The sequence below is a fragment of the Zosterops lateralis genome (genome assembly GCF_965231275.1).
Source record: "Zosterops lateralis genome assembly, chromosome: 3".
Classification (NCBI taxonomy): Eukaryota; Metazoa; Chordata; class Aves; order Passeriformes; family Zosteropidae; genus Zosterops; species Zosterops lateralis.
The window spans coordinates 21928162-22068318 of record NC_139764.1 but is presented as its reverse complement, the minus strand read 5'-3'; the positions used below and the strand labels follow the sequence as shown (position 1 = coordinate 22068318).

The 140157-nt window shown below is 43.3% G+C and overlaps 4 protein-coding genes across 4 annotated transcripts in view; 3 read left to right on the top strand and 1 right to left on the bottom strand.

The window, feature by feature from the left end:
* Nucleotides 1-32724: 32724 nt before the first annotated feature.
* PARP1 (poly(ADP-ribose) polymerase 1) lies at nucleotides 32725-65282 on the top strand. Its single transcript, XM_083856232.1, has 23 exons — nucleotides 32725-32859; nucleotides 36533-36695; nucleotides 37211-37329; nucleotides 38043-38257; nucleotides 43534-43630; nucleotides 45019-45135; nucleotides 46623-46799; nucleotides 47221-47362; nucleotides 48878-49018; nucleotides 49739-49981; nucleotides 50949-51017; nucleotides 51743-51875; nucleotides 53027-53222; nucleotides 54491-54619; nucleotides 57843-57926; nucleotides 58745-58867; nucleotides 59374-59502; nucleotides 60210-60308; nucleotides 60861-61013; nucleotides 61302-61429; nucleotides 61782-61843; nucleotides 62890-63004; nucleotides 64446-65282. The coding sequence occupies exons 1-23, from the start codon at nucleotides 32740-32742 to the stop codon at nucleotides 64525-64527; spliced, it is 3036 nt and encodes a 1011-aa protein (XP_083712358.1). The 5' UTR covers nucleotides 32725-32739; the 3' UTR covers nucleotides 64528-65282.
* A 5723-nt stretch (nucleotides 65283-71005) lies between these two features.
* On the top strand, nucleotides 71006-109250 carry LIN9 (lin-9 DREAM MuvB core complex component; the record flags this gene model as incomplete). Its single annotated transcript, XM_083858564.1, has 15 exons — nucleotides 71006-71084; nucleotides 80771-80803; nucleotides 81801-81895; nucleotides 84427-84531; nucleotides 86394-86527; nucleotides 90470-90595; nucleotides 95082-95239; nucleotides 96280-96413; nucleotides 97363-97482; nucleotides 97647-97748; nucleotides 102425-102505; nucleotides 105790-105915; nucleotides 106257-106439; nucleotides 106544-106641; nucleotides 107914-109250. 15 exons carry the CDS (start codon nucleotides 71006-71008, stop codon nucleotides 108017-108019), a joined length of 1680 nt encoding a protein of 559 aa, XP_083714690.1. The 3' UTR covers nucleotides 108020-109250.
* Nucleotides 109251-111736: 2486 nt separating this feature from the next.
* On the bottom strand, nucleotides 111737-112499 carry MIXL1 (Mix paired-like homeobox; the record flags this gene model as incomplete). Its single annotated transcript, XM_083857021.1, has 2 exons — nucleotides 111737-112135; nucleotides 112212-112499. 2 exons carry the CDS (start codon nucleotides 112497-112499, stop codon nucleotides 111737-111739), a joined length of 687 nt encoding a protein of 228 aa, XP_083713147.1.
* Nucleotides 112500-134736: 22237 nt separating this feature from the next.
* ACBD3 (acyl-CoA binding domain containing 3) overlaps nucleotides 134737-140157 on the top strand; it is a 17625-nt gene continuing 12204 nt past the window's right edge. The window contains exon 1 of the mRNA XM_083856548.1: nucleotides 134737-135010. Coding sequence (XP_083712674.1) covers nucleotides 134752-135010 — 259 coding nt within the window. The 5' untranslated portion in view covers nucleotides 134737-134751. The remainder of the gene's footprint in view (nucleotides 135011-140157) is intronic.

The window sequence follows — 140157 nt, the reverse complement described above, 5'->3', positions numbered from 1 at the left end:
GATGCTCTGAAACAAGTGAAGGTTTTTGCCCAGTGTCATGCTAAACTAGATTTGGGATTGAATTGGAACTCTGGGTCATGGCTATGTGCACCTAAAAGCTGAATCCAAGTGTGAACTCTCCATCCAGGAACCTCTTCTCTGGCAGATTAATTATTCTAATGACACAAAGTGAACTTCACAGGGTGACAGTTCAGGATAGTATTTCTTCAACAGCACAGGCAATGCAGTCACTGTCCGTGGAGGCCTTTGAAAAAAGGACTTGGGGCAATGGTCTGGTTGACCAGGTGGTGTTTGGTCATAGCCTGGACTCCATTGCAGAGGTTTTCCCAACCTAATTGGTTCTGTGAAATGCTCTTCACCTTGTCCTTACAGATAACTCAGGAGCCAGCAGGTCTCATTCTAACATAACTTAAAAATGTGAGCAACCCTTTGCACATCAGGTACTTCTTTGTGTGCATCTGTGCACAAGCTCTGCTATCTGTCACATTCTTGAGTCTCATTTACCACTCTAGTCTTACTCTTCTCTAAGTTCCCCCTTTTCTAAATGACCAAATGAAGCATTTGAGTTTCCTTCTCTTTCAAATTAGCAGCTCTGCTTGACCCCTTAAAGTACATATACTGAAGCAGTGTTTGAACTAAATGCCATTTCCAAGCAAACACCCACAAAGTTATTAGGCATTTGCTCAACAGAATACATCCAAGTTACATTAAAAGGGCCACGCTGAGACCCATCTGCTTTTTAAATATTAATTGGCTCAGTCCCCAAAACCAAAAGTACTAATTTTTTTTTTTTTTTTTTTTTTTAATTGGGGGTTGTGGTTGTCTTCTGAGAGATTTTTACGAGAGAAGATTAATTTATCTCTCTAGCAGTACTTGGCATGACCCACAGCTGTTTCTGATGTGACTGCCTGGCTAGGAGAATGTGTTTTTACAAATACTCTAAAGTGCAGTTAGTAGTAATGCAGAGAGGATTCTGCTTGCTTTTGCAGGATCAGGTTTGCTCTCCTGTAATGGAAGGGAAAGCTCTGCTCAAAACTTTATCTGGGTAAATTCAGGAGATGATGTGGATTTCTGTGAGGAGGACCTTACACAGAAGCCAAATAAAATTTAAAATTTGGTCAGTGTCTTTAAAGCAAAGAAGAAACTGAACAGCTTCAAAATGAAAACTGCCTTGTGGCATTTTCATATTATCAAGAATTGTTTTGGAAAAGTGTGAAAATGGTTCATTTTTAACATTATCAAGTGGGTTTTCATTTTTAAAATGGCAATTATTAGCTTATATTTTGGAGTTGGAAAAACAAATGCTTTTCTAAAAGTATCTTTACAAAAGCCTCCTCCAAGTCGCAACCCTGTAAAAAGATTTACATTTTGTTTTTAATGAATGAACTCTACTGAACAGTCCTGAGGAAAATACTTGATGAGTATCTGTGTTTAGGTGAAGAAAGTAGAGCTGAATTCAATAATTTAGTACCTGCATCTTTGTTAAGGAAAACAAAACTGCGGTATTATAAACCAACACATTTTACTTGGACAATGAAACGTTATTCTCTTTGGAGCTAATGATGGCTTTGCTCTTACTGCAGTAAATCCAGTATTCCTTTTAAGAGGTGATGGGCATATGCAAGAGCTTTTCAGAGGCAAAAAAATAGTCCAGTAATTTGGACTATATATATATATTTTGATAGCCTTCCATTTTGGACAAACCTTCAGAACTAATCCAAACTTGGCCACCATAGGAAGGATGGGTTCATGTCATGAACACTGTCCAGGTTATAAGACATCAAATGTAAGGAGACCTTTCAAAGGTCATGCAACCAGTTCTCCTTAAAGGATCTATGCACAAAAACAAACAAATTTGTCATTTATCCCTCAGGTAATGTGTTCTCTGAGCAATTCCAGCACACAGCTCCAACAGCTCACTCAGTGAGCTCCAGAGTGGGTTTCTCACCAGGTGATCTAAGGCCAAGGGACCAGCAGCTATTGAATCATTCACTGCAAGAAATGGGATTCAGTGATGCATTTTCAGCTGAAAGGGCAGAGCATTGGTGCATTGTATGGAGCTGAGTGCCAGCCCCAAGGTTCTGACACCAAATCACTGCTGTGACTTTCAAAGCAAACTTCCTTCTGTGCTTGTTCTCATGTCAACACAGATGATCCATTTGGTGTCACTGGCACCAGTGGGAGCTCAGGGCCCCACAGCCTTTGTGCTCACTTCTATCAAGTGTCAGTACTGAAGCTGTAATTTAATGTTGTCCCACCTGTTTATGAAATCAATGAACCCAGAGATGAGAGCAAGGACATAATTTTACTGTTCCTTAAAGAGGACAGCCTGCTGTCTGCCTTGTATTATCCTGTGCTGTGACCCATCACATTCCCAAGCAGGAAATTCTTAGTCTGTTCTGGGCTTGGGTAGCTGTCCTTGTGAGGTACCTGTCATTCATTACTTATTTCCTTTCAAAGCAATAATGAGGATGTAACTTTGGATGGTTTTCCTCAAAAAAGTAACTTTAAAAATGCCCAAAAATCTTGCAAAAGATGCCATAAAGATTGAAACTACCAGTGTTCAAGTGGCAGCTTTTAATTGTACAGGACTGTTCTAGGAAAAAAGTGTGCCAATGTTGTTCAACCATTGTAGACATACTTCTCTGTGGCTTGATACCCTCATGGAGTTCTCAGAGGAAGACAAACTATCCATGTTCCCAATAAGATTGTACAATGCAAGGAAAGCAGCTGACCAGGCTATTCTCCAAACTTTTCACTGAGGTTTGCAGGAATTGTTCTTCTAGTGGCTCTTCACTGCAGTATCAGTTTACCTTCCCTTTTGATTTTAATCTCAAAAACTAGAAGAGAATCAGAAAATTTAGAAGCAACAGCTCATGAGGGATCTACTAAATAGCCTGTCTCTGAGTATTTTTGCTTTTATTGTTTTCATGACAAAACAAGAAACATGTACCAGGACTTTTAATGGTGGAGATAATGGATATTACACTGATGCTTTTGTCAGCAGTAAATTTAAAAATTTACTGCTTTTTGTAAGTACCAGTTTGTTATGCTTTACACGAGAACATCAGAAAGGCCACATTTGCTCAGAGTAAAGGTCCATCTGGCTCAGCATCCTGTCCCTGGGTAGTGGCCAAGGAATTATGCCTAGGGGTGACTATGAGAACACAGAAAATCAGTAGTGATTCTTCAGGATTTGTCTCCAGCCATGAGCTGCTCATGACTCGTGAACTTCCAGTTTTTCTCAGTGCATTTTCCAAGACTAACAGAATCCAATTTTGTATCTGAGGGAAAGAAAAGGGTAGATTTTGTAGATTCTGAGACGTGTCTGTTGATAGTGATGCTCATGGGATGCTCAAAGAAGAGGAACTGCTTGTGTTCCCCAGCCAGGCTGTGTAACTCAAGGACAGCACTGGTTCCCATTCATTCTCCATTTTATCTCTTTCCACAGCTTATGACTTCTCTTCCTGGTTGTGTATGAGCTGCCTCTCTGTTCAGAAACAGGACACCTTGCCAATTTTTTCTATTCTTCCCTTGACATCCCTTGGTTCTCCCCTGTTCACTCATCAGGCAAAGATGAGCCATTTCCCCACTGCACACACGTCTAGGTTGGCTGTAATACATGACAAGGGAGAACAAAGCAAGCTCCCATCAGAGTATTTCCAGCAGGAACAGCAGCAGGTTCCCCAGGGACCTCTGCACAGGCCTGCTGATCCCCCCAAGGCTGGAAGACTGAAGTGGGAGTTTCATCTGCCTGCTAAATTAGTCCAGGAAAAAAGTGTTTATGAGCATACCTCCCAGCACAGAGTTTTCCTGTAAAGCCTGAAGTCTGTGCTGGAGTCTGAGCCAGTTTGATCCAGGACACTACATCCAGCAAGATTAGTGGCAATCAAAACCTTGTAGGTGAGAAAAGCAAATGCTCAATCAAATATGAAGTAACTCATCTGGAAGGCATATCCTGTGGTGTAGTTTTAAATTAACAGCCTTTTTTTTCAATTTGCTGTAGACAGCAGACTGGTGAAGCTCTGAATGCAGACCCCTGTATGATCTAAGACTTGCAGGTGCCCTGTCTTTCTAAAGTGAAATTGAAACGTTTCAAAAGTTGATACAGCTTACAGATGTAGCAAAGGAACATGTAACTGGAGTGAGAGAATGCATCCAGCAGAAAAATTCTCATCTGTGGTATTAATAGGTTGTTAAAATGGGAATAATATATTAGAGAGCTTTCCCTGTTAGTGCCTTGTCATGGGCAATTAAAGGGGTGTGAGACACATCAGTGGGAGCCTGGAACAATCTGCTGTGGGGCTCAAGTTTGATCCCAATTACTGTAATGCTCTTGTGTCAGCAGGACATGAGGGTTCAGGCAGTTTGAAATTGAATTTGCCCCTCCAAGGAGAGACTTGGATGTGCATGTGCAAGAGCAATGTGTAGGCAGTGCTGGTGTTGAGTCTTGTTCTGCACACAGTGGAGTGCACACCCTCAGTGGGCACGGATGCTGCAGAGAGACATCTGCTAAGAACTGGACTGAGATCCTCCAACCTCTCCACATCAACTGCTGAACAGATGGTGAGCCATCATTCTTGTTATTTTTCATTCTCGTGGAGAGATGTGAGCTGGCAACTTTTTTTTTTCTCAGCTTGGGACCAACAGATCTTTAGAAGTCAAAACATTATTATTATCCTATTAATTTCTAGGGAACCGTTAAGAATTGGGTGCCTCATTCTAAGTACATAGACAGGCTAGAGGCTAGTAATAATTCCCAAACAGCTTAAGTCAGTATGGATGTAATTTTGGCATAAACTTGCAAGATATACCTAAATTTCCTTTGTGCCAATCCCAAGACCATCTTTTGCTGAAACGGGTGTTGTTTGGGTGTGATCGTATGGATGAAAAGTTACTATCCCTGCTCCCATCTTCTTCTGGAAATAACTGTTCATGACACACTCTTGATTTTTGTAGTGACCTGCTGAAAGGGCCTTATGCTTATGTGTACTCATTTTTTTGTCATGTTGGAACAGAGTGTGTGTGTGGCTGCAGCTGGTTACTGTTTGTTGCAGCACTTTGGGGATCTCTGGTTTGGGCTCAGTGACTTTTAAAAACCCCTAAGTGTGATATCAAGCATTCATCTGATGACACCATTCAAGTCAGATGGGTACAAAAGTAAATAAAAATATTTTGGTGAACAATTCATAATGCCAAAGCTGAGCTAAGAAGCTCAAACCACAAGCATTGTCTCTGTTAGACAGCAAGGCAACAGAAGCTACAACAAACCGTTCTTACATAACGAAGCAATTATGTTTTCTCAGTCTCACAAGTTTTTGACAACACAGCTTTCTCAGGCTTTTCACTGATAACACTTTGAGGCTCTTCAGGGAAAGTATGATAAATAAGCAGTCACTATTCCAAGCGTGGTTTTGATCAACAATTTTTACTGAAGAAATATCTTACATTTTACATCTATGCTCTCACACCTGAAAAAGGTCATGTAACTGTCACTGAGGGAAGTAACAAGTCAGTGAGAGAAGATCCCTTATGGAATCAAAAAGAAAAAAAAAAAAGCCATTGCACCCATGGGAGGGAAGCGAGAAGCCCGGGTTAACTTTCATGGTAAGAAAGAGACCTAAGTGTAATGAAGCTGTCACAGAGTTTCTACAAGCCATTTTTTATCCTAATCTTCCTGAAATATTAAATTACATGAGCTGCAGTAGCAAGCTCCCCAGACAAAACTGTACCATACATACAAATTAAAAATAAATTATAAATGGCTCTGTACAGGAAAATGTAATTTTTCCCCTCAAAGCATTGAATGGACCAGGGAGGACATGTCTCTTAAGGCTTTTAGAAACACTTAGAGAAGGCTACCATTTGTTGTCCTAAAGTAAAGAAAAAAACAATATTTGTGGCTGAAATTTGCATTAATTTTGCAAAGCAACAAAAGCAGCTAGGACTAGGCAACTAGGATTTAAGCTAATAATGTGGAAAAATAAATATGATTCTGAATCCCAAACTCCAGGTGCAGAAGGGTGTTGCGTGGGTGTTTTTGAGATCCAGACCTGAAATTGCACATGTTGTAATTTGGCAGCTCAAGCACACCTCTGTGCTAAGGGTAGGGGCCCTGAGGACTCAGCCCATTTTCAGAATGTATCAGGTCTTCAAACCCTGGGGATGCCAGGAACGTGTGCAGAGAGAGCAGGCACTGGATGCATCAGCACCCGTCTGGGTGTGCAAGTGTGGATTTCTTTCTGAAGGCACACTCTCCTGATCTTAATTGTTCTCAGAGGGGCAGAAGGAGCTCAGCGTGCTCTGCGGTGCCCAGCTGCTTCCAGAATTCACACTGCTTTGGGGCCAGATTCAGGAGTGTATCAAGCACCTGCAGCTCCCTTCCACATTCTCTAGAAATTCCAGGAGGCTGCTGGATGGGTGGACAGCTGGTTCTCTTGTAATAGCAGTTATTCCCAAGTGCCTGGGAAAAATAAAACCTTGTAGGTTTGGTATTGTTGCAGGCAGACAAAGGGACTAAATTACTGAATCCAAGTGAAATTGCTGGCAGGATTTTCTAAGATAAAGTACTGCCTGCTACCTGTGACAAATACCTATACAGAGTTTTGTTCTTTGTTGGGTAATAATTCTGAGCTTTTTAATGACCACAGATGGTAATGTACATTCCTTCTGAATGTATTCTGAATGATAGTAACTATAATAACTCTCAGCAAAGAACCTGAGCCACCTAGCTGAACCCCTGCTGTAGAAATGACTCAGGGGCAAGACCGATGATTCAGAAGGTGAAATATTACTTCACGTGGCGTGTGGGTGTTCTTCCAAGGTTTCCATCCAAGGATCCACCTTGTTTGGTTTATGAGCTCTGACAAGACCTCACAGCCCTTGCTAGCAGACTGTAATACAAAGCCCTGCACTAATTCAGAGGGGTCAGATCTGCCACCTGAGATAAAATACACAGGTACCATTCAAATTTCTCATTAAGCCCTCAGCCTTTCCTGTAGGAATAATTTAAATGGTGTGAAGGGAGAATAAATTCAAATTACATATGGAAAATGCTGCTGAAAATAGCATCAGAAAAATAATGATAGAAAATAGCAACGTGAAGTACTATGTGAAGGTTTATTAAAATAATCAAATTAACACATATATCACATTTAGTCTCAAAATATCTCGTAAACATTAGTTAACCTCTTGTGCTACAGAAGTATAGCACCAATTCCTCCATTTTACAGAGCTGTGTCAGAACTTCCAAGGAAGAGATCACGCATTCAGAAAGCAGAAAAAACTGCCTGTGACCCTGGAGCCTTGGTGACCTTTGTCCATCTGGAAAAGGTTAGGACTCCTTTGTTACTGGATTTACTCAAGCAGGGAAAACAGGTAGAAGGGTTCCTATCAGAGCAGCTCTGCTACGATTGTGGTTCTTACTCCAGCTACATCCCATAACCACCACAGAGAATGTGCAGACATTGCTGGGAAATTCCTCTCTCCCGAGAAAAGGAGGAGTCAGGCAGTTCTGAGCTCCTGTCTGCAGGTTGCTGTAGACTCCAGCCATGCACCTATGGCAGTGTCATCTTGCAGTGTAACCCCCAGCAGGCTGGGGTTGTTCCCTGCCTGTGAAGCTGTCCCTGAAACCAGGGATGGGTGCCTGGTGTCTGGATAAGGACCCTGGCAGGTAGCTCAGGGTGTTGGCTGCTCCTGCAAAAGAATTTGCTGTGGAAACACTGCTTTATTTCTTTCAAACACTAGAATATGGCCATCATCATGTCAGGAAATATCCATGAACAAGTGGCCGTTCAATATTAATGAAAAAGAAAGGTCATGAGGTATAAGGGCATAAAGAAGAGCATCTTTAAATACCTCTACAAGTAACTGTTTTTTTCAGCTGCTTGGATTCAGCTGAGCCCAGTTCCTGGCTAGGGTAGTTGAGTAGGGCCCTGGAGAGAGAGAAGGGTAAGAACATGTGGAGGGCACTTTGGAGTGTAGTTTCCCATCAATGATCTAACAGCTGCCAGGTAGGGAAGGGAATGTTCTTCCCTCAACCCCTGCATGGCCCTGTGGCTTTCCTTTTACTAGCTCTGGCATTTATTTGGCCACAGAGAAATAAAGTTCAGGTAGCAAAGCTGGCAGAGACTCCAGCTCCATGGAAGAGGAGGAACAGATTTTCACTGGTTCACAGTGGCATTAAGCTGGGAAAAGGAATGGAGCAAGGCCAGCTCTGAGATAAGATGTGAGAGAGGCTGTGATTTCAATTCCCCTTGGGATTCTTTTTGGATTTTACTTTATTTTTCTTTTGGAGTTTGTTTGGTTTTGGGGTTTTTTTTCTCTAATTTCTTTTTCTAATCAAAAATATTTTATGTGACTCAAAGAGTCAAACACTTTGCTTTAAAAGAAGTGAATGTCAGATCCTGTGAATAACTACTGACTTACTTTTACTTCCCTTAGCAACTCTCTGGTTAAGGAGAGCTGTTCTGGAAATATGCTTTGAAAATTTGTTTTCAGGAGATTAAATCTGATGGAAACATGCAGCTCTTGAATGAATGTCCCTTTGTTATGCTAAGATTGCCTACAGAAATGCTCGCAGAAAATCTTCAACTACCACTGTGTTTGTAGGGAAGGAACAATTTAATTGCAATAATAACAAGGTGATTCTGAAAGAATAAATTCTGTCTGCAGTAAGCCATGCCTTAAATGTAGATCACTGTTGCAGTGACATCTCCAAACAATTACTCAGCACAGAGAGAAGTCAGTTAGCATGGACTGTGAAACTCAGTGACCCAGCAGTGGGAATGTGCTGGGAACAGTTTTCCTGTTTTATTTTCTATCCTGACCTTCTCCCAGGAGGGAGAAATGATGCTATGGAAGCTGAGATTGTTTGCATGAGGTTATCACAAGAAAAATGGCCTCTTCTGGATGAGCTGGACAATTCTTGGGGAAAGGGGAGAACCTAATTAAAACAACTGTTATGTGTGACTGGGAATGGGACTTGAGTTGTCTTGCTGACAGACTGCCAGCTTGGAGCAGCAGCCACTGTAACCCTTTATCTTCTGAGATCTGGCTTTGGCAAAGTGAGTCTGAGCCTCCTGAATCAGCATAATGGCAAGCTGGGAAAAGAAAATGGATACATAAATATGGAAAGGTTCACCCTCTTCATAGGTGCTCATGAGGTATTCATTTACTTGTTTTTTGAATTGGATATATAATTAAAATAAATAATGCAAACTGCACTTGAATGCAATGGTAACACATATTTCTGGAAAGAGTTATTAACTTCAGGGAAGTACAGGTAAAAGCTGTACAAACCAAGAGAGATTTCATTATGTAGTTTGGAGTAATTATACAGTTGGTTTCTTATGAAGGCAAATCTTACCTTCTACATAAGCCTAGCTTTTTCTTCCTGCCTATGATTGATTGGTTGATTTTATTAGTTTCTTTATTATTTGTGTACATTATGTGCATGAATATTCTCCTAGTATGATTTGTGATCACCAGGTGATTTGTCAGCTCTGAATTTCAGAGGGGCTGGAGTTGATAGAACTCCAGGGTAGAACAAGGGTAGAATCACAGAATCGTAAAGGTTGGAAAAGACCGCTAGGATAATCAAATCCCAACTGTTAACTCAGCACCACCATCATGTTCACCACCTAACTGTGTTCTCAAATGCCATATCCACACATTTTTTGAACACTTCCAAAGATGGTGAACTCCACTGCTTCTCTGAGTGGCATGTTTCAATGCTTTCTGTGAGTATTTTTTTCTTAATATCCAACCTAAACCTCCCTGGCGACAATTTGAGGCCATGTCTACTCATCTTGTCATTTGTTAGCTGGGAGAAGAGACTGACCCCACCTGGTTACACCTTCCTTTCAGGCAGTTGTGGAGAATTAAAAGGTCTCACCTGAGCCTCCTTTTCTCCAAGCTAAACAACCCCAGCTTCCTCAGACACATCTCTTAAGACTTATTCTCCTTTACTGGCTTTGTTACCCTTCTCTGGACATGCTCCAGTGTTTCAATGTCTCTCTTGTAGTGAGGGGTCCAAAACTGAGCCAAATATTCTAGGTGTGGCCTCACCAGTGCTGAATACAGGGGTTATTCTGTTCCATTTTTGTTGATCATGGAATTCATGTATTTGGTCTGGGATTGATTCACTTGGATGAGTTAATTTAAAACCTATTGTGCCTGTGAAAGCACACACCAAGGATTTCATTTGCTTGAACACCGAGAAGTGAATGAAGAATGAATGAACAAAGCCATTCACTTCTTCACTCAAGAAAATTCTCAGGTAATATAATGGGGCAAATGACTGAACTAAGCATATATCTGGGGACTAATAACCATAGATTCTGCTCTGACTCTGCCAGGTGCATAGTGCACTATATATACTCTGAATAACCAACAGGGACGTGTATTACATGTACTGAAATTTAATAGAGTTGCAATCGTGCTGCTTCCATCAGCTGCTGCAGCTGCAGATTTATTTACATAAATAAAGGGGGGAATTTACATAAAGGGGGGAAACCTTTGGAAGCCATTTCCTTTCCTAGCGGAACTGAGAGGACCAGGTCTTTCTAAAACACTGAAATAAACCAGTTCAAATAAACCAAAGCAGGCCTGAAATTCTGTCTTTGGATCCACACATGACCCTGACCTTGGACCTGTCTTGGTTAAGCAAGCCAGCATAAAGTTGCTGACTTGGAGAGCAGGGGAGTTCAACACTGAGCTATTACAGTAGAATGCAGACTGGACCCTGCTATTTTCTTTCTTTACAGTGATGAGGAGGGTTTTTGTTGTTGTTGTTTTTGTTTGTTTGTTTGTCTGTGGGTTTTTGTTTGTTTGGTTTTTGTTTGTTTGTTTGTTTTTGTTTCGTTTTGTTTTGTTTTGGTGGGTTTGGTTTGGGTTTTTTGTTTTGTTGTGGGTTTGGGGTTTTTCTTGGAGGGAGAGTGTTTTTTTCAGTTCCATGACTTTTACCATGACTTTAACCTGGTGGGAAGCAGAATTGGAAATGCAAAGAGACCCTTTCCTCTCTGTGCCATGGTTCCTTGGGGGCCCTTGGGGTGGAGAGCAACACAGTCTGCCCTCACTGAGAAGTTGTGAGGATAAGGGAATTAAGTCATGAAGGGACTAAGTTAATTGGTGACAGTTGCCTGAGACAGATATCAAAATATAGCTTCCTTTTGTCTCATCTCTCCAAATTACACAAAGCATTTGAAAGAACTTTATTATTGTGTGTATTACACTGGAATATAATTTATAGCATTTGTCACTAGAAAGTGACAGAAAAGCTACCACAGCAACAGGCTGCTGAGGAAAAGCTTGATCCTTTTTTTTCTTGTGTGTGTGTGTGTTATTTAGCAAGAAATACAGACTTTCTCACATTAATTCCTGCTGATTTCCTTCTATGTTGAATCCAATGCTTTTCTACTGAGATATTAGTAAACAGATATCCAGAAAGATACCAGGGTAATTTACTGCCCTAAAGATATTTGTCCCTATGGACACAAAAAGATGGAGCCTGTCATTGTGCAGCAGAGGTTTCTGCATGCTCAGTATTCTGCAAGATGAGACATCTAAAACTCCACCTCAAATCTTGTGCTTCCTTGTCCTCATACTTTGTAAAGACTACATTTCTGATCAAACAAGATGTTCTGCCCTGACAAGTCTTCTGCTTTGAGCATTTGGCTGAACTCTGTCACTGTGAGCTGCGTTACAGTGACTTGGCCAGATGATAACAGTGCCTCCCAGAGACACCACTCTAATCTCCAGTCTCATTTCATTTTGTGATTATTTCTTGCTGCTCTGATCTCGTTTTGGTAATTCAGAAGGAAATATTTTCATCAAACATCCAAAGTGCGATCAAAATCTGGTGTAGGGGTTTTTGTGGCAGCTTTTTGTTCTTTCAGTCCAAACTTCCTTCTCCTTCTCTTTTGCAGGAACATATGCAATGGCTCAGATTCATTCCCAATTACTCCACTGGGAGTGTGCCTGCTAATGGAATGTGGGTCTTTCTTTACCTATTGAAATTCCTACTGCTTTTTCTTTCCACACATATACACCTCTTTCCATCCCCTCAATTTGTCTGCAACTCCAATCACTCGCTTCTGATTCATTTCTGTGTTTTATGGCTGCTCCTGGTGTAGCCCCTGGGATCCAAGAGCAGTTACAGGATTTGGAGCCAAAGAAGGCTGGATGAAAGCACTTCCCCTGAAGATGTGTTTTGTCACACCTGCATCAGTGATATGAGAGGGCACCATAAAAACACTAAGCTGGATCCAGACTGAAAGGCCTGACAGTTTTGTGATTCTCAAAGCTCAGCTGCTTGGGAAGACTTTAGTAGTTGTTCTGAGGTTCACAGGAAGACTTTATTCAGGTGAGCACCTAAAATTCAGTGCAGAAACTATTTATGCAGCCCTTAGTCCATGTGCCACCCCTTTGCTGATCTTTGAGGCCTCTTCAGTCTGTCAGAGTGGCACAAGTGTCCCTCCTGGTCCCTTCCACAGAGACAAGGGAGCTGGTGAATGAGCTCCCAGGTTTAATCTGCGCCATCAGCTTTAATGGAAATCAATGTTAATTAAAGAAAACTCATCCGTGTTTAGGATGAAGCACATGCTGGTTCATTTGCAGCATTAATCACTCCAGGGGCAGACTGGCATTTCCCCTTCTCTCTCGGTGTAGGTGGAAACCACCTACATGTTTGTAACTTCCACCTCCCTCCTGCTGCGTGATGGCACAAAGGGGCAGATTTGTCACTCTCTGGGGACCAGCCATATGAAACTGTTTTGTTTGCTCAGTCATTTGCAGAGGGTGGCTGGTCCGTGCCTGGGAAAGCCAGCTGGTATTGGATGGCTGCTTTAACAATTAGGAGAGTGCTGTTACTGCTGGCTCTGGAAGCAGGGGGTGGGTAATCCATCAAAGACAGTAAACATCTTTTCACCCTCCACAAATGACCATCCTCACCTGCAAGGAGCTTGGGAAACCTTCCCAGCTCACTGCAAAAGAAGACAGGGCCAGTGCAAATACTGATTCTCCTGGGGAGCACAAAGGTGGAGGGGACAGAAACTGAAGTCTCAAGGGGCTTTTATCCCCTTGTGATAAATTATTAAATGTTAACCTTAATTACAGCATTAGTCTAAAATCCCTGTGTCCAGAAATCCTTCAATTAGCAGTTCACCAATTTTCCAGTGGTGCCACCTTTGAGCCTCAGACCCCAGCAAAGACAGTTCTGGCCCCCATTTTCCTCTTGCTCACCTCATCCCCTTGGGCTCAGATTTAATGCTGTATTCTCCATGCCACTGCCAGAGAAAGCAAAGGCAACTTTCCCTTTTATGCTCCCTGCAACAGATGGATAAATTAGACTTGCTTTTGCCCATTTGCTGGCAACTGTACTGCAAGATCTCAAGTACTTGATATTAACTGAATTATTATCAGCTAATAACAGCTTTCTGTGCAGTGTAAACTGATATGCTAAGGAAGAGTGGGCCTAATAGTCAAGCATCTTCTAGATTACCCTTCCATTTACTAAAAGCAAGCAATTGCTGCTAAAAAAATAATTAAAAAAAGAAAACAGATTTCATCTTGCTGTGCAAATGTGCATTTCAACAGCTGCAGGTTTCTCAAGAGGCTTTTTGGAGTTAATCAGCAAAAGGGCAAAGGGTAGGCAAAATCTGGGCCAGGAGATTTTCTTGGCAGATTTTCAGGTCCATTAATAACAGCTCAGTCACTGGCAGGGTTGGGGAGCAGATGAGATGTGTGGGTAAAGCCAGAAGTGCTGAGCTGCTGGAAGGAGTGCTGTGCTGCACTGGGATGGCTGAGAGGGCAGAGCAGTCCAGCTCCCAGACTGGCAAAACCACAGCACCAATATGTGGCACAGAGCAGCCACTGGAGAAGGATGAAATCAGGTCCTGTGGTGTGTCCAGCCCCAGGGATGACAGCAGGGAGCTGCCTGAGGAGCCACTCTCTTGTGCAGGACTGCTGCCTCCTTGTTGCCCTGGCTCCTCACCCTGTCCCAGCATGGGCTGGGAGGTCTTTCTGCACTGTCCTTATGTTCACTTTGCTGCGTCTCAGAGAAACAGAACACTTGGACCTTTGCTTCTCTCACCGCACCTGGCTGGGGGGTCAGTAGGTACTTGTGCCAGGAGGAGAAGTACATGTTGCTGCTGAAGGCTCCTTGGGAGAGGTTTCCTGACCTATTAATGGCCCAGATGTATCTGAGAATGGCACGGAGAGAAGCTCCTCTGTATCCCTGTGTCCTGGCACAATAGGTGTGTGCTGGGACCAGCCCCTGCCTTGCAGCTCCCACTCCCTTCAGCCAGCTGCTGCTCTCAAGGCACAAGTTCCGTCACAGAGTCATGAGGTCTTTGCTTGGCTCTTGTTCTGCTGTTTGTGCTGTCAGAGGAATCTGAGAAGACTTTCTGATGCCAGAGTGCATGCATGCACTCTGGATGTTGCTCCAGGCTGACTCCTTTTCTCTTCCATGGGTCAGGAAGTCTCCCCTCTGCAGTTAGCAGGGCTGGCACTCACTCTGTGCTGTTGGTAGGGGCTGGGAGGATGTTTTCCTAATTTTGCAGCACCAAAGCACAAGGAGCAGATGGGCTGAGCCTGTTGCTGAGTCTTCTTCCTCCCTTCAAAGCATATTTGACAAAGGGGAGGAGATGCTGGAAGCTTGGGCCCTTGCTGGACTTCTCCTGGGACCAGACCCTGGCATAAGGTTGGTGCTTGCTGCAGGTCTACAGCTGAGTTTGCAGGGTGGGCTCAGCCCCGTGGATCACACTGAGGCACAGTGTGAGAGCATGCAGAGGTACACAAATCTGCTTCTGGCTCCTGGGGATGTGTTTGGTAGGATGAGATCCCTCCTTTCTTGCTCAGACCACTGCCCACAGGGGTTATAGGCATAAATCAGCCATGCTACAGCAGCTCAGGTGAGCAAGCAGAATTTTGAGGTACCCTGAGGTGGTCCCACATGAACAACACTACTCTCAGGGGTAAGTTGAGCCTTTCAACTGACAAGAGGAGGAGCCTAGTGATGTTAGTCTTCACCTGAAATACTTCAGATGGATGTCTTGGATGGGATGAATCCCCACGGAGACCCTTACACCAAGCATGTGTTCCCCAAAGCACTTTTCCCCAGCAGTGTTTTCCATGGTGGGTCCTCAAGCAACCCTGCAAGTGCTTGGTTTGCCCTACCCACAGCATCCTTGTTCACAGTATTTATCTGACCCTGCAGCATTCACTCTGGCTGCTGTTTAAGGAGTGTGTCCTCCAACTTGCAAAACCCTTCCCTGGGCACTGTACCATTCCTGTGGGCCAGCATGGAGTCAGGGGGTAAAATGAGCACCAAATTGCACAGTACTATAGATAAGGTGCATGTCACAGAGAAATAATGTGCACCTCTCCAGACAGTGAGGAGTGAGCTTCTGAAGATCTACCACCTGTAGCATCCCTAAAGAACAGCTCTGCATCCTGATAGACTGAGCAGGGAGTTGAGTAGGCTGCAGAAAGTGTTCAGGCTCAGGTGATCTGAGACAGGGTAGAGGGTCTGGATACCTGTCAAGGTATTTCTTTTACTCCTATGGTTGTCCACTGAACAAGAAATGAAATACATTTTTGTGGTTCCCCAGCTAGCCTAGATGTTATTATGTTTCATGCCTGTCAGATTCAGGCGGTTTGTTAAAATTAGAGATGATAGATTTATGGCCCAGAAGGGATTGCTGCAGCATGGAGCAGGCCAGACTTCCCTCTCTGATTTCAGCTTCTCTAGTCCTCTTCTACTCCCTCGCTGTTCTCCCCTCCAGGGACAGGGCTTTCAGGCACAACTCTAACATAAACAAAGAGGAGCAGTAGCCCAAAGGCCACTGTTCTCTGCAGACTTGGCCATGGCCACTGTGACAAGAGTAGTCCCCGGGTGCTGTTCCCTTCTGGCCCAGAGAGCTGCCTCAGCACCTTCCCTTCTCTCCATGTCTCTGGCTTGAGACAGAAAAACAAATATTTGAAGGTTTGAGAGGGAAATGAAGACAGAGATGAAGATCTTCACTATTCTTTTAAAGAAGACAATGACTCACAATTTTGACCTCTAGCACCAAGGGTTTCTCTAGAGTGTCCAACTGGGATCAGACCATCATTCCTATAGCCCATTTCCAGCACACTTTTTTCCTTCTTGGACAGAGTTTGGTTTTCCTCACTTCCTTTAGCAAAACTTGTATCTCAGTATCTCATCTCCCCTTGCCTCTTTCCCAGGCTTTTCTGCTTTACTTTGCACTCAAACTGCTGTCACTTTTTAATTGCAGTCCTAGTCCTTGACTCAGCTATTGTCCAGCAGGGTGAGATGAGGTATCAGGCAGTAGCTGTAGTGTCTGAAGTGGACAGACTGTCACATATATGTAGCTTCTTTGCAGGTTACAGAGCCCCTAATTGCTGTGCCTCTACATTTTTTATTTTTTTTTTAAGTAACGTTTCTACCATAATTGCATGGGGTAAGAAACTGATTAAAATGTACCAAACGGTATCATCTTTAGTGCTTTGAAAAATCCCTGCAGCTGGTGGGTGGCTGAGGGGGAGGGAGTGATTGATGCAAAATGTCCCCTCTCCCCAGGAGATCTTTCTCCCCCACACCCATAATCCTGCTACTTCGTACTTATATAACTTTGTCATCTCCTATAGCACGTATGCAACTGATTTGTCACCAGGACAAAGCTGAGCCCAGAGTTGGAGCATAGGACAGAGACTTGGAGGGTCCTGACTCCTGTCACTGGCATGCAGAAGGCTCTTGGCTTCAGTTTTCCTCTTTGCAAAGGAGATCCTATTGATTTTTGCCTCGCTCAGCTGATGCGAGATGAAGTATGTGTTGACAGAAATGTTTTGAGATCCTTTGATGGAATGTGTTAATTTATTAATGGAATCTTCTCTAATCATCACATTTCTTTCAATTAACCAACAAAAATCCTTTGTGAGGGTGTAGTGTGCTGCTCAGCAAGCAAAACCTGACCCTCAGACAGCTCCAAGCCCAGTCATGCAGAGAGGGGCAATGTTGGAGTCCTGAAGGGTGGCAGGACCAGAGCTCTGCTGGGGCTGCACACTGCCAGGCTGCACTGGGGCTCTGCAGCCTGCTGCACATGGGCTGGGAAAGGGTGGGTATTTTTAAGCAGAAGGAATTAGGCAATACAAATGAATCTCAGCTGAGGGGAAACACTAAGAGATGGTTAATGTGTGCATGCGTGATGCATGTGTGTTATTTTAGGAGAAAGCTCATCTGCCTGTCCCCTAAAGCACATGACAGTGCTGGGACACTGCTCCTGAGCTCTGTCAGCCCCCATCTGAATTGGGAGAGTTTTATTCAATCCCAAACACCACTACAGATATGCCTGTACTCTTGGCTCAAGGGGGCCAAGAGAGTTGGTCAGCCCAAACACATTTAAAAAATGTTTTGCATCCATGTGGCAGCAATGGGAGTATTAAATTCCTGGCACCACTGCCATGTGTCTGGGATATGACCAGAAAAGGAAAGGCTGCTACCCTGCCAGAGTGTGGAAGGGGCAGGAGAGGAGGGAGAGAGTGTGAGCAGTCACTGTGCAACAATGGGGAGGCAGAGTTAATTTTTGCATGCTCTACAGTTTCAGTGTAACACCATTGAATTAATCTCCTGAGCTTTAATATTTAAATCCTGGTATTTTTGCATATTAAATTAGGAGAAGCAGTCCTTGAGGCAGGAGCAGGGATTGTTCCTGCAGCACCCAGGTTGGGCAGCTGCTGTATTCATCTAGCAGCAACAACTATCATTAGGTTTAATTAGTGACCAATATGGCATTTCAACTAATGTGAGGTAGTTTACCAGGCAGAGTGTATTGGATTTTCTGCGAACAACGCAAGGAATAGGAATATTTCAAAAATCCCAGATACTACTGCTGCTGGGCCAGGCTTCTCTTCACAGTGCAGAAGAGTGATGTGCCTACAACGCTGGAGCCTTTGTGCAGGGTCAGAGGGGAGACTTTGGTCCCTGGCTCCCAAACCCCTTCTGCTACTGCTCAGCAAACTCCCTTGTGAGCTTGCAGACTTCCCTCTTGAATTATTAGGGTTTCTGGCTTTGAAATACGTGCTGTTTGTCTGCCCTCTGAAGTTTAGCCCGTCACTGTCAGAAACATGGTGTCTCTACAGCTTTGGCCAGCTTTTTAGCAGAAATATCTCCCTAGGAAGGCTCTCTCTGCCTTGTCAGAGCCATTCCTCCTCCAGTCCTGCCCTCAAGGCATGCACTGCGCATGGTTCTCACGGTGGGATGTCTGGGAGGGCAGCAGGAGCAGCTACAGCTGGTCACAGTCCCAGCAGTGACAACACATCCTCTACTCAAAAAGTTCTGACGTGCAATTCCAGCAAGTGGCTGTGCAGCAGTGTGTCACATCATCACATCCAGTCTCAGCTTTAGTGAGTCTGGTTTCTTTCTGGCTTCAGGTTCATCAACAGCAGCCTTTTTTATTCCTTTCCCTCTGTCCAAACCTCAGATCTGCTCTTTATTGATAAGACAGTATTTCTTTAAATGGCTTTTTTTTTTTTTTTTTTTGTCCCATAAAACATGGATGCTCAGCTGGAACTTGTACTGAGTGGAAGATAAGGAATTCCTTTCTTGGTTAATGTAACATAGATGTTTTGTAACTTGTTTCTTTCTTTTCTCCTAAAGCTTTACTCTCTAGTTAGATGTTGGGTTGTGATGATACCAAACTTACAAATACACCTGGCAGAAAGAATTATAGTTCAATTTTGAAGGCCACACTATTCATTTGGGCCACTGAATTTTACTGGTCTGTTTGAGACTTTTGCTCTTTACTAGGTCTCACCAAGCACTGTCCATGTGCCTTTGGGAAATAGCACAAGCTGGAGGAAATAATTCCCAGCCCATGCTTCACAGGGAGAATCCAAAATCAGTTACTACCTTCTGCCTAAAATCCTGTACACCTGAGAGGCAGCAAAACAAAATTAAATCTAATTAACATCCTCTGGGGCCTGGTATATTTTGTGTCTCTTTGGCTGGCAAACTGGAGCAGCCAAGGATGACTTAGGACTAGCTTCAGAAATAGGATTCAGTACTGAAACAGAACTAGAGAATGGGTTTGGATTTTAAAACACAGCACTTGCACTTTTGGCACAAGTTCCATCATCCAACTAGCAGAAGTCAGCTTTTTTCAAAGGTTTCCTGCTAATGCTGGTTGAAAATTGCACACTCCTAGCACTTCTAACTTTCTACACAAAAAATACAGTGATCTTTTGATTTTAGATTAGAAATGGAGGCATTGTTTAAAAAAATTAAGTCCACCCTCTAAAATCCAAAGACTTTCGACACATTTATTAAACTTTATTATAACCAAAATGTCCTCCACAAAAATGTCAGTTGTTGGTTTGTCACAGCCTTTTTCCCTTGGACAACATCCAGCCCAGAGAGATCACTGGCTAGTTGGACTTCTCAGCAAATGGGACTTGCTGCTCTTCTTCATTAGCAGATGTCAGCAAGCCATCAGCTTGTCATTTTTCTGGCTTCAGACCCCCAGGCTTGCACGCCAAAGAATCCTAAAGGTTCCCACTTAATAAGGAACTTAATAAGGAACGTTTTGCCCACTGCAGCCCAGTGTTAGAACCATGGAATGGTTCGGGCTGGAAGGGACCATAAAGATCAACCCCTCTGCCATGGCAAAGATCAACCCCTTTGCAGTGACATCTCCCACTACACCAGGGTTGCTCAATGCTCCATCCAACCTGGCCCAATAATCAGAGATATGTCCCGAAATTGGGAATTATGCATCTCTGCAAAGAGGAAGGCACAGGCCTGAGGGAGGTGGTTGTCACTGCAGTCACGTTTTAGCTCACCTGCCCCTGAGCCCTGGGACTCACAGGCTGTGTCACGTGTTGGAGGAAATCCCGAGCAGGGACAAGGCAGTCCCACTCATCTGGCAGCACGCACAGGCAGCACCATGTCTGCTGAAGTCATACTCACGCAGTATTTTTAACAGTGGCTTGAAAGAACTGCCAGCTCCTCTGCTGCTGAAAATGGGGCTATTTTTAGCAATTAGCTGTATTCAAATGTTCCTTCCACGATCTGCACAGGCAGTAAATGGTTTAGTAGATTACCAGAAAGGATCAGATATTCCCCTAGATAAAAACAGTGTTTGCTGTGCTAAAAAATGTCAGATGGAAATCGTCACACTTCACAGTACCAATTCACACTGAGGCAAGGCTGGGAAAGGGATATAACCTTGGGGCTTCCTGTTAACATTTGCATGCCCCCATTCTGAGAAAAACGTGACTATTCAGCTATGTTGCCTGGTTCCTGATAGGGCTTTGCATTACTATAGCTTCTTTCAGCTCACAATCTCAGACCTTTCCCTCAATAACATGGAGGTGGACAAGATAATCGGTAGGTGAGTGGGATCTATTCCCATCTGGCAAACTCTTGTTGTTGAGTGTAGCCTTCGATAAAATCCATTTGAGTTTCCAGGCATGTGGCGGTCTGTGCCTTCCTATAAACTATATTGTGATGTTAACAATAACTCTAATAATGGTTAAGAATAATGTTTCTCAAACAGGTCTTGCATCAGCCATCAGGCTGCCGTGGGGTGGCAGGAGATGGCTGTGATCTGGAGATTACATGGACTGTTATGGAATAGGAGCAGTGCTTCAGATGGCCCTGAATCTGCAAATACTGGCATTGCTTTTTCTCAAAGCATATGCTTACACCTGAAGTCTGCAGTCGAGGAGTTTAAGCAGAGACACAAAATTGCACAAGTGTTCAACAGATTTGTTATAATTTTAAGTCCTCTGTTTCAGAGGGCCTGGCATTCAGTATTGCAATTCAATTTTAATGCCTCTTGCTTAATCTGCAAAGCCAGAGAATTATTTAGCTGGGGAAAAATGTAAAACATTGATCGCCTGCAATTGGCAGCTTTCCCTGACTTCTGGACAGGGGAGCGCCACAGGCCTGCCAGATTCAGCATTTCTTGGAGTGAGGCGTGAGAATGCTGCAGGTAGTGGGTGCTGGAGGCAGCTCTCCCATCAAGCTCTCCCATCACCCAGAGCCCTTCAGGAAGGACTGGATGGAAAAAGCTCCTTTCAGTTATAAAATCACCTGTGCAATAGGTTAGCAGAGCTACACCAAGACAAATCCTTTCTTCTGCATGGTAGGGAAGGGAGGCATAGTCTGCCTTTTATTTCTCTTTATGAGAATCTCTGTGAGTCAAGATTTCCTTTGCAAGCCAATATGGAAAGTTTAATGCCTGACATTAAATATTCTTTTTAAAGCTGTGCTGAACTGAAAAAAAAAAAAAGTTAATTAGAGCTTCTTGCAAAGGAAATAAAAAAGTATATTAGTTAAAGTAGTGACATTTCCTTTTGATAGAAAGCTGGTGTTTCCAAGAGTCTGAGATAAAGGCTAATAGGCAGGCTAATCAAAGAACACAGGAACGAGTCCTTACGCAATACCTCTCCCGTCTGTTCAGTACAAATCCATTTGATCTTTACCATTAAGCAATGGAATTTAGCTTCATGTCACAAAAAAAAGAATATCTGAGAGTACAAGAGAAAAATTGTGTCCGGGCCACAAGTTTTCTGCCTGGGCTCACAGGTATCTTTCTCCACAGTCAGGTTGCAGTGAGATGTGGAGCTTGTCTTGACCTGATGTAAAACCAGTCACCAGCCATAAATGTAAGTCTCAGATCTTGAGGATTTCTCAGAACTCAAGGAGGCACTACAGCCTGAGCCCCAGACTCAAATTTATTTCTAAGATGTGGGGAAGTGCTACTCTGCAGCCCAGCTCTGGATCTTACATTGTCCTTCATAATTCTCTTTTTTCTGGGTTTCTCTTCTGTTCCTTTTCACCCTCCTCCTATTTATCCTCTTCCTTATCTGCTGATATGTTTCTCTGTAGCATCTTGCTCTTTCTCTACTTTATATTGCCAACACCAAAACTGCTACTTCTGAAAGTCAGAGGTGATCATTTCTTACTCCCAAAAGCATTGCTCCTAACATAGGAGGGATGCTGTATTAGAACTCAGTTTCGTGGACAAGATTCACCAGGTGGAGAAGTAGGAGCTCATGTTCTGATGCAACCAGTGGTGCTTTGATTACACACAGAGCACAACATCCATAGGTAGAGCATCAGGCCAGGAGTCAGGCTCAGAAGGGCAGAACCACTTGCTTTCTGCAAGTGTGGGGATTTTTTGTAAGCTCTTAAAAGATTGGAATTCTGCTGCTTGTAAAGCAAGCTGAAAGAACTGCTTTCAACAGGCTTTCCTCCTGACTCAAGAATGAGATGTCCAAACAAGCATTTGGAAACCTCTGGAGTTGTATCAGGCAGTCCAAGTCCTTCATGTAATGCTGCTCTGATTCTGAGTTCAGGCAATTTCTGTTTCAAATACCCAGTGGATTTTCTTTTCTAATTACACTAATTAGCCTCAATTGAGAATAAAGAATCTGATGCTTCATCCTCTGGCACTTTATGTTCCTTGACAGAAAAGAGACAAGCTGGTGTTTGTGTCTTTCCCATGAAGAAGAGAAGTTTGAGCAGGTTTTGAAGCCCAGTGTAAAAACAGGTTTTACTGTAAAAGTGTCTGGAAGTTAGAAAGCCATCCAGAACAGCTGAGCCACCAGGGAGGGAAGCGAAGGGAAATGATTGCAATTTCAGCTCCGCTTCAGAAAGCCATGATGTCACCTTTCTGCAAGAGCTTTCTGGTTTTAGCTATAAAAGGGGTGAAGCACTTTGCACACTTCTTTTCAGACTCCACCACAATGCATATGGTAAGCCTGAAAATTGAGGCATCCACCTCTGCTTGCATTCAATGAACCTGCTGGACATTTTGCCATGCACATTAGTGTGAAGAGGATCTCATGTTGGTTCTCTTTCTTAAAAACTGATATTAGAAAATGATGAACAGCCTCAAATTCCATTAAGGTCAATGCACGTGCTCAGGTACTGATAGGATTTGGTCTCTAGGCTTATATGTAATTTATGTCTCTTTCTCCTTGGTGGCATATCAAATGCCCTATTACCCCCTAAGTTCTTCACCAAGAGCATGAGAATTGCTGCTCCATTAAAAAAATGTGGAAATTATTACTTTCATTTTTTTCCATGTGCTGTTAACAGGCTTCGTAACAGAGTCACAGGCTGGGGTGAATGGAAAGGGACCACTGCTGGCCTCTGCTCAAATCTAGTCCAGCAACAGTGGGATGTTCAGGGCCTCATTCAGCTGAATTTTGAATTATCTCCACAGATGGAGATTCCACAGCCTCTCTGTTCAATTGCTTCATCACACTCATTATAATCCTTTTTTCCTCCTAACAAAACCACAACCTCTTTTTCATTTCAAATCTCTTGCCTTTCATCCGTCTGCTGTACACCTCTCCAAAGGGTCTGGCTCCAACTTCTCTAAACACCCCCAATTAACAGAGTTTGCGTTACATGAAAAAAAGATGGGCAGAGCTGCAGGATGCATATCCAGACTGAGACTTCAGATATTATGACTCCAGCTGAGTTAGTCTGAGCTACTGGCTCAAATGATTGGTTCACCGAGGATCAAAAATGTACAAAAATCATGTTTGATCTGAGAATCAAACATTGCTCACAGCTTTGCACAGATCAAGGAATTCAGAGCAGATTTGTCACTAGGAGGAGCCAAAGGGAAACCTCTCCTAACGAGTTTCCAAATCAACTGTCCGAATTTCTTTTGAAAAACGCTGTAAGTGCCCCAACACTTTGTGATGGTCATGTCTGAGATGTCCTTTTGTCCTTCCAGGTGGATTTGATATGTGATGCTAAGTGCTGATCCCCTCAGGAATGCAGATCCCCTTTAAAACTGGCAGGTGTGATAAGTCAAAGCCAAATGCAGAGTAAAAGGCTGCAATTCTGTCACTGTGCTCAGACTTCAAGGGCAGCTCTGAATCTGTCTGCCTGCATTGGTCACCTGATGGCAATGGCAGCAATGTGGGATCCTGAGAGTGATGTCTATGAAACAGGAAACCTTAAGGAGCTGTGAGTAAGAGATCTCTTGGGAACTGTACTCCCAAGTATCTGAAGAGCTGTAGTCAGTCTGTTCTCCTGCTGAAGCTCACACTTTTGATAAATAACGTGTAACACAAAGCTAGGAAGGAAAATCTGTGCTGGGCGTCAGGTTTAAGGATCCAACAGACTTGTTAGGTGTATGTTTGACTCTAGAAAGGCTCATGCATTTGAGGAAGCTCAGAAACATTATTGCATCAGGACTAGGGCAGGCCTGTTTCAGCAGCAGGGCCAGGAAGCTCTGACTTCCTGGAGTCAAAGACCAAAAATGTCAGGAGGTCAAAAACTGAGACTCAGTATGAAAGCTATGCCATGTGAAAGCTGGTAGAAACCAAAGTGCTGCTATACATTTAATTTCCTTTTTTTTTTTTTTTTTTTTTCTTCTACTTTGTCCTGAGAAGTATACAGTGTCATACTCTGGCCTATTTTGATTCCTGGGGATGTGAATATAGAAATATGACTCATGATAACTCATTAACACTGGTTTGCAGAACAATTAAGCTAAACAGTATTTTCCTTTGGGAAAACCACAACTATTCCATGCCCTAGATAATTGATTTTGATATGCTTTCCCTTGGCTAGGAAATGCAAGTTCCTTGCTACACATTCCCTGCTGGTTTTGGTCACTGAATTCTTGATGTTTGAACAGGAGATAATGAAAGTTTTCATATCTCATTTATTCCTAGAGACTCTCAGTTCAGTGGGGGGTCTGAGCATTTCTTGCCATCAGCAATAACAATAATGGGTCTCACTTAATGAGCAGCCACTGAGATAGGCATACACAGGACAACAAATTAGCAGCTACACATGCAGCCTTGATAGGAGGAAGACCACAGGACTCCAGGATCTCTCCCAGAGGTCATTGATTTGCTGGTTCTTTAGCGAAATTGATGATTACTGGTCCGTGCAGTTAGCTGGCACTGGAAAGGAGGACAGCTCTCTCCAAAAGCAGTTTGTGAAATGTAACTGTAGACCGTGGGATCAGCAGAGGAGGCTGAGAATAGCAGTGAGTCCTCTGCCAAAGCTGACCCTGGGGCAGGTGAGAATAACTCCCTTATTCAGGCAGAGCTAAAGCAGGGATGAGACAGTACCTGTACACAAGAGCTGGTGAGCAAACTCGGAGCCTTCTGCTGTGGGAAATGCCAAAGGTGGTTTCTCTGCAGCAGCAGCCAAGGATGGCAAGAGCTGCCTTGTCCTCTGCATCACCCTCCACAGCACTGGACCACAGCCAGCAGTGCTGGGGGAAGTCGGGGGCAGTTAAGCTCCCTGTAGGTAATTGAAAGTTGATTGTATCTAAAATTAGCTGCCAGCAGCTGAATGTGTGCTAAGCCCTCCCGGGTTTCAGCTCTGTCACAGGCAGGGAAACTCCACCTCTCAGCACCCCCAGCACAGCAGCTCTGGCTGCTGCAACCTCAGCAAAGAGGTGCATCCCCTCCTACCCCCACCAACAGGTCCGTGTCCCCAGAAATAAGATGTATTAGTGGCAATACTAGCCTTGTACTGCTCTTGTGCAGTTTTTCTCTGGCTGAAAAGAGGACTCCAGTTTCAAGCACTGCTAATCCTCTGTAAAGTTCACTTTGGTAGCTGGAGAGATTGCTGAAGCTTTACTGAAAATAAACATTTCCCTCTGAAACGTGTTGCCTTTGGCCAGACTGATGTGTTTATCAAGCAGTCACTTTCATCATTGCTTGCTTTATTTTATGCCACCTATTACCAGTGCCCTGTGTGTTTTTGCTCTGTGGTGTGTTTTATGCATAGTTTGTCTGCAAACAGTGCAAATAGAGTTAATCTGATTGTAGCTGGTCTGCTCTAATTAGAGCAACACTGGCGCGTGGGTCCTCAGTGTTGACATTGTCCTCCAGGATGGGGAGAGCAAACCCAGGGCTCCTGGGTTCTGCTGCCAGCCTTCCCTCTCTGTGCCATCCCTCTCTGTGCCATCCATTGTGTTGACAGGGTCTTTAGAATTAGAAACCTGAATAAATAAGAGCTATCTGAATAAGGGACTGAATATTTTGCATATTTGTAATTGCATCAGATGCCTTTAAAAACTGTATTTTTATTAGGACAAAGAAACCAATTATCCTTTCATCAGGATATCCCCTAACAGTAATTAGTCACAAAGGAAAACTAAGATTCCTGTCGTGAACATACAATTCAAAAGAAGACTGCCAATATCAAATCCACACTCAGAGATACTTATTGCCATGAAGTTGTGTGATTGTAATAGACTTGAGAAACACTTCAGAAAGCGAATTTTATTAGATAAGTGGTTAGTGCTCCTCATTATGGCATTTACAAGCAGTTCAGAGTTTTCTGAAAGCGATGGGTTACAGAGGAGCTAGATTGACTTTTTTGCAAGTTGTGACTCAGGTATAAATATTTACCTCTTCCAAATAGTGTAACCACTGCTGTGCTTCTAGCTAAACCCAGGGGTCGATAGGCAAGAAAGAACCTGGCAGATTTTTGGCAACTGGGGAAAGAGGGCATTCACAGCTTCTGGAACTGGACACATTTCTGTCTAAGGCAACTGAGACTGAGAGAGAGCCTGTAAGGAGAGTGATGAGGACAGGTCTGCCCAGTGTAACAGGAAACTTTCTCATCAAGGGGCAAGGGAGATAAATTATGGGGTAGGGTAGCCTCCATGTCACCACTCATTTGTTGCACTTAATGAATTACTGGAATCAGTCACATAATGGATGCTCAAAGACCACAAAAAACATCCTGCTGCTCACCTGAGAAGAGCTGCAGAGCACCCCAAACAAATGCCTCAGGCCTTTGCCTGACAAAAGGAGCCAGTGTGGGTACAAGCAAAGTCTGTTTTCAGCTGTGCAGGGAAAGCAAGGTCTCAGCTGTTTGTGTCAGTCAAAATCAGACGAGATTTAGATTTTGGATAAATTATGGGGACTAGCTGAGTCACTAATTCAACATGTTCCAATTCCTTGTGCAGTTTCACTGCTCTTTAACAGAGTGCTGTAAGAAATTCCCATTTCAAAGGTGGATTTGTTTCAGAGGCTGTGCTATCTCTGCAAAGGGCCTGTGCAGCCTCAATCTACCACAGAGCACCCACAGGACTGCAGAAATGTCATTTTCTTCTTTACCCAAATAGCACAGTGCTACTGAGAGTTTCATTGGCTACTCTGTCCCTTTTAGCCTTCTGGCTCTTCTGTTTTGCTTTTCTTTATCCATTTTCAAAGACCCAAACTGGAAACCATATGCACACTCTCTAGCTGGTATCTTGTGCTGCCCAATATGTATTTTGGCAGCAGTTCTGGGCCAGAGCATACCCAGGCTGCTGGCACAGGTAGGGCAGGTATCTGCCACCCCAGGGATGTGGCCATCTACCCAGGGATGCTCTGCTCAGGAGTCACAGCTTGGCTTTGAGCCTATGTGGAGACAACATGTATTTGGGATTACAACTTCAGACGGGGAAGCTGCCATCCTTAATTAAACTGCTCCATAAGGTTTGGGATTGGCACACACAGATCTCTGAGCATGAACTTTCCAAATCTCTCTCCTTGTTTCTGCTCTTGAACATTTTCAGTGCTGCAGCTGGTGCCTCCTTCCTTTGGCAGCAGAGCCTTTTACCAAGTGGCATCCACACAGGCAGGAAGATTAACAGCCCCACTGCAATACAAAGGGGAAAGATGGTCCTTGGGAACACAGGTAGGAGAACAAGCTAATGGGCAACATCCACACAAAAAAGAATGTAGCCAGGTAGCCCATGAGGGAGTTTGCCATCATTTCTCAGGAACTCTGCCAACGGCTGACTAAAGGGCTGTGGGATTAGCTCAGGATTTTGGAGATCACTTTTTCCTTGGGTGTAATTTCTTATTCTTGTTGGCAGGAAGCAGAAATCAAGAATGGACCACATCTGCCCATTCAGCAAGTGCTCCTCTGTCCCCAGCTCAATGGGCTGAGCATTTCAAATGAAGGACCTATGGTGAGACTGAAGGTCATCTCTTCCCCACATTATGTCTCCTCACTGTCATCATAAATTAGGTACAGACTTCATCTTCAAAGCTCACTGTTTTATGTTCCTTTTAACATTTGCAGTTAGGAGAACTCTAAACAATTACTTTCAGCATTACTTTGCCACAACATCTGCCTTTGGCTGTAGGCTCTAGTTTAATTAACCTGCCATGAGAACAAATTTCCTTTTCCCCTTTTTTAATTTCCTCTAATTTCATCGCATGGTGATTTGTGTCTTGGTTGCCACATGGGGACAGTAAAACAGGGATAATGGCACTGTCTTTCCTATCTGGGGATAATGTCAGGGTAAATAACCTCAAAGCCTGGCAAGCACCCAGGTACAGACTATGGCAAGTACTGTGGATGCACTCGGCTCTGGCACTGGCTTTGGAATATTATCTTCCTCAAGCTCAGGATATGTAGTCACACCACTGAATTTGCTGAGAGAAAGCTACTCAATTATGTTCCCAGGCAGTCTGAAATCATGTTTCTCCTCTATCAACCCCTCCTCTCTTGCCTCTTCCTACATCTACTTTCCTAGGCATTTGGAAAGCTGAAAAAGCAGGTTTATTTCAGAGACCTCTCTCAAGAACAGAGGAGCTGCTTCAAACAGAGTTCTGTGCTGGTCTGTAATGCAAAATTATTTAGGGGTACTGAGAAGGAAGCCAGCTCTGGGCACCAAAACTTCACCTCTGTCCTGCAGGAACACTCTAAATTCAGCCAGAGATTGCATATGTTAATGATCATCCAGGAAAGAAGAGCCACAGGAAGTTATTAAGCTATTCAAAATATATTTTAGAACCTCCAGACAGGACAATAAACCCTTTGATTTATTCCATGGAAAGAAAAGACAATAAGATACTCAGTTAGATGGGGGGTGCACAATCTCACATCCCCTTCCCACTGATGTAGTCTCGGGGATGTCAATGGGATGATCATTTGCATAAGCAAGAAGGCACAGCTGAGCCACAGCAGTGGTTGCCTGTAGCCTCTTGCCTGGATGCAAACAGGGTCATCCCAGCCACACTGATTATGTGCAGTGGCATGAAAAAAGTGGGTCATCAATATAGACAGGACAACCTAGCACTGAGTGGGTTTTTGTTACAAAACTCTCAAGCTATCTGATATCCAAGACCAGATAGTATAGTGTCTCCTGCAGCAACAAATCCAGGCTTGAGCAAGAACGGTTCTGACTCCTCTACAGGCTGTAAGGGATCATGTTCCCTATATATGTCCAACATTTTCTCACCCTTTGTGAGATACTTAGCAGGGTGGGAATCTTGCAGGGAGACATCTCAAGCATGTGTCAGAAATGGAGCCCAAAGCAAGACAGTCTGGAAGATTTAGTGCTCAGGGTTCTGTCAGCACAATCTGAGGGAAAGCATTTATTTGGTCCTGTGACACTGAAGAGATAACTTACGTCTTCCTGGTACCAGGAGCTTGACCTACTTCCCCCAGCCTTTCAGAGGGATCTAATGCAAAATGTCCCAGAAAAGAAAATATAATTCTTTGTGGTGCCCTGAAGTCACAAGCCAGGTACCTGAGTGCTTGACACTGAATTTCACAGTTTGAGACACTCAAAACTGCCAGAGATGGGGTTTCTTGGGCCACTCGTTTCCTCTTTACTGTTTTTGTGGGGTTTGCCTCTGGATATCAGAAATTGCTGGGGGCATCCTAAAGGTGAGATTGCAGAAACAGAGGCTTTAAGAAAATTCCAAATATCCTGACATTTATGATGAAGCCTGCAAATGAGACCCTTTGATGATATCCCCTTCCTCACCTATGCTTCTGTCCACAGCATGGTGAGCTATGGGAACCCATGGGCATGTGTGTGGTATGAGCTGGTTTTCCTGTGAAGAACCACTTTGTAAGGACCAGCTGCCAGTTTGGCATCTCAGTCTCAGTATATGGGAGATAATCAAAACACCTCTAAGGGTACCCATGAGTTCTACTCTGGTAACAAAGAGGAAAAAAAACCCATTGGTCTCACATGTTAGTGTGAGCACTTATCATCCAACAGGATCCCAGAAGTCGTCAGTCCACTGAGATGAGAATACTGTTAGAAAAGGATGTAGACAGCCTGTGAGGGATCATAAAAATATTACCCTCTTTAACTGCCCTTGCTCCTGCTCCATGCAGGCTCTGCTAAAACCCAGCAGTCAAATATGAGAGCTCTTGAAATACTGTATTTACTTGAAGGGATGATTACCCAGAAAATTGGCCTTGCAGATGTCACTTCTCTCAGCTGCTGCCAAAGCATACCCTGTTTTGTAACAAAACTTGATATTCTCTGTGTTGTTTGTACTAGCACTGAAGCACTTGTCCCCCACTGCCCCGGGAGAGAGGAAGAGATGTGCTGTGACCCACATGTCACACTTGGGAAGACAGAGAGCAAGGCAGCTCTGTTGAGATCAATAGACTTATGGAAGGCACTAACATGATTTGGCAACTCTTGACACCACAAATCAGGATGACACTTTGCCTACAGAGGAAATTACAAGAAGAGCCATAACAATGTAATTCCTGCTATTTAGATGTTCCTGTTTCAAAGCAGTGCACTGGTTGTAGCCAGACAAACTCCTGTGGAATTCTCAAAGTAAGGCTGAAAAGGTAAAGTGCCCAGAGCTTTGAGCCTGAGCCTTTCAAGCAGAACCATCTACCCCTTTCAAAAAAGAAAATCCACTAAACCCCATTTGGACTAGTATTATGGAGTATGCATTCATAACTGAAAAAAAGGTTAAGCTTAGAACAGCCATTTGTTACAGTCAGATTCTTTGCTTGTTTTCATGCTTGCAAGCCTGTGAATGTCTGTGTACAGCTCTTCATGACATCTTACAGACCCTCTGCAAATATGTAGGGTGCAAGCTGCAGAGCAGCCTTCTGGTGATTGGACAGGGCTGCCTTTCTTAGGACTGAAAGTGGCCCCAGCCAGAGGAAACACCAGCAAGCAGTCATTTCTCTTTTGCTCAAACACTATAAATAAATAACATATAAACAAAAGAGCTTTTTCAGAGAAACTGGACAAATCCTTGGAAGAAAAATTCCCCCCAGGATGATGACATGCAGGAAATCCCTGAACCACAAATCTCATTGAGGTTGGGAAATATTTGGGAGATCAAGCAGTGCTTGTTTGGCCTTCCTTATGTCAGCCTCTGACAGAGGCAGCATCAGGGTTAAACAGGCCATTGACTTTACTTAGGACAACTCTTCTGAGTCAACCCTCAATTGTTTGTTATTTGCTTTCCTCTTGGATGCCATTGGATGGAGCAGGGTGGCAGCAGTTCTGTTCAGCTGGGTGAATGCCACTCCACGCCTCTCTGCTGGTCACCTTCAAACAGGGCAGACCTTTGGCAAACATGCCAGGCAGCCTGAGGGACAACCCACCCAGATGAACTCTCCTGGGTTTTCTCCTCCTTTTTCCCCAGGGTGGGACCAAATGCACTGACTGCCTCTGAACCACTGATGTTTGGGCCAAGAACTCCTGGAAGGAGTAACCAGCAAGAGCGAAGATTCTGCTGTATGGAGCACCTGGGTGTCTGTGTGTTCGCAGCACCATCTAGTGCTTTGCAGAGATTTCTTTTCCTCCTTCCCCAAACCCGCAGTGCTGTACCCAGTGATGTCCTTTCCCCCAGGCTGTTTTGGGGCTCGCTGTGAAGGCAAACCCTGCACAGCACAGGTGTGACACACCCTGAAGGGCAGCCCAGGATAAAAGGTGTGTCAGCATCTCCGGTTTGCTGAGATGCTGGTGAGCACCTCTGAGTGACACCTGCCAGCTGCCTGAAGCCCGCCCGGGGCTGCACATCCTGCTTTAGTCGAATCAGAATTTCAGAATCTCTGTAAAATTAATGACAAACACTCAGCGACGCTTCGGGGTAACTTCAGTGCGCCCCTCTTCCTTCCTGCAGGGAAGCTGCAGAGCCAATGCCCTCTGCTGATAGTAGAGGATAATTATCTTCTGTGAGTGGAGAAAAAAACTCCCGTGGTTTTGTTGTGGTTTTTTTTGGTTTTTTTTTTTTTTTTTAATCGAAGGGCTCGTCTTTGATTTTTTCAGCAGCCCCACTGTTATTCCCAGGGACTGGAGGGACCAGGATCACAGAACTGTCAGGGTTGGAAGGGACCTATGGAGATCACCCAGTCCAGCCCCTGCCAAGGCAGGAGCACCTGGAGCAGGTGACACAGAAACGACTCCTGGCGGGTTCTGACTGTCTCCAGAGAGGGACTTCACGACCTCCCTCAGCAGCTGTTTCAGTGCTCTGCCACCCTCATATAAAGAAGTTCTTCCTCGTGTTGTGGTGGGACTTCTCGTGTTTTAGTTTACGGTCATCGCTCCTCGTCCTATCGCTAGGCACCACCGGAATGCCCGCCTGCAAGTGGCATCACGCGGCCAGTATTTGTCTTCGGGAGAGCTGCTGAGCTCAGATTCTCCCAGGCCGGGGGAGCCCGCTCTGTGCGGGTGCGGGACAGGGATGCGGGAGGATGCGGTGGGCGGCGACGGGACCCGAACCCGCGTCCCGACCGGGGGGCGCAGCGCGGTCCCGCAGCACGAGACGCGCCGCCGCGCCCGCCTCCCATTGATACACAAGAGGAAACCTCTAGGCGCGAGCAATCGATGCCCGAGCTGCAGATGTGCGCGGCCGGCTGGGCGGGGGCGCGCGCTCGGCGCTCGGCTGGTGCTGCCGCGGGCGGGGCGGCGGCGGGCGCGCGGCGCGGCGCGGGGCGGGGGCGCGGCGGCGGCGGGAGCGGCGGCGGCGATGGCGGAGCCGGCGGAGAAGCTTTACCGCGCCGAGTATGCCAAGAGCGGCCGCGCCTCCTGCAAGAAGTGCGGCGAGAGCATCGCCAAGGACTCGCTGCGCCTGGCGCTCATGGTGCAGGTACCGCGTGGCGGGGCCGCCGCGGGTGGGGGAGGCGGGGCGGGTTGATGCGGCTGCTCTCCGCTCGGTACCGCCGGCGGCGGGGCCATCCCGGGGCTCCGCTCCCTCCGCGGGGCTCCGGAGCCGCTCGGCCGAGCCTCTCGCCGCTGCGGGGGCGAGCGCAGCCTATTTTTAACGGAGACACCTCTGTGTCCGCAGCAGCGGCGGGGCTGAGGGCGGCCCTGCCCGCGGCGCTCCCCGGGCTCAGGGGCGGCCGGAGCCCAGGCCGTGCAAAGTTCACCCTTCGGGGCCGGGGGGCGAGGCGAGCTCCGCGGGTCGGCCTTTCCCTGCCCTGGGAAGCGTCTGCCGCCCGGTGTCGGGCCCGGGGAATCCCCGCTCGGAGCGCGCTTTGCATGCGAGAGACGGGAACTGCGGCCCGAGGGCTGTGAGGGGTGCGGGGGAGCGGCCGGGCCCCGGCTGGCACATGGCAGCGTGAGAACAGCTGAACCGCAATCGGCGAGCGGGCTGCGGAGGCACGAATCGCTCTCCGCCGCCCTCGTGCTATTATTATTGCCTTTTCGGGAAGAGACTGCTCGGCTTCCTTTCAGCAAAAGCCCCGAACAGCGTTGGGGGGCTGGGAGCTGTGCGCGGAGCCGGCATCCCTCCGTGCTGCGGGAGGATGCGGAGGAAATCCCGCTCCGCAGGGCAGGCAGACCCCGCTCTCCGGGGAAGGGGAGCTCCATCCCCGCTGGCGGTGTCAGGGCAGAGCGGACGGGGCACCTGCAGCGTGCTGGGGGCGGGCTGACTTTGGGGGTGTTGCTGTGAAAGGTAAAGCAAAGGCATAGGCGTGTGTCTACGGAAGACGAGCAAGGACATGGCAGCGCAAACATCCGGATGGATGGATGGATGGATGGATGGATGGATGGATGGATGGATGGATGGATGGATGGATGGATGCTGTGGCTCCTGGTCGCCGACGAGCCGGGTTTGGAGGACCTGGGAGAGGCACCCCTTGTACGGGACTGGCGGGTCTGCCGGGCTTGGAGGCTGAGCTGCTGCCCCCGAGGGGAAATACCTGCCTTTGTTCCCCAGAGCCTCCTTCCTCGGGGCAAGATGTGGGACGGTGCGGTGCGGAGCTGCAGCGTTTGCTCGCACGTGTTCCTGCTGCCTCTCCTTTTGTCTCCCCGCCGCCCTCAGCCGCTCGCTGGAGCTGCTCCTCCTCCCCTGCTCCGGCTGCTGCTCCTCGGCTCCCTCACGGTTGTTACTCCTTCCTGTCTCGCCCAGCAGCTGAGGCTGAGGCTGATGCGAGGCGCTTTGCCCTTCTTCAGCACGGAGGGCCAGGGGTTGTGTTCTGGTTCTCTAGGATTTGGTTTATGGAGTGAGCTCCTGGGGACCATGACATTCCTCACAGAGCCACTGCCTTTCATTGCCAGACATTTCCCCAAAACTGCCGGTCTTATACCGAGCACTTGTATTTTTATTTGTTTTCGTCACAACCTCTTGAATTTGCTTGCTCTTTCCTCTGCCCTCTGGTAGTTTTTGTACCAGCAGAGCACACCCTGCTGCTGAGCATCCCGCTGTAAATGCCTGGATTTTACCAGAGCACGCGGGTCCCTTGCTTCTTCCTGGGGAAATCCCCTGCAGAGCACCCTCTGCGCCAGCGTCAGTGTATCAAGCTCTTCTGAAAACTGTGCTGAAGAAATTAAAGGGACCTACAGACCAAGGCCTTAGTAGTGTCTGCTATAACCTACCTCCCTTTTGTTTTGGTTCCTCAGGTGAAGAGCTGTGAATGACAGTGGGATTCTGGGTGCTTGGCACAGGGCAGGCACACAGCTCCTGCAGGACCAGTACAGCTTTGCCTTTTGCTTCCAGCTGGAACTGAATGGTTTCTGTTATCTGAATGGGCACTATGAAAGTGATTCGGTCCCTTTTTTCCTTAGTTTGTTTAGGAAACTATGGTCTAGAGATAGGTGAGCTGAGAGAAATTGTGTAAACAAGCTCAGCTTGCCTAGAGGTTTCATTTTCCACACAGAGAAGAGTCTGAAATGCCATGTTGAGGAGATTACTCATTGCTTGTATGGTTGTTTTAAAGACTGAGCTAGCTCTGCTCTCTTTTGTACACCCCAGTGCCTTGTGCCCCCAAAGCCTTTGAGCCTTTGTGTTGAGAACAGCCCTGAGTCCTCCTGCAAAACTCTAGACATGAGCCCAGAAGTGTCCCAAGTTGCAGTGCCAGAATTGCTTGTGACTTACAGACACATTGAGAGCAATCGCAGGGTGGGTGCTGTGAGGGTAACTGGGTATCCAGACATGGCTTGTGGGAAGAGTGCATCTGGAAATAAAAATGTCCTCTTACAGTTTGGATAGATGGTTGGTTGTAGTTTGGGCTCCCAGCTCTCCTGGTTCCATGCTGTGGTTTTCAAAGCCCTTTCCTTTTCCTTCCTGCTCGTGCACAAAGCTCTGCTGTTGTTTTTGGCTTGGAGATCTCCCTCCTGTTAGTGAGTGACACATGGAAGGCTTTCCTAGGTCGTTAGTTCTGGATCATCAGTAGTAATAATTATACAGCACTGAGTATTATTAGTACAGCAGTTGTTTGTGTGTGTTATTTGGAGCCGAACCACTGTACGTTATTTTGCCTGGTGGGTAACTGGAGCGATGCCAGGATGGTACCTACTGTGTCTGAGCTTTAAACAAGTGGAGCACTTGCAAAACAAATGCTTGATGTGGGGCAGGGCACTCTGGAGCTGCACTTCAGGGAGGACTTGGGTGATGCTTCTGTCCTGATCACAGAATTGTGGAGTAGTTTGGTCTGAAAGGGACCCTGAAGATCGTCTAGTTCCAACCTCCTGCATGGGCAGGGATGCCACCCACTAGACCAAGTTGTTCAGAGCCCCATCCAACCTGGCCTTGAGCACTTCCAGGGATGGGGAATCCACAGCTTCTCTGGGCAACCTTTCCCAGTGCCTCACCACCCTATCACGACCTCTCCAGCTTTCTTGTAGGCCCACTTCAGGTATTGGAAAGTGCTCTAAGATATCCCTGGAGCCTTCTCCAGGCTGAACATCCCAAACTCTCTCAGCCTGTCTTCAGAGGAGAGCTTCTTCAACCCTCTGGTCATCTTTGTGGCCTGCCGTCAACATCTGATGTGGAACTTTAATTGGGCTCTGGTGTTTCCCTTGAAGTTTGTCTCTGCCTCCTGCAGGCCACTCAGGAATTTCCTCAAGCCACAATCCATGGAGCTACCCTTCTTATCTTGTGCCTGACACAGGTTCTCCATTATATAGACAGTTTGCTTGAGAAGTGGCTCTCAAAAGGATTGTGGAATGAAGCCAGCAGCTTCTTGTGGTGCACAGTCTCACAGGGGCTGGTGCAGCCATGCTGAGGCTGTGACCTTTTTTTTTCCAGTAAAACAGATGGACTGAGCAGCAGGGTGATGAACTGGTTAAGCTAGCTAAATGCTCCTTCCATGCCTATCCCCTTTGGGAACATCTCTCCAGCAGCTTGTCTGTCTTATTAGATTTTCTTCTTAGACTTTGTCCTAAATAGTAACCATATTTTGATTTAAAGAAGAACAAAAAGAAGAAATCATGTGTGTTTACCCAAATACTCCTTTTTATTCTGGAGTTTGTTTTGTTTTGGTTTTCCCCTTGATTCAGCTTGAATTGTTTCATCTTGGCCTAATGTGCTTTTCTGCTAGTCACCCATGTTTGATGGCAAAGTCCCTCACTGGCACCACTACAGCTGCTTCTGGAAGCGGGCTCGGCTTGTGTCCCACACAGACATCGACGGCTTCCCTGAGCTTCGGTGGGAAGACCAGGAGAAAATCAAGAAAGCCATTGAAACTGGTGGCCCTGGAGGAGGTAGGCAGAAGCCTCATGGTGTTTGGAGGTTCAGGTGGAACTGTGCTCTCTTTTGTTGTGCTGTTATTATGGTAATTTGATGTCTACGTTGCTTCAGCAAGTGATGTCAGAAGAATTGCTGAGGTGTCTCCACACTACAGGGCTAGGATGCTGACAGTATCATGCAGCATCTTCTTAAATCAGTGAGAGGAAAAAGCCAAGTCAGTCAGCAGATGTATTGAAAAACATTTCTTGCTGTCATGATTGGTGTATTTAGTTTTCAGTTCTTTAATGTTATCAGATGCTGTTGTAGTGTGTTGTTTTAATGGTACCTTCAGTGCAGTGTGTGGTTGTGGTGGCTCTTTGATGCTTTTGAGCATGGACTTCTTGTCTTGCTCTGTATTCAGGTTCTGGACAAATGAGTGGCCAGAACCCAAAAGGTTTATTAATGCAGACTGCTAACAATCTGTGACAGAGAAAAAGAAAATAAGAGAATGTGTATTAAAGCTGAACTATGTATTTGCTTTGTTCTCCAGGAAAAGGAGGGGAACAGGAAGGAGGTGGTAAGGCTGAGAAGAGCCTAAATGACTTTGCTGCAGAATATGCTAAGTCTAACAGAAGTACTTGCAAAGGCTGTGAGCAGAAAATAGAAAAGGTAAAAAAGTTCTCCATCTCATCTTTTCTCTCACTAGTTTTAATTCAAAACAGTGGCTCTTATAATTGCTTCCTGTCTGTCCTGCATATGGAAAGCACTTGCAGAGCTGCATTTTTGTGTCTGAAGAGCAGCTGTGCCCTGGACAGCTGACAGTAAAGGCATCCCTCAGGCATGGTAGCCTGGGCTTCAAGCCTGGTGACCCCTCCTTTCACTTGGGTCTTGGAGCAGGCTGGGAATACTGCTCACCAGCATTCCTGTGGCAAGACAGCCACCATGCTTGTTGCTGCACTGCAAACCAACTACTCCTTGGACATCTGAAACATAATTTGCAGTAAGACAGGGTAAGATCATATTAGCACTGATGTTTGAGTGGTAGGGACATAAGGTTAATTTTTAGATTTGCCTTTATGAGTCTTGTTCATGTGAGTTAAAACTTACTGAAAGTTGGAATAAAGACAAAAGGATTACCCAGTTTGATTGGATTTGGAACAGAAAACTACTCAAAAAGGTGACTTTTTCAACCTAGCAAGAGTACATGAAAAAGTAGATGGACTGCAGTGAAAGGGTTAGAACAAAAGTCACAGACTTTGATAGAGGAACTGTTATTGTTTTACAGGTTTTTAGGAAGCATCGAGTTGGTAACTAGTGGGCATCATCCTGCTCCTTCCAGAATGGCCTAACAATTGCTCTTGTGTCACTTTAATCTACCTCAGGGCCAGATCCGGATTTCCAAGAAGATGGTGCATCCTGAAAAGCCGCAGCTGGGAATGATAGATAACTGGTACCACCCGGACTGCTTTGTGAGCCGCCGAGCGGAGCTGGGCTTCCTCCCAGCCTACGGGGCCACCCAGCTCCTGGGCTTCAGCATCTTGAAAGCTGAAGATAAAGAAACTCTGAAGAAGCAGCTCCCAGCTACCAAGAATGAGGGGTAGGTGTTTATTGTAAGAAATTGTGTTGTCTGGAGGAGCCATTGCCTTTAAATACATCCATGATAGATGCTGTGGGACATTGTTGTCTCTGTTAAAAGAATATTGGTCATAGGAAGGTTTGGTCCTTCCTGTGACCTCAGGCAGATGACAACAGACATTCCCTGTCCCTGGGAACATGCAGTCCAGTTGCCCCCTGTGACTGCCTTGAGGAAATGCAAAGAACTGTGGCTGTGACTTTGAGGGCTGATGTAGGGCTTTCAACCATAAAATAATGCCTGCATAGTACAAATGGATACTGGGCTCTGCCTCTCCTTGTGTGATACTTGTTATCAGCGATGGTTTCTCTGCTCAAACCACTTGTTAGAGAATTGATTTGACATCTTTTATCTATGAGCTACTGATCTGTGACAGGCACTGAATCTGATAATGGTGTTTATTGGCCATGTAGTGCTTACACTTGGATGCTTTTGTTTGCCGAATCTTTTATTGTACCTCTGAATTTTCATTGCCTCGCTTTGAGATTTTCAGTGGAGGCTCTTGACAGACCTTGTACTGACAGAGAAGTGTTTCCAGGTGACTTGCTAGCTTTGTGAATCTTTCTTTGTTAATGAAGGCTTTTGTTACTTGTTCTTGAAATGCCTTTGCCTGGAGTCATGCTTCATAACACAGACCAATGTTACATTGTCCCCATGGAGGAAGGAACATAAGGTATTTCTGGATCCTACAAATTAGAAAGATCTTGTCATTGGAAAACATTGGGCTTCTCTGTGTACATTTTAGACTGAATTCCACTTTGCTTTTGCAAAGATTCACCATGTAGATGTCCAGTGAGGCTGATGTCTGTTCTGAGAAGCTGTGGCCATGTCAAATCTGTGCAGTCTTTGTCAGTGTTGGTCCTTGAGGTGTGCAGCTGATGTGTGTGGTGTGCAGTTGCTTGGCAAGCCACTGCTCCAGAGGCATTCAGCAGTGGTGTGGGTGCTGTGGGAAGAGTCCTGCAGCATCTCAGGATGGGGACTTTGGCCAGAGGCCTGTCAGGTTATGTTCTGTTTACCTTACTCAGCTGAACTGGCAGAGACTAAGAGGAGATGTCTGCAACTGTTGGGCAGCCTGCTGTCTTTCCATGCAGGGATTTTACCTCTGTGTGCATTGCTTGGTGCAAGCAGAAGTGCAGTATTTTAGTACACTTACAGGTTTTCAAGTAGTCCTTTGCTTTTTGTGCTGAGATGTGAGTTCTCCTTTGTCCTAGAACAATGAGTTTAATAGGGTTATTTGTAGTTTTCTCCCATGTCCTCAGCAAAGCTCTGGAGATTTGACTGTAAGTGCTTCTCTTCTCTGCCCTGACTCTGCTTTTCTGGGCCACTTTTGGATGTTATGCAAAATATGAAGGCTTTGTAAAGAAAGGCTACAGTGTAGTTTGCCAAGTCACGGCATAAATAAAGGCTTAGAGTTGCAGTGGAAAAAAGCCTGCACTGGTGATGTAGGGTTATGTGAACCCAGACCTCAGGCCAGAAAAGCAGCAGGATGTCTCATCTTTCCTGCTTTCTAAGCACTGCCTGAACAAGCTCCTCAGCCGTGAAGTTGCTGCTGGCTCTTATGCTCCACTACCTTCTGCTCTTTGGGCTGTGCTTGAGCCAAGGGTGGTAAGGGTCAACTGGAAAAATCATTGCCTGTCAAACAAACTGAATGGGCAAGAGTGTAAATAAACAGCATGGGTGGAGGGGTGTGGTGTGCTAACTATCTGGTGGTTTTGCTGCTGAGAAAGCACAGGAGTTATGGAGAAGCCAAAGGAAGAACACTCCAGAAACCTGAATGAGATGCAGTAACCTCGGATAATTCACCTTGTACATTTGATCAGATAATAGAAATTAACAACAGCAATTTCTGCCTCTTGCAGAAATTATGTTAAATGTCTCTTGCAAGTCATGATTCTCAAAATTATCTTTAAATATATTTTTAATTATGCTACCTTCAAATTATATCTTGACTCAGAAGTCTGTGCAATTCAGATGTGACACATCCAAATTCAAGTGCTGGTACTGCATGTCCAGCCCATACTCTGAGGAGAATCTCAGACTTTGGGACTGCCCTGTCAGCCCTTTATATAAGAGTGGCATTGAGATGTGCCTTTTCCAGACAGGGAAGGTCATGTGTGGAGCAGGGCTACCAAGAATAAGTTGGAAAATCCTTTCCTTGTAAAGGCCAAATATGGGAGGATTTACTGCAAGGATCCTGGCTCCTTTCCTCAACCACTTCTGGGTGAGACATGCAATCCTCCCTTGGGCTGTGGGCTGTCCTGCCTAAGCACCAGCAATTTGCAGACCTGGGAAAGGAGGATCTTGTGTCCTTGCCTGCAGCTTCTCTGTGAGAAGAATGCCTGTATGCTGGTGTAGGAAACAGAGTAGCAGCTTGTGAGCTCCTTTTGGCAGTATTTCTTTCGTAGTGTGTGTTTTGTCCTTCTTCTGTTCTGAGGTATAATACTTCCTGTATTTTCTGCCTCGCTTGTTTAGATGGAATTGCTGCCCAGGACAGGAGCAAAGTGTCACTCCAGAGATGTCATGCAGCACTGGATTAGCTGCAGAGGTGATCTGAGGCAAATGCTAAGTGCTCAGGTCAGCAGCTGTCTGGCAGTTCTTTACAGGGAGGAGGTGAAAAGGGGAGTTCCTGTTCCTCCCTGCATGCGCTGCTTGCTTTATCCAGGGTTGCTGTGACTGTCCTTTCCACCTCTTCATTGTAGGGAGGGGAAGAGGCGATCGTGATAAATAGAGTAGATAGTCAGGAAGGGCCAGGCCACAGTGGGACAGTTCACTTCCTTCTTCATCTTCTCTGAAGTTGGAATAAGTCCTGTATGTCCTTCATGAAGGTGAGAAGTGGTTTGCATTGCCTGGGAAACGCCAGTCCTTCCAGGCAAGCTATTGGGCTGTACCTGTCAGGGGTGAAAGCTGTCCCTTCCTCGGCAGGAGAAGGGGTTCGCACAGTAGCACCCCACTGCTGTGGGCAACACATGGTTTGGTGGCCCAAGGGTGGAAGATCCTTGTGGATGTGCTCTAAATGTGTGTCAGCAAGGGTGTAGTTTACAGATCGTTCTAAGATGTGCTGCTTTGGGAAGATGCAAGATGAGTTCAGCTTTGCCATTCTCTTCTCCAGGCTGTATAAAATGTTTAGTGTTTGCTTTAGCCTTGGGCATGAAAGAGGAGGTGGTGACCGATAGCTTTATGCCTCCCTGCAGTTGAGATGATCTCTCCTACTCCATGGTTTGTTCCAGTGGCTTGAGCAGGTACAGTAATCACTCTGTCTGGGAGAGCAGCTGCTGTCCCCTGGACTTTGAGGAGAAGCTGCCAAAAGTGTGAGTCGCCGCTGGAATTTGGATGCATTCCCTGGGTCACAGGGTCTCTCAGCAGAGTGATCGCCTTCCAGCGGCTGCTGTCTTGGATTTGCTCCCTTTGGAGACAGGGAGACAAGTTACTTTGTGGGAGTGAGTGGTGACTTGCTGGGGACAGCCTGACTGTCAGCAGGCACTGCAGATACACAGGGCTGGGCACCCCTCCTAAGCACTGACGTCATTAAACCCCTGGTTTGGGAAGGTGCACAGAACGCTTCGCACTCAGGCTGATAAGTTTTTCACAGATTCTGTTGTGTACCCCTGACTCTGTTAAAAGTTTGGAAAGTCATTGTCCTCTTGGTGAGGCTCAGTGAATGCTCTGGTCTTGTTCCCTGCAGGGGCTGCAGCCAAGGAGGAGAGAGAACTTGATTGGCCTGGGGACTTTTGGAGGCACTGCTCTGTGTGTGCCGGAGCCAGTTCTGCCACACTGGTTGCCGCTTGCCTGGTTTAGAACGCAGGATGAAGTTTTTCTCAGGCAGTTGCTGGCAGCACAGTGTGGCTGTTTCCTCCCACCATGAGGTAGGGAGATGTACAGCATAGCCCCTGGTCTCTTAAGGCACCTGACAGGGGTACAGCTGGAAGATGAGATCATCTGCAAAACCAGTCCCTCAAAGTGCTCTGAGCTGTGGTTTGGTCAGAGGTGCTAATGGTGGGCTGTTGTGGCCACTGCAAATAAAGTGATCACTTAGCTGAATATTAGAACCAGTAGAGTTACTAGAATGTACAGGTCTCATGCAGGAGTCTCTAGGAGGAGAGTACCTCCTGACATCCTCCTGCAGCAGCTTTGTAACCGTCATACGGAATTAGTCTTAATGGGAGCAGAGTCCTAGAAGGTGAACTGTTTAAAACTGTGAGTAGGAGAGCAATCAAGAATGTCAACTTCATGACTTAACCCTCAGCCTCAGCTTACAAAGTTGAGAGAGACTTTCTTAAAAAGAAACCTGGCTGATGTTTCATAACAGAAAGCGTATCTGTCAAAATGGAGTGTGAGATCCAAGCTGTGTTTATGCTCTGCCTTGAGCTGCAGGCCTATCCTGTCTCAGCTGGGACAGAATTTCCCTTGGCATCCTCACAAGAGCACACACTCTAGGCAGACAAAGGGGGTGACTCTGGAAACATAAATGATCATCTTCTGAAGTCCCTTGTCACTCTGAAGTCTGCAAAAATCCCCCAGTTTTCATTTGGCTTTCTTTTTCTAGTCTTTCTTGAGCAATGTTTTCTGTAACTTCTCCCTTCAACTCTAAGGCCTAGCAAATAGCAGTAAATTCCCACACATGCAACTCCCAACAGTATGTCACAAACCCAGTGTGAGCCTGGAAGTATTTTCCAAGCAGAAACTTGCACCTGTTTGATTTAAGAGGCCTGACTTAATTCTAGTCTGAGGAGAAACTAGATGGGAAATACCTAGTTTCCCAGGATGTTGACTCATTACAGTTACTGTGTTTGCTCTCCTCTATTTCAGTATGGGCTGTCTAAGCTGATCAAGCTTTTGATTCAGCTGAAAGATACTGTGGCCTTTTAACCTAGATTGCTACACCTCCCCAGATTTGGAGAGCTGTTCAGTGATCCTTGAGTATGCCTTTGGTGTGTAGATGAATATACATAAATATGCCTGAGAATGTTGCAGTCTTTCATGTGCTCTTCTCCTGCACCAAGCAGTCACTCCATGGAAAACCTCTAAGTGTACCTGACCTGATTGAGGCTGCTCACATTGCAGAGCCAAGTGCAGGTCTATAATCTAGCACTGAGGAATTTGAAAAATGGGTTTGCCTGCCAAAACCGAGGATATTCAAGCCTCTGCAGATATCGGCAGTCAGTAATCTGAGCTCTGGTAACTGCTGGACAGCCATTTCAATAACTTCCTTTCATGTGTGTGGTTTTGTTTTTCTCTATTAGAAAGAGAAAAGGAGAAGAGGTAGATGGAAATGTGACTGCAAAAAAGAAGCAGAAAAAGGAAAAAGAGAAAGAATCAAAGCAGCAAAAACAGCTGAAGGTGAGTTTTAGCTACTCACAACCTAAGAACTGCTCTGTTGAAGAAGTGCAGTGTCAGGCACCAAATGAAGAGCTGTAGCCTCTAGAGAAGGCAGTACCTTGTACCCAGACAGAGCAGTGGCAGCCCAAACTGTCCTGGCACAGGAGGTGCCCTGTCACTGAGGCTTTGCTGAGGGCAATTCACCCTGCCCCTTTCTCTCAAAAGACAGGAAGGATGTTCTCTAGGACTTGGGCTTATTGGATTTAAAGAGATTAGGTTAAATGCCTTTTTTCTGAGAGGCTGGTTCTGTGCTCCTTCCTGTATCATCTGGCTGTGGTGGCTGAAACTTAGAGCCCGAGCACTGTTGCAGAAAAGCTTGAAAAACAATAAATAGCTCATCGTAAAAATGAAACAGAGATAAAGTGTGCAACTTGATTAATGAAAAATCAAATCTTTTTCACCCTCTGGGGAGATGTGTTCAGTTCTTGGGTACAAATTGTGATAGATCACAGCTTTCTACCTGTCACTTTTTAGAATATTGTGGGAAGAATTCCCAGTAGAGCTTCAGGATTTTTTTATTTATTAAACGTTCCCAAGAAAAAAGCGTAACAAGCTGTCTTTGCTGCAACTGAAGTCTTAATGGAGCTGTAGAAAAATGCTGGCTCTGACTTTGTGCAAAAGTTTTCTTTTTTGTTGTGTGGCAGAACCACAGTTTTCAAAAAAGATATTTTTAAGGTTTTGCTGCTGCAGTGCAGATGTTTAGGAGACAAATGGAGACTTTGGGTTCACTTTTTTTAACAGCATTTCATTAAGCATGATCATTAACACTGAAAATTACACCACTTAACCAGTAAACCACTTCTTCCAGGGCAGACTACATTTTTGACTGTAGCCAGTGGATAACGTTCAGAAACTATCTGAGATATTTTAGGTTGCTTCTTTGTTTCCTAACGCTTTCAAGTTCTGTACAAAGACCCAAAAGAATATACATGTTCCTCTACACTGTGTCTGATCTGGTAGAAATTCCTCTAATGCTTAGTTATCTTTAAAAAAGAACAGTGGCAATCAGCCTTTCTGATTTTTTTTTTTTTATGGAAGACTCAAATGCAGCTACATCCCCACTATTCTCGGTGTCAGCTAGGTAGGTGAAATTTGCAAAGAATGTTGAGAGCTTTCTAAGTAAGAGCACTGACATTTGAAGGATGTGACTTTTAAGGATCTGGTTTAGGTGTTTGATATAATGTGTGACTCTCTTGGTAAAAGTTGCTGGTTCTTGGAGCTCTTAATCTCACAATCTGTGTTTAAGATAACATGGACTTGGTAAAACCTTGTGCACATAGCGCAGTTTGAGGAGTGTTCTTAACTACTTGCAGTCAATTGCTTTTTAAGCTGCTGGGTTTTGTCAACAGGAGCAGACAGAGCTGATCTGGGGCATCAAGGATGAGCTGAGGAAGGTCTGCTCCACCAATGACCTGAAGGAGCTGCTGATTGCCAACAAGCAGGAGGTCCCCTCAGGGGAGAATGCCGTGAGTTGGTTGTAGTTGCTCTGGGGGGGGGGGGGGCGGTCTTGGAATTGGTGAGGCTGACCTGACCCAGCATTGCTGTGAGGTCCACAGGTCTGCAGAATGTTCCTAACATAACACTTGAGAAAGAAATATGGTCAAAGCCCAGTCCTTCTGTCTCAGGACCCTGGTATTGTTGTTACACTTGCTTGTGAAGGGTGTGTGGTGAATTAGTACCTTAGTTGTGGTGTAATGCCTTTATTCTGCTATGCTTTAAGTCGTCCTTTTTTTTTGTTTGTTTTTTTGGTGCTGGCTCTTCATGAGCAGGTTAGTTAAGGCACTTCACATTGCCTCCCTCGTCTGTTAAATTATGCAAAATGAAGCAAAAATTGTACAAATTCTTTCCCAGTTTCTTTTTTAAAACCAGTCCATTTTGGTCTATGTAACTTGTGGAAGTCTGCTCTCTTTCAGAGCCACATACTGCTTTAAGTATTTGTATTTATCGAGACTCCTTGTAAGGAGTGTGGGCTGCAGTGGGGGAAGTGTCTAGACTCAAAATGGTCATGGGATACTCTTAGGCAGGAAAACGTGGACTTCTCTGAGCCTACATTCCCACCCACCTGCTCATGTGCTCAGATGCCGTAGCTCATCTTCTCTCTTGCTGTTCTGGCATGGCAGCATGGTCAGGTGCTGTGTGGTAGGTGTGTTCTTCTGAACCACAGGATTATAGAATGGGTTGGATTGGAAGGGACTCTAAAGATCATCTCTTTCCAGCCCTCCTGCCATGGGTAGGGATGCCACCCCCCCTAGATCAGGTTGCTCAAAGCCCCATTCAACCCAGTCTTGAACACTTCTAAGGATGGATAATACACACCTCCTCTGGGCAACCTGTTCCAGTGCCTCACCACCCTCAGAGTGAAGAATTTATTCCTAATATCCAGTCTAAACATACTTTCTCTAAGTTTAAAGCCATTGTCCTGTCATACATGCCCTTGTAAAGTGCCTCACCGCACTCCTGTAGACCCTATTTAGGTTCTGGAAGGTCTTACAAAGAGACTTGGAGACCTTTTCTCCAGGCTGCACAGTCCCGTATATCTCAGCTTGTCTTCACAGGAGAGGTGCTCAAACCCTCTGGTCATTTTTGTACCCCTCCTCTGGCCTCACTTCTGCAGGTCCATGTCCTTGTTCTGGTGGGAGCCCCAGATCTGAATGCAGCTCTCCAGGTGGGGTCTCATGAGAGTGGAGCAGAGAGAGAATCACCTCCCTCTCATCCTGGAGAGGAGAGACGAAGCCAGGGTTGTGGGCAGGATGAGCCTTGTGCCATGCCTCTCAGGCATTGTATATCCATCAGTGCTGCTGAGAGGCTTGGTTTATGTTCAGAGCATGTGTGATGTGTTGGAAATGTCTGTGCCAGCAGCCTGGCAGTTGTGTTCTTCTGCAGCCCAGGGTAACACAGTGTGTGTGCTTCCAGCTTCCTGCCATGACCTGCTCTGTGTTCTTTGTTGCTTTAGATCTTGGACCGAGTGGCAGACGGGATGGCGTTTGGAGCTCTGCTGCCCTGCGAGGAGTGCAAGGGGCAGTTTGTGTTCAAGAGTGACGCTTACTACTGTTCAGGGGATATTACTGCCTGGACCAAGTGTGTGGCTAAAACACAGACTCCCAACAGGAAAGACTGGATAATCCCCAAGGTGAGTGTTTGCTGCATATTTGATGTTCTGAAGCACGTTTCTGAGCTGATTGAGCAAGCAGCAGTCAGTGCTGGGTTACAGAGAGCAGAGTTCTGCAGTGCTGAGCAGCTGTGACAGTGGGCAAGTCCTGTCACAGCCACATCCCTCCAGCAGCAGGCAGCTAATGCATAAATAAATCATATTTTTTCCAGTAACGCTAAATCGAAAGAGACGTTGTTGATTTTTTTTGAAACTCATTATTTACCCTCTTCCAGCTTTGTTTTCTCAGTAAAGTGAGGTTTTGTCCACCTTAGCATAAATGTCTTGAAAATCCTTTCCAAGATGTGCAATAAATGCCAACATCTGGCTAGCATTCAATTTATCCTTTAAATCTTATAATAATATTTGTTGGTTTTAAATTGTTTATGCTTCCATCCCACAGGAGTTCCGAGAAATTCCTTACCTGAAGAAATTTAAATGTAAGAAGCAGGACAGGGTGTTCCCTCCAGATGCTGCAACTCTGAACTCAGCACCTCCTCCCTCTGCATCTGCTCCTTTGTCAGAGGCCGTGTCTGCACCCAGAGGTAAGTGTCTGCCTGGGCATGGATTGCTGGAGTTCAGGATGGTGTTCAGGCTCCCATTCCCAGACAGACAACGTGCCACTCTGAATAGTCCCACTGTTCTGCCCTTGAGCAGGCAGAACTCTCCTGGTAAAAAAGTGTCTCACCTGCTTCATCTTGCCAGCACAGGCAGGCCCTGACATGCTGGGTTGCCTGAGGTCATGGGCTTGAGGCTCATTCGTTTACTCAGAGATAATTTTGAGTGTTTCTTGATTGTGAGGAAATGATGTGTATGCAGTAAATCAGAAATGTAAAGGCTGATGTTGCAAATTGTGTCTCAAGGGAGATCTGCTTCAAAATGCTGCCTCATGTGGTTTCTTGGGGACCATACAGGGATGTCCATAATGCCAGATATTCCAATTAAATTTAGGTTTTGAGGGCAAGAGGGTTTTTCACGGGTTTGTTTTGTTTCTAAATCATCTACTGAGATTTGGCTTTACTGGTCACTAATTCCCCTTATGCAAAACAGATGCGCTGTCTCCAGCTGGCAAAAAGTTGGACTTAAGAAACTCGATGTAGGTTGCTGGAATGAATTGCATGCTTTGGGGATAAAGCCTGTCTGTTAAGAACTATGCTGACTTCTTTCTTATTCGGCCTAGGCCATAATTTTGGGTGCAGGGAGTTATTGTTATGTTGTAATAAAGGTGGGAGTAATTCTGCACAGTTGACTTTAGCCAGATCGTGTTATTTTAGCAATGAAGACAAAGTAACCCAGGTCTTGTTTTTGATTAGCAAATTGATTCCAGCCCCAGTGTCCCCTGAAAGTAAATTCAAAAGGTTGACCAGATTTAAAGCCAGGTTGCTTTGTTTGCTAACAACCAAACTAATCTGAGTTGAGGGGAGAAGAGGAAGCACAGCCCTAGGCTGGTCAATTAGGGTTGATAGCATTTATCTTATAGCAGTGCAAATATGCTTTAGACACTTGCCAATGTTGACACGATGTGATGGAGCCTCAGATGGTTACCAGTTTGCTCTTGACTTCTCATGGGTAGAATGATAGAACCTTGTACTGTCTATAAGATCAAGATTAGAACGGTGTTTCTTGAGAGATCATTCTCTCTGCAGCCCCTCAAAAAAAGATTTTCTTTTGAAAAGGCAGGAGCTTTCATGTGACAGTGAATTTCTCCCATGCTATCCAGGCACCAAAAGAGAAGGGAAGCAGAGCACAGTCCCTAGTTGCGCAGTGCTGAAGAAGACTGATTCTTTTTCTTTTTACTTAACAAAATAAATCAAGAACGAGGCAAAAATTTCCCTGTCCTTCATCCCTTCTGTTTGTTGGTAGCTGCTGAGCTTCACTGCCTTTCCTCTGGGAAGAGGAACTCCTCCTGCTTGCTTAGCACAGGTCAGACGTGCTTGGCCCCTCAACTCCCTGCCAGCTGAGCTGATTGTACAGAGAGGAGATGATGCTGTCACTTCATGCTTGCTGTTTGTCCAGGGGACTCTGTGCCTGTTGCTAACATGTCATTTCCAAACCTTTAGACAAACCACTGACCAACATGAAGATCCTGGTTGTTGGGAAGCTGTCAAAGAACAAGGAGGAGGTGAAAAGCACTGTGGAGGACCTGGGAGGAAAGCTGACAACAACAGCTAACAAAGCCACCCTGTGCATCAGCACCCAGAGTAAGCAGCCATGCTGTGGTTACTGGTAGCAATGGTAACAGAGCTGAGCGGATTACAGAAGACGCTTGTCCTCAGAGCTGTCTGGAGATCAGTATTTGGATTAGGAGGAGTGTTTTGTGTGCACACATGGCCTGAGTGTGCTTGGAAAAGTAGACAGATGTGTGCTGTTTGAGTTTTGCTTACCCAGCAAGTTAACCCTTAAGGCAGGCTGTGCCTTAAGGCTCTAATGGGTCAGTGGCAGCTGGGATTTATGTGCAGACAATGGTGGTGTGCAAGCCACCTTTGTTGGGATGTGGAATGCTGAGGGCTGTGCCCTTGCTTGCCTTGGAGAATCTGCAGAGCTGATTGTGGGTGCCTGAGAACACTTGTTTGCTCTGCTGGCAGCTTAGAGTCTGCTCTTGCTTTGTGTTGGAGTTGCGCAAACTGACTGCTGAGGTGGGAGATGTGCTTCCATTCATCAGAAAGTTCAGCTCCAGCTGAGATCTGGGAAAGGGAGAACTGGACCAGCCAGGTAGAACAGGAGTGTTCCTGCTCTAGCCCAAGCTGCATCTTTGAACCAAGGGGAAAATTTGCTCTCCAAAGAACATGGTGAATCCAAAATGCAGTGGAATTGTGTTTTCACAAAGTGTTACAGAGCCCTGAATCATGGCCAGAGGGAGAGGCTGAGGTCTAAATCTCATGGGTGCATTTTCTTCTCCCCTTCCTATCCTGCCTCTGCAGAGGATGTGGAGAAAATGAGCAAGAAGATGGAAGAAGTGAAGGAGGCCAAAGTCCGTGTGGTCTCAGAGGCGTTTCTTCAGGACGTGAAATCTTCCAGCAAGGACTTCCAGGAGCTTGTGTCCCTCCATGCCCTTTCACCTTGGGGTGCAGAGGTGAAAATGGAGCACGAGGAAATGGCTGTAGATGGGAAGAGCAGCAAGCCCCCAAGTACAAAAAGCGCTGGGAAGGTCAAAGAAGAACAAGGTGAGGAACAAAGCAGTTGTTTCTCCACAGTCCTGTTCAGTACTGTGCATGCACAAAGCAAACCTGGATATGATCTGTCCTTACCCTTTCCTTGAATTTTCTGCCTTTTTTTTCCTCAGGATAAGTTTATATAATGGACCTCAGGGCAAAACTAGGTTTAAGTAAACATGGAACTGTCTCCTGGGCTGGCTCTTGTTTCTCCTACTTCAGTCTGTCTAGGCTCCCTGCCATCAGTCCAGTCTCTTCCTCATAAAACATCAGGTTCTCTGCCAGTTTGGGTTAGTGTTGCAGCTCCAAGGAGATCCTGGGACACCAAAATGAAAGACACTACTCAGGGAGTGTTGACAAGTGAGAAAATACAGAGGTCCTGAGCACTGAGTTTCCGTGCTACTTAATTTAGATCATAATATTTTTGAAACAGAGGAGGAAAAATGTTGGTGGCATTGCTCGCCAATACCATAGAGAGCTTGCATTATTAACCCTGGATGGTGAACAAAACCATCACATTTGCTCACTTCTCTTCAGAACCTGTTCTCTGTGTCCTTCAAGTGGAGGTTTCTGTCATGCAGTTGGGTGTGTTATTGCCAGACTGTCTTACCACAGTACCATCCCCAGGGAATCCAAACACTCCCTGTAGTCTATGGGGTTTTTAAATCCCACTTCCACATTTGTGGTTGTGTTTATCTGCAATGCAGGTGAAAAAAATGAAATGGTCCATCCCTTGGGGCCAGAAGAAAAGAAATAGATAGAATCTGGGGAAGTGTAATTTCTCATTTACTTGGTGGATTGGGGGCTGTGATTTGGCTGCTAAAGCTAGATTATAAAAAGCCACTGAAGTTGGTGTGCTCATATACTGGGAATCTGATTCACCTTAGAGTGATAATTATGCAAATTGAGAATTTTAAGGTTGATTCAAGTCAGACTGTGTTGCTCACCTAAGAAGAAAATTAACTGTTTTTCACTGCAGGACCTAGCAAGTCTGAAAAGAAAATGAAGTTAACAGTGAAGGGTGGAGCAGCAGTAGACCCTGATTCTGGTGAGTGATAACAGCCTTTGTGCCTGCACCACCCGCAGTCTTCAGGATGCATGATGGTTTGCAAAAGGGTTTTTCTGTGAAAGGATGAGGGCTCCATAAAGGAGCACGAATTTTTAAACCTTTAACATTGTTATCAAAAGAAGCATATTGATTGACATCTGAGGCTGGATATTCCAGGATTCTCTTGTGCAGCTTTCTTCTTAAGAAGGACCACTTAAACTAAGATGTGCACCTTGTTCAGCTTTAGGATCTCCTGTCAGTGGAGTGAGTAAAGGCCCAGCCAGCAGAGGACACAGGTTTGGCATGAGCAGCTACTGATGCTGCTCTCCAAACCCGTGGTGCATGGATGTTCTGACAATTTGTACTGCATCCAAGGCCAGCCTTTGGTTTCCAGTCCCTTTGCTAATGTGACACAGAGCTGCATCTCTCCTGAAGATTCCTTCAGCCACTCACACAGTATTAGATCCTAGATTTTAGATCATCCTCTGTCCTTTTCCCTCTAGTTGGGATTGATATTCACTCCAGTTTATCTAAAGGTGTGTGCTCACAATTCATTAAAAGGAAAACATGTTCCAAGTAGTTTTGAATGAGCTGGGTGGTCACTGTTTTTGCAGAATTTTTGTTAAATCACACTGCTGCATGAAACATTTGGATGGGTGCAAATGCAGGAAGGAAAGCTAAAACAGTAACCTCCTCCTCTGTGTTCTAATTTTTCCTCTCTGCAGGTTTGGAAGATTCTGCTCATGTCTTTGAAAAAGGTGGAAAAATTTTCAGTGCAACCCTGGGACTAGTAGATATTGTGAAAGGAACAAATTCCTATTATAAACTGCAGCTGCTGGAGGATGACAGAGAGAACAGGTGAGTTTAGTTTTCCCTTTAAATACTTTCATTCACTTTCTTCTGATAAACACTGTATTTTTGACACTCCAAAAGCCAAGTGTGAGTAAAACGTCTTTGGGGAGATAATGGACTGGTATAGCTACTTGACAAAAAAAACACTACAACACAAATGAAAAAAAGCCAAACCAAAACAAAAAGAACTCCTCCAAACCTACCAAACAAACCACCCATGGAGAAATCTCTGCTCTGCGTGGAGACACTCCTTGTGGGTGTTGACAAAACCTCAGGTGGGATTTTTTTTTCCCCATGTTCTCTAACTTAATTTTGTCTTCTAATAACAGAGCTGTAACCGTGGGAAGCAAAACCAGATTCTGGCTGTTCTACCACAGTGTTAGCCTGAATTGTGTGCCCTGAAGCATAACAAAATGCATGAAATAGTCAGGAGCTGATTGTGTGTTTAGCTTTCCAGTCTCATTGGGTGCATGGCAGAGCTGTCCAGTGGTTGCATTGCTGATTAGGTGAAGAGATTGAGAAGCTTCCTTAAAATAAAACTGCCCCTGCCAAGCACATAAGAGACACAGAAATCCAGGGTAGTAAGGACTGTGGATCAACTCCAGATTTATTTTACCATTTTTTTAATAAGCTTTTGTTGCTGTCTCATTTGTGCGAGGTTGTATCAAGTCTGGGATTCAGTACGTGGAGGAGTTTCAGTGCCTGAATTTCATACCTGACATATTGGAAAGGTTGATTGATTGTATCCCTATAAATACTACAGAGGCTCACCCAAGGTGCTGTCAATAGTACAGACAAATACTTGATTTACTTCTGGTTTCTCTAAAATACGGAACTCTGGGGCCTGAGGCTTAAAGATGCTTTGTCTTTGTTTTTCAAATATATGACCCCAATAGTCTGAAGATTGGTATCTGCAAAACTTTGACAGTGAAGAGATGTTGGCCTCTGTTTTCCTGCTGTGCACCCATTTATGCTCAGGGCTGTAGCTCTGGTCTGTTAACACTGGGCATTTTTCACACCACTTCTTGGACATACAGTGATTCCTCTGTTGATTTCCCACGATCACTTATGAGAGTGTGTGTTCCATAAAATTAATGGGCTGCAAATAGCACTGGAGTAGCTGATGCCTGTTCTTTTCTGCCGTTCCATTTCTCCAGGTACTGGGTGTTCCGATCCTGGGGCCGTGTGGGCACTGTAATCGGCAGTAACAAGCTGGAGCAGATGCCATCAAAAGAAGATGCCATTGAACACTTCTTGAATTTGTATGAAGAGAAAACTGGCAATTCTTGGCATTCAAAGAACTTCACTAAATATCCCAAGAAATTCTACCCACTGGAAATAGATTACGGACAGGTAACCCTGAAATGCCCCTGTCCCAGGTGGAGCATTGCTGAGATTCCCTGCTGTCACTGTTCTGTTCTCTGCTTGCTCTTGGATCACTTGCACTTAACAAACCAGGGAAATTAAAATGCAGCTGTTGCATCTTCTCTCTGCTACAGGGGAAGACTGTAGTTCAAGGAGTACCATCCATTAAAATGACCTGTTGGGAAACCAGAGTTTTCTGTTACCAAATCTGATGTCCCTTCAATGCTTTTTCCTGTTTACTCTGTAACTTTAAGGATATTAATTTGAACTTAATCCAGCAGTCAGTTTGCATACATCCTATCTGAAAACTCAATTTTTAAAAATTTAAAATAGATGCTTCTGATCTGTCTGCTGCCTCCAAAATCCTCCCAAGTGCTGTAGCAACTCCAATGCAGCGTTCCACTTAGTGCACATACTGAGCAGGCTGAGATTGAAATTAGTCACTGCCAGTAAGATTTGGCTATTTGGACAGATAAGCTAAATAATTCCTTCTTTCCAGTGGGGGTTTGTGTGTTTATTTAAGGGCATACCTGTTACCTGAACTATTTTCAGACTAAATAGTTGAATGCTGTTAATATCTATAAAGTTGCCAGGGCACATATTTTCAAGACATTGTGTTTTTCTATGGTCAAATTAATGGATGTCATCTTTCAGTGCAAAGCACTCGAAGCTTGGCTTTAACTCTGGAAATTTGAATATTACAGTGGCAAATCATCTGTCTCAGTGTAATGTATAGTGTTACTCAAAGCACCTGGCTGATGATTTATTTGTGTAATGCTCTCTCCATGAAGGCATCTAGATGGTATTATAGCTAATGGATGATTCCTGTACACATCTGTGGCAGTTTTTATTTCAAAAACTTGGTGAAACTAGTTATTACATATTTTTTTTCATAAAAGCAGCAAAGTAAACAGTCATTTTTTATGTTCTATACAGCAGAAAGCTTGCAGAAAAAGTAATTAATACTTGCTTGAGGTGCAGCAGTGATGCAAAGAGAGTTCCTATTCACTTAATTCTACTTTCTGTTTATTTTTTACAGTGACATCTCTTGCAATATCTACCAAATTAGTGAATAGGTGTTTTTTTAAGCCCATTTTGTTCCAGAATGTCAGAGCAATGTCCCACGCTCCCCATGAACTTCAGGCTAGTCATAGTATGCACACACTAAATTGGTTTTGAGTTGTTGCCATGGCAGCCATCCTGTTACTTTTATCCTTTGTGATTTTGCTAATTCTGATACTATTTTTACCTTCCAGGATGAAGAAGCTGTCAAGAAACTGACAGTAGGTGCCGGGACAAAATCAAAACTCGCTAAGCCAATCCAAGATCTTATTAAGATGATCTTTGATGTGGAAAGCATGAAGAAAGCAATGGTGGAATTTGAGGTGACTACACACATTCGTGTTTCTCCCTTCTAACCTTCCATCATGCTTGCACAAACAGAAGCAAGTTCTTTGCATTTCAGAGTGCTTCATACTTCCCAAAAGCCAAGTGTGAGTTTTAGATCTGTCTTAAAATAAAAGCGAGAGTCCAGCTGGAATTTGGCAAGCCCTGGAAGTAGTAGCTTAGTTATGATACGTGCAGTTCTTAAAACACAGGTGCCTTTTTTATCTATCAATGTCTTCAATTTAACATGCCTGTGGGACAATTGTCTGCCAGTCCTGGGCATAGTAATCATTCTGTGTTTTTGTTTGCTTGTGTTTTTTTCCCGGTCACACCCGCGTAGTGACTGCTGTTTGCTGAGTGCTCTTAAGGTATTAACAGAGATAACTGATGTGCTGGTCATGTGGCACTGGTGACACTCCCTTTTTCCAAGCAGGAATCACATTTAGGGGCTGGGAAGTGCAGAAATACCATGGATTTGGGTAGCAAATGAGAGGCCCCTCAGACTAGAGGAATGCTGCTAGTTGATACATACACTAATGGAAGTGTCTTATCGAAGACCAGATCCTCTTCTGCCCAGGGTGGACTTGAGATTCTTTTGGTTGTATTTCGCATTTGTTCTAATAAAACTCTTATTTTCATCCATTCTTCTTTCCTCCATACTTCTTGATCCATCCTTCTGGCAAGCTTTCGGAGAGTGGTTTGGTAGCATGATGTGTCTCTCCTTGCACTGTTTTACTGGTGTGCAGAGATCCTGCTGTTTGTTTTAATGCAGCCATTGGAACTAATTCTGAATAACAAACTTCAGTGTTCTTCAGCCACCTTAGTTATGCTGCCTAAGACTTGACATTTAAGCAGCTGCACTTTGCCCTCTCTATCATTATTTGGTGTGCCTACCTTTCAGAACAGGCTTTGTACCATGTTCTGCAGCTTACCTGAAAGCTCTCAGGTGCCTTGCCCAACACTTTGTAGTACCTTGGGTTAGTTATGTTCTCCTGTATCTCCAGTGGTACTTTACATCAGTCTTGTAAAATATGAATAATTTTTTGTAACTGACTGAACTGATCATCATCTCCTGTAATTTGGTTTTGTAGAACTCTTGAAACTATGTTAATTCATCCCATCTGCAGATCTATAGCAGAACTGAGACTCCAGATGGGCCAGTCTTCCTATTATATTTATCTTCCTGTACTGATGCTGCTGAACAGCTGTTTTCTGCTAGAGGAAATAATATTTTTCCTGGTTAGAGGTTTCTATGTGTCCTCCAGAAACAACTGCTTATTTCCTTTAATTAGCCTGATCTTGAGTATTTGTTCCATCCTCTTGCTTTGCCAACAGTGTAGCAAATCCTTGGTCTTTCCTTTGCATGACAATGGATCTATTTGATGCATTTATCTTCCTGCTTCTAACTTAGCTTTCAAGAATTTCACCTCACCAAGCATATAGGAGTTTATTACCATTATCTATGTCACTGCTTTATGTGAAGTGGCTTGTTAGAGGACTGAGTCGACTCCAGTGCTGTGTCCTCCCTTGCCTGGGTGGAAGGCAAACATCTCCCTTGCCTCTTGTGACAATCCTGGTGCACACATCTGTGATGTGGAGCTAATTCTTCCCATTGCCCTCAGTGCACCTAGTGCTAATTCCAGTGCTGTTGTTTTAGGCCTAGCCCCTTGGCTGCTATGCTCTTTTGGCACATCTAATGATAAAGCTTTGGATGCAGTTTAGCTTTAAACCAGAGCTTAGCACTGCAGGATTCTGTCTACCACCCATGGGTTGTAGGAGACACAAATTCCAGCCCTTTGTCTGCTTGTGGGCTCTGTTGGAATTGTGCTCCTAAAACACATGATTTGGGGTTGTTTTACTTTATAGGTGTGTTTGTCTGTTAGTGATTATATGTGTTACTTTACATGTTTATGTAACTGACAGTTAGTATAGGTGTCTGCAGCTATTCTGCACATCCAGGTTAAATGGCCTATTTTACTTTTATGTGTCCTGCATGATTTTTCAGCTAATAATGACATAATACAGATTGGTACAGGTGGTACTCAGCAAGAGAGTATTGGCCCAAAAAGTTTGAGAGCTACAAATCTATTGCAGATTGGTTTTCATTAGATTATTAATATTGTCTTTGTGCCTCTCATGTCCCCAAGATATGATCAGTTTTGAAGCCTGTCTTCCCTCTTGCAGCCCATCTTGGCTTTTCCTGATACCTGGCTTTATCTATGCTTAGCTGTCACTAAAGGTGAAAGTTCTCCTAAGTCCAGTACAGGATATGCAATCTCCATGCAAAATCACTTCAGGGCTTTCACCCTAATTTCTGCGGCTTGGAAGAACCTTCTGAGTTTATCTTGCAGGGAAAATTTGCATACAGCTGGGTTTCCTAGCTCCATAGTGGATAAATAATGTGGAACTTAGACAGGCAGTATGTGATAATTAGGGTTTCACAGGATCTTCTGTCCTTGAGCTAAATCTTAAATTCATCAGCTTCAGTAAAAACTAGTTTTCCCTGCAGAGTGTATGGTGAGTACTGTCAAGAGTCTAAAGGATGTATGTGTGATCTTTTTAAAAGACTCCAATGGACTTGATTTTTGTTGAATATTTTTGCATTTGGGTGGTCCTTTAACAATGTAACAATTTCCAATACTCTCCCAAGATCCATCAATACACAAAGAAAACCAACATTAAATTAAATCTGTGGATAAATGCAGGCAACCAGGACTTTTCTTTTAACTTAGTTGAGGGGTTTCAGTGCATTTTTCATGAAAACGAAGCACCTCACAGCATCTTTGCATTTTATCCTTGGGTAAAGTTTGAAGAGGGTGTCTGGATTGTACCTAGAGACACAGATGATCTTATGAACAAGAATTACTTCATTCAGTTTGCTTCTTTGCCAGCCTTAAGCGTGTAGTTACTCAACTGATGAAGGAATGCATCTGACATCAGGTTAATATTAAACTTCATGCCAGATACTTAATATCCTATTTTTTGTGTTGCCCTAGCATGTGTGCTGAGCTTCCTGTTGCAGTATTCCTTTGGTTATAGGATGTCTTCTCAATGGTGTGTCCTTCTGACATAATGCCTCAATCCACAGAGTCTAAAATGTTCCCATTCTTTGTTGGTCGGTCCTATTAGCGTGAAGAAATTGGTTCTCTAGAAACCAGAGAAGGAATGCTGCAGTGGTTTAAATGTAGCAAAATTTGGGTTTAATACTTATATCTTTATCAGATTGACTTGCAGAAGATGCCATTGGGAAAACTGAGCAAGCGACAGATCCAGAGTGCATACTCCATCCTGAATGAGGTTCAGCAGGTGAGCATAAAAGAGATGTCAGAGCAAAAAGGGAATTCAGAGGTTGTTCTGGGCTCAGTGGGGTGAATGCTGAGCTGTGCATGTAAAGATCTCTCTCTGGAGAAGAGGATGTGGCTTCCATGGGCAACCAGTTAGTTCTCTTCACTCTTGTACCGCTGTGGGCAGTACTTGTGTCTTCAGTATTTTTGTAGCACAAACTTTAGGCTGTGCCAGACGTGAATGGCAGCTGAGCAAATGAAGCTGCTGCCTTCATCTAGTAGTGAGCTGGTGTTTCCATCCCAGAGAAGTCAGTCAGAGAATGGGAATAAAGGTTAAGTTGACACAGGAAAGGGTCTGGTTTGATAACATTGCTGTATTTACACATCATGATCTGAACCATTCCAGAATCACTGCATGGTATTGCCTTTACAGATTGCAAAAATGTACCAGCATAACCCATTTTTTCCCCAGGCTCCCTGGGAAAGCATAGATACAGGAAGTTTTTCAGTTGCTAGAATAGACCAGAACCTTGACAAGGTTATGCACCACGTATATATCCTGAAGACTTTATTTTGCTCTCCAGAAGCATAATCCCCATTGAATTTTTCTCATACACAGTTCTGTGTATCTCTGTGCAAATACTGTGACTTGCTACACACAAGACAATTAAATGGAAGCCTTTTTAGTCCTGTGATAGTTTCAGCAAAAGCACTATTTCCATTGCTGCCTCCTTTTGTCCTCCTAAGGACTAACAGTCCTTAATTATCTTATATGTTTTTATTGCAATGGAGACTTAATCTTACTCAGTAATTTTCTTTGGTGCTTGTTATCTTGTCTAGGCAGTTTCTGACAGTGGTTCAGAATCCCAGATTTTGGACCTCTCCAACCGCTTCTATACACTGATTCCTCATGACTTTGGGATGAAGAAGCCACCTCTCCTAAATAACTTGGAATACATTCAGGTATTGACTAGAAACTGGTTTTTTAAAATGTTGGAAAATGTTGTTTGCAGGCAACAGGTCTTGATGTCAGACATCTAACGTAGAGAATATGTGAGGTTCAACACTTAATTAACCTCATAAAGGGAGAAGTTAAATTAAGCATTAAAACCTCACAAACAAAAAGATAATCTGAAGAAGAACAAGTTTAAGCTCATGCCTTCATGAAGTTAAACTTGTTTAAATCAGAAAATCTTTTTGTTTAGGTGCGTGTATCTGTGTAAAGAGTTACATGCATAAGGTATTAGAAGATAGAAATGTTATGTATATAAATGTGTGTATATTTTAATACATTTGGGGGTGTGTGTATATATATATATTTAAAGACAGTGTTGTTGTGTTATTAGATGGCACCATTAGATAGCCAGTGATTGTCATACATTTTTCAAATTTGGGGTATCCAAATACAGACTTACTCTGTATGTGTCAAAGGCCTAAGTAACATAACATTGCCTCTTTCAATTCTTCAGGCTAAAGTGCAGATGTTGGACAACTTGCTTGATATTGAGGTTGCTTACAGCCTTCTCAGAGGTGGAAATGAAGATGGAGATAAAGACCCAATCGACATCAACTATGAAAAACTTAAAACAGATATTAAGGTAAAGGAAATAAAAGGCAATGAGTGGCTGTGAATACAAGTTCATGTCCTGTTAATTTGGAATAAAACAAATCACCCAAACTAACAGGACAGATATATGGCACTGAGATGGGTTAAGGAACTAGAGCATGTGTTCAAGGAGATGCTGAAAGAGCTGAGCTGTTTTGACCTAGAGAAAAGAAAGCTCAAGGGATATTGTATCAATATCTAGGAATACCTGATGGGAGAAAGAAGTAAAGAGAACAGAGGCAGACTTTCCTCAGTGATTTCCAGTGACAACAGGCAATGGGCACAAATTGCAATATAGAAATTTGTGTTTAAACAAAAGAAAAAGCTTTTGTTGTTGATGCTGTTTGTTTTGGGTTTTTAAATTTGTTTACTCTGTCAGTGGTCAAACACTGGAAAAGGTTGCCCAGAGAGGCCATGGAGGCTCTATTCTTGGAGCTGTTGAGAGCTGGACTGGATTCATTCCTTGGCCGATCCTTCTTCGAGTAATGAAATTGAAAATCATCTCAATTTCCAGCATTGTCACAGACATTCTGTGGCTGTCTGTATATCTGTGCATCTTCTCTAGCTAGGAATGTATTTCCACTTAAATGGTTGAGGAGATTTAAAAGGGACAGTTGCAGGCACAGGGTGGATGTTGTTACGTTATAAGATGGCTGCTAGTTTGTGTGCTGAGGAAACTTGTCATTTGCCTCTTTACAGGTTGTTGACAAGGATTCAGAAGAAGCCAAGATAATCAAACAGTATGTGAAGAACACTCATGCTGCTACGCACAATGCATATGACCTCAAAGTCGTGGATGTAAGCTGGGCAGTACTGGGGTTTATTTTTGGGAGCATGGACTCTCCTAAGTTGACTTGCTTGTTTGCAATTGCCTTATATTTTCGAGTAGCTTATCCAGTTTCCTCTCTTGAAGGGATGATTTGATAGAACATTTTCTTTTAATTAGAATAGCAAAAGTCTAGGCAGAGATGGATCTAATGAGGTGTTTTTACTTTGGTGTTTTTATTTTAATTTAATTTGCCTCAAAGGGAAGGTGGAGGAGTAATCATCTGAAATTGAGCCTTAGTTTATTGAATGATTTTTTCAGAAAAATAGAGCCTCATGAAAATGCAGAAGAAAAGGCAGAGAAGTAATCAATAACAAGTACTGCATGATTGCTGCCATCTCTTTTTGCTAGCACAACACAGCCAATTACAAACACTTAAACCCATCCTGATCAATTTCCCTAGCAGATCAATGTACATTGCAGATTGGATGATTATTTTTTTTCTCCCCTCCGATGAGTTGCATGAAGATAATGGTTTATTTGCTTGGCTATTCTTTTCCTCCTCTTCCTCTTCTGAACTGAAGATCTTTAGGATTGAGCGTGAGGGAGAGAGCCAGCGTTACAAGCCCTTCAAGCAGCTCCACAACCGCCAGCTGCTGTGGCACGGCTCCCGCACCACCAACTTTGCCGGGATCCTCTCGCAGGGTCTGCGGATAGCTCCGCCCGAAGCCCCTGTGGTAGGTGAAATTGCCTTTGTGGCTGCCCACATCCCTCTGCCCAGAGATGGCCACAGTCAGGGACAACCTAAATAAGGGAATTTCTGTGTGGGGAGGTCCCTGTGTTTTCTGCCACCATTTAGACAACATCGTGTCCCCCGAGTGGAGTGTTCATTGGTGTCCACAAGAGCTTGAGTTGCAGCTTTGCTCTCCTGGGAGCCCAGCCAGGTGGATTCAATGCTGCCTTTGTGTTATTTTATTGCCCCAATTTTATTTATCTATTTATTTGGTTTTTCTTCCTTCTTGCAGACCGGCTACATGTTCGGAAAGGGCATCTATTTTGCAGACATGGTATCCAAGAGTGCAAACTACTGTCACACATCTCAAGCTGATCCTATAGGTTTGGTACTACTGGGAGAAGTTGCCCTTGGAAATATGTACGTAACTTATGAAGAGTATTTGCCAAATGTGCTTAATATATCCTCATAGAAGGTGATGCTAAATTGCAAGCCTTCTCTTCAGTATGAAGAAAAAGCATGTGTTTTTTCTTCAGAAACAAGATCTGTTTTTTCTTAAAATAAGAGCTATTGTTGCAGGTCTAGCTGGATCTTGTACAAAATGCTAACATACCAAGACAAAGAAGGGCTGTTGAGTTCCAGAAGACTAAAATTTAGATTAACTTTACATTAACTCATCATAAACTAAAGCCTGAGAAACTTGTGATTTTTTTTCACTAAGATAGTTTAAGACCAATGTAAAGTGCTATTGTGTGTTCTTTGTGCTGTCCAGGTACGAACTAAAGAATGCTTCTCACATCACAAAATTGCCCAAGGGAAAACACAGTGTCAAAGGTAAGCATTAGTAGTTGTCATTGGTAATCTGTAATTGATGGCAGACTGGATGTAGTACTCTGCTTAGCAAAGAGAGCTATAGTCACTTCTTAACTTACTTCCTTTAAGTTGCATAATGTTGCCCTTTAGTTGCATCAGGATGTGTATGTGGTGTTTTAAGATGCAAGTTAATACACTCAGGAGTGTTAAGACTGAAGGTGCTGAAGTTCAGGAGGAAACTTCTATTTGATGCTACACTGGAGAAAATATAAAGTACTCTTTTTCATTGTAACAATACTGTAAATTTTAAAAGAGGGATAAATGGATCAGAAGAGTAACTGTTTAGCTTTCAAAGTGGTTTAGAAGCTTGGACAGAAGAGGAAAACTAGGAATAAAGGTTCAGATGGAACTGCTGCTCTCATTACACTTCTAGCTGCAAAAAGTGTCAGATATGGAAAAAGAAGAGAAAAGACTTAGCTGTCTAATTCAAGCAAAAGAAATGGTAATCATGACTGTCTTCTGTACCAAGATGGGAGAGTGAAGAACAGTATCTTCAGTAATGGGTGGCTTATCCTAAACTATTCATTTTGAGAGGCTTAAAAAATAGGTTGCCTAAAATAGAATAAAAAATGATTTTCCACCTTTTTCTATACATAGTCCTCATGTTCTTATAGATGTAAAATCAGATTTATAGTGAAATTTTTAACAAGAATAAGAATTGATTTGTTGTACTTGTCTGAAAATGCTGCGATGTGCATGTTTTCATTAATGGAGTTAGGATATAAGAACTACAAATCTGTTCTGGTTTAGCTTTGATCATACAGATTAGACAATTAACTGTTGAAAGTCTAAAATTTTCATTTTTAATGTAGCAGAGTACAACTGCCGTAAATATGGTGATGCTGAATTGAATAAACAGACTGTATTCTTTGTTCTGTTGAAGATACTTCTACGCTTAATTTGAAAGTGTATGTGAAGTAGTATTTGGCTGGCTGGATCATTTTCTTTTTGTGCAAAGTCTGTGTTTGCCTCCTAGATTTGTAACTAATGTTGTTTTCTCTTTCTAGGCTTGGGCAAAACGGCGCCTGATCCCACAGCCACTACCACCCTTGGTGGTGTAGAGGTTCCCTTGGGGAATGGGATCTCCACAGGAATTAATGATACCTGTCTTCTGTATAATGAGTATCCTTTGCTGTTATGTTGGCTGCACACGGGGTTTGAGTGCTGCTGCATTTGCAGGACCTCACTAAGGCCAGTTAGGAGTTTTGCCTCACTGTGTTTTGTTTGGTTTAGATCTGCTCTGGGGAATATTTTCAGACAACCTCTTCTGCAAGGGGGATGATCTTACAGTTGTTGCACTTCAATTGTCATTCTGCAAAAAAAAGGAAACAATACATGTACCAATAGCTGTTCCCCAGCAGGAACCCTACCATAAGTTATTGGAGTGGTCAGGCAAAACTGTCCTGTAGTGTCTTGCCCAGAGATGTGGCAGGACTAGGGGAGGGGAATGCAGCCTGTGGTTTCTCAGCACTCCGGTCTGGTTTCTCCCTCATGGTGCTGAGGTAAGCTGGCTTGGCCAGGAGGAGGTGACCAGCTCTGTGCTCTTGAGCTCTCTCAGCACACCTTTTGTGCTTCCCCAGACCTCTACAAGTGTTGAGGTAAGCCCCAAATGCCCATCAGAGATGTAGCCATTAAGTGTCTTTCTTTTTGGAGAAGTGCCTCCAAATCAATTAGTGCTTTAAATCCACAAGAGGTCATAAGAGTACAAATAAGTGATGTCTAAGGTCCAGCTCACTCTCTTCACTGCCAGTGAAGCAGGTAACCCAGTAATGCAATCTTTGGATTTGTAGAAACTGCCCTTGGCCTTAGTGTGAGCTGTTTTCCTCTACAAGGAGGCTGGGCAACACAACTCATGGCAATACTGGTTTTATCTTGAATTTTCTTAGATACACCATCTGTCAGATAATGAACTATAATACAGTTGGTATTAGGTAGTTGAGGTAACATGATGTATATTTATTTTGTTTCACACTTTGGAATTAGAGGTAAGTTTAAGGCCTAAAGCATTGTGAAATATATAAATGATCTGGGACTGTCTCTGGAAAAATAAGAATGTGCAAACACTGACAATCACTGTAGAGCTCTTCTCTGTGATTCCAGTTTGGGTTTTTTAGTGGGAAATTAAGAGGGCATTACTGACTTTGTGCTGGAAGGTAGCAAGAGAACAGCAATTATAATTGTAAATGCTGGGTCTGAAACTGTAGCTCTCATTTAAGCTACATGACTCCTCTGCTTAGATAACAAGAGATATGAGTTTTACTCTGAAAAAAAATTTCAGGAGCCACAGCCCCATATCTAAATCAGTTCACCTGCCTGTCACTCAGGATTCCTGCTGCACTATTCTCCACATGACTTAATTGCTTGTTCCTAACTATTGTATAAAACATTTTCAGATTAATGGAAAAGTCAGATTTAAAGCTTTGTGGTTTAAGCTCTTAGAACTTGTTAATCACACATGCATCTGTATGGTAACTTAAGTTCAAAGGTGAAGTTCACTGTGTTTTGAGGTTTTTCTGTGTCATTAATATCAACTACTGTAATTATTCCTTAACTTTCTTCCTAGATATATTGTGTATGATGTTGCTCAGGTAAATCTGAAGTACCTGTTGAAGCTGAAATTCAACTATAAGACCTCACTCTGGTGAACAGTATTTAGAAGCCCTGTTAGAGTTATACTGTAGTTACACTATAGCGTTGACTTCTGACATGCTTATGCATTGACTTCTCTTACCAAGATATCAAGAGCTAAACTGCAGAAGAAATTACTAAATCCTGTTTAGTACAACACTTAGTGAAAGTTTTATATAAAAAGTGTGGCAATACACGGACCTGAATTCTGATGAGAATGAGTACCTGGTTTTGTTATGTACCACTTCTAATTCTGGTGCTTTAAGTGTTTCTTTTAATTGACCAAACAGACAAGAAAGAAGAAGAGAAATTAATCTGGTGTTCTTAGCCAAACAGAGCTGGGCAAGAACAGGAGAAGGAACTTGAGCACGTTTGTGATACTTGCTCTGTTAAGGTTCCCCCTTGTTTTTCAGTTTTCACTTGACTAAACGATAAATGTGCATTTATTTTGAGGTAAAAAAAATAAAAGCTAATTTCATACTAACAGTTTTATGTTTCAAAACTTCCAAATTGTTTTGGTTTTGAGTCATAATTGATTGAGTCAAAATGTATTTGGTAGAATGTTCTTAAACATGGTATTTCTCTTGAGGATCAAATGCCAAATATTACAATCTGTAGTCATGTTTCAGGAAGTTACGGTGAAATTAAAATTTGGACTTTCCACTGAGACTTCATCTGTCAACAGTTGGTGTGGTAAACATGGAAAATGAGCTTGTGGCTGTTTGAATTTAGTATTAGCCCCAATAAACCTCCTTTAAATACCTACCTTCAACATGATGTAAGCTGGTTGTTGTAGACTCACGTCCTAACAAAGCTGTAAGTTGAGTTTGGGCTCAAGCTTCTGTCATCAGCACCTGGAGAGAGGTCTGTTGCTACGCTGTCGGCGGTCTTGAAATCCCTGTCTCAAAGCAGCAATATAAACTGATAATTTCAATGTTTCATGATGTTTGTTACTTCCACTTTTAGTCACTGAGCAGTATGGAAGCACTCAACCATAGAGCAACATCAGATTGTTCTCTTCAAAAATTACTGATTTGCCTGAGGCATTAGGGATAGTGGTGGCTAATTCCCAAGAAGGGGACAGTTCAAGCTCATTCTGATGGTTGTGGCTTCAGTCTTTAGTAACCTATGTGGAAACAGCAGAGCTATTTCCTAAAATAGTTGTTTTGTCCCAGGGCCTTTTGTAAAAGGAGTTAAAGCCAAAATGATTGCTAATGGTACAGGTCTTTCCAAAACCCCTGAAGGACAGGAGGATGAAGAGTGATAGATGAAAAACAAAGCTGCTGTCAGGGACAGAAGGGAATGTAGAAGGACTGGGTAAGTTGTATGGCTTGAGGACAGCTCAACAGAAATAAATTATTGAAGTTGGTGGTAATGGATTTGAGAGGAAGTGAGGAGAGTAGCCTGTCTTCTGCCTCTTAAGTAGCTTAACCAGTGGGTAATCATTGTTTTGCTTCCAAAAAACCCTTTTGATCAGTCACTTAAATATGATCTTGTCAGTCTCTGAAAGAGAACATGGGGACTTGTTCAGTTTAGCTATGATATTGATGATTTTTTTTTCCTCCTCTTAAAACGCACTTTACATTTCAGTTTGGGATGAGGAGTTAAAGGCAGCTGCTTTTGATGCTCCCTGTCAGCTGTACTAGAGGTGGCTGAAAGTTTCCTGTTGCTCCAACCCAAGCAAAACAAGGAGTGCTTTGTGCTGTCTATGTAGGGCTCAGCTATAATTGCAGCAAAGCAAGTACATCCCAAGCTGTCCCTAACCTTGCAAATACAGCAGGAAAAGATACAGGATTTTCTGAAGAGGCAGCAGGTGCCCTTTGGGGACTGTAGGAGAGCCCTGTGATCATCCTGCAGTGAAATCTGATGTCAGTCCAGGCGCTGGTGCTGCTGGACCCAGCGGATGGACAGCCTCTCCCCAGGGCCAGCCTGGGAACAGCAGCATGGTGACAATCACTGAAGGCACTGCTTTGGGAGTACAAGCACAGAGCAAAGCTGGATGAATAGGTAGTCCCATTTCTGTCAAAAGCACTTGAAGAAGTTGACAAGACGAGGTCCCATGACATCCTGTGATTTTTTTTCAGGGGAGACTTGTTGAGGAATGGCTTCTGATCTAAACACTAAACTACCAAAAGCAACAATTTATAAATATTTAACCATTTAATCTTTATTTAGCATGGCTGCAGGCTCTGTCGTACAACGGCTCACAGACATTGAGATAGTCTGTGCAGTTAATTGAAGGAAGCCAGCCTAGGCTTACTGATTGGCAGTCAGTGTAAATTCTTTGTGACTTGCCAGAGTTCATGCAGGAAAAAAATGCCTGAGCAAAAAAATTAGAGCACAAGTTGCCCATCCTGGTACTTTAGCCATAAAACAATTACATTCTTCCCCTGCCTGCCCCCCTTCAGTTTCTAGTCAGAGGAAAGCGAGGAGGGGGAAACTCCCAAACAAATAATTTCTATATAAAAAGACCTCTGGACACGTGAAACTTTGTCAATGCCATAAATAATTGTACTCCTGTTCTTAAATGAAGTCTGCAGTCTTTGCAGCTACTGAGGTCTCTGCTTCAGATTGCTTTCTGAGAGAGTGTTATGGACCTCACTCTGAATTCTAGGCACATAATGACATAATTGTCTGCTGAAGTGTTATTGCAGCCAATTTATATCCCACTTAGTGTTTTGCCTGAATTGCTTTTATGTATGTGTTGAGGCCCCTAACTTAGTCCACTATACTCATGCTCCTGTTATGCCCATAAAAATAGTTTCCACTGTTGTGGAGTACGTGCATCTGAACAAGAGCTTGAGTGTGCTTTCATTTTCAAATTAATGCCAGGCTGCTTCTCCAGAAATGGTCATTTTGGAGATGAAGTGGTACCTGTGAGAAGAAAGGCAGATGTGGGTCCCAGTCAGGATGAGTTGCTGTGATGATTTTCATTTGTTCTGGTGTGAAGGTAGCATGTGGGCCTGTTGTGGGCACTGCACACATCTCACAGAAGTGAGATGCATTCGGGCAGGCAAGGTGAGAAGAACAAATGACTTCCCATCAACTTAAAGGGGAAACTACTGCTTCCCCCACCCCCTCATTAAAAAGTCTAATTTCATAATGTGATTAATGCAGCAGGACTCAGACTTCACAAGAAGGTGCTTCAGTGTCTAAAGAGCACTCTCTTCTGCCAGCTGTCTCAGCATTTTTTCCTACTGCCAGGGCCTGCCTAGGGGAGATGAGGAAATGACAGTGTAGCTGGCTCCTGTCCCCAGCACTACCTGCTCTGTGCTGACAGGACTCTGAATGCTTTGGTCAGTAGGTGGTGTAACCCATATCTTGATATCAGCTGCAGCAACTGAGGAGCAATAGGAGCGTGGCAGCGCTCTCTGCAGCATTTCAGCACACACCATTAGGAGCAGTTGCCTAACATGACCCTGTGAGAGCGAATGGCAGCAGTGCAGCCAGTTTAGGGACCTCCCTCCAGCTGTGCCAGGCAGGTGAGTCAGCAGCACCAAAGGCAGGTTGTTGGCAGCGAGCGCGGATGTTTTCAGTCACCCTGCCCGCCTGTCGGAAGAGTTGTGTCATTCCACGTCACCCAATTGCAAGCTGCAAATTTGCCAGAATGGTAAAAGGATGCACTGGAAACATTGTGTGTTTGTGTGCACGCTGACAAATGGTCTGGCTGGGGCTTTGTCAATCGGGTGGTGTTTGTGTGACCTGGAAACAGCGAGCACGGGACAAACGAGAAAGCAGAACACGGAAATACTGCAGCATTCATTAAAGGCCAAGATGTGAAAGGTCCTTTATCCAGGAATCGTAATACAGTGTTGATTGTTACCCTTTCAATATAGTGAATGGTAATGGCTTCTGTTAAATATTTTTCAAGTGCAGCTGTTGGAATGAAATGAAGGAATAATCATCATTGTGCTGTTGGGAGGTGAATTCTACCTTCAAACCTGTTAATTTCTAAGATGATTGGCAGGTGACGTTTGGGGAGGGGAAAAATCTCTCACACCTTTTTTTTCTAGTTTTGTTGCAGTCTACAAAGACTCCCTGAAAGGCACTGAGGTTTTTTGATTCCTTTTTCCTCTTTCCCTTGTATAAATTCACACTCTTGAGGACTGTTTTTGATGGTGTTGTAGAACACTTTTCATCCCTCTCTTGCAAAGCCCTTGCTCAGGGAAAGCATCGGGGTGGCTCTGGGCAACGCTGCTTTCAGCACAGCCAGACCTGATGACAAGGTTTACAAAGCACAGCAGTAAAAACCTTGCTGATGATCAGTGTCTTCTGTCAACTCTGGAAGTCTTAGTGTCACCAGTCTTAGCTGAGCATTACCACAGAGCCCTTGGAACAAGGGGAGCACAGCTGAAATAGAGAAATACTGATGTCATTAACACGTTGTTTAACTGAGCCCAGAAGGTCTGGTCCGTGTCAGGCATTTGGGGTGGTGGAAGTGTTTAATTAAAAGGAGAAAATTGTGCAGGGTTTAATGTTTGTGGGGGGGATTGGTGTTTGAAATAGCACAGGTTACTATTTAGCTGCATTTTGTTACTAGTTTCTTTAGTTTTGTGCCTACAGTGCTTTGCCACCGTCTTACTGTAGCAGCTTTCTTTGGAGCTGTGCAGCATGGACAGCTCGGACTGAAGTGTCTTGGGCCCTTTGGGGGCTAAGCGGGGGGAAGGCTGTTTAAACAACCTTTCAAAATGACCTGAAAAAGGGGCTGGAAATGCAGGCTAGGCTTTGTATTTTCTTTCTTCTCTCCTTTTTTCTTTTTTTAGCTCTGCTACAATGTACACAGAAAGCCCTGGGGGCAATTTCTAAAGCTTTTCACTCTGTTTCCTCGCTTAAAAACTGGCTTTTTTCCCTTTGAGAACAAGGGCAGCATTGATTTTATTTATTTATATATTAAAATTGTTTAATAACATGACCTATATCCTGCCCCTCTCAACGTGCTAGAGTGCTTGGTCATCTGAGTTCATTGGCAAATTAAGAACACAAATTAAACTATATTCCATGTCTCAAGATACACATTTGCTGTATTTTGTAGAATCTTTGGTTTCATCTTGGTGCTTTCAAAGAGCTGCATACAACCAGGCATAGAATCCATTTTGCATTACACCACTGTGCTCTTGGCTTAACATGACACAGACTTAACCTTGACTAAGATATACTGTTTGTTTATTTATTTTGAGGGTCTATTTGCATTTTCATATTTATTTTTATATATTTAAAAAAGGAATTTTGGTTGATGTAATAGCAGTAGGTACTGTTATCAAAACCAAACCTATGTGAAGAGTCTGGTCCATGAGCAATTAAGGTGCTTGTGGCTCATGATGGTATCTCCACGCTTCTATTTCTTGATGCAGAATCTTTAAAATTCACTGTGGTGCAGAGATCCAAGAAAGCTACACAACCCCCCCACCCCACTGCTGCTGCTCGAAGAAAGGTTTCAGGGGTGAGATGGTAGAGGCCAAGGCAAGGAGCTTGTCAGCCAACAGCCACCCATTGTCAGGGGTTTGGCTTTCCCTGGCACTGGCTGAGAACAAGAAAGACCTTGACCTTCAGGCCTTGGGCTCGGTGAGCATTTCAGCTGCCTCTTGGGAGGAGTGCCACGGACCGTGACAGCGGGGCCAGGGCTGGCTCTGCTGGGATTGTTGTGATCCCTTACTCCTCCTGGAGCCTCACTTCTGCAGTCCTTTATGAAAAGCAACAACAAGGAAAATAGGCACAGTTTAGCAAAAAGTAATTACTCGCTGAAGGAGGATGGATATAGTACAATGGGATTGTTTAAAGACTCAAAGCTAGCCCAGCTACTTTGGGGTGACTGTGACAGCCACCACCTCCACCCCTTCCCCCCCATCCTGAACTGCCAGGCACCCATTCCCCCTCATCCCGCATCATAAAGACAGGAAACTGCTGGAGCAAGTCCAGAGGAGGACCATGGCAGTGATAAGAGGACTGAAGCTCCTTACTCTATGACAACAGGTTGAGAAAGGGGGGGCTGGGGCTCTTCAGGCCTGGAGAAGTTTGTGGGAAGGCCTATGACAACCTTCCACTATCTGAAGGGGAGCTGCAAGGAAGCTGCAAGAGAGACTGTCAGGAACTGTAGTAGTGACAGGACAAGGAGTAATGGGAAAGAGGAGAAAATTAGGTTAGATATTAGGAACAAAGTCTTTCCTGAAAGGGTGGTGAGACACTGGGACAGGCTGCCCAGATCAGCTCTGGCGAGCCCAGCCCTGGAGCTGTTCAACTCCTGTTTGGATGGGGCTCTGAGCAACCTGGTCAGAGCCAGTGGCACGGAACTAGAACTAGGTTGGAAACAGTATAACGTCCACTTCAATTCCTTAACTATGGTTTTGTGGTCCCGCCAGGCTCGGGACGGCGCTATTCCCGTTCCCCCGTGCGGATCCCGGCTCCTGTCCCCCCCGCCCGTCCCCTCACGGCCCGCCAGCGGAGGCCCCGCCCCCTGCGCGCGCCCGCCGCGCGCCCGGCCCCGTCTCCTCCCCCAGAATGCCCCGCGCCAGGCAGCCTTTGAAAAAGCGGCGCGGCTCGTTCAAGATGGCGGAGCTGGATCAGCTGCCTGACGAGAGTGAGTAGGGACCGGTGCCCCCGCTCCCGCCGGCCCCTCGTCCCGGCGGGACACCCGCGCCGCGCCCCGCCGCCCGCCCGCCTCCCTTCTTCGCTCCCTCCCTCCCGCCGCGGGCACCGTGAGGGGCCGGAGCCCGAGCCTCCTCCCTGGCAACCGGGCCGGCCCGGCCCCCCCCACCCCCCCGCCGCCGCCGCCGCCGGCCCTCCCGGGCGAGGCCCCGGCCCGAGCGGCGGGCGGGGAGCTCCGTCCCGAGGGTGCGACCCCCGCTGTCCTCCAGGGTGCTGGGGCCGGGCCCCCCGCCCCTCCCGGGCGGCACCTGCCGGGCGGGCGGGGCGGGAAGCGGGAGCCGGGCGGGGCGCGGTGACAGCCCGCCCTGCCCGCGGGGGTCGGGGCAGTGCGGGGGAAGGAGCGTCCCGTCCCGGCGGGCGGGTGAGCTCCCGGCGCTCCGGACCTGCCTGTCGCCCACGGGGGCAAGGAGGGCTCGTGTGTTCGCAGCCTGTGCCGTGCCCGGTGCCAGCAGCTCCGCGGGGCTGGGGGTCAGGGCGTGCACACGCTGGGTCTGGGGGGCACTGATGGATACACAGGGGAGAGCCCAGAGACCCTGTGTTGTGTGTCAGCAGCAGGAACCTAGCTGTACAGGAAGGCAGCATGTAAACATGTGTGTTCATGCATACTGTTGTGTGTATCTGCACCTCGAGTGCTGTGTCCAGCTCTGGGCCCCTCGCTGATAGAAGGACATTGAGGTGCTGGAGAGAGTCCGGAGAGGGGGAATGGGGCTGGGGAAGGGGCTGGAGCTGGAGTCTTTTGAAGAGCAGCTGAGGGGGCTGCGGGTGTTTACCCTAGAGAAGAGGAGGCTCAGGAGTGACCTTATCACCCTCTGCTACTCCTAAAAGGAGAGTGTAGCCAGGTGGGCATTTGCCTCTCCTCCCCAGCAACAAACGAGAGGACATAATCGATATAATCTCAAGCTTCAGCAGGGGAAGTTTAGATTGAATGTTAGGAGGAATTTCTTCACTGCAAGGGTGATTGGCCATTGGAACAGACTGCCCAGGGACTGTCCCTGGAGGTGTTTAAGGAAAGACTGGATGTGGCAATTAGTACTGTGGTCTAGTTGACATGATGGTGTTTGGTTAAAAGCTGGACTCGATGGTCTCAGAGGTCTTTTTTAACCTCATTGGTGCTGTGATCTCCGTAGGGTTTGTGTGGATGTTGTTTTCAAAGGGCACGAGGATTTGATAAAAACTTAATGTAGCTAAAAGCCAGACATGTGTTGCTGTTTATGTGGATTCCTGCACAAAGTACTTGAGTGTTACAGAAGAGGAGATTATTCAATGTAAAATGTGTCTAGATGCCATCTTGATACGTCCTCTTAAAACTGTGAACTCCTGCCAAGCTGAAACTGGGGCATTCCCTGGTTTCAATAGATGTGCCATAGAACAGGGCAGACATCTTTTAGTGTCACTGCTTTCTTCAGCACTGTGCAAGTTCATCAGGATACCAACTCTTCCCATATCCAAAAGTTCTCAGAGAGAGGTGACTCAGAGTGGAAGTCTTGCTTCTGGCTGCTCAATGAGGGTCTTTGTTACAGCTCCAGCAACTGTCAGGAGAAGAATTGGTTAATGTGCCCCCATGGCTGGTGTCACCGTGTTAACTGAACAGATTTATGGAGGATCGTCATAAATTATGGATAGAGCTGACACTCTCAGCTTGGTGCAGCTCAGTCATGGACACTGTGCCACATTTAGAGACTGATTAATACAAGTCATGGACCAATTGACACGACTGTAATTAATAATTAGCACTGGTTTATTGCTTATTAAATGAACTTTCCCTGTTCATTAGAATGAATGTTTAAGGTGCTGTTCCTCCATTTGCCTTGCCCATTTTCCAGAGAAAGCACTGCGTGTTTCAAGAAGTTAATGTGAAGTATGAAAAATAACGTTTTCTTCTCTGTCACTTATATTGTCTGCAGTGTCATCAGGAAGGTCTGACAGGTCTGTCACTTCCCCTGTAGCAGATACTGTTGTAGAGGGTGTGACTCAGTTTCCCTTAGGATTGGGCTGTGGTGGCGACCCTTGCCAGCAGTGCCAGTGTCACAGTCTCTGCTTGGCAGGTGGAGCAGACCCTGTGTGGGGCTGTGAAGACAGTAAACTTCTGCTGTGCTGACCTTGACCTTTGTATTTACCTAAGTTTAGTACAAGTCAGGGTGTTTCCCATCAGGCAGGGAGCTTCATGTTTTCTATAGCATTGCTGAACTACTAGAACTGTGAAAGTTTCAAGGAGTGGCTGCCTTGTGCTTCCTTTCCTATTCTATCCAGTTTGGGTGATGTGGATGTTTTTTTCAAATTACACTAATTACTGCCACACATAGTTCTTCTATTTCCAGTCCTATGCTTAAAATGAAGATGTAAACTTAGTCCTGACTAATTTAATACTGATTTCACGCAGCTCTCAGTCTGCAGCTTAATATATAAAGGATAATAACAGTAAGCATTGCAAAATTGGTTTTGGAATATTTTTATGGTATAAAAATAAGTTCCAAAAAAAGTTGGAATAATTCATGACTAAGAGCCTTTGTGATTTATGCATCACCCCTGTGAATTTTCTCCAGCACAGTGTATAGTAAAGTAGCAGACCATAACTGAGTTTTCACATAAAAATAATTAGAGGTAAACACAGCATACTTGGTGTCAAAAAAACTGACATTTTGCTGTATGGTAAGAACCACACAGTTTTACTTTCAGATTGGATGCTTGATGAAGTGGAATTTGCCCCAGAGTATTTAATAGCACCTACTTGCCCTCTGGCAGGTTCTGTAATGCAGCTGGGCAGTGACTGTTCCTTAACCCAGGAGTGAGATAAATGTAATGCACGCAGTTGTCTCTCATGATACGTGTTTATTTTATCTGCTGAAGTCACTATTCTGTTGTTCTCTAAAGCTGCTATTCTGTCCATATAAACAGTAAGAGGGTTCATGCTGACAGCCTGAAATGGTGTGTAAGTTTACATGCATTTCTTGTAGTTTGAGGCCTTTCCTGTGCTGCCAGGGGGGAGCCAAATAGTGATTTGGGATGCAGGTGAAGAAAGAACAAATCTGTGGCAAGTCCTCTAGCTTAAAAAGTCCAGAATATTAAAGGTCCCAGTTGCAGAAATAACTTCAAATACTAATAATTTGATTTATATTTTGAAGACAAAAATTTTGTTTCTGCAGGCTGTTGGGTTGGTGCCCAACGAGTGACTAATTTTAGTCAGTGCCTTCTTTTTCCTTCTTCTTATCTCCTGGTAACTTTGCAGTGGAAGTAAATGGTGGGCAGCCTTGGTGCTGCAGAGCAGATGGCTTTTTCTCTGTGTCTCAGAAGAGGGAAACAGTGGATTGTATTGGAGCATACATAATGCTGCCCTGTCTCCTGCTACTGGTAATAGCAATCTGATTTGTGGGCTGCGTGGTTCTGAGGCTTGTGCAGCGAAGCCGAGGGGAGGCTCTGATGTGAAATGAACTTTCTGCTGAGGTGAGGCTGTGCTAAAACAGGCAGCACGTGCAGATGTGACTAAAGATTGTCCTGGTCCCCTTGGAGGCAGAGCTCTGCCCAGAGCAGCACAGGCAAAGCCGCTTGGTGCATCCTTTGGCACAGGCTGGTGTGAGGGAGGAGGGTGCTGGGACTGCTCTGGAAAAGGGAGAGGGAGATGCCATTTCTAACAGGAGGGGGTCAGGGGCACGGGGCTGCTGTGCTCCTGTGCCAGTGTGGGCAAACTCCAACAGGCACAGGTGAATCAGAGAAAGAAGGCAGACTCCAGGGCTGATGGGTGTCAGGGTTCAGCTTTTACAGTACAAGTTCTGAAGTCAGTGTTTTGCCAAATACCATGTATTGATAGACGTGGTTGGTGCTGCTCATAGGGGCTTGTGTTTTAGGGCAGGCAGAAGGGAAGTGGGATGAGGATCTTTCTGCAAGGGGTTGTTATCACATGGGGGGAGGCTGCAGCATAAGGGGCAGCCCTTAATGCAGAAATTGTTGTCTTTACCCCCAGCACAACCTTTTGCTGTGGTTCATGGGTCCTCTGCTCTGCTGCTTTCCTGGGCACCTGCAGGAGGTTGTGGCACGCCTCTGGCACTTCCATTTTCCAGCCCCAAGGGGCCGTGAGCCCAGCGCTGCTGTGGCCTGGATGTTTGAGACAAAATTCAGCAGAACTGTGTGAGACTGCAGGATTTGGGAGAAGGCTCAAGGTTAACTTGTGTCTGCTGTTCAGTACTCAAAACTAATAATTTTTGGGATTATTTGCGCTGCCTACCTTTAAAATTGTATGTTGCCATGGTATCAGCATATTGTCCATTATGAGAACACAGTTTCAAAAAGAGGGCTTTGTTATTGTGGTTATTGTCTACAAAAGTCCTGAAGTGTTCACATGGCTGGAAAACCTACTTCTATCCAGTAGTTAAATTAGGATTTGGAAATATACATATGTCAATTATTCGTGGGCTCATAACATGAGGAAAATACTGACTCATGCTTGAAGTGAAAAGTTAGTGTTTGTTTATTTATTTACCTCTTCAATCAGCCCAAAGTTTGGGGGAAGCTTTAAAAACTCCCCAAAGCGACTTTTCCCTCTGATGTGTGTTTTTTACTTCCAGAGTTCTCCTGAATTTACTTCCGGAGTTTCCTTGCAGTGGTCAATTGTTTGAGATGCTTCCTCTACTGAAACAACTTGTGCCAATGAATGATCTTTTGGAGGATTAATGACTCAGTCTATAATAAAGGCTCATGTTTTTTCCTTCTTCTCCATGAGTTTCTTCTGTCACACCATTTTTAGCACCAGCAATGCAGATTAATTAGATTTTGGAGGTAGTCATGCAACCAATGTTAAAATAACTGCTCACCTGTGCAAATTTAGACAAAATAGTGTAACGATCTGGAGAGGAAAGGCTTTACATCATGTAATTGCTGATCTAAATCCTGGAATTTTCTGTATTGATTTAGATATGCCCCTTTGTGCCCACACATTAGTGAAATCAGTAGCTATAGAACATCCCTGTGGTTACTTGTAACATTTCTTTTCAAAATTATCAGCTGTTATAAATTCATTATTAAACGGAAAGCACTTCCACAAACATAATATGCTTGTGTGTGTTCCTGTTTAGATTTTCATGTCAGCATTTGAGAAGCCACATTTAAACTGCTTTACTTCATCTTAGCACTGAGAATGTTCATCAGGGCATTCACAGCTGCCCATATTGAATTGTGGTCAAACTCCTCTTTTGTTCAGTTTCAGTGTTTTCAAATAAGGGGAGGCAGTATGTGCTTAGTTTTAAACTTAAATCTGTCATTTATTTTTGAAAAGGGTAAAAGCTTTTGCACTGTTCTCTTACCCCTCAAAGCCAATCTCCACATCAGAAATACTCTTCAGAGAGTTGATTTGGCCTCAGAGCAGATAGAGGAGGTTTTTTAAAGTTCTTTTTATTGCAATGCTCTGTGTGTCCTCCCCTGAGCTGGGAGCAGGAGGCTGGGCTGGAGGGAGGATTCCTGTGGCCTGTGCTCAGAGGGAGCAGCAGTTCAGGACTGGAGGAGCTGTCCAGGCTCAGGGGCCCACACTGGCTGCTGCTGCAGCCTGTGGGTTTCTAGGCCAGCCAGACATGAAAACATCAGGGCCCTTGTTGTGCCAGGCTTGGCAGACCTGGGGTGGTTTTAACCTTGGTGGCTTTTTATCAATTTGGTTTTATCTGGGCTTCCTGAAAATCATTTCTTGCAAGTGTTACAGAACGCATAAAAACACTTATTCCTGACTCTTAGTTACTGATGAGCTTCCTGTTGTGATACTATTTAATACCTCATAATCTAGAACATGGTTATTTTTATTGCACATCTGTGGTGCACATATTTTATGGAATCACTGGGGTTTTTTTCAGAGCCAGGAAAGGCCATTGTAATCATCTTATATTCTTCATTAAACATGCTGGTATACTTGTATTTGGAATTTCTGTCCATCAGTTTCAAGCTTCCTTTTTAGCTACAGTTCTCTCTTTAAAAAGTTATTGAATTTGGTTTAAGATTTTGAGTTACAGGGAGCTCAACGTGCCTTTTCTTGGCATAGTTACATAAAATCTGTTAAACTTTGCATACATTGCTAACCTGAATTATCCAATGTAATCTTTCACAAAATAGGCCTAGTTATGCCTTTTCTTTAAAAAAAAAGAAAAAAAAAAAGAAAAAAAAAAAAAAAAGGCTGCAGAGCTATTTACCCATCTGAATTATATTCCTTTGTAGATACATTTGATCAATGCAGATCTTGACCTTCTTTGGGAAGAACAAGACTGGAGTGTCTTAACTTTCTAACAATAAGGGGTGTCTTATTTATCTCCTAGATCTGTGCTGAATCTTTTCCTAATTTTGCAGACTTAGTCAAGTATGAACACTGTGTTCAGGTAGTTTACCAACAGTATCTGCAGAGCACTATTCAGTAGGACAGTAAGATAAAGCTAAGGTAGTTTACAGTTTGCACTGGAGCAGTGTGCCAGTGATGCCTCCTGAAAGCAGATCTTACAATTCCTGAGCCACTGCTGTGCTGAGCTGCCTCTGCTTCCTCCATAAGTGAAGAGTTTTTTTTTACTCTCAGTATTAAGAAAGTCACCTTCAAGATCCTCTGAACCTGGAGGAGCTGGAAGGAGATTTTGGTTGTAATAACCTGTATGATTCACAGGCCTTATTTCTTGCTTTCCATCCATTTGTTTTTTAAGTGTTTCTGGAAATAAAGTCTGTGTCATTGTCATAATAGATATTTACATTCAAGTGTGTGTATGTGTTCTACTTTAATCTCTGTTTATAATTAAAATGCAGGTTAAAAAGACTGCCTGTGATTATATATTTGTTATTCAGAACAGGAGTGTACAAGATTACTGGCATTTAGTGTGAGAGTAGTATATTATAAATCTAATCATTATTGTAAGTGAAGTTTAGTACAGTTTTAATAAATTTAATCTATCCTGCATCACCTTGCAGTTTTTATAGTTCTTGAAATCCTTCTATCTCTGTTAATTTTTGCTTGGTTTTTATTGTAACACAGTATTGCTTAGATCATCATGCTAGTTTCTGGTTTTGTGGCCCTGTTAGAATTGACAGTACTGCCCAACTAAATGGAAAAAGTGGGGAGATGTTCCATATTCTTTGGAGTTCAGTGTTGTTGCAGGTAGTCCCTAAAATCAATATAGATGAACTTGACAAGAAAAGCCATGTTGTGTCATATTGTTTACCTTTGAGGTAAAATGAACCTTATGGACATCTCCATTGTCATTTTGGTATCCTAGATGAATTCTAAAGCTTTAAACTACACAAGTGTTGATGTTAATTTGTTACAGTAAAATAGTTTAGTTTAACTTTTGAACTTTCATAAATCAGGAATATTTTATTTGGGCACTTGTATTCCTAAATAAAGATGCCCTGGATACATTAATTACAGGTCACGTGAAAACAAATGAGCATTTATGGAAGATTAACTATCCCATGTGGAAAACTCCTTGGCAACTAATGCTGTTTTGGAGTGCTAATCTTGTAAAGCGAGGAAGTAGCACAGTAACCTTCTGCTGGCCCATCATCTCCCTCACAGGTGAAGCATCCCATGGTTAGCAAAGCATCTCAGGCACTTCAGCTGTGAGATTGGCACCGCCCCAGATAAAGCTTTGCTGCCTCTTGCTGAGTGTTCCTTTTCCACTGGTAGCTGTGTTCATGCTCACCCTGGACTGGGTTGATTGATCTTGATTCATATCAACGAGATAGTGAGAAAAAGAGGAAAATTGTTTGTGTGTTCAGATGAAGTGCCTGAGGTCTCTCAGAGTAGTGGGTGATCCATTCTGCAAAGGCAGCATCTCCTCCATTTGACAATCCTGATGACCCTGCTCCTGTCTCCATCCCCAATGACATGTTCTTAAACATGTCATTACTTAGCCCTACACACATTTCCCACCATCCCTGATGTAAATTTGGGACATGGTAGTTCTTCACTGTTCTTAATGTTACCTCTCAGAGCTGTTCATTCTTGGTTCATAGTAGACTGCCTGTGTATTTATGCAAGCACAGTCCGTGGTATTGGATTTTTACCATAAAACATTTAAAAAAATCGAGATACCCCAAACATACAGCTTAGTTTCAAGAGCTGAATTCCCTGTAACTCAGATCATCACAAAATTGTGTTCCCGTATCAGTCACTGATAGGTCTCCAGCCCAACAGAGGTGATACATCAGAAAAGAAATGTGAAAGAGGTGTGACAGTATAGCCCAGGTGTGTCACCGTGGTTTGGACATGTAATCCCAGGTGTGGTTGCTGTTGTAGATGTGAACAGATCATACTGAGGTGGAAGCTCTCTAAACCCCCAGTGAGTCAAAGCTGGTTCTGTTTCATATCTTAAACTGTTTTCTTAAGCTTTTTGGGGAAAAGAAATCAAAACTTTATTTCTTTTTCCTTTCTTTATTTTATTAAAATTTTGTTTTTTAACAGATGGCATAATAAGTTAGCAGCAAACAAAATACTGTGATGAAAACATAAGAGATTAGGGGGTTTTTTTGCTGTTGCTGCACCTGTATTATCTTCAATGGCCCAGTCCAATCCAAAACACTCAGTTCCTTGGAAAGGCACAACAATTCCTTTGGCTCTGTGATACTCCCTGGAATGTATTCTCTCAGAGGCAAGTATCTCTGGCACTGTGAGGTTAGTGAGGTAAGGAGCTAGATAAATGGCAGCTGCAAGGAATTTCTGGATCTTTGGAGTCACAAAGTTCTTGGAGCGGCAGTTTCAGAGAGAAGATGAAGGAGAGAGCAGAAAAGGTGAGAGGGAAGAGTGATAAGAGTGATTGTCACACAGGAACATGACTGGAAAGATAAAGTTGATTCGAGAGAAAAGCGTGAATCTGGGGAGTTTCATTGTCACAAAGAAACATCTTGCCCTATGCTAATGCAGTTGCTTCAAACAGCTCATTCTTAGAGACACATTTGAAAATTCCCGAGCATGCAGGCCCATTGTAGTCAAGCCCAGTTTTGTTTTCCTGGCCCAGGAGCATTGCAGAGGTTCGACAGATGCAGTGGAAGGGGAGCAGTGAAATTTTTATGTGTTTGTTATACTATTGGAACAATTTGAACAAAGCAACAATCCTGTCTGCATTTGAGATCTGAATCTGTTGCCTTTCTGAATAAAGAGGTACCACCAGGGGGCAACTAGCTATCCATCTTCTTCCTTTAAAGCATAAACTGCTCCTTTCCTGGAAATCTTGGGCCCTGAAGAGTTTTGAACTGTTAGGAAAAAGAAAAAGAAGAAAGAAGTGTTTTTTAGTTTTCTTGTCAATTGTAAAATGCATTTGCAACTGCATCAAACAAGCAGACGCATTGGAGGATGTAGTTTGGACATAAAGCCTGTTGAGAATTTGCTGTGTTAAACCCAAGTGTTTAACATCTAAAGTTGTTTTGTAGGCATGAAACTAAAGGAAAAAACCTAAGTGTGAATATGCTTTCAAGATTTACTGGTAATAAATGTATAATTCTATGCTTAGTGCCATGGCAGGTGTGCTGGGTTCACTCATTCAGATGTGAAAGATTTTAATATTAAGTTCCACTTTCTGCCTGAGAATTCATTAAGAATGAGTAGACTCGGCATAGGTTGTATGGTTTGAAATAGCTTGTGATTTATGTGGACTTTTTGCTATATTGCAGGTTCTTCAGCAAAAGCACTTGTGAGTTTGAAAGGTAAGAAATTTATATGTTATTTACTTGTACCCAGTCTGACTTTCAGGTGTATTTAGTTCCTGGCTTCAGAAAGTTCAAGAAAATCACAGGCTTTTTTGTTGAAATATGATTGGGTTTATTGTAGTTATTTGGAGTTCTATAGAATAATAATCCTTGGCAGTTGAAACTACATATATTGTGGTGTATTTAGACACTGCTCTTCTGGGTGAAATTCCTGAAATGTGTTTTTTCTTCAAAAGTACTGCCTAGGCATCAAGTCTGATGAGAAGATTGGGGTAATCTTTCATCTCTTGAGGATGAGATACAGGCAGGATTCTTAGTGAGACCTGTACATGTGACAAAATTCACATTAGGAAGGCATTTCACAATTTTATGGTGTTCTCTGTCAGCAACTTTTTTCTTTGAAATTGTCTTCATGAACATTGATACAAGTTTTGAATACCTCCAATTTGCCCAATAATTAAAGCTTCTTCATGTGTTACAAGGCTTTTGTTACACAAGGAAGAGGGAATAGTCTATTGAATATGTTGTAACTAAGGCAGATTTGTTGCAATAAAATTTTATTTACTTGTTGGTGTACACCCACTTAATAATTTTCTAGAACTAGAAGGTGTCTACATTTTGTAGAACTTTGCTTTGTCCAGGTTTCAGTTACAGCCACAGTTCAACTGTTGATTTATGTCAACCTGACAGTGGAAGTAATTGATTCCAGCACAGGAGGTTTTAAGGAATCTAAACGTTGTCATAAGTAAAAAATACTTGTTTATGTTTCTCCTTGTAGTGAAAATCTCCTTCAGTTGTTTTTTTTTTTTTTAATTAATGTTAAGAACTATTTAATAAAAATACTGAAATCTAAAATCTGTTTGTTGCTGATTTCAAAGATGTTGCAAGTAAATATTTTAGTAGTTAATGACATTATTCTTGGTTTTGGACAGTAGTTATATTAAAGCATACACATACATATATGTATATTAATGATGTACTGTCTTCACAACAGAGGGAAGTTTATCCAGTTCGTGGAATGAAAAATATAATTCCCTGCAGAAAACACACCTTTGGAAAAGCAAGAATGCCGGTTCTGCCGTGGAAATGGTAAGAAGCAATAAAAAGCTTCAGGGTTAGTAAAATACCATACAGTGAATCAAATGTAAGGATCACAAAAGAAGGCTGAGGTTTATAGTTTTGTTATGTCCAAATGTGAAACTATGTCCTTCACAAGCACTTTGCACAGTTTGCATAAGAGATGAAAACATATTTCTTAAATGAATAATCGAACACATTAAATTGCTGACCTTGTTCAAGATAGGTCAAAATAATTTCCTCTCTGGGTTTTTTTTTTTTTTTTTTTGTGCAAAGCAAGTGCTGTGTTAAGTAATTGTACTGTATCTACCACCTTGAGCTTAGGAATCACCAATTCTGATCATCTATTTTTGTATCTCATGAAATACTTCACTTCTAATTATTGCTGATAACTGAAGCATAAAGGAAAGGAAAGGAAAATGTCATAATGCACTTCATCATTGTGCCTTCTGGGGAGCAGATCTTAAGAAAAGTAAAGTACTCTCAGTGAAATTTGTGTATTCTGGGGACTTTCATAGGAGGCCTTACATTAAGGAACAATCTAGGGGTGGGAATATGAAATGTGCCTGCAGCTTCCAGTGGGATGTCTGGTGTTTGGGTGGACCATTTCAGTCTTATGGTTTGTTTTTGCTTAACTGTTTGTTTCTTGTCCTGTGATCTTCTCCCTGGTATTTATTTTGGTAGGATTCCTACAGATGCACATATACACACATGTTGCTATGTGTTTAAGCTGGAGAGCATAAAGTCTACAAAATGCTGTTCCAGACAGAGACCAGAACTTTGTGAAGACCCTTAGTTCCTGTAGTTCATGTCACAGTTTTCAGCTGCTTCCCAGGAATGCCCATCATCTCACAGAAACAAGCCTTACTGCTAACTTAGATCACATGTGCTAAAGACCCAAAGTGACTGGCTGTGACATCTGTATAAAAACTTTGTCAGTCTTTAGGTGTGGTGTCTGTAGGTGGTGAAAACACAGAATCAAACTTTGGATGTAGCTCAGTGTTCTGTAGAAAGGTGGAGGAAGGATCAGAGCATAGTCTGGCATGTTGGAAGTGACCCCGTTGCTAAGATGTGATGGAGTAGTTTGAGTTTACTGAATGCTGAAAGTTTTGAAGACGTGTTTTACTGTTGGTTGTAAACTCTTTCCAGAAATGCCTGACCTATTTAGCCACTGTGGATGATCCCTCTTTGCACCACTTGTTATTTTGCTCTGGTGTGAGGCACAGACAATCTACAATGATGAAACTCTCTTCTCATTTTGGATAGTTCTTTGGAGCAGAGTTTGGCAGTTCCTGTTGAGGATTGTAAAACAGTGTGCTTGGTGTGGATCATGATGATTTGGTTACCTTGTCAATATATAGTTCTTCCGTTCAGTGTGTCTTTCTTGGTTTGAAGTATCTACCAGGAATTAATGTTGTCTTCTGTGTGCTGCATGTGCTTATGTGTCTATCACATACAGAGCACTTTTGTTACTTAAATACACTTCTGTAGTTCTTTTTATAAAATATATATAATTTAGAGTAAGAGAGGCACATTTCCTGGGAAAGCCCAATGTTCCAATGGCATGGGACAGACAGATTTTTAGCTACCATTGATTAATTTAATAGGAAATATCTCTTTTGAAGCAGTTAACCAGTCACAAATGTATTAAATGCCTTTCTAAAGTGCAAATGCTTGTTAATGAAGTTTTATTTAACTGTGTTAATTTATTTTATCTCTGGCTGTTTTGTTGGGCTACAGAACCTTCATGGAAGGAAAGGAAAAGCTGCTTCCCCTCAGTGCTGACAGCCAGTCACAGGTTGCTCTTTTGTCCTCAGTGAAGGCAGGAGTCTTTTGTCATAGGGTCAGATGTTGAGGAATAACTAAATTAATTTTTTTCATTACACATTTGCAATATCATTTCTCATATTCAGTCAGCCTTGTAATCCTTTCTGAGCTATAGCAGTACACAAGTAGATTTTACTTAGCATAAATTCCGAATTCTTTTTTCTGAGATTGTCACAAAACTTACTCAAGATTTCGTTTCTTCGGTCTCAATCTTCTTAGCATTTTGCTATGTAGATACTTTCAATGAGTTAAAAAAACCAAGAAACACACATCACGTCATTAGAAAATTCTTGCTAAAATTCTGTGTAGCTGAGAACATACAAAACAAATACAGGGTTTGAAAAAACCTTGTTTTTGATTCAAAATTCAAAACAAATTGTTTAACAGATGTACTACTTAGAACCAAGGCAAGCTAAGATACACAAGTGTTTAGACACCTAACTCTAATGGAAACAAGTGGGAGTTAGGCTCTAAATACTTCTGTGTAACTGGGCCAGCAGTGTAGTAATGGTTATAGTTAGCACTGGAAAAGCCTGGAATCTTGAACTCCTTCTTCTCTCAGTCCTTAGATCTCCAAGTGCTAGGAGGCACTATTGTGTGCCTGAAAAGCAGCAGGTGATAAGAGAAGAGGCATTTCATTTCTCTCACTGTGAATTCTATGCATGAACAGAGCAATCAGGTTTCTTGCTTGTAATTTTTAATTTTGTTCCGTACAGCCCTTCAGAAATTCAAAACGGAGTCGACTCTTCAGTGAAGAAGATGACAGACAAATAAACACAAGGTCACCCAAAAGAAATCAGAAGGTTGCCATGGTTCCACAGGTACCTACATACATATATGGAGATATTTTTACCAAAGAGGGGAGCAACAGATAGGGGAAGCCTATCTGTTTTAGTTGAAAATTAGAATGTATTTGCTTTTCAAGTTGTATTTTTGGTTTATGAATCTTCTTGTGAGGAAAACTGTTGCTAGAAGTAAGCCACAATTCAAAACAGATTAATATTTTTCTTTCTTACAACTGGTTTCCTCAGTTTGTTTATGGCAGTGCCTGTTCTTTGTGATCTTGGACATGAGCACACAGAGCTAGAAAGGATTCCAGACTAACTGCCCATCATGCTTCTGCAAACAATCATCTTCTGTAGTCAGCATAAATTTATTCAGCTTCAGTTTAAAAGTGCCAAAGTTTCTTGCACTGATCACGTAATTGGGAAGGCTGCTGTAGAATTTAGTGTATCCCAGCAAGTTAGGGACTTGCTCTGGATTTGTAGCCTGTGTTCATGGCCAGCTTTACTTCTTGATCCCCTAAACCAGGACATCCTGTAATGCTGAAGTCCTCAGTTCAAAGAGCTTGTTTTTCCATTCTCCACTTGATTGTCCACTCCTCAATACAGCACAAAAAAGCAGCTGTGATTTGTCAGCCTTTATTTGCTATGGTAGAAAGGGAAACATCTCTTAGTCTCAGTGAATTGGCTCTGTAGTACCTTTGTCATCTACATCACTTCTCTGTGCCATCAGCTTATGAGGCTGAATTTACCTCCCTGAAAAAGTGCTATTTGGATACTGCTCTGATTTGCCTTCTGAGCTGTGCAGTGTCTGATGTGAAAAGCTTGGCACTCGCCATTTAGCTGGGTCTGTTCTGCCAGAGGTGAGAATCATTGCATTTCTCTTCATTACCATAATTTCTTAAGAGTAGGAAGACTTGGTAATGTTCTAAACCAAGTTGTTTTGTGCTTTAATGTCTGATTCTGGAGGTCCAATGATTTCCAGATAAATATTTGTGAGGGACTGCAGCTGTTGTAGTTCACAGATCTTGCTGTCCCCCCAGGCTTTGTTTCAGTGGGAGAAAGGGGACCTGTGTCTAGTGCCGCAGCAGCCAACAAGGTGCTACCTTAGGTTTATCCTATTATTGCTGCTACTGAAGTCCAAAATACTTAAGATGTTTGGGGAAGGATAACAATTGATGATGGCACAGGGACCCAGTTAAACCTATCTTCTCAAAAAGCTTTTCGTTTTTGCAGAAAATATTTTCTTTCTCTCAGCTAAGACAGCCATCCTTGAAACAAAATTACAGAATTATTTTTTAATGGTCCTGTTTAAACATGGGTCTATCTATTATGCAGGCAGTCTAAGACAGTGTCTTTTCTGTGATTTATCAAATAGCTTTCAAATGTAGTTAAAACTGCATTGCTCATTTCTCTTGTAGTTTTCTAAGCAGACACTCTGCTCAAGTCTTTGGCTGTGTTACATTCCTGTCCTAGCTTCATCCCCAGCTGAAGAAGAGTGAGCAAGAGCAGAAGCTCTAGTGCAAATCAGGCAGGTTGCTGTCATCTGAGCTGCAACACCAGTTATGCTCACCTGACACAATTGGTGGAGCCTCAGAATTTTGAAGTCTGTGTGTCTTTTAGTGCCATGCTGTTGTTCCCAATAATGTAATTTTCAGTGCTGGAAAATGTTTCTGTTAAAAGAGCTTTGTATGGAGATAATGGTATTGATCCTGTTAAAATTTGCTGTCTGTTCTGTTTGATTGCATTGCTGATATAATGCAGTAAGGGTTGTTATAGATCTGCAAGAAAAAACATCACCATGAAACAATTTGTGCAGACTTTTATCACGAAAATCTGGTTTATCTGAATGCTGAAAATTATTAGATTCTGTTTAACTGTTTCTTTTTTTTACTCCATAGAAGTTTAGTACGACGATGTCCACACCAGAAAAGAAAGTATCACAGAAGATTGGTTTACGGCTTCGTAACCTGCTAAAACTGCCCAAAGCTCACAAGTGGTGCATATATGAATGGTTCTATTCAAATATAGATAAGTATGTTTGGTTTGTATCATTATCTCTTATTAGTATAGAAACAAGTCATGTTCTGAAATTGAGCTGCATAGTTCCATATATTGGTTAGATACTCCAATTCTTAAATTACTAGTTACTGAAAACTATTTTGTTTGGTGGTAGTGGGTGTTTTTCTTTTTTCTAATGAGCAATATATGTGCTCTTCGTTCTTTGCAACTACCAACTTTAGAAAATCTTCTATGGAAAGCCTTCCTTCAGGGATATAATTTTCTTTTTGTCACCTCTCCCTCTACCAGATACCAGATTTTATTCACAATGCTTTTAGCATCTGAAACATGAAGATATGAGAACACTTAGACTTTTCTGAACCCTTGCATCAGTGTTATACAGAGGAGATAGGAAGGCCACTGCTTCTTCATAAAGTGCTGCTTTCCTAAAAGGTGTAAATGTTGGTATTAAATATTTTTTTCCTCATCATCCTATTTTTATTGTGATCACTACCAGAGCTTCAGGCTGTGACTCTTCAGCTCTTGTCCAGATATCAGTATCCTTGGATCTCCTAATGCATTTCCTGGACTGTTTCTGCAGTTTGTGCCTCAGAGTTTTTGGCACTTGTTCTCTTAATGCCACTAGCACAGTGGTATGAATTGTTTAAAAGAAACAATTTAAATTTTAAAGTGTAAAAAACATTACTGATGAATGGAATCTTAAAATCTACACAGTTTGACTAACAGATGCGACACAAGTGTTTAATATTCTAAAGAATGGCTTCAGAATTAACAAGCATTATTTTCCAGAATGTACAAACAAAATAATTACTGTTTTTCCTTCCTATTTTAATCACAATTGCAGTAGCTTTTTTCCTTAACTGAGAAGGCAGTCATAGCAACAGAAAAACGTTTTGGCATATATTCATCAGAAGTGGAAAAATTTCATGTCCATTTTAGTAAGTTTTAAATTCATCATCTCTAGGATTTAATTACTTTGAAAAAAGTAGTCTTTTTATGCTTTTCCCTCCCTTACTTGAAAAAAAAGGAACAAAATAAAAACCCCAACCCTACTTATTTCTAGGAGTAATTTTAATATGTGACATTTTTAATAATGATTTTTACAGCAGACCAAGAACTTTCAGTTTATTCTTAAAGAATTGTCTACAAAACTTTAGGTCTATGAGTAGACTAGAATTTGGGTTTAGCAGGTAATTCTGAAATCCTCTTTGATTGTTACCCATTTATGCAGGTGTGGTGGGTTCTCCTTGGCTAGATCACGTGCTCATCAAAGCTTCTCTATTACTCCTCAGTGGGAAATTAGTTTAATTTATTACTAATCAAATCAAAGTAGGATAATAAGAAATAAAATCAAATCTTAAAAACATCTCCTTTCTTGAGCTTTATTCCCAGTTCTCTCTCCTCTATGTCCAACCCCCCCATGAGCACAGGGGGACAGGGAATGGAGGTTGTGGTCAGTTCATCACCTGTTGTCTGTCTCTGCTGCTCCTTCCTCCAGGGGAGGAATCCTCCCAATTCCATGGGACCCAGTCCTTTGCAAAGTTCTCCAACGTGAGTCCTTCCCATGGACTTCACAAACTGCTCCACTATGGCCCCCTTCCATGAGATGTGCTCCTTCAGGAACAGACTGCTCCAGTGTGGGTCCCTCATGGGGTCACAAGTCCTGGCAGAAAACCTGCTCCAGTATGGGCTCTTCTCCATGGCTCCACAGTCCTGCCAGGAGCCTGGCCCAGCAGGGGCTTCCCATGGGTTCACAGCCTCCTCTGGGCATCCACCTGCTCCCACAGGGGCTGCAGGGACACAGCTGCTTCACCATGGTCTGCAGAGGAATCTTCCAGGCCAAGGTCCTTCCCTGACCTTGGCTTGGTGTCTGCAGAGCTGTTTCTCTCAGATATTCTTACATCTCTGTCCTGCTGCAATTACACAGGGGTTTTTTTCCCTTTTTTTCCCCTGTGTTATTTCAGAGGCACTACTGCCATCACCGGTTAGTTCAGCCTTGGCCAAGGGTGGGTCCACCTTGGAACTAACTGGTGTTGCTTCTGTGGGATATGGGAGAAGCTTCCAGCAGTTTCTCAAAGAAGCCACCCCTGAAGCCCCCCTCTGCCAAAACCTTGCCTTGCAAATCAAATACAGCTTGTAATGCTCATGAGATATGACCATGTTAAGATATGACATAGTTTAGTAAGAGACTGCATATCTTTGGAAGGAAAACTTTGATATATCTTGTTTGGAGTGGTATGATCCAGGCTTAATGAGAAGCTTAAAAAGGTTTAAATCATAGAGCTCTCAACTGACAAAATATGGCACACTGTGAAAGTCTCTGAATATTTTAATCAAATTATTGCATCCAAAATTGAAATAATCAAATAAAATGCCATGTCTGCTATAAGTTTTTAAAATATTTTTATTTCTACAACTGTCATCTGTGGTTATTAGATTATTGAAGCTGTTTCAGTTGGATTCTCTATATACTGCTGCAGTGGACTGTTTTCTGTAAAGTCCCATCGATTTTGGGCATGCAGAAACTTCTGAAATGCTCCTTACTACTACAGTGATCACAGGCCCTCAGAAGCAGAGGCACCTGTAACTTGCTTACACCATTTTCCAGAGCTTCCAATCTTATGGATGCTGTGGGTTTAGAGTTTGCCTGCTTAAGGACAAGTGTTAGTAAGAACAATCAAATACAGATTATCTTTCTCAAAAGAGAAAACCAAAGAAACCCAAACAAACAAGACAGAACAAACAAACAAACAAACAAAAAAACAAACCCAACAACAACAAACAAAAAAACACCCAAGCTAAATAGTTATTCTTTATGTAGATATCTGACGTTAGCAATAGTAAATATGGATAAGATGATACTGTTGTATACTCTTCTGTGTCTGTTTCCTGAGCCTCATTGCTCATTCTTTTTGTTTTCCTTTTCACTTCATGCCACAGCTGCAGATCCTCCTACTGCAAAACTATTCTCTTCCATTCTTGCCTGAGTCTCTTTATATCTGTGCACCTTTCCTCTCTCCTGCCATCCCAGACACTCAGTTGAAGGCAGTGTTGCTCCCAAGGTCCTCTTTGTTCTGTGCTTGGGTATATTCCTCTCCAAATCCCAGTGCCCTGCAAAGAGTGGAGAACAGCAGCTTTATCTAGGATGCAGTTATCCTTTTGTTCTCGCCAGGAGGGATCTATTTCAGTTACACGTAGTCTTTTATGATTAACCTTCTATTAGATGGGCATATCTGTTGCTGCTCCCTTGTCCCCTCAGCCTGAGAAGGATGTGGTACTACAAAGAAAAAGGCAGTCATAAAACAGATAGAGATGGGTCATAGCATCAGAGAGAAATTCCTGAGTTGTGCAGGTCTGTTCTCTGTACTGTCACTTCTCTCATACTGCTCCTGTGCTTCACCATGGAGTCCTGGGATGATACAATAGAAGTCTCACCTGTACAGCTGTAGAGAATGATGAGTTGGTGCAATTTCCTGTATTTTGGAAACCTCTGTTGAGAATCTGAGTTACAGTTGAATGAATTGATGAAAAAAGGTACTTGCTGTCTGTTTCTCAGTACCGCATTGTCCTTCTCTTTGCTTTCAATATTTCACTCTCTGGTTTCCTTCAGTGTGTTGCAGTGTCCTCATGACACTGAGCTGACTCTGCTGAAGTTTCATTTGGTGCCTTTATATACATTACAGAGCAGGATGAATTACATGTATTTCTCCGTAGTAACTAGAGAAAGGAGCATTTTTAAATGTCAGTGGTAATAAGAGTCAAAGAACAGTAGTCCTGGAAACTTTGTGATTTTGTTTTTGGCTGAATTAAAATTGTTCTTTGAATAGGAGTGTCTTGTTCATGTGACTAATTTATATTAATTTTTAGTGTGTTGCTAACGGTGGATGTTTTTTTGAATCTTGTGACGAAAGTTTATTTAGTGTGGTTAACATAGGACTAAATTATGTTTCAACAGGCCACTATTTGAAGGAGATAATGATTTCTGTATATGCCTGAAAGAATCTTTTCCAACTTTGAAAACCAGAAAACTGACAAGAGTAGAATGGGGAAAAATCAGGCGGTTAATGGGAAAACCACGGAGGTAATTTTTTTCTTTCTTTGACGTTACTGGAATTGTTGCTTTTAAAAAAAATAACATTCAAGTAGTAGAACAAACAATATCTTAAGAGTAGTAAAACTCATTTTATTGAGGTGCTCTCTGAGCACCTCTCTCCCCTCCTACACACCCTATTCCTTAAATGCGTGTCCATGTAGTTTTCACGAGCCTATGGTTGAAATGTTCTCTTCTCACTCCAGATAACTGAGTGTCCAAGCTAGGATGTGTTAAAGTTGTTACTGTATCTTCTATACTGCCTTGCTTCTTGGCCTCGAGAAACTGGCCAATTTTTCTGTCTATAACCAGCTCTTCATGGGGAAAACAAGTGCACATTTTCACTCCATTTATTTTTAATATTGTTTTTAAACCATTTTATAGATCCTCAACTTTTCCAAGATTGGCTATCAAGACATAAGAAAGATAAAGTCACCCATAAAGTATTGCCCATTGTAGAGAAGAAGGCAGAATTTAATGAAGACATAGTGTATTTTTCTAATTTAGAATTTTTAATTCTTAGACCTTCTGATTCAGCTCAGCCTTTTTACAAAACCTACACAATTTAACCTAGAGAAGGCTAAGGGAGGATCCCATTTTTGTGTATAAATATTTGAAGGGAAGGTACTGAGAAGATAGGGTCTGGGTTTTTTTCCAGCATTATCTGGAGACAGGAAAAGAAGGAATGGGCACAAATGAGGTGATGTACTGAAAGGCTCTCTGGATATGGTCCTGGGAAGCCTCCTGGAGGTGATTCTGCTGGAGATGTTGGAGGAGATAACTTTCAGGGGTCCTTCCAAACTTGACCACCCTGTCATTGTGTAAGTGGTGTTTCATAAATTAATCAGCCTTTTATTTCTGTAAATGCAGACACTAAAGCACTGAATCCATTTCTTCAGAGATCACTGAGTCAGATTATATTTTGCATAATGGAGACTGTTTCATCTTCCATACCTGCAAACAACATAAGAAAAAATTGTCAGTCAAGGGAAGGCAGCAGAGACAGCTTGAAAACAGCTCCTCTTGGAAAGATGTTCATGTTAATCTGAGCTTAGCTTAGATAGCTTTTTGTTCCTTTGTTGTTATGCTTCCTACTGGGAGAGACACGGTGTATTTGGAGGTTAAGTCATCAATTTCTCATTTGATTTTTCCCAAAAGTGGTTACCTCTTTAAAAAATCAGCTTGCCTCATTCAGAAGTCTAGTGGAGCGTTGGTAACACTTGGGGTTGGAAGGGACCTTAAAGACTGTCTGGTTCCAATATGGGTTGGGATCAGGGGGTGCCCTGGGCAGGGAATCTCATCTACATCAGATTGCAAAAGCCCATCCAACCTGGTGAGTTGCAAACTTCCTTTTGTTTTTCAGCAGTTCTTTGGGTTGGTTTTTTGCTTTTTATTTTTTTAAACCATGAGGAGAGTGGTTTTGGCTTTGATTTGGGTTTTTTTTTTTCAGCTATCATAGAGTTATTTTTTTTTTAAAGAGAGATTCAGAGATTCATGCCAAAGGAACCCAAAGGTCTAAATGGGCAGAAAATTGTTTGATCTGAATTCTGAAGTAGAAGTATTTGACTGCATAAAGAGTCTGATTGTTTGTTAATGCAGACTTTGAGTTACTGCTTTATAGCAGCATAAAATAAGCATTCCTGTTTGCTTTTTATTTTGTTACTACTTTTTTTTTTAATTACTGGTAGTCTCTTTCAAAATGTCAGGAGTGGTCTTTGGCCTTAGTTTTAAAAGACTTTAAATTATTCTAAATCATTTAAATGCTTTTTCAAGACAGTTTTCCTCTACCTGTGGGGCAAAGATTTTTTTGTTTTACCATTCTGTTAGAAATTTATTCTGTCTGTCCTCATCCTATGGAACTAAGCTATATACCATGTCAACACTGATATCTCCCCATGAGGGATTAAAAATAAATAATTAAAGATTTAATTAAAATTAAATTAATTAAAATTAAGGCATTTTGCACCCACAGCATTGATGGCAGAGGATAATAGTGTCTCTGTGATAGTTATGCACATGGTTGTTATCTCTTTTTTTTTGTTTAAATATATTGTAATATTTTCCTAAGTCTGCCGATACTTTAAATGTCCTATCACACATCAACAGTGTGTTTGATTGGCACAGCAGTATTCTTCATGAGACCCTGCAAAGCTTGTAAGATTCCTGTAGACTGTGGGGAAAGATATGCTCCAGGAAAAGGAAGAGGTAATAGTTAGTTTTGTGTACTCTGTGTAAACTTAATTTGGCTTGTGAAATAGCAGTGGATATGAATTAAGCTTAGATCTGCTTGTCCTGCCACTACGTGATGGTGGTGATTCCTCTGTTAGTTCAAAATCTCACAAGCAAAGTAAAAACTGAGAAGAACGTTCAACCTCGTAAGAAGTCACTACAGAAAACTAATGAGTTTGCAGTTTGGATATGTACCAGTTTTAATCTTCATTTTTTTCATAGGATGGCATGAAGATGGGTTAACCTTTATTAAACGCATTTGAGGAATGTTGGGGTGGAGGTTTCCTTTAACAGAAGCCAGAAATATATTGCAAATACTTTCTACATCCATAGTTACAGCTTTTGGGACAGAGGATTTTTAAGACCATCTGAGCTATCAGTAAAACACTAGTTGCTGTTGTAGGGACTTTCCAAGGCCAGTGATTAGTATATCAGCATTTGAATTTGTATTTCTAAGAGCACAAGTTAAAAAACATCAGATGATATTGCTGTTCCTGATACACAACACTGGGCCTCTAATAGGATTACTGGAATAGTACATAATTCCAGGTAAACACATTCTGCTCTTTGGTGGTAAACTGGTGAGTGGGACACACACCTACACCCTCAATCTACAACAGAATTTCTAGGCTGTACAAAGACTAGTGGTGATTTTTGTGCTGATAGTTTGGAAAGCCTCATATGGGAACCTTCAGTGCAGTGCATCTCTGCATTACCTGGCAAAAGTACCTCACAGCTTCAGTTCATTCTTGCTCACATTTTTTTCCCATGTCTTGCTTAGGACTAGGATCTCATCGGTGTTAACACTGGGAGAAAACAGGTGGCCTATCCCCCATATAACCTAGAAACCCATGTATAAGATAAAAGGCAACTGGCATGTGCATATAGAGTGTGAAACAAAATGGTCTCAGCATCCTGGCAGCTTACTGCTTACAGTCTTCTTGTACACAATGCCAGGAAGAGAAATTGGGGAGAAAAATGAAAGGGCTTTGTGGAACTCTCCCAGTGAGGGGTATACAGGAGAAATACAAGAATGTTTCAGCATGTAATAGGAGAGTAGTAGAAGCAGACTTGGATAAAGGAGCTGACTTAGTACTGGGTTGGAGATGACTGAGGAACATCTTGAAGGGATTTAAATCAGAAAATAACTTGTAGTGTTGTAGAGGGAACCATCAGCAGAGTTTACAATATCTTTTAAAATAACTTTATAGAATAGAACTTCTTATTAATCAGTAATCAATATATAACTGTATGAGTTCGACAGAAAATGTTTAATGTGCATTTGGCTTCAGTAAAGCAATTAACAAAGGTGGCAAATTATTTGATAAATAACTTTCTGCAATCAGGCAGATTTAAATAGCATTTGTGCACCTTTTTAAAATTACTTCTTTCCTTGACACAAGAATAAAGAAACTTTTTTAGTAAGCAATGAAAGATAGAATTGAGTCCTTAATACCTTTGTGCTTTGTGCTTATCTCCCTCATGAAATCTTCCATATTCAGTAGGTTAGAAATGAAAATTAATAAAAAGTAAGCAATTTGGGCGTAAGCCTTCCATCTTTTAGATTGCATTTTAAGAAGGACCGTACCCCCCAAAATGGGGAAGGGAACTACTACAGATGATCTGATTTTACACAGTAGCCCCAGATGAAATGAATTTTTGCTATGATCAATCTCAAAACAGTTCATCTGCATAACAGAGGTTTTGGGGCTGAGCTGTGCTCTGCACAGGTACAAGGAGATGAGACAGAGAAGTGCTCTTTTATGTGCTGAGTCTGGTGCTTTTTCATACTCACTTAGTTTCATTGAGCTAATTAGCACATGTGAAAGGGATCTCCTGTGTGTCAGTAAGTGCTGACAGCCGGGGCGCTCACAGGACACCCTCCTCACATGCATTGAACTGGCGTCCAGAGTAGACTGGGCCCAACTTTAGCTTTGTTGTGACCCTAGATGGATCCTTATAAGCAGGAAAAATCCTAAAGGGTTTTACTCTTTAGATATACTAATGCAACAGCTAGTATTCCTGAGTATTATTTTAAAATAGACTCTTACTTTAAGGGTGAGAATTCTGAGGAGTAAGATTGTCTAAATGCATTAAATGAGTTTTTTTTCTCTCAAACACATCACCCCAAGCTTTTTCATTTTCTCTCACTGATTTTTTTAAACTGTGAATATTTATTTGATATGCCTTCACATATATATGTTTTCAGTGATGAATTTAAGTATAATTATATCTAATGATGCTACAGGTGTTCCTCTGCATTCTTTGAGGAAGAGAGGTCAGCGTTAAAACAGAAACGGCAGAAAATCAGACTTTTGCAGCAGCGGAAAGTGGCAGATCTTTCACAGTTCAAAGATCTTCCAGAAGAAATTCCATTACCGCTTGTAATAGGAACAAAAGTTACAGGTAATTTCTTAAAAAATTTGCAAAGATTTTAGTAAGTCATAATTCATTTAGTGCACATAATTATAATAAATGCAAAACATCAAAAATTTTACCTTTTTTTGTTAGTGCATTGAGAAGGTGCTTGTGAACATTAGGTGGTATTTTTAAAACAGTGATCAGGTTTTGAGGTGCAAACTTAGTATGCCTTATTATTTCTGCTGTTCAAACTGTAGGGATTTACATATCTAACAAAGTTTGTGAGAGGGAGATACTTAATTTCAAAATATTGAGTGTTGTCTGGTTGTAAAATCTGACCTAATATAAAACTTGAACTTTATATTTCCATAAATATAAAACGACTGGTTTTGAAACACATAAACAATTGCAGTGTAGTTAGACATGTATGCTAAACAGGACATTGCCTGACTAAAAAACCTTACACATAACTGAGGAAGGAATATTGTTGAAAACATTCCCAGATTTTGTCTAGTTTTATGAAGATTTGAATTCCTCCCTCCTGTCTGATTTTGGTCCAGGTGGTTTTCATTTTCACTTCAGCATCTCCTATTTAAGCCACTACTGTTCATTGCCCTTAGCTCTTGCTGAAGAGCAGGCATGCACCACACTGCCTCTCCTCACTCTCCTAGACCTGTATCCTTGAGCTGCCTTCCACAGTTTTTTGCTAAATGTGCCATCATCAGAGGAGGTGTTCAGAGAGAAATGCTGTGCAAAATCATCAGGAAATTGACTTTTGCCTGCAAAATCTGTCTGTCAGAAGGTGTTGGATATGAAATAGTGGGAATTTCTTAGACATAGGTGTAGTGCTTAAGGATTAGATGTGAGAAATATTTGACCTTCAGACTAAAATTTTGTAAAAAATTTGGTAATATTTCTATTCCACACTTTCCTGGGTTTGCCCTTTTTTTTTTTTTCCCCATTTAATCTATGGTCTTTAAGTATACATATAAAGGATTACTTGCAAAAGATATAATAAATCTAGTTTTGTTATTTGTATCATAACATTGTGATGTTTGGTTTCTTGGTTCTCCTGTTTTTTTCAGCCCGTTTGCGAGGTGTCCATGATGGTCTGTTCACTGGACAGATAGATGCTGTAGACACTCTAAATGCCACCTACAGAGTAACTTTTGACAGGGCAGGTCTTGGAACACACACAGTCCCAGATTATGAAGTTCTTGTAAGTATTAATGACACATTCTAAAAGTAGCTGTAATAAGAAAATGAAATTTAAAAAAAAAATCACAATTATACACTTTAATCAAAAATAAGAAAATAAAAAATATTACACCAAAGTAGTATTGTCATAAAGTAGAAACAAACATAACAGATGCATGGGAAATTCCAGGATCATGAACTTTTACTGTTTATGGTTTTACAGAACAGGATAACCCTCTATGATTAAAGCATAATGGCTCAGGATGGAATAATTTACTAGACCAACTATTGTAGGCTGTTACAGTAGCCTGAGTTCAATGTGAAGAAACACCATGAGTAGTATAAGATCCCAAAGAGAATCCTACAATGGGATCCTGCAGGATTTGCAGAAAATGTTCAAGAAAACCTGGCGCTCTGTGATTTGCCAAAGTCAGGAAAGGCCTGTGGAGGTTGCAAACAAGTATTATGAGTTGACCCAACTTGATTTTGAAATTTCTTGTGCTAATGAAGCTACCTGGGAGGATATTGTTTTGGTGAAACAATTGGAGATTATCTCCCAACTCCTAGGCTTTGTTCCAACCTAGACTGTAAGATTTCTAGAAGGACCTCGCTTTCTTTTGTATCTTGTGTAGCATTGGATCTACATAATTCTTCTAGTCTGTGTCATGGTCTGAGTTTGGAGCCTCTGCTGAGCCCCTGTTGTGATATGTCTGCCAATAGCATTTTTGGAAACATTCATGCAGGTTTTATTAGATGTGATGCCAGAACACTTTGGAAACTCCAGCAACACATTAGGATTTTGCAGCTCCTGCCTAGACCAAAAGCAAAAGGTTAATCTTTTCATTATCTTGGGTTGGAGTGTGGATAGGCACGGCAAGTCCAGATCCCAGAAATAAATTATGTGTTCCAAAAGGGTAAAAATGAATCAGGCACTGGAGTACATCCTTCCTTTCTCTTTCCCTATGTGGCAGAGCAATGAGCCCCATGAAACCATGCCAATCTCGGCCTTTGGACAGAAACAACGGCCTTCGCGCTTCTTCATGACTCCTCCCCGATTGCCATACACGCCTTCACTCCAGTCTCCAATCACTGTAAGTTACCTTTTTCAAGGCATATTAATCACTGAAGTATTTGATACATGTTGAAGCTGTTACCTTAAAAAGTTTTTGAGATTAATTTTCTGATGTCATTTAGCAAAATTTTAGCAGCACCCTCTAAAAAGAAGCCATTCATTTAGATGTTTTATCCTTTATAGGACAGTGATCCTTTATTAGGACAATCTTCATGGAAAAACAAAATTTCAGGCACAGATAGTGAAACACTAGGAGGCTTTCCAGTAGAATTCCTCATTCAAGTGGTAAGTATTAACTGCAGCTCTTAATTTTGTTGTTTATTGTCCTTTTGTGTCTTTTGTGTTTATTCTGCCAATTCTTCTGCAGTTCAGTGACCTTCTGTTAATTTATGACAAATATGGTAATAGCCAAACTAACTTTTCAAGTGATGTTCATATTTGTTTTTATTCTCCTTTCTTATTTTTCTCACCTGTTTATAACCTTTGAAATATGCTGCTTTTCAGACCACAGAGGTCTTCAAAAGTGTCTTATTTTCCCAGCTCTACCATTTTATCTTTTAAAAAAGGCATTACTTCTACATGCAGACTTTAAGACTATTTATTTAAAATATACTTTGCCTATGTGCATTATCATATATGTTTTGTTATATAATGTTCTACCCTCTTGGAGAAGAAAAGCAGCACTCATTTCCATGCAAGCAAACATTAATTTTATAGATAACACTACATGGAAAATACTTTTTTTTCTTCACCTTTACAAAATAATTCCTCAGTGGTTTTTGTGCACCAGTTCAGAAAAGCACAGATGAGTAATGTCAGGAAGGTGAGGTTCACTGAATATTAAAACACATTGAAGCATTTTCCAGGATGATGGAAGAATGTAATTGCTCATGTTGGCTTAGCTTAAGATCAGTGATTGAAGTCTTTAACAAGGAAAGCAGTTTTGAACAAAGGAGATTGGAATGACTCATGTTTAAAATATTAAGAACTGAGAAATAAAATGCCTCTCAGATTTTAAAGTCTGTGTAATTGGTCAAAAGAATAAATTTGTGTCAGTAGCTCACATGACACAGTAACATTTGGGCCATTCAACATAATGAATTTTATTTGACAGAATCATCTATTCAGCTTTTTTAGAGGAAACTTGTATGAAGCAGATTTTGAAAAAGGTGTCATGGCATCTAGCTTAGCTAAGAAAACTTGAAATAGATGTGGTTGCTATAAGATTAATTATGGTAAAATTAACATACACAAAAGATAGTCTTTATTCATCTAAACTGTATCTGCAGCTGTCCTGTTTGAGTCATGGAGTATGATCAGTGAGACTAGGTAACCAAGGTGTATTGAGCTTTACATCTACTTAGTACATCAAATGCATCTGTTTATTATATTATTTCTGCATTTTAAATATGAAAATGTGTGATTTGTCAGTCACATCTGGTTGTGTATTACTACTCAGTACAGGAAATCTGAGTTTTACGAGTATAGGCCTCTTGCTTGTATTGCAATGGTGGCATTTTACAAAGATATCACATTAATATGTATTTTTGCTTGAAGATTTTCAAAACCTTCGAACAAAATCAGTCCACAGGTTTTTGGCATTTGTGTATTTGAGCAACAACAAAGAATCACAGGGCTTAAATATTTATGGAAGGACTTGCAGCGTTATTTTTAAGAATCAGTATTTTTAATTAGAAGTTTGAGGAGGTACTGAAATTTGGTGTTGTGAAATACATGAGACTGAATGAATGCTGGTTATTAATTGTGCTATATTCATCAGTCCAGATGTATTTTTATGTTAAGGGTTGCTGCTCAGGGTATTTTAGCCTTTCTGATAACTGATACTTTAAAAAGTTAAATCCCTTTTTCTGATTTAATGTTGATTCAAGAAGTAAATGGTCAAAAACCATTTGATTCCAAGATAACTTTCTGGAAAACTATTGCCAGGCAGTTATTTATAAGACCACAAAGAAACAATTTTATGGAAAGAATTTTGGACAAAAAAAAATATGGAGCGCACCTCAAATAAGGTTTCAACTCAGCCCCTTATTTCCCTTATCTGAAATTAATTTGGAAGAAGAAGAAGTGAATCCAAAATTACATGCATACAATGACAAATAAATGTTAGGGATATTCTGTTTAACTATAACTTGAAGTCGTAAGCAAGCATGGGGACTTGTAACAACTATTTAAATCATTGTTCTACACTGTCTTAGTTTTTCTAAATCTTTATTATTACATGGTACATTTTGACATCTGAGACTATGGACTAATGTATTAGAAGAGTGGCTCAAAAATAACATGATACTAAGAATAAAGTCAGCAATAAATGAGTAATAATTTTTTTAAAGCTATTTCATGCTTAATTCATTATGTAATGTATCCTTAAATATTTCATATGCTATATGGCAGGTCAAAATCGATAGATTACATTTGTACATTCTAGACAGTATTTAAATTTGGAGGACGCTTCTCCAAGTATTCAGCTTCAGCTTTTTTTATTTTCCTTCCTCCCTGCTTCCTTTTTTTTTGTTTTGGGGTAAAAAATTCTATAGGGAGGCAGCGCTGTAGGACAAAGCAGCTGTTGGCAGGGTCGGGCGTGCCCGGTAGAGGGAGCGCGGTGATGCGGCAGCGACCTGGTGTCTGCCTGCCGGGAAAGGAGGGATCTTCCCTACTTAAATCCAAGAGGAACAATCTCGAAACGGCTACTCGATTTTTGGCTGTTTTCTCCCTATGAAAATTTTGGAAATACTGTGTAGTAAGTTATCACAAGCTGCGTTTTGAAAACCTCATATTCTATGACTTAAAAATTAATTCAGAAGTGAAAATCTAAACGTTTTGTTGTTCCTTCATTTCTTTTATTGTGGAAACGAATTGCACTAAAAACTTGTTTCCAGTTTATTAAGAACTATAAATTGCAACAGCAAACAGGATGAGTTATAGTGAACATTTCTCAAGACAAAGAAGGCTAGACTGAATTATAGCATTCACTGGCAAATGAAAATGGAGGTCTATGTAATAAAATGTACCCCTGAAAGAAAGTTGGTAGACATGATAGATACAGTGAAAATCCTTAGAATCAGATTATCCTGATCACTGGAATATATCTTGGAATGGGATAAACATAATAGAAAATCCAAGCTCATCAAATGGAGAACTAGCACTGTACATCCTCACATATGTCTGCACGTCAAAGTAGAAGTGAAGAATCAAACGCCTTTCAGATTCGGGGAACAAATTATATATTCTGCATTAATTTGGGGACTCATCAACTTCATGAAGGAGAAGAATGTGTTAGGCAGTTGCTGGATGGTGATGACAGCAGAGCTTGACAAGTAACTTTTTGGCAGCAGTGGCAGATGGTGTACAGTGCTTTTCTTTCTCCCAGGTGTTTTATTGGCAGCACGAACATTTGTGTGGTGTGCTAGAAACTAGATCAGAGAGACAATCCAGCTCACAAGTAACAATTTTACTTTTCTTTCTCTCCCCTTCTGAATTTATTTTTTTTGTCATTATCTCTTCTGTGATTGGGTTCTTCATGCGAAATGCAAAGAGCAAAAATGCAAGTGCTGGCACTGGGGGACAGCACAAGGACAGAAATGGGCAGCTGGAAATGCAAGGCTAATAACCTATGCAGTTGCCTCTGTGTGTCTGACCATGGCTCACCATACATTTGTAAGATGCATCTGGCAAAATATTTGGAGTAGAAGGAGAGAAGTACTGACGCCATTTTACAGGTTTAGTTTCCAGGTGTGTCATTCAGAATACTGTTACAGGCTTCCTGTGCTCACACACAGGAAAGATGGCAGTGAATGGAAAAAAGATACAAAAAGGGCCAGAAAAGTTTAAGAGATGAAGAGCCCGTTGAGGGAGTGGAGTCTGAAAAAGTTTGGGTTGTGATTAGTCTGGTGGAAGAACAGTGGAGAAGAGATGCTTTTATTGTCTCTGAATAAACAGGGATAAAACAAGGAGGGAACACTATATTTAGCTGAAAACCAGCTTTGTCTGTTTGGCATTTTCGAACAACTTGCTGTCAAGTGAAAAAGGATGCATTTAGCATGGAAATTCCCAGAATATTCCTCATTAGCTGAAGGAGATCCTGGAATACTTTTCTAACTAGTTTGTGAGGGTAAGCAGCCTGGCTGCATTAAGACTGAACTTAAAAATCACAAAACCCCACAAATATATAAATCAGATGTGTGTTGAACTAGGAGTTTCTATTTCTCCCAGCCACGTGTTTCACTGCTAAGATGCAGTTAACCCCTCTGGAATTTATAAAACCTGAATTTTTTTGCTCTGCTTACTCCAGTAGTAAAAGTGTTGCTGGCTGTAGTGAAGCTAGGATTTCTCTCAGGGCCCTAGAGTATGGAATAGTTTTAGGAGTGATGAGTGTGTTGAAAGTGCTCCCAGTGATTTCCACTTCAGCCTGCTAAGTCCCCAGGGCAGGAGACACAGGATATTCCCATTACAAAAGAGGGAAATGGAAAGCCCGGAGTTGTTCTGTATAAAATAGATCCAATCTCTATACCAGGGTTTACTGCAGGGGTTTACACAAAGGGCTGGTGCTTAGAACTTTGGGGGAAAAAAGGTGTAGTAAGGTGAGTGATACTAATTGTAGTATCCTGAGCATAACACCCTTCGCTCTCCTTCAGCCTATAAAAAAAAAAGGGTTCTTCAGGCTCTAGCTGGCCATAAATCATGTTGGTCTTCCTACAGGGAATTTCAGCTGATGGATTTTAGCACTCACCAATTTAGAGCACTTGAAATCGCTTTAAAAATCTCTGGAAAATCCATAATTTAATTTTAATTAATTTTTATTTCTGCTTCTTAACTTGATCAGCAACTGAGAAATACATTTTAAATTATGAAAGAAACAGGTATGGTTTTTTATCTTTAATTTCTCTGGCATTTCAAAACTGCTTCAGGACCTATTCTTTCTAAAAATAGTTCCTTTGTTTTAGACCAGGTTATCGAAAATCCTTATGATCAAGAAGGAACACATCAAACAATTGAGAGAGATGAATACGGAAGCAGAAAAGCTGGTGAGAATGTTCTCTTTTCAGTTATTAAAACAGGATATGCTTTAACAGCTAAAGTAAATAAATTTAATTAGGAGTAGAGTCTAAATAAAACCTGTATTTTATTGCTTTCTATGACATGAAATATCTTTATTATTTTTAAAGACAAGTCAGAGAGGTCAGTTGTTTCAAATATGATTTTCCTTTGAAAGGAGAATCTGTGCTTTAGAAACTGATTAATGTTAACATTGAGACAGCACATCAGTTAACACATAAAGTAAAGAAATACTATGTACCTTGAGAATTTGGCATACAGATTTATCTGGTAAGAGATTTATGCTAAAACTGTTTTGCAGATGGTAAATACTTACTATCTCAGCTTTCTGGTTAAAGTAGTTACTCATTTCAGAGACTTTTGTGTAAAGCCGTGAGTGCCCTTGACTGGCATTTAAAGTTACAGTACCACAGCAGCTACAGCGTAATTAGCAGCAGAATAGTTTTTCTTGCAAACTTTATCTAATCAGCAGTCAGTAAATCAAAATTATAAGAGTGGCTCTTCTACCTCCCATGGCTATAAAAAGCTCTCAGTCTCAGCCTTCTGCCAGCATCCATCCAGGCTGTTGTCTCTGCAGTGTACAGAAGGCTAAAGGTTTGTGGAGAAGAAGAAGGCTCCCTTTTATTTCTTGAAACAAAACAGTTGATTTTTTTTCCAGGTAAAATATTTGAATGTTGAAAGATGTGATTTATTGTGGTGAGATTTCTTTGTGCCTTCAATGATCATGTGCATGTGTGCATTTTGTTACTCTGCTTCCTACTGCCCTATCCCTGCATCTCTGTAATTTTCTTCTTTCTGTACCATGGTGTTTTTCTTCAAAACCTTGTTATCATTTCAGTTACTGCATTATTTTTCCTGTACATCAAATGTTTTGTCTTTTAATTTTGTGTGTTAGTAACTAAACTAGATGCAAAGAGAAGGAAGATTAAAACATGTCATTGCAACCTGCAACTCTGATAATGAAAAATTACCAACTCTTCTTGATTTCTTTTTTTTCTGAGATATTTATACATTTGCATAGATAAGGAGATCCATAGGAATGACAATATCCTTCCTCCAGCAAGAACTTGAATGTTAGCTCAGCTATTAAGTTGTAAATTACCTTGTTGTAAATTAAAGTGTTGTTACTTTTCTTGGTCTCCTTATTCCACGAAATTGAAAGAGCAAAAAAGTAACTGGGAATGAAATCTAGAAATAGATGCTAAATTTGATACATTGTAGCTCAATTGTAATCTGGCAAGGAACTTTGAGATACTTTGAAATTCTTCCCTGCTCTATTTCCTTTGAAAATAATCATAAAGCAACCCCCATTACTACTCAAAGCTGTCCTGATAAAAATAGAGGATGTGATATATTCCTATTGGGCCATATTCTTAGCTCATCTTCTAATCCTCTTTGTTCCTTGGCAATCCCATCTCTGTTTGTGCCACTGAGTATGTGTTGCTTCTCCTTTAAAATATGTTTTCTTTGAACAAGAATTTTTTTTCTGACCCCAGTTCATTTCAACATCAGTAACATACCTGAACATGAATAAATTGAATCCTTTGAGTTCATTCAGGTGTACTTTAATTGTCAGACTTTGGTCATAATTCATACATTTGTAATTTGATAATTGTTAGAGTACCACTGCTGTTTGGTTTGAAGTAATCCTTCTATGAAGACTTCTGTTAAATGACTGATTCAATATAGAAATAAATGGAACTGATCAAAATCAGAAATGGTACTGAATGTAGGCCATTATTATCTGGCAATAACAGTAAATTTACACAAGTTAGGGGATGCCTTCAAAGGAGCTATTATTGTATACAACCGTACATTTTTTGTCTCATTTTTCTTGACATCACTGCACTAGTCTAGGTTGCAGGCTATAAACAAATTACTGTGTACATAGAACAGTAAACTTTTGGATAAACAAGTATAAATTGAAAGGACCTGCAATAAAAACAAGGTAGAGGTAATGCTGGTTGTCTCAGGGAAGCATTTAGATCCCTGGTGACAGAGGTGTTACCTGCTTTCATCTACTGAAAGTCATCCATCTTTTGTCAGTTTAGCTGTTCATCAGTGTTTCCAGGTCTTGGGCTGTGCCCAGGTCAGAAATTGTGCTGGTGCTGAGAAATATTTCTTTTGCCATCAGTAGCAAAGAATGTCCTTAGTCTTTCCTCTCCAACAGGGAATTCATAATTGTCTGCAGCTTTCACAGCTAAGCTGGAGCAGTTCAGTTTGCTCTAAAGGGAGCTGGTCACTGGAGAGGCTCTGAAAGATTTGATTTTTTATGTTCCAGAGCTGCAGAAAGTATGCCAAATTTATGCTACTTTCCAGTGAATTCTGAAATTATGGTGTTAGTTTAAAGCCCTGTTAAGTTGGTATTCAGATTTGTAAATCCCTGGAGATCATCTCAGCAATTAGGTTTAATGGGGAACTTTGAACTGAACTCATAACTTAAACCTTTTGAGGTTTTGACCAGGATTATCCTGATGGAGACTTTGCAAATTGCTTTATCTTGTGTGTGAAATCTATAGCTACAAGTTTTGATTGTAGGAGGTACCTGTATCTCAGTCCTATGGCTGGAACTATCTCTAGCTTCTCTTTAAAGAGGCAATTTGGAGAGAAAATTTTATAATACATTGTATGTTTTGTTTCAATTTCATAAATATCACACAAACAATATCAAGCTGTATTCTGAAAGAGTATAAGAAAAAAGGTACTGTATTTTGGTATTTATTCTTTTCATGGAAAATCATGCTTAGAAAATACTGTTACCAAATATAAACTCTAGTAACTTTCTATTTTGGCAGAACTGTTAGCTGTAACAGAAGGTGTGTAGCACTAAGTCATCCTCCAGTGACCAATAACTTACCAGCCAAATGTGCCTCCCATCCTGCAGCAGAGGTGGCTGAGGCCATATTGTCCTGCACTGTTCCTCTGCTGGCAGGATAGTTTTCTGCTCAACCAGTAGGGAGAAGCCATGCCCAGCTACTGGAGGAATAAGCAGGTCAGACCACAGTCATCTTCCATAGCATTTACCATGGATTATTGTAGCACTTCAAGAAGGGAATAAAAACATGGTTGTTACCTATACAGTTTCACTTGCAGTTATAAATAGTAATATTGCATTTTAATATTTTGTATGTTAACGTTTTTCTCTTTGACACCGGGATTTCATATTATTTTCAAGTAAAAACTCCTTTTGATGAGTTCAAAATCTGTAACTGCAGTATTGCATTAAGTTTAATATGCTTTGTGTTTTCCACAGAAATCCTATTCCATGCCAATTGGCATTGAGTTTCAGAGGAGGTACGCAACTATTGTTCTAGATCTAGAACAACTGAACAAAGACTTAAATAAAGTTTTGCATAAAGTTCAACAGTATTGCTATGAGGTAAGATTTTGCTGGAATCTCTGTGTACTTGGTGGTTTTGCTCAACCTAAGTAGGAAACAGGATTTCCTGGGAATAGGGCATAAGTGAAGGTCAGTCTGAAATGAAATTATTGGTGGCCGTCTTGGATTCCTTCTGTGGAATTTGAGCTGCCTTTGAACAACACTTTTCGTGATGCCAGTTCTTAAGTAGACCTGAGGCCTATTCTTTAGTAGACATACATAAAGAAAAAACACTGTGTACTATACACATACAAACTGTCTTTGAAATCATCTCATTTCACACATCCGCCAAATGCAAAGGACATCTTCATTCTTAATTTCTCCCTTTCATCTCTCTGCAGCTTGCTCCTGACCAGGGCCTCCAGCCTGCTGACCAGCCCACGGATCTGAGGCGCAGATGTGAAGAGGAAGCTCAGGAGGTCGTCAGACAAGCAAATACCTTGTCAACAGGACAACTCTGTGTGGAGAGTGAAAATCTAACTGATCTTATCTCTAGACTTACAGCAATATTACTGCAAATCAAGGTAAAAAGTTTGCACAAAAGAGCTTCTCCCATACAATGCATAGTATTAAAGCTGTCAGTTGCTGTGCTGAACTGTGAGAACATTTTTGTTTTCTTCTTCTACAGTGTCTAGCAGAAGGAGGTGATCTGAATTCCTTTGAATTTAAATCACTAACAGATTCATTAAATGACATTAAGAATTCAATAGACTCCTCAAATATCAGGTATTACTTTTTGAATGTTTAATTCTTAATTACACACTTTGTGATAGTTCGTACTGTATTTTAGAGGTGAATATTGATTATAATTAAGGGGTTTAATATGGTAACTTCTACTTACAGGAAGGGTCCCATCTAAAAGGAGGGCTTCTTAAAGGGAATGTGAAATGAGCAGTTTTCTGTTTGAACCTATCAGTGAGGTAACATTTAAAAGAAAAAAAAGACGTTTAAAAGTGCTAAATTGATGCAGCAACAGCTAGACTTTCTTGTTCTTTAGTCATTTATGACAACTAAAAACTTATTTTAGAACATTGTCAGATTTTGAAATCCCACTAGTAATACAGATTTTTTAGACCAGAGAACAGTACAATTTCAGTATTCTTTTAGCATTTGTCTGTAAATATCAAAAGCTGGCATGTGAGACAATTAGAGGTTCTGAGCAGCTTCCATTGGCAAGATTTTAAGCCAAAGAAACAGAAAAGAAGCCATATTGTGCCAGATCAAAGGCCAATCTAGTCTAGATGGACCATTTTTCAACTGTTGTCACAAGCAGCTGCCTGAGGAGGCATCATAAAAATAGCAGGAATGTGGTAGCAAGAGCGTAGTGATACAGGTCTGGAGTACCCTGCAGCCTCCAGCAATTTAGCAGCATTTTATGTTGCTGAATTATGCCATTTAAAAAATAAACCTAAATGCTAAATATTTTTTAATACCCTTATTATCTGTATTGCTACATAATAATGGGAGGCTGTTAACATGAATTTTTGAATTTTAATTTTCTTTCCAAAGATAGTAGGATGCTCTTTTGATTTCAGTATAATTATTGAGAAATGCTGTTTTATAGCATTTTTCATTAGGAAAAACAAAACTAAACCTCAGACATTAGTGAAACTTCTTTATAATCAACCCTGCAAATTGCATATTAGAATTGATTCAAGTAAAGGTTGATGAACCCAGTGAAGAAAGTGATGATATGGTACTTATTTTGGCCATTTTAGCATCTCTTCATAATATTTTAATTTCACTAACTCTGGTCATGTTAAAACCTTATTTTAAGTGCCCAAGTCAGTGACTCTTGATTTCTTGCAGCTTTTTGTGCAAGTTGTGTTTTCCCATATTTCTCTGTCAAGTTGCGTTTGTAGGTACTGCTCTCCAGTTCATCTGAATTTTTCTACTGGCTAGGTTCACATTTGATTTTTCACTGTAGAGATATTCAGACATAACTTTTATGTATGGGGTTTAACATTTCTTTCTTTCCTTCTTTTTTTCTTCCCATAGTTGTTTTCAGAATAACGTTGAGATCCATGTTGCACATATTCAGAGTGGTCTGAGCCAGATGGGAAACTTACATGCTTTTGCAGCTAATAACACCAACAGAGACTGAATACTTCCTTTCAAGTGTACAGCAAGTAGTTCTGGAAAATCTTCTTCCTTTCTATAGGCTTCACCAAATACCCTAACTGCCAGAAGATAAGGGAAGAGAAAACCTCTCAGAAAGGACCCTTTTAAATATATTATATCTGCTTCTTAAGGAAACCAGCATTACTGGCCGGCGTTATGTTAGAGTTCTCCATTTGTTATTCACATGCAGTAGTTTTGCTAACTGGTAATCTCTTAGTAATTGCATTGATTATAGTAAACTTGAAAGCATACTTTCATATAATTTGAACTTAGTTTTTAAAAGTTCAGATTAATTCTGCACACCTCTTGCTGTTGGATCTCCTGGTATGTTAGAAGTGCCGAAGAGGAAATGGCTCGAGTTAGTAGCCACATGGCAGGTCTTTGTTGTGTAAAGCTACACCTCTGTGTAGCTCTTCAGAGCTGCCAGGTCAGCCCTTGGGAAGCCCAAGTGTTCCTGATCTAAGGAAGCAGCAGCAGGATACAGCCAGCAAACATAAGCTGTAAACTGGAGGATGTTGGGCAGGTCTATCGATCAGTCAGCGTCTTGTTGGAACTCTTAATTTATCATAACTTATAGAAGGAGTCTTATGAAGGAATATAAAAATGTAACTGTTAACCTTCCAGGAAGAGATTGGTTATGGCTTTTTCCCTTCACATGGGGCAAAAGAAGTGCTTTAGGTGGTATTTTATATAAGTGACTGGTTAAATGTATTGTTTTTTCAAATTCTTGTTTGTTTTGCACAAGTTTTAAATTAGATTACTGGTTATTCAACAATACCCACCATATATAAATATGAAGATTTTTATAATTAAAGATAACCAGTGAGGTAAACTCCAAAAATAAGAAGTGATAACCTGCCTATACCTTTTGGAATGTTAATCTTGTAAAAAGTGTGTATTGGTTTGTTTAAATAGTCTTGTAAAGCTTCTGTGTAATGAATTGTTTCCAGATAGGAATTTTCAGAGATAGCTGTAGAGATGTTTTTGATTCTTTTAGATGCCTCATTAAATAAGGTCTTTTATATGTTAATGTATAAAGAATATGTAAACAGGATTATTTTCAATTTTAAAATTTTGTATAGTTTAAAGATGCTTCTGTATTCTGTGTTGGTATTGTGCCACTGCAAAACTTTAGTGCAGAGTTTATATTTAGCTAAATTTGTTCTGTTAATTAAGAGAAATGCATAAATCTTTTATTCTCAATGAAATTTGTAACTGAATAAATTGACCTATGAGAGTTGATATATTTCACAAAAATGCAAAATTTTTTGCAGATGGTCTCAGGTCATTTTTTTAAGAGAAGCTAATTGCTGAAAATGAAATGTTATGAGGATGAGGTAAGTAGCTGTTTTAAAAGATATTTAAAATTTTTACAAGGGGTACTATTAAATAATGATAAACAGTAATGTAGCCAAGTCACCCAGGAAAACTTACCTCTCATAATGCAATAGAACATTGTAGTGGTCCCTGCAATTGCTTTTGTAATTATGTCACTCGTTATTTTGTGGTGTTACCATCTGTCTGATAAAGAAGACATAAAGGAGTCCTCTGCCACCACCCTGTTCATGTAAACAGAGGAAGGTGCCAAAGCCTAATTTCAGGTACGTAAGTTTAGTCAGAGAGGAAGTAATCTGCTACAGCCAACTCAGGAGAAAGGAACCATCCCCTTTCACCCCTGAACTCACATGCCTGCTGCTCCCTCTGCACAGCTCTGCTCAGATCCCACCCTGTTCTGTTGGGACTCAAGCTCAGCATGTGCACTGAGTCCTTTTGAGGAGCAGGACTTCCCAGTACAAAACACCAGGAGGGTAATTTGGCCCTCTTGATAGCAAACATCCCAGGCTGAGGGAGAGACAAGTTGTAGACACTAGTAGATACCAGAGGATTTGGGAACCTGGTTTTCCAGTAGGAACCTCCCTACTGGACACAGAATACATTGCAATAACCAAAACACTCCGATCTCAAGTCTGATTCTTTAGGTATGATGGTTTTTACATGTGGACACTTAAATTTGCTCTCCAGCATGTTTTCTGTTGATATAGGGTTTTTTAATTTTTGCAGGGTAATAGAATGATCTGTCATTTGTGATAAGCCTTGTACTTTCATGTGACATTTGTCCCACTTATGTAGGCAATGTGAATATACACGTCTTTGCTTTGAAAGGCTGCATTTCTCCTTGGGTACTGATGTGTTGGGTCAGAGGTAACGTTGGATTTTGGTGACAGTAACAAATACAACTGCTTTTGCTGAGTGTGCCCCAAGCTTAGCAGGAGTCTCAAGAGCTCACTGCAGCTACTGTACCTGAAGTCTGCAGAAGCAGAACAAGTTACTTTGATTTATTATAATCAGTAAACTTGAATTTACCCTGAGCTCCCAAGAAACCATGGTCTCATTTTCTGTCTCTTCCTGCAAATGCTTCTCTTCTGGGGTTTTCCTAATCCCCAGCATAGCACCCAAGTCCACTTGGGACAGATGGTATCTGAGGTAGGTCGGTTGGGTTTTGGTTCATGTTTTTTTTCAAAGATAGCTCTGGGCGTTTTTTGATGGAGAGTACTAATCAGCAACCTTGCCATGCCACTTCACCTTGCAAACTTGCAGTCCAACCAGCGTTCAGCTGTGCCAGATCTCACAAGCACAGGTATGTTACGGGGTGGCACTGAGGGATTTTATTGGTACCCTTATTCTGTGGGGCATGATTCCTGATATAGGGTATTTCTGCCACCAGTACATGGATTTTTCCTGTGCATCTTGCACTCAGGTGCAACTTGCTCTGCTAGGCTCTGAAGTACTGTTTTGTAAGCAGGAAGAATTGGCCTTAGCTTCAAAATATGTACAGAGTAATGTATCTTTCCTCAATAAATTGAATTAGAGGAGAGACTTCTGTTACTAATTTTGCTGTTCTCAGTGCAGAGCCATTCAGCCCACGACCAATCACATGAACAGCTTCTATGTAACCCCTGCCTACAGCTAAAGAACTCTTACAGTGTCCACAAAATACTCCCATTTCTCTTAGTTTAACATTAACCTTGGTTTAAGTGGCAGACCAGAGGCTTTTGTCTGAGCACTTGAGATTTGGGGTTTGTATTACTTAGGCCAGACATTTCCATTTTCATTTAGGGATGAGGGTGTTTGTTTAGGGCAGATTTAAGACAAATACTGACTGAGAAGGTTTAAGGCAGTTTCTGTAACCTGTCCTTCAGGCCCTTTAGGTCTCTTATCGACATTTAAACTGCAGCTGTAGCTCTCCAGAACCTGGGAACAGAACTTTGCAGCTGGGATATCTACCACTTCTCTACGCCACCGTCAGCCAAGGTAAGAAACCTTGCCCCTGCACCAGGTACACACACAAGCAGATCAAAAATGTAAACCTTTATTTTATTTCCCTCAGTCAAAAAACCCCGACAGATCATCACTCTTCTAAGATCAGCCCCAAAACACAGTGGATTTGGGTTAACTTTTTGGCTAAAGAAGGTTAAATAGACACACTAAACATGATAAAAGAAAGTTTTAAATACAGTGTAAAAAGATGCCCTCAGCTGATGGAGCCGACCCGTATCTTTTTTAAATAAATAGGTACAATCATTACTACCGGATAAAGTGCAACAGTGGCAGAGCAGCAGTGGTGAGGTAGCGCGGTGTGTGACTGCTCCCGGCCCCCTTTAACCCGTCCCGCCCGGGCCGCGTCCCGCCGCGGCGGCGCTCAGAGGGCGCGGAAGGCGCCGAGCGCGTTCTCCTCCCACTCGGAGCCCGACTCCGAGTAGCCGCTGGTGTCCTCGGCGTCCGACACGGGCGAGTACTGCCCGCAGAAGGCGCGGGCCGGCGGGAAGGGGCCGGCGGCGCTCCCCGCGAACGGGGCGGGCTCGGTCCCGCCGGGCGGGAAGCCGTCGAAGCCGGGGGGGAAGGCGGGTGCCGGCGGCCAGGCGTAGGGGGCCGGGCCGTCCTCGGTGCGGGCGGCGGGGAGCGCGCAGCGGGGCCGCTCCGGGGCGCGCAGGGCGGCCAGGCGGGGCGGGCGCGGGCAGCCCGGCGGCGGCGCGGCGGGCCCGGGGCGGGGCGGGCCCCGCTGGCGGCGGGACTTGGCGCGGCGGTTCTGGAACCAGACCTGCGGAGAGAGCGCGGCGGTCAGCGCGGCGGGGCGGCCCCGGGGCGGCGGGCGCGGCACGGCCGGCGCCCCTCACCTGGATGCGGGACTCGGGGATCTGCGTGGCGTCGGCCAGTTTCTCCCGCAGGTAGATGTCGGGGTACATGGTGTCCTGGAAAACCAGCTCCAGCGTCTCCAGCTGCGCCGCCGTGAAGCTGGTCCGCTTCCGACGCTGCGAGGCCGCCGGCGCCCCCTCGGACGGCTCGGCCGGGGGAAGCGCCCTGAGGGCGGGCGAGGCCGGGCCGGGCCCGCCGCCCCCCGCCCACCTGCCCGCGGGGAAGGCGGGCGGCTCCGCCGGGGGCTCCCCGAAGCGCAGCGTGGCCATGGCAGCGCCGAGCAGGGGGCCCGGCCGGTCCGCCGCGCTTTATAGCCGGGGAGGGGGCTCGGCGGGGGCGGGGGTTCGAGGGGGCGGCCCGGCCCCGCGGGGAGGTGAGCCCCGGGCACCCCGCCGGGCCCCGCGCCCCAGGCTGTGCCGGTGCGGTGCCCCACCGCGGCCGCCCCTGCCTCGCTCTGCACAGAGCGCTCAGGGATGCCCTAAGCGTGCCCGACAGCCGTGGGCGATGGCGGGCAGCCCTCCACTCCCCGCCCGAAACATGGACAGCGGGAGGGAGAGGGAAGCGGGCTTTGCATCCGCGCGCAAAACAACCCAGTGTCGGGAGCTTGGCACGCCGGAGAGCACCCAGAGCAGCGGCTGGGTTATTTCTGATACAGCATCTGGGCTGCTAGGGTTATGGAGTTCACTACCCCCAGCTGTTGGTGTGGAGGTAGAGGCTCTCAAGCAGCGGACTGCTTTGGTAAGTAATGGATGGTGCATGGTGTGAGACATAAAGCAAACAGAAGTTATCTCTTCCCGTGGCCGTGATTGCTCCGCTTGCAGTGCCTCACTGCCAGCTGTGCGGGTGGTGTACAGCTTCCTGCTGTGCCCGCTGCTGCAAAAACAGCTCTTTCATTTAAACATGCAAGTTAACTGCATCTGGAGAGCCACAGCAGCTCAGACAGGGCAGAGGCAGACATTGTTGTCATCACCTTTTCCACCGCTTGCCTTTACATATCACACTCACACATCCCGTGTACTTCTGCCATAGCTGATTCCCAGACGGAGAGGTCTCTTGCTGAAACACTGCCTGCACACCCCAACAACACCAAGGCTCTTAAAAGGGTTTGTCCTCATTTCACCTTTTACAATTGCCTCCCAAGAAAAGTTACTCTGTATGGAAAATCGTGTTAAAATCGTTAAAAGCTGTTTTTGGAAGTTTTGTTCCTAAAACATTTGTACCTTTGTGCTTTTACATATGCAGCAGTCCATCTGCTTTCATGACAGAAGTTTCTAAGTTGTTCCCAAAATCATGAGCTGCAGACAGCAGTCAGAGACATGAGACTTATATGATGTTCTCAATTAGCAGTGTAAGGAGAAGGCACAGTGGAGAGAAAGGGCACAGGTGAGTGGTGATACAGAAAGCACAGACAGCATTATTTAAGGTTTTTATGAAAAACTCATGGAGAGTTGAATCACTCTGCAGATTCTGTGCAGATTTAGAAGATGCCACAGGTGGCAGCAAAAGAGAATTGTTACAGATCATATTTACAAGATGAATATTTTATTGTGTTTTACATCAAATAATAGTTCTGAAAAACATAGCAGATGTTTCTTTTCTGAAGGATTTTATCCTGCTTGAAATTCTAGAACAATTGGAATAATGGAATTATGCCGTTATAAGAATATAGTTTCTAGGATTTGGTTAAGTTTGATTAAGTCTGCCAGACAGAGAGAGCAGGATTTTGAGGAAATGTGTTTTTTCACACACATACATGTGTTTTTCTTTCACCAGCAGCCCAGGCTTAAGGAGCTGCTGGCACCACAGGCCCCCCCACTGTTCTACGCTGTCCTGATGCCTTCCCTTTAGCTGAGCATGTGTCAGTCCACACAGTGTGATCAGGGAATTAACCCAAGTTAAATTAACTGTACAGTAACAGCAGTTGGGGTTTGTTGGTTGAGTTTTTTCAATCCAGATCCGAGATTCCTACCTATGGGTTACCAACACCCCCAGGGTGGCTGTACAAGTGAGAAGACACTGCCAGATGGAGCAGGAGGGAAATGAGGGGATCCCATCTGGGGTGCTTACAGGACTGCCCAACCTGGATCTGATTCTGAACTAGCAGAGAACAAAACTCAGACACACTGCCCAGGAGCGTGGTGGTTTTCAGTGTCAGACTTCCCATTAAGGCAACTGTCAATGTATATTGAACAGATACTTAGGAAAGAGTGAGTACTGGGAGCTAATAGACCTGTTCCCAACTCATAAATCTGGAAATGGGCTGAGTCTTTGATCTCTGACTGCTGTGACATCCTTTAGGGCAAAAACCTCCTTGGTTCCCTTGCCCTTTATGGTTCCCGAGGTGTTCCAATAGCTGCCTTGTGAGAGCAGCTGACACGACTCTCAATTCCTCTGGTGAGGAAAAGAACCCTGAGGCTTCCCAGACCTGGAAACTTTCATTGGGAGACATGGATGTACCAATTATAGACTTAAAAAGTCTACATTGTTGCAATGGAAGTAAAATAACTTCCACACACTCCATTTTGTGGCATTCCCTGTTGTCCATGGATGCAGTGATCTGCCGTGTGGAATAGGAAACACTGTGTCACTGAATTGTGGGCAAAACAGTCGGTGCCCTTGGTGCAGCCCAGGATTACACACAGGCCCCAGGGGGTTCACACTCAGTCTCTTCATTACCTGGCTGCAGACAATTGTATTTCTAGCAGACATACCTGTGAGTGGATGAGACTGCTGTGAGCAGGTCAGGCTGTGCTGCCTGTCTGCAGGTGCTGACTTCTGTTTACTTCTAGTCTGCCTCAGTTTCCCTGTCTGGGCTGGCTGGCTATTACCAGCATGTTCGGATATGTTGGTGATGAGTTCTTTTCTGCTTACCAGTGCTATGTGCTTTTGCAAAAGCAAAGCAATTCTGGAGCAAGACCAGAGCCCAGGAATCATATTTTCCCTTTCCTATTGCTCAGAGCATCACACAATAATTTTGTCCATGGGATCTTCATGGCCACTCTTCTGTACTGGCTTGGTTTGAAACAGATCTAAGGTTGAATAAAAGCAAGAGGGACAGTACTGATTGTAAAGGTGCTGTTAGGTGGACATCCGAATAAGGAGGCTTCTGCCTCCTCCCAGGCAAGCATGATAGCATGAAAGACAGCTCCTTGCTTCTTTCTGGCAGTTCTCTCCCCTCCCAATGCTGGCATGCTTCTCCACAGCTCCCACAGAATATCATCCCACTGATGTCCTAAAAGCTGTGCCTGTGGGGTAGTGCAGTGTGCCTCCTGCAGCAAGGAAACTGCTGTGTCTGGATTCAGTGACTATTTTCCCTGACAAGCAGTTTTTCATCCTGCTGTGCCCCTTGTAGTCTGACAAGGAAGTTTCTGATGCCTTGTAGGTGCCAGCATCTGCATGGAGTCATACCCAGGTAAGGGCTGGAAGCATTTAGAAGACATTCAATTTTGTCTCTTCTTGTTTTGCAGACTTGCTTTTATTTATGTCCCACCAAGGCACAAAGAGGGATTTTGTGTCTTTCCTCAAGAAGCAGAAGCTATGACAGAAGTCTAGAAGTAACTTGCTTTTCAAAATTAAGATGGCTAAAACTGAGAGAGCTATCTCTAAGGGAAAAGCAGACTGCCTTGTGTTGATATCAAAAATTACATGCTGCTTCAGAAGCTGTTTACATTGATCTTCACTCTATTTGTCAGGAGAGAAACTTCTTGTGCTTTTGTCTGTGCTGGGAGTGCCTCAGCACTGAGGAGTCTGTGCCAAGAGGAGACTCACAATACAAAATGTGCAATAAAACAGTTTTAAGCTGGAGAACACGCTCTCCCATCACTGCTGCCAGCTCTGAGCATCCACCAAGGGTAAGACAGGCTGTGAAACACCAAGACTGGAGAAGCAGGGGAAGACAGGCCCTGTGGTGACTTTTCAGCTAGCTGGCTCTTCAGCCTTTTGCATGTCAAGCTGGGGAGGTTCTCTTAGGCTCTTAGTGATACAAAGTCATCTTTTAAATGTGCAGTTTAAGATCCTGCCTTATCTGACTTGAGGAACTGGAGCTTGGGAAGCACCACAGAATACAGGGCAGGAGTAGGCAGCAGTGTGACACACAGTTGTGGCTTTGCTGACAAGACAAACACACCCCTTTAAATAACTAACATGTGAGCAGCTCTGCTGCTCTGTCCTGGAGGGAATGGGACACCAGGGGTTTTGCCATGCAGTGATTTGTAACCAGCTGTGCAGCCTTGGCTGTGTTCAGACTCCTCTGGCTTGTCAGATGTCACATCACCCTATTCCTTCTAGGACTCCACAGGGACACAGTTTGTGCACAGTCTCTTGTCATTCAAGCAAGGTTTATTATTCTTTTCTTTTTTGTGGCTGTTTTCAGCATGAATTCTCTGGTCACTAAACCAGAGATTGAGGTTTTTAGTAGTGGAGATTTAGCAGTCTCTTGTCAACCTGACTAAATTTGCAAAGATTTTGTATCCTGGAGGTCTCAATTTCTACATCAGTTTTAATTGAAATTGGCCAAAAAGTTCAAATCTTATCACAGAAACATATAAAGGTTTGAGTTGGGAAGGACCTTAAAGATCATCCAGTTCCAACCTCACAGCCATGAGCAGGGACACCTTCCACCAGGCCAGACCACTCAGAGCCCCATCCAACCTGGCCTTGAACACGTCCAGGATGGGTCATCCACAACTTCCCTGGGCAACCTTTGCTGATCCCTCACCACCCTCACAGCAAAGAATTTCTTCCTGATATCTAATCTAAACCTACTCTCGGTTTGAAGCTGTTTACCCTCGTCCTGTCATGACACACCCTTGTAAAAATCCCTCTCCATGTATTAGGAGTCTGGCTAAAAAAAGGGACAGTGGTCACACAAACCTGATTTCATTTATTTAGAGAAACTTTAAGAAAAAATAAAACCACATTTTTGCTGTTAAGACTTAAGTTTAAGATATCCCTGGATAGCTTGTCCCTGAAGAAACAATCCCTGGAAAATTATCTCACTAATTAAATTAATTGTAGTCCAGACACATTTTTATGGTTGCATATATAACTACATTTGCTCCAGAGTTTCTGCTGGCAAGAAAATACCATATAATTTCCAGCTTCTCTAGCAGGGCCATGATACCAAAAATTGTTAATGCATGCCAGGATTAGGTTTTGAGGTTTTTTCATTCTGCCTAAGAGGAAATCTTTATATGAATACTTAATTTCCCTTTGATTGCTTCTAGTCATTGTGACAAAGCTCTTTACAACCTCCAAATGCTTTTAAATGTTTATCAGCTCTTCCCAATGACACAAGATCTATATATTGAGGCCCATCCAGGCTGTTAGGTAGAGTTCTGAGATCTTACAATGATGTCATGTTTTTAATTTAGAGTGGTCATTTTCCTAGTCCTCACAGCTTTAACAAGGAAGAGTTTGAGCAGGGTGGGCTGTGTATGGTCCTCACTCTGGCATGGTTTGCAGATGCCTTGAAATATATTCTTGAAAGGTCTAAGGTGCCTGTCCATTGTGGATATTCAGCTGTGTCCCTGAGAGCCCCTCCTTTACAATCCTCTACAAGGAAGAGGGGCTTGCCTTGCTGGTCAGCCCAGGGAGTGTGTTCACCTCCAGCTGGGACACAGTGAGGTGGATACAGCCAGTGTCTCACTGCAAGGTCAGCACTGGGACATGGTGCTGTCACAGTGTCCTGAGTATGACCTGTGACCAAGGGGCTGAGCTGAACCCATTTCAGTGCTTTTGTACTGATGGGGGTAAAAAAGGTACTTTGGGCACATCTCCAGCGTGATGGAACCCATGGCATTGGGGAAACAGAACGATGTCAGAGCCTGGTCATATCAATCCCTAGCACAGCTTATTTCAGATCACCAGGCTTGCCCAGCAGCTCCATGCACAGATAGAGGGTTAAAATAAATGCAATGTGACAAGAGGTTATGTTCTCTCTGAAAGATGCCTGCCTTGCTTGGCTCAGACCTGATTACCTCTATATATGCACGATTTATTTTCCTTTGAAAATTCAGCTGCCATGTCTCCTTGGCTTTGGCCATGAGGAATTAATAGTATCTTGTGACTTTAGCCCTGTGCTTAGGAGGGGGATGTGACTTGGTGGGGTGAGCGATTTCCTGAGAGGTGTGAGACGACTTCAAGACCTGGTGGTGCCATTCGTGTATTCTGCTCCGAGGAGTTGATAAGAGCTGCAGACACACAGAGAGCCTTGAAGGAAGCGGTGGGGGAGGCGGCAGGCGTAAAACCCCAGCAAATGCATATGAAAAGATCAAGGGGCTGTATTTGCAATATCCCAACAGGAACAGATTTGGGGTAAGATGCCCAGGTTCAGAGAGGACCCAGACACAGCAACAGGGCAAGAGCAGAGTATGTCTGATGGCTGGCAGCTGGCTCCCTACCATCGGAGAGAGAGGAAGATTCAGGATTTGGGAGTGGGAGGGAGATAAGAGCAAATGGTGGGGGTGGGAAGAGGGAAAGGGCAACAGGGAGGCAGCTACCTGGAGATAGGAGGGGCTGGTTAAAAGAGCAGAGGATGTTCAGTATTGAATTTAAATATACTTAAACTTCAGCTTACCTTTGGATTTTGAAATACCCCGAGAATGGCAAGGTGCATGTACCTGACCCTCACTGGTGCTTCTGCAGTGATAGGGTAGTCCCACCACGTTTGCTATGGCAGCAAACCCTAGGCTTAAACAAATCCTTATTGCAATTTCCCTCTATGCCCTCCTTTGATTTTATATTTATATTATGAGAGAACCTAAAGCTTCTGTTTAATAGAATTTACTGTATTGCTTTGCTCACTCATGCTCTGAACAAGGTCATACCCAACTCTTAGATATATTTTCCTTAATGAAGATTTGCTGAGAACTGTTGGTGCAGGTGGTTGTGTACACAAAATAACTGCGTTATCCAAACTCCTAATAAATGTGTAATTAATTCACTGTGAAAGCAAAGGAATATAGCTGCAGATGAACAAAAAAAGAAAGGAAGAAGATAAGAACACAAGAGCTAAGGAAAAAGATAGGACCATGTCTTCCTCCTTTTCATACAGCACCTACTTAGGAGAGGCAGCCTGCCAGGGTATAGGCAGAATATACACATAGAGTAGGGCAGGCAGGGCAAAGCAGAGGCCACATCCTCCTCCAACAGCACTGGATAACAGCAAGAAAAACTCCAAACAGTCCCCTCTCTTCCATTTTCAGGCTCCTTAGCATTAGCCAGCAGTGTTAGGGCATTGTTTTCTACCTTTTCTTGGCAGGCTCTTAAACCCTTATCATCATCCCCTGCATCATGTGGTAAGCTCTTCCTTCTACTCCAACTTAATAACTCCAATGAGTCACAAGATTCTCTGTTTCTGTCTTGCAGTGTTTGGTACCTGAGAGCATGAGATGCTGAAATTAGTGGATTTTTTAATGTAAATGTTACCTTGTTTGTTTGTTTGTTTGTTACAGGTTGTGTCTCATGGTTATTGAGAAAAGGACCCAAATGTGAAGCACATTTTGTTCCAATGGTTCAAAACCAGAAGACAATACCTAGAACTGTCCCAGGATGGCCGGATGCCTGTTACAAAGTGAACACAGACCCATGATCTTTCTCTGCACTGCCTTGGTGCTATTAAAATCCACCAGTTTTCCCTCTCTGAGTGGTACTGCCTGGAGAATCCTTCATCTGGCTTCCATGCTGCTTCTTAGGCATGTGCTCTGGCTTCAGTCTAATCATTCATTCTAAATATTTCCCACCATCTTTTCCAATACAGTTTTGGAGATGAGGGACTTTTAGTCTCATGTATCATAACATTTACAACAAAATCATTTTGGTTTTGCTCTTGAAGTTTTTCTGGGCTCTTTAATTTCAAAGGTTTTCAAGCCTCTGTAAAGTGTGGAAAAATTTCAGGTTTAACATGTGGATGGAACGTAGGAAGTTTCACCTGAGCTGGGGTTTTGCAGTTGATCATTAAATCAGCAGTACCACATGATCATAGTTTGGGGAGTGCAGTGGTTACTATGCCATTTGATGAAGTAATTCTCTTCTGTGCATGAATTGACTCATATTTCTTTGCTATTTAAAACCAAATTAAGGAGAAGTGCCACGCAACACACTTGGTAGGCATTATTTCAGTGGGTTACCCTGACTTTCGTAAGCCCACAGCACAGTTTTCTGGTGCCTGACTCACACAGAAGCTCCACATATTTGCACAGAACAGTATCTCCATCCTCCTCCCCCACTACCCCATCCCCCTGCCTCAGCCATCCCAGATAAGTTGTCCAATAATGTCCTGTGTGTTGGCTCATTCCTCTGGCAAAGGCACTCTCTGAGGGATGTCCCTGCCTCCAGCCTGCACCACTGCCTCCCTGGGCTGCCCTGCTCATTCTCTCACTCCTATTTTACATTACAGCTGTTTTATTTCCCCTTTTATGCAAGCTCAACTCCTCTGCTTTTATTTCTGGCAGGGTTATTTTTCTATTTGATTTTGGCTCTGTTTGCCAAGGCCACACCCTTGTTGCCTCCTTATTCTGATCATCTCCTTTGCTGAATAAAAGTCTTCCTCTGCTTCCTTTATTGGTACTTTTATCTCTTTCTCCACTACCTTTTAGTCTCCATGATTCTTACCCCTCTCTTTTGCATATGACCAAGCTTATTTTACACATTACTTGGAGGATTTAAGATTTTTCTCCTTGACAGCTTTTCTTCCCTACTTCTGGAAGGTTCACCTTGCTGGACACATGGCAAAGAGCAAATACATTTATTGCTTCAGATGGGACAACTGCAATCCAGGATGGAGAGTGACTCCAGGCTGGGGTGATCTCAGCAGCTCTCTACTGCCATCTTAGCCATCCCCCACATCTTTACAAGACCATGTTTTTCCTCTTTTGCAGTCACATCTTTGCAGCTGGGATACCTCTTACCTAAGGTATTTGAGGTAAGAGAAGGTTTAAAGGAATGCTGAGAGTTTGCTGCAGGTCTCAGTGATCAAAAAAGGGTGCAGCAGCATCATAGTGCAGCAGTTCCACTGCTCCTAGCCACTTTTGTCACTCACTGACAATGCCTGAAATGTGGCTGTGAACAGTGGCTAGAAATTGCAAAGCTGGGCAGGATTTCACATCAATCACAGCATCACTTGAGTGTTTTACCTCGTGTGTGTCTTGGTCATTGCCAGCATAGCAGTGTTCATGGTTTTCTGGCATTTCAAAAGCATTGTATTTCTCTCAAATTTTGCCAGGGTAAGGGCAGAAGTGAGAAGATAAGGAGTTTCCTTTGATTAATCTCTCTTGGTTGAGCTCTCCTTCCTCTGTGTTTTGTATTTTTATCAACTAAGGCAGCAAGAGTCCTGGCATATACAAAGCAGTCCAGGATAAACAGGGAACCTGCTGCCACTGAAAATAACAGACCAAGGACTGATCCCACCTGCCCACCGAGCTTGATTTTGCATCTCTTCAGCCAAATGGTGATTTTTTTTTCTCTGGCTGCATGGAGACTCCTGCTTTAGGGACCAGGATAATTCCTAAGAGCCATGCAAGTGCCCAACTAAGCAAAACTCCCATGCATGTTGCACTCTTTCCTCATCCATTCAACCTCACCTCCTTTATTCCAAACAAGTCTATGTATTTCATATTTCCACAGCAGCAAGTTGCCATTAACAGTGTATTAACACACCCATCAAATGCCACAGTAACTTGCCTGTGACCCCATTGTGGAAGAGAAGGTGCATGGCACACTGGCAGAGACACACAGTGTTGTTCCTAGAAGATGCCTGTTCCAGAGCTGGACTGGTGCCTGCTTCCTGCTCTGCAGGCCTTTATCTAATCTTGAAGCAGTGCAGCTTCACCAGATTCCTTTGTCTAACCAAAGTGCAAAAGGTGTTTTCAGGCGGGAATTTTACTTAGGCCTACATAAAATGTGTAGGCACAAAGAGCTGCAAAAGACCAGGTCATTCATTCCAGGTCTGAGTGAATTCTTTCCCTATCCATACTTCCCAGGGTCACTTTTCAAATTGGCCCATTTTTTCAGCAGCTGGAGAAACCATTGACCACATCACATAAAAGTAAAGGCTTATTCACTTTTTTTTTTCACAAGAAAAGGAGAACCACTCCTGTGAAATCCTCTCCAGATCCGTGAGCCCAGGTTGCTGGTTTTCTTCATGTAGGCAGGTAAAAATCATGAATTGTGAAAAAAGGGTGATTAAGTGTTTTTTGGAGCACTGCAGAATAGCCATAGTTTAGATAATAGCATTTTTTTTTTCTCTGGGTGGAGTTTGAGCCATTTGGGTGTTGATCATTGAACGTTATGAATAGGAAGGGGAGCATAACATAAAGAGGACAGCAACAACCCTGAGGCTTGGAGACTTGTGTGGTTGCTGGTGTCATATGCTGAAGCAGAAATTCATTTGACATTTTGGAAGGGGAAGGCAGTGCTGGTCAGTCCTGGCTGCTGCACTGGGTACATGCTGATTCATTTGGCTACAAGGATAATGCATTTTGCAGCAGAGAGGAGGCTTGTGTCTGTGCAGTTTTTAGGAGGAATTGTGCCATCACACCCTACAAACAGTTAACAGTCAGATTGTGAAAGGGCTTGTGCCAGTAAATCTCACCTGTGATGTTTTTGGCAGGCCATCTAACCAACACCCAGGGAAGGCTCACACACTGGTGATGCACCATCTCCTCACATTTTGGAGTCTTTCCTGGTGAAGGTAGGCTAGATATCCCTGGCTTGGCCCCTTAGAGGGACTTCTTGCCAGGACAGGGGTCCCTGTAAGATGAAACAGGAGTCAGGCAAAAAGTAAGATATTGACATTTTCCCATGGAGTAATTTTCATTTAGGATCCCAGAAGAAACCACATCTGAAAACCAGAGTCCTCAGTCAGACTCAGAGAGGAGGTGCAGTGCCTATAAAACTGTGAAAGTACCCCAGGAAGCCCAGGCCATTCACATGGAGTATGTCCAGCTATAGAGTAGTAGAGATGGAGACACACACAAGGACACTGTGGATTTAGACATCTTGGGGGCTAAACTTGAGTCCTGGATAAGCTTCTGCTTTGTTCCAACTAACTCAGCTTTGTTATTTTCTTAATAGTGAGTACAGTGCAGAGCTCTCTCCCAAAAGCTCTGGAAGCTGCTGGTCCAGAGCAGAAAGGGGGCTGGATGTGTGATGCTCCTCTCCAATGAATTTTACTGCACAGTAGCTTTTGCCCAGGTTCCAGCAGCATCCTGGTGGCACCACTGATAACAGTGTAAAACCATTTGGTCTCTTTTGGTTTGGACAGCCATCCATGAGGCACTGCAGCTGTTGGTCACTGCTGACCTGGACCAGATTTGATTGCTGATCCTGAGATGAGAGCTTTCACTCTGTCATTTTTCTCCAGAGGTTTCTGCTCATCCTGGAAAAAAAATTTCAAGGGCATTTCTAAGGGACGCAGGAAAAACAAGCAAACACATCCCCAGGCTTTTCTGTGCTGATATTGCATTGCTTCCTGTGACCCTCTCTCCTCCTAGCAATGCATAGATTTCAGGTTGCATAGGCTGGGTGGAATATATTTTAGAGCAAGACTCTATTTAGCCGTGATGTCAACTGCAGCCAACTATAAAAAGCTCAGTAATGCTCTTTGAAAGTGTAACAGCTGCTGCTCTACACAGTCCCTGGTGTATTACAAGTCCGCCCTACTTCACGTTCACACAACCAAAATAAAATACAATAGCAATCATGATATAGTTCAAGGAATTTGGGACATAATCTCCCCAGAGACCAGGAGGAATTCAAGGTTAGACAAACTGAGTAATTTTGCACGGTTTATTAACAGAAAGGTAATTTTACCTGGATTTGCAAAACCGACTGACTTTTACCTCACATTGACTATGTGCTATCAGTGATCCCTACACAGTGTCAACAGAGCAGCATACCTTCCTTTGGGCAGCTCTGCTGGGTGTTGTTCACACACACTTACAAACTGAGCTTTTGCTTGGGGTAAATCCATCAATATGTAACCCAACATATAAACCCCATTTTCACCCTTAACTGGATTTGGCCATATATATTTTAAAAAATTCTGACCAGGCCAACATTTCCCATAAAAGCGGGAAGGGAGAATGTTGAAAGAAATGGGATTTATTAAGCTAGAGTGAACAGATAGAAGTGAATGGCTGTGGAATTGTGCTACCACTGAACACCCTCACAGTACTGGAGAGGTGGTTTTGGCTGGGTCTCTGTTAAGGACAACCCTGAAATGGTGAATGTTTAGTAAAGCCTCTTTTTCTTTTTTCTTTTTTTTTTTTTTCTTTCCCCCCTCCCAAAATCTGAACAATAAACATTCAGGAGTGATCCCTACATTTCACTCTGTGGACTTGCTTTTGTTAAGGACTTTGAAAAATCTTCCAGGCATATATCTGCTTTACTAGAAAATGGGAAGGTTGAGCAACCTGGGCACAGTTACATCAAAGTCAGTGAGTGGCAGAGCAAAAAGGTGAGCCTGGCTGTGCTTTCCCTCTTCCCTGTAGTTGCTGTACTGCTGTCTGATGAGCTGACATTACCACTGGCATATCCAATTCCATTTCCTGAAACCAACTGAGACAGCTCTAACAATATGAGTCCAGGAACCAACAGCTACATAAAAAAAGAAGCAAAGTTTCAGACAAAAAGTCTCATGAGTGCCCAGTTGCTTGAAGTACTGCTGGGCTGAGCCGTGGCTTGGCAGGGCCTGTAGTGGGGACATTCCTGCCTCACAGAACCTCCTGTTGCTCTGCATCCTCGACAGGACTAAGCAGTGCAAAGTGGCTGCAATGTTGTAGGCAGGGTGGTTTGGTTTGTAGTGCAGATAGGCCTTTGTAGTGTGGGTGGGGAGCAGCCTGTTCCAAGGGACGTGCAAACTCCTGTGGCACAGGTTTGGAGCAGCCGTGAGCTCACTAGTCTGTGAGGAAACGATCGTCTGCCAAACGCGGCTGTTACCAGAGGTGACAGGACAGTCAGGCAACGTGAGGAATGTTTTGGCATCAGCCAAAGCCGTTGGGATGGAAACATGCACACCATGGGATGGGCTTGGCATGTCTCTGAGCACCGGCTGCACCCAGCTCCCGAGCAGGGATGTTTGATCCATGAGGGAATCAGAGGCACCCAGAAATGAAAGCAAGCAGTCTCCAGGCAGACAGAAAGCTTGGGAGGGAGCCAGGGAGCAGCCCTGGTGCCTATAGTTCCAGACTGCCTGACGGTTCTCTGGAAACCCCCTCGGGCTCCCCCACCTTGCCAGGGCTCCTGGCCCTTCACTGTGCCCTGGGCTCACAGTGTGAGCAGGAAAAGGACCTGGCTGGGGAGGTGGTTTCTTCTACCCACAGCCACACATGCAAACACACAGTGTATGCTTGTTTAAGTAAAGTGACGCTGAAGACAGGTGACTTGTGTCAACACAGAGAGACTAATCTACATGCTACAGTGTGTAGCAGTATGGGGTCAGGTAAGAGCTGGCACATTACATTTTTCGTGTCCAGCCATGTACACATAATGGTATCACAGAGGGAGATGAGTTGCTGTGGAATTAAAGGTTGTGGGTTTTTTTAATAGCACCTAGGAAACAGGATACTGGAAATCCTTGAACATTCAATAATTTCCCAGCCAGTGCCTCTAACAGTCTGCAGATTACTTAAGATTTTACTATATCCCTTGACAACTAAGAGCTCAGTTCTTTAGGTAATGAGCAGTCTCTATTCCAAATAGGGACAGCTGAAACTTTTTGCAAAGCTTTTCTGAGGATTTGTGACAACCAAGTGGCTTCCACACTTCTAGAAGTCAGACTGGTAAATTGCTGGCCATGAGCCCATTTGATTAAAGAAGAGAAAAAACAGTCCTGCAATCCTAGACGGGTAACAGGATGAAGCTGTCTGTCTCACACACAATAGCCGTGGAAACCTCGGGCTCCCAGTGTTCTGACTCCCTGGCTATGATTTTCCACAGTGACCAAGTGATTTATTTAATCCTTTCACTACTTTGTAGTCTTGGATCTTTGAGGTGTCAGAAGGAATCATCAAACCAACTCCTGCAACACATTAAAAGGGAACAACATCCTGTGCTGTGTCACTGGGGGGAAAAAAACCTACTTCCTTTCAAAACACATATATTTTACAAGTTGAGGAAAACAAGCTCTTTCAAAAAATAAAATTAACTGAAGATTTGGACCCCTTTGCAATGAATGTGATCCCAAAGCTAACATCTTGTTTCTTTCACATGTGGTTATAACAATTTCTCTTCTTTGGATCTTCATGACTTTCCAGCCCTTCTAAAGGATTTTTTTTCCTGTCTATTAGGTGACAATTAAAAAGATGAAAATTGTTAGATATTTTGTTGTGCATTAGATTACTTGCCTCTAAGTAAGTGTTATTCTCATCAAACCAGATCATATTGGATACTCTTACTAATTTCTATGGGATTTGGGAGTCCTAATCAGGCCCCTTCCTGACATGACCACTTAAGCCAGGGGACTGGACTACTTTCTTAAAGTAATCAAGAGTAAGATAATTACGTTTTTACACCCAAAATGTAGTGAGGGGGGTTGGAACAAGTAGCCACTGACCTGCAAGTGGCATTTCACACCACAGTGATAAGGTTCACCCTCAAAGATTGCTACTGCCCTCTTTTTGGATAGAGAGGATTAGCAGGAACCAGCTGTCTGTCATGGCTAACAGGTTATGGGCACACTACCAGTGATGCCTGGGACTCTATCCAGCAAGGAATTTCTTTTTTCAGGTTTTGATCTAGAAAGAAATGTCAGCTGATGCTCTGAATATTGGAGCCTGTTCTCTAGCTGGAAAATACCATTGTTTTGTTGTTGTTTAAAGGCTACTCAAGAATTACAGTGATGGCATTCAGCTGAGACCTGTAATAAAATCAACACCTGAAGATATTCACACACTTGATTCTAAGAGCTTGTCTATACTAGAGGTATGTTTTTTTGCTCAGTGGGGTTAAAGACACACTCCTCATGCCAATGTGTGTATAGCTACACCTAAATGAGGGCTTTTATCAGCAAAAAACCTGGTTCTTAACTCACATACTTGCACTGCTAAAGCTCCTTGAGTGCAGCCCAGCTTATATAGATTCTGCAGGCGGAAGGACGCCAGAGAATTGCTCCTTTCATCATGATAGTGTTTTATCTCGGGGGCCAGTGCTGACATTCTGAGTGTTGTTAACCTCTGCTGCTTTAGGACTGGAGTGTAGGAGCACATCACCACTGAATCAGGCATTCAGATACTTCTCTCCCAGGAATATTGTTCAGGAATCTAGCTGGTGAAATGTACTGACCTTGGTTAAGTTTTTCCTTTGAGAACTATTGCCCTGTTTTTCCCACAGATGCCAGCCATCCCAGACTGCACTTAACAAGGTACATGATGAGGTCCCCAGTGGATGACTTCATGATTACTTTAAATTATATGTTAATACGTTGTTCCCCTCTTCATTCAAAGGCTTCATTATCTTGCAGCAAAGCATGTGAAAGGAAAACAATTCATGTATCTCTGTTATTTAAGAGTGAAAACGTATGATGTCTTCAGCAGCAATTCCTCTCAGTCATCAGCAAGATTGGGACCAGAAGGTGTGTAAATAAACTACAGACAATTTTAGCTGAAGGGGCTGGGCCAGACTATGGATGTATTAAACACGACAGTGCTGAGTTGGTGGAAAGTAAGGGTTTGGCAGCTTAAGCAGATCCCACCTGCCATTTCTTTTGCCATCTCCCTCATTCCCACTCCTCTCCTTGCAGCCTTTCACCCTGACAATTGTACTGACTCAGACTATGGGGCTACACTGTGAATCAGATCTGGTAATAAAGTCAGGAGAGAGAGAGGGAGAGAGGGAGAAGAGGTATAAAAGCAAGGAGGCTGCATTTCACTGCAAGCTAGTATTGCCACTGAAACCCCCTCATACCAAAGCACAGCCTTCTGCAATGATAGAGAGGGGAGCCACAGCTTTTCCAAAAGGAGCATCTGTAAGACAAGAGAAAGCACATTTAACCACTGCAGCCCCTACACAAATGTACCTTTGTGACTCTGGCTTGCAACAAAGGATCTGCACTACTAAGAAAGGATGTTATCTGCTTATCTCCCAAAAAGACTGCCTACTCACAGACAGAGAGAATGGGAAGTCCTGGCTCATTAGTTTGTTCTGTGCTGTCCATTAGGAAATGGAACTGAAAAGGTTTTAGCTCAAAGTTTCCATTTTTGTTCACTAGCCTCACTCTTCATAATCTGCACTGATTTTATTATCCTTGATAAGAAATAAAAAGAAATGAGAGGAGAAAAAAAAAGTCAAAAAGACTATTGCCAGTCTGGTGAATCCTATGTGTTTCTCAGCAGTTCCGCTGTGCAGTACATTTCAGTCTATAGTTGTTGCTACTGTGAGTAACTTCCAAGGTCCACAAAAGCCACAAAGGAATGGAAGTCAATGGATTTAGTCCTGCCAGCCTCTCCACTAGCAGTCCACAAATCAGAAGAGGTTGAAATTGCCTGCTGGAGTGCAGTTCTACTCACACCGAACAAGGAAGATAAAAATACACTTCCTGTACTGAAAAGATGTTCATTAGAGCAGAAGAGCACAGGTAGGGAAGCAAACTATTGAGTGATCTGGCTCTGGCAGGAACAGCAGGATGGCTGGATAGGGGTGGCTACTCTTTAGACTGCAGTTTGGTATTGCAGCTGGGCTATGTACAAGCTGGTTTCTGTCTCTTTCCCATTTGCACTGCTTTCCTTATGTTGCACTTAGTGGCTGTGCAGCCACATGGAGAATCTGTTCATCTGGCTGACAACAGGGGCAAACCAACCATGCAACAAAAATGAGGAGTTTTCATCCTTATCAGCCAGCTGGATCAACTCCCCCTGAAGCCTCCATTCAACTCCATTGCTAGATCCGGTGCAGGGGAAAGGGCAGGAAATGCAGTGGTGGAATGCAACCACTGCTATTTGGCATTAGCTCATGGCTGTAACTGCTGTGCCCAAAGGGACAACCTGCTCCCATCCTCACTTCCCTGCAACTGGCAGCATGCTGCTGCTGCCAGTGGTTTCCTGGCCCTCCAAGATCTGACCCAACCACCTCTGCCCTCCAAGCCAGCAGAGAACTAAGCCAGCTGCTTAAAAAGGTGAAGAGGATTGCTGAGAGGTCTAACTAGCTTAAGAGCTGGCAACCAGGATGTTGATGGGAGTGTGTGGTGTATGGTTGGGAGCAGGGCAGGGCTGCAGACACCTCATTCTCAATCTAACTCAAAGCAGGAGAAATAACCCCAAACAACAACATAAAAAAGTGAGCCACAGCCGAGCAGCTGGGAACCAGCCACATGCTCTCCATTAAAGAGTGCATGTGATAATCAGAGGAAGAGGGACAGGCTTGCTGCATGCTTTTGAAAGGTGTGTTACCCTTCTGTTTGCTGAATAGAAGGAGTGACGTTGATAGCACCACGTGTTGCGCACACAGCCTTGCTCTTAGCAAGAGAGAGGCAGGAGGGGCAGCAGTTTTGCAGAGAACTCTCCTCTCTGCCTATCATTTCCCACTGGATAGCTTGGAGTCTCAAAGATAGATACAGTTCATTTGAAAATAAAGCAAAAAAAGAAAAGGACACAGGAGGGACGAACCTGGCTTGTAGCACAACACAGAAGAGGACGTGTCTGGAGCATCAAGAGCTCAGGGTCAGCCATGTGCCACCTTTGTCCTCTTTGGGAACATGTGCTAGTTGAGGTCAGACCCTGCCACAGAGGTACAACTCACTTTCTGGAGGTGTTTGAAAAGAGCATCTATAGGTGCTCTGAATTTACATGGATAGAAATCATTCATCTGGCTGTTGGTTCATGTTTTTTTTTCTGGGCACATAGCCAAAAGTGCAGTTGCTAATTGCATCAATTTCCCTGTTCTCTCTTCTGTAAAATCACTTTATTAGAGGAGTTGGTTAAATTCAGGAAGTGCTCCCATTCCTGGCAGTATCTCATTTGGCAAAGACTTGTAGATAAAAGTGCTATGCTGCTTCTCCCAGGTTCTGTGCCCGTGAAGGGTGTGCCTGTTTACACAGCTACACCGCAGCAGAGGCAATCATATCAGCATGAGATAATGGAACTGGTATCGCTTCATTTATGAGGCTGAACTGCTCTTTCATGGTCACCTATAGCTGAGATGACTGCATCCATGCTATGGGATGTTTGCTGTTTCTCAGAATAGGAATATTTAGTGAAGATGGACTTCAGCACATATATGTTTCCTCAGGAGTCGCTCAAGCACCCTGCCAGTAAACCTGATTTCAGCAGGATTTGCTGACATAGCTAAAAAGGTATTGCCAAGATCCTACATCTGATTAACTTACTCTGCATCTCATACAGTAATTTAGAGAAATTGGTGTGAATGTCACATAAATTACTACAGAAATGAAAGGCATTGGAGTGTGACCCTCGAGTTTAACATGTCCTGAACATCTAAAGAGTTACTGAGAACATCTGCTCTCTGTTACATGTACATAAGGGTCACCATGAGCTGCTAAACTTTAGGAAAAGCAACAAGCAGACAAAAAAAGAGCAGTTTGGTGGTAAATGAGGTTGAGTGGTCACCAAAATGGGCAACAGTGGCAGATGATAATGATGATTCTATGATTCATTCTAAGTCCTGGAAAAAGATGTTTTCCAACATCCAAAGTCAATTGCTATGAAATTACTGTGATCAAGAGAACTGTAAGAGGAAAACAAAAATATACTCTTAGCTTGGAGTGTATCAGACATAAGCACAAATAAAATTTGTTTTTCTTCATGTTTCTAGCAGAGTTGGGAGTTCACTACACTGTAACAGTGCCTCCCTGGGTGGTTTTACAGTGTCAGATCAGCTCCTAACCAAACAGCTTATCTCTATTCTTTAAGGAAAGGCAAGCAGACAAAGAGAAAACCTTTAGTTAAACCAAAAGAGCTTGAACACTTTCTTCCTTCTGGTCCTGGTTCTATTCAGCCAGTACAACTCTCATGAACAGAAAATGAAGACGGTAAGAAGAGGAATAGGACTGTCATTTATGGAAAAAGGTCAATCCTGTTAATACTCACAAAAAGAAATTTGATTTCCAAACTTTGATGACTTTAATTCATCTATTAACCTCACCCTCCCAGAGATACATGTAGCCTTTCCTACCAAGCACTCCAGTCTTTCCCAGCTATGGGAGCTCTGGACTGCTACCACAGCACTAGGGCTGGGAGTAATGGTCACACCTGGTTTATTGAATGTAGCCATTCCTGAGAAACCAATAAAAATATTTCCTGAGTGAGAGATTTGCATTTCTGAGCCCATAGCACAGTGCCAGACCCAGCTGCTCAGAGATATGCCTTTGAGATAATCAAATATTTAGCAGCAATTGCTGCAGCAAACACCACATTAGGCCACATCTCTCTAAGTGGGGCTCTTCCTCTGTTAGACACCACCATGCAAATGAGACTCCTCCAAAGGACAGCCAAAGCCACAGGAAGCACATAGGCTTCATCCAGGGCTGTCTGGGAGGAAGGGCTGGTGCTCTGGACCTGCAAGAGGTTAAGCTCCTCACTCTCCCACCAGGAAGAGTGGAAGCGGTGTTTGTTTACATGAGGCCAGTAATGTAGGAATGTTTTGATTCTTTACTCCATAATTTCAGTGAGTAGGTTGGTATTTTTAACTGTCAAACATTCAGCAGCTTGAATTAAATAATTGATTTATTCTCTACAAATTTTCTAGGTCTACATTTCTTACTGGAGAGCACTGTACTTAGAGGACCAGACTCCCTCTCTGGGACTTGTATTTCTTCTGTGTTTCTTTTCCCACACAGAAGCTGCTGTTCCAAGAAATGAATGAACAATTTACTGGCTGAACTTTGCATTTTCATCTTATCTGTGAATTAAGCTAAGGGTTTTCTCCAACACATAAATTACTGGGAACTCTTTGTCATAATCATATGGGAAATATGTCTCCATTTACAGGATTGATGAGCAATTCACTGAAGGCGTTGCAAGTCATACTGGTTGCACGCCAGGGAACAGACAGCTCAAATAACCATCACTGCAAATTTAAAATTTTCTCCTAGAAAAATGTTTCATCATTTGTTATTACATGATCCCAGATGAGGAGTTCCTGACTCCTCCCAGGATTTAAAGTTCCATTTTTTTCCTAAAATACCATCTCACAGCTATTCCCCTTCCTACACCTGAAGGAACTTCAGTCAGACACGGCGCTATCAGACAGACCTCGCTCTGACCCTCTGGCTGGGATCTCTCCAAGAGTTTATGGTGCCCATGGTGGAGGAGGCTGCTGTGCTGGTGCCAGTTCACGTGCCTCCTGCATGGCAGAGCAGAGCTGGCACGAGGAGACAGGAATGGCCCCACATTTGCTAAGCACACCGAGCGTTCACTACGGGACACGGCCAGTCAGGAGATAAATCGATTTTCTATAATTATTCCAAAATCAGCTCATTGGCATCTTGGATTTAGCTTGACCTCCAGACACACAAACTAAGGGCTGGCTGGTTTCAGGCCAGTCTCCTTCCATGAAGCAGGAACACCTCTGGTTTTAACAGTATAGAAAGTAAGTATTTTCTTCCATTTGGGTGAAACAGAAAATCAATCAGGATCAGTCAGAACTTCAGCTTCTCTTACTCTAAGGATGCATTTTAAGGATAAAGAATTCAGTTTCTTAAAGCAGGAACTATGGATTAAAGTATAGAATTGATGCCAGAAGAAAATATTTATGAAGTGTTGACTCCTTAAACCAAGCAGGAAATGTATCAGACCAAAACTTTGAAAACTGCAATTTCAATAGAAGTTATTTAAGTGATAAATTAACTATTAAATGTTAAAGTGAAGCTGGATATGATGCCCCAGTGACAGACTTGTAAGCAGGGTGCAGGTTTGTATGAGGAGATAAAATCATCTGTTCTGCTGTTAGACTGGTCTGTGAAGTAGCACCAAATAGTACAGAGAACTGTGTGCTCTGGAGAGCTCCAACCAACAAAAGGGGATGGTACAGCCTCATTTTGCAGTCTTTGGCAGGAAAAAACAAATCATACGGTGTTATATTCAATCCTCAATAAACAAAAATGCTGGTGAAGAGGCTACAAAGGATTTCCAGTTAGTTGAAAAATTTATTTTGAAGCTTAAGGGACTCATCATCCAAATCAAATTCTGCCCCATGTGTAGTAAACAGCACCTTGAGTGGCATTGTCTCCCAAGAAATATTAACTGGAAATTAAGTAATTTAATTCGAAGCTTTACATTTCTTGTCCCTTTCACGCAAAGGCTTCTCAGCACTTTGTGACGATAAAATTTCAACATTCCTGAGAGATGAACAGATGGATCTAAAGCCACTTTGAATGGCAGATAGTCTAGGCAGTGTGACACACTTCAGGGGATAACCCTAGAAGGGGGCACAGATTTTGGGGGGACAGGTGAGACTCCCACACCCCTGAATTTCAGGAGGCTGCAGAGGTGTGCAGTTTTCCTCCTTAGCATTGGCTTCATGAACCACCAGGCAGGGATGTGCCACTCCCCAGGTGGGCAGCCTGAATCTTGGTTTGGCTGAGAAATGGGACCAAAAGCACTCCACACAGTCTCTCTCGAAATCCTGCAAGATTGTGTGAGCTGGGAATAAACCTCTGCAGCCGTGCATGGCAGCGACTCTCCCCCTTGCCCAGCACACGATAACACTATTATTGTAAGCAGCGTTTCACGGTCACAAGGGAATGAGCTAATTGCAGATACAGCTCTTGGAGAAGTAATTGCCTTGTGCTCTTTTTTCCTTTCTCTGGCTCGTTTCTTTCCTCTCCTGTGTGAGGCCTGAAGCACGGTTTCTGAGAGAGGAGGACAAGAGGTCAGGGGCAGAGCTCACAGCACCTTCCAGCTGGACCAAAAGGCTTTTAGGGCTTTTAGGGCCAAAAGGCTTTCATTAGGGTTGGGAGGGATCTCTGGAGATCACCAGTCCAACCCCCTGCCAGAGCAGGGTCACCTGGAGCAGGGGACACAGGAACTTGTCCAGGAGGGGTCCGGATGTCTCCAGAGAGGGAGATCCACCACTCACTCCCTGGGCACCAGTGCCCTGCCACCCTCAGTGTCAGAGGCTGAGCTGTTGAGGTGGAACTTGTTGTGTTATAGCTGAGGGCCATTGCTCCACATCCTGTCACGGGCACCACCGAAAAGTCTCGGCACGTTCAGGTATTTTTATGTATTAACGAGCTTCTCTCTCGGTCTTGTCTCCTCCAGACTCAACAGGCCCAGCTCCCGCAACCTCTCCTCCTGAGGGAGATAACGCTGGTCAAACACCACTACCAACCAAAGAGGCGCGGCCAGGGCGCCCAGCGGCGGCTCCCGCAGACACCCACAGTCCCCGGGATTCCCGGGATGCCGCAGCCCAGCCCCGAGAGCAGGCGGTGTCCCTGCGGGGAGCGGAGGGGCCGAGCCGCGGGCGGGGCGGGGCGGGCCCGGAAGATCCGGGTCGGAGGGGACGGGAAGTCGGGACGTGGCCGCCGCAGCGGAGCGGGAGGCGGAGGGCGGGCGGAGGAGGAGGAGGAGGATGGCGGCGGTGCTGAGCTCGGACCGGCTGGAGGTCTCGGTGGACGGGCTGACGCTGAGCCCCACCGCCGAGGTGCCGCCCTGCGAAGCGCGGCCGGCCGAGGGCGAGCCGGCGGCGGGGCGGGGCCGAGCGGGCCCCGGCTCCCCGGGCGCGGCGGAGGCCGGCGGCGAGGCGGCGGAGGAGGCGGCGCTGAGCCTGGAGCGGCGCTGGGGCTTCGCGCTGGAGGAGCTCTACGGGCTGGCGCTGCGCTTCTTCAAAGGTGAGCCCGGCCCGCACCGCCGGGGCAGCCACCGGGCCGGGCTGCGGGGCTCGCCCTGAGCCCCGGGGCCGCCGAGAGCCGCGGGGGGCGGCCCCAGGGGCCAGCAGCGGGTCCCCGGCCCGCGGGGATGCGCTTCTCCTGGAGCCGGGCCCGGAGCGGAGCCTGCCCCGCTGTGGCACTGCCGGGGGTGGGTGTGCAGCCTGAAATGGGAGCGGCAGGGCTCCGCGCCGGTGGCACCGGAGGGGAAAGCTGCAGACGTGGGCGAGGAGCGCCCGCCGTGAGGGGTGTCGCCCTGCTGACAGCCCGGCCGGGCCTGGCGGGACGTGCCCGGCCCTCCCCTCAGCGGCCGCCACCCCAGGGATGGCTTCCCTCCTGTGGGGCCGGAGGACACAAGCTTGGCATGTGCCAGGGGAAGTTTAGGAGGAATTTCCTCACAAAAAGGGTGATTGGACATTGGATGGGCTGCCTAGGGAGGTGGTGGAGTCTCTGTCCCTGGAGGTGTTTAAGGAAAGACTGGACGTGGCACTCAGTGCCCTGGTCTGGTTGACACGGTGGTGTTCGCCCATAAGCTGGACTCAGTGGTCTCAGAGATATTTTCCAAACTAACTGATTCAATGAGTCTGTGTGCTGCCATGAGCCCAGCAGGCAGCTGTGTAATACCTGGAGTGTTTTTGCTGGGATCCCATGTAGCCAGGTTTGCCTCTGTGGGAAGGCAGACGTGGGCTGTGGGGCTTTGTAGTGAGCTGTGCTCACTACACTGACCACATTTCAGCACTGTATCACTCCTGTGGCTCCCAGGCAGACACTGCTTCAGGTGCAGCAGGAAGCCCAGCCTCGTGGCTGCAGTAGGGAAGACAAGCTCTGCGCTTGGAAAGGTCAGTCTTGTGGCAGTCAGTTGTTAGGTGACCTCCCAGGGAGGCTGCCTCTTCTAAGGGCAGGCACTGCTGGCAGGTGGAAACACTGCCGGAGGGACAAAGTTGTCTTTCTTCACGTTGGCTGACCTGCACCTTGTGGTTGTTAGCAGCACATAAGCAGTTTTCTTTAGCCCTGATTCTTTGTCTCTGTTCTGATACCCTTCCACAAAGTAGTTATTTTGTTAGCATGCTAATAAAGAGAGGTGTTACTTTTTTAAGCTCTAAAAAAGCATAAGGGATCATAAGATATTTTTTTTTCCCCTCCTGTATCAGAAGTTTTCAGGTTGTGGAAGCATTTTACTTAATGTCTCTTTCTTCTTTCTGTAAAAGAAGTTGCTTGAAAGAGTTCTGGTTGTGGTTAATGATGCAGAAAGAAATGTCTCTGCAGTAGCATGTTCCTTGTCTCGGTCAGCTGTGGTTTTCTTCTATCTTGGGTTGAATATTCTATGGGAACCTGGTTTTACAGTGTAAAGCGTGTTCACAGTGTGAACTTGTGTTTGCAGTGCAAAAGTTACGTGCTGTGAATGACTTTATCTATATTGCTGCTATGTGCCAATAACTTATATCTATTATATCAGATTTTAACAGAATTTATGTGCTGGCTTTATCTTCTCTCTGATGGTGAAGTCTGTGTGGGGTGTTACTTTTGTGTAGGTTCCAGTTCCTTGCCTTGTTCTGTCTTAGCAATAGCTTTTTTTGTTGCTGTTATTTTTAATCAAAACTTAATATCAACATGTTTCAGTTTACTCCTGCTCCTTTTTTAGCCTTTGCAATTTCTTGTAACTCATGGTTGTGCTGATAAGATGATAATTTTCCCCATTCAATTGTGTTGTTAGTCTTTCCAGTGAAAACCTTGTTTCCCTATCCTTGTGGCTGGAATAACTCACAAAGTCATTGCCCATCATTTCATCTGTAGATTTTTTTTCCTAAAAGTGACATAACACAAAGATTTTTATGTATAGACTTGATGGGGAGCTACAGGAGCTTGTAATACTTGGGTTACTGATTCTGCCAGCTTGTTCTATATCTGCACAGCTCCAAAAATAAGTGGTCTCGTTTCCAAATTATTTTCATGCTGTCAGAACAACTGTGGGAGTGGGCACGCTTGGTTAGCAGCCCTGTGCATGCCAAGGAGCAAATAGGGATTCCTCCTGTACTTCAGGAGGCAACAGATCTGTCTGAAGGGTGGCCCATGTTAATAGGTCAGTGCTGAGACCTCATTTCTGACCATTCTGAAAACTTTGCTGATGGTTAAGCAGCTTTTTTTTTCTGCTTCAGTGTACAGCCTGAGTTGTCTGTAACTCTTGGGGGACTTTTGTCCAAGAGAAGTTGAATCTGATCAAAATACTTTGAGTTTGCTTATTAAAATGACTGCTAACACTTGTCAGTGGTGGCTTATTCTGCAGGTAACAGAATTGCTCAAATACAAGACAGGGTGGGAGTGTGTATAAACAGTGTGCAAAACACAATGGAAACTAGGCTAGGATATTAAAGAGACTCAAAAGCTACTTTATTCTGTCTCTGATAAAGACAAATCTAAAGCAGATCTAAAATGCTTGACCCTGGGTCACTTCAGCTGTCAGGCCTTAGGCTGTGCAGGAGATGTGCACTGTCTTTTTTGTTTTGTTTTGTTTTTTAACATTCATAATGGCTTGTGGAGAGAGCTTTTCAGAATAGCAGAGGCATAGAAAATACATGGTAACGGTGTTCCAGTCCATTTTTCTGTGGGAAACAAGAGCCCTCTTTCTCTTCCTGCTCTGTTAAGCCTAGTGCAGGTCAAGCAGCATTTTGGCTGCCATTAAGAAGCTGCTCCACTGTGCTGGATCCAGTGTACAGGGGAGAGCAGTCGTGTTACAGTCGTGGTACATTTCTTTGTCTCCAGGACTGCCTGTGATTGTGAGCCCTGGGGCGTCTGGCACAGTAGAAGTGTCTCTAATGGCTTATTCTGCTTGCTGAGCTGGCGTGAGTTGTGCCTCTGAAGGTAACCTGTTCAAGCTCTGTCCTGAAGCAGGAGAGGGTGGCTTGCATAGCTCTGCCAGCAAATCTCTCTCAGGATCAGCCTGGCTTTGTTATTTTCCACATCCTGTCATTGAAATACCATTGCACCCAACCTTCAATATATGACAGTCCCTGAAGTGTTCGTGCACTGTCTAAAGTGATTTGCAGTGCAGCACATCTGAGCAGGCAGCACACAAACCGTATCATTTTGGTATCTAAAAGCTCTCCTGGAATGTTAAGTACTCTAATTTTCTTTGACTGCACTAAGTTATTTCCTCTTATCCTAACAAGAATGCATCTTCAACCTCAGCAGAACATCATTCTCAATTAATTGTTTGACCTCTTTTTTTTGAGAACTAATTTGACGGTATGATTGTAATTCGTAAATTAAGTAGGCTCTTGTTGTCAAGAATATGAAAACCCCAATCATGTATCTACATTTGTGAAGTTGTGCTTTGATCATATTTAATTGGAAGGGCCAGTCAGTAATTCTGTTGATGCAGAACACACTTTCAGGAGAGGAGGATTAGGAGTGTAAGAGTGAACTGGGCTCTGCAGGCAGCAGTTCAGTCCTCACACTTCTCAATTTTGGTCTCACTCATGCAAATGACTGTTGCAAATGAATAAAATTAACATACATGACTTCTGCTTTTAAAAGCTATGAGGTGAAAAATCACTCTTCACAAGTTGTTTTCTAGCTGCTTCTAGATGACTCAACTGAATGCTATCCCAATGGAATTAGGCGTTTAGAGTGGGTATAGTAGGTGAAGTTGGAGTGGAAGGTACAGCCTGGTGTGCAGTGTTCCTAAGGGGGGAAAAAATCTAAAGTTACAGAGGAGTAACAGTATCTTGCACAGTGCAATCTCTTAAGTTGTTTATTAAACTCCTTTGTGCCTAAATTTGCAGGCTTTTATCAATTCATGTCAATAATACAGTGCCACACAGTGACACAAACCCCTCACATTACTAGTGACAGCTTCATCTTTCTCTTGTGGTTGAAAACCGAGCATATTCCTGGCCTTGTTGTGTCAGAGACACCAGTGGCTTAGGGAAGGTTGTACAGTTTCTGTATTACTGTTGTGCACGTCCTTTGGATTTTTCAGCGCGTTCCCTGGAGCTCTTTGATGTTCTTCCACTTCCCGACAGCTGTATGAGGTGTGTGGCTAATGCCTGCTTAAATGGCCCGTTCACGGATGCTTGGATACATTTGGCACTTCTGCTTGTCTAGACACACTAATGCTCTTTCTGGCATATTTGACTCTGCAGATGAATTCAGGTCCTCCAGTTCAGTTAAACACCAACAATTCCTGATCTTTGGGGTGATTATACAGTGTGGTTTATGCTGTAGAGTTCAACTGCAAAATAGTTAGTATGAAACTTCACTGGCTGGCTGGCTGCAAGTGTTTTTCTGATAATTTGCTTCTAAGCTGTATAATCTACAAGTCCCTGAAAGCTTGTCTTGTATTTTTTCCTCTTTTCCCCTCTCTTATTTAGCTTGTTTGTTGTTCTTCCCTTGGGTCACCATTCTTTCTAAATGCAGATTTTGGCTTCTCTCAGTAATTAGGGCATGAGGTCTGACATCTCTGTTCTGTGAAAATGCAGCTGTGCTGCGCATTGCATGGGAAATGAAGATTTTTTCACTTTAACTTTCTTCAGGAGCTCAAATACTGATGGTGTTATCTGGCTTAGGTAGCATTCAGTACAGCAAATAGCTGTGTGTTTGGCCGGACAGATGTAGTAGGTGCAGAGGTTGTGAAAAGTAAACAGAGGGTGCTGTAGGGACCCCCTTGAGAGTCATGCTTTGCTTAGAAGCCTGGCAAAATTTCAGGGCAGTACCTTTGTCAATTGACTTGCTTTGTAGCACGATGCCCCGGGATATTAAGTATTATTTCAAAGTACACGCTGTTTATTGAGGCTAATGGAAGTGCTTGTTACCTAATAAGTAAATTCTGAATTGAGTGTAAATTGTGAAGAATTGAGGAAAGCCAAAGGGCTCTTTGGAAGGCCTGAGAGCATAAGAGCAGGAGTTGAAAGCTTACCAGAATGTGGTGATTTGCATCTTTTAAGGATCACAGACTTGGGATGGGAAGGGACTGCTTGGGATTTATGTCTTCTATGTCTTCTGTGTCAGGTTTAGCCCTTCTTTTCAGTTCAGGCTTCGTGGCACTGTCTCCGTTTAGGTTTTGAACATCTCCAGTCGTGGAGACTTGAAAACTTCCCAGGGCAACCTGTTCC

Coding starts and splice junctions, on each gene's coding strand:
- PARP1 (XM_083856232.1), top strand. CDS start 32,740: ATGGCGGAGCCGGCGGAGAAGCTTTACCGCGCCGAGTATGCCAAGAGC. Junction 47,363..48,877: donor GGCCGTGTCTGCACCCAGAG/GTAAGTGTCTGC, acceptor CCAAACCTTTAG/ACAAACCACTGACCAACATG. Junction 63,005..64,445: donor ACCTGTCTTCTGTATAATGA/GTATCCTTTGCT, acceptor CTTTCTTCCTAG/ATATATTGTGTATGATGTTG.